Raw genomic sequence first — 144,179 nt, forward strand, 5'->3', positions numbered from 1 at the left:
CCGTATGACTCTTGGAGCGTCATTAACTGTTTCTCCCTCCACTGATGCTGCCAGACCTGCTGAGTTTTTACAGCATTTTCTGTTTTTATTTCAGATTTCCAGCATCCACAGTATTTTGCTTTCAATCTTGAATGTACTCAACGAGCTTCTACAGCCCTCTGGGGTGGAGTTCCAAAGTTCTTTTGTGCAAAGAAGTTTCTCCTCTTTACATTCTCCTCACAGCTCAATTTTCCCACCTAACTCAGTAAACCTGAATATATAACATTCAATTGTCTCATCTAATTCATAGGTTGTAAACAGCTGACACCCAAGCACAAATCACTGCAGCACTCCACGTGTTACACTGCCAACCTAAAAATAGCTGTTATTCCTTTCTGATAACCAATCCATGCTGAAGTTACCCCCAGGTCTTTGTAACAATTTATCCAATTGTCATCAGAGTATCACTTGTAATAGCTTCTCTTCCTGCTCCCATACCATTACCTCTGGTGTACTCCCCTCACCCCTTTTCTCATCTACATGCTGCCCCTTAGCAACATCATAAAAAGACAGCATTAGTTCTCTTATCTATGCTGACAGCACCCAGCTCTAACACCATCACCTCTCAGTTCTACTGCTGATAAATTATCAGACTGCTGATTTTTATTTTTTATTGCTAAGACTAAAGCCATTGTCTTTGGTCAGTACAAACTACATTCCCTAGCTACTGATTCCGTCACTCTCACTGGTAACTGTCCAAGGCTGAATAGATTGTTCTAAACCTGTGCGCTATATTTAACCCCAAGTTCAGCATCCAAAAGCTTGTCCATAGCACCAGTAAGACGACTTATTTCCATTTCTAACATGCCCAACTCTAGCCTGCCTATTTGCTGCCAAAAACCTCATTTATGTTTGTTACCTTTTGAGACACTCCTGGCTGGCCAGCCTAACCTCCATGAACTTGAGGTCATTCAGATTTATTGCCCGTGTCCTTATTTGCACCAAGCCCCACTGACCCAGCATCTTTATATTCATTGACCTACATTGGCTCCCTGCCAAGCAGCTCAATTTTAAAATTCTCATCCTTGTTTTCCAATTCTTCTATGGCCTTGTCCCTCCGTATCTCTAATCTCCAGCCCCAAAACTCAAAGATATCTACGCTCATCTAATTCTGGCCTCATAAGAGTCCCAGATTTTAATTGCTTCGCTAATAGACTGTGCCTTCAGCACCCACACCCTAAGCTCTGGGATTCACTCCCCAAAACAGTCAACCTCTTTCCTTGTTTAAGATGCTCCTTAAAACCTACTTTTGCCAAGCTTTTGGCCACTGCCCTAATACTGATTTATGTGGCTCATTATCAAATTTACCTTAGAACATTCGTGAAGCACCTTGGGATATTTTATTACCATAAATGCACAATATAAATGTCAGTTGAAGCACATTTTTGCACACCTTCTGAAAATCCAAATACTAGTGCCACAGGTTGTGTCCTCCACCAACAACCACCCCGACCCCCCCGCCCCACCCATTTATCTAACCTGCTAGTTACACCCCAAAAATACTAAGATTTGAAAACACAAATTGCCTTTCAGATGAACATTTGAACAAGGAGCAGTAGGCCATCAGCCCCTCAAGCCTACTCTGCCATTTAATAAGATCATGGCTGATCTGATAGTAACCTGAAATCTGCATCCCACCTACCCCTGAAAACCTATCACCCCATTGTTTTCCAAGAATCAATCCACCTCTGCCTTAAAAACATTCAAACACTCTGCTTCCACCACCTTTTCAGGAAGAAAGTTCCAAAGGCTCACAACCTTCAGTGAAAAAAATTCACCTCATCTCTTAAATGGGCAACTCTTTATTTCTAAACAGTGACCCCTAGTTCTAGATTCTTCCACAAGAGGAAGCATCCTCTCCACATCCATCCTGTCAAGACACCTCAGGATCTTATGTTTCAATCAAGTCACCTCTTACTCTTCTAAACGCTAGCCTAGTCTATCCAAAATGGACAATTTCACATTTTCATAACGATTAACTCTGCCTAATTAATCAGTGATTTTCCAATTGCAAGACTTGCACTTATCCAACACCGTTCACAACCTCAGGTTGGGCCTATACCCAGAGTTTATAGGAATGTGAGGTGAAACAAGATTCTGTTCACAGAGTAGATGCTAAGATGATGTTTTCCCTCTTCGGATAATCTAGAACTAGGAGGCTCAGTTTCAAAATAAGGGGTCTCCCATTTAAGTTGGAAATGAGGAGGAATTTCTTCTGAGAATCATGAGTGTTTGGAACTCACTCCCCCAGCAAGTAGTGGTGGCTGGGCCATTGAACACATTCAAGGCTGAGTTAAGACAGATTTTTGATTTGACAAAAGATTCAAATGTTACAGGGATAGGCAGTCCAGTGGAGTTAAGGCCACAGCAGATCAGCCACGATCTTGTTGACTTTCAGAGCAGACTCAGGGTGTCGAATGGCCTACTCCTCCTACTTATGTTCGTGTGACATGCCAAAGCACTTTATTGCCAATGAAGTCACTGTTCTAATGTCGGAAATGTGGTAGGAAGTAGCACACAGCAAGTTCACACAAACAGCAATGTGCTTATGACCAGATGATTTACCTTTGTGATGTCGGTTGAGATAACCATTGGCCAGGACAAGTGCCTGTTACCACATCTTCCAATAGATCTAGCAATTTCCCTACCACTAATTTTAGGCTAAATAAATCTGTTTTTATCTACCTCCTTTCTTGATCAACTAGGTTACATTTATTTTCCTAAAATCCATAGGGACCGATATAGAGTATAGGGAACACTATAAGATCAAAATCAATGCACCCACTTAAAACACCAAAATATAGGTGATCAGGTCCAAAGGATTTATCAGCTTTCATTCCAATTAATTCTTCCAGTAGTATTTCCTTTATCAATATTACTTACCTTTGAGTTTGATATGCGGATGATACATCATCAGGTGGGAATACAAGCAGTGAGGAAATACAAAGGTTGCAAAGAGATACAGACAAGTTAAATGTGTGAAGGAGCTAGCAGATGGAGTATAATGTGGATTTTCACTTTGCTAGTAAGAATGAAACATTTTTTTTAAAAAGCGTTAAATGTTCAGAGGCAATTGGCTATACTCGTACAAGGAACACAACTTTAGCATGCATGTTCAGCAAAAAAAAAGTACAGTAAATAGCACATTCATCTGTATTGCAAGGGCACTGGAGTACAAGAATGAGAGTCTTGCTACAATTGTACAGGTGAGACCAGAGCTGGAGTTATTGTGCAGTTTGGGTCTCCATTTCTAAGGAAGGATATACTTGCTTTTGAGGTGGCACAGCAAAAAGTTTCACTAGATTAGTTCCTGGGCTGAGGTTGGCCTATGATGAGGAACTGAATAAATTGGAGCTATACTCTTCAGCATTTAGATGAAAGACAATCTCATTGCAGATTACAAAATGACAGGGATTGACACGAGTAGACACAGATCTTTCCCGAGGCTGGGCTATCTAGAACACAGGAGCAGTCTCAGGATAACAGGTTGATCATTTAGGACTGAGGAGAAATGGTTTCAAAGGGCTGTGAATCTTTGAAATAGTCTATCCCAGAGTCTTGTGGTGGCCCATCATCGAGTATATTCAAGACCGAAGAGTAGATTTTTGATCTCAGGGAATCAAGAGATACAGGTAGCCAGCAGGAATGTGGAGAGTTGAGGGAGATCAGCCATGACATTATTGAATGGTGAAGCAGCCTTAATGGTTCACTCCTGTTCATTTCCTTATTTCCCTTATTGCTTTTGGACATGGTTGATCTTAGTCCTTTTTAATCATTTTTGCCAGTTTCCTGTCATTTTATTTTCTCCATCCATCAATCCTTTGCTGATTTTTAAAAACACTAATCCTCAGCTTTATTGCTACTTTGGTACATTGTTTCTTTTAATCTCTAATATTGTCCTTAACTTTTGTAACCAGCCATGGTTGCACCATTTGTCTAATGAATGTTTTAATCCACAGAATATGTATTTGCTGGAAATTACCAATTATTTGTTTAAACCAAGTTCTAGACCTGGTTTTGGAATTAATCACATCATCCTCAACTTAGTATGAAATTCTACCATATATTACTACTCTCCCCTAGAGGATCATTTACTGTAAGATTCCTAATTAATTTACTGTCTTGGTTCCTACATGAAAGATTCCCAAAAGATATACCAGATGGTGGCCTGCAACCACATGACTATGTCACAATGAACAATATCTATATCAATGATTTGTATTTAAGGACTAAATGTATTATTTCCAAGTTTGCAGATGACAAGCTAGGTGGAAGTGTGAATTCTGAGGAGGATGCAAAGACACTTAAAAGGATATTTGGAGGGGCTAAGCGAGTGGGCAAAAATTTGGCAGATGGAATACAATGTGGAAAAACATGAGCCTATCCACTTTGGTAGGAAAAACAGGAGTATTTCTTAAATGGAGAGAGGCTGGGAAGTGTTGAACTTCAAAGGGGACTTGGATGTCCTTGTTCATGAGTCACTGAAAATTAACATTTAATGTCTGTAGCGTAGTTGCAAGCAATTAAGGCGCATGTTGGTCTTTATTACAAGAGGATTTGAGTATAGGAGGAAAGATGTCTTACCGCAATTAAATAGATCCTTGTTGAGACCACACCTGGAGCATTGTTTGCAGTTTTGGTCTTCCCATAAAAGGAATACAACAAAGGTTCACCAGGCTAATTCCTGGGTTGGAGGAAAGATTAAATATACTGGACCTTTATTCTCTGGAGGTTAGAGGAATGAGAGGAGGTGATCTCATTTAAATATACAAAATTGTTAAGGGCTCGACAGGGTAGATGAAGAATGTTTCCCCTGACTGGGGGTCTCAGAATAAGGGGCAGGCCATGTAGGACTCAGATGAGGAGTAATTTCTTCACTCAGAAGCGGCGAATCTTTGGATTTCTCTGCCCATGGGGCTGTGGAGGCCAAGTCACTGAGTATGTGCAAGATTTCTACATGTTAACAACATCAAGGGATACCAGGATCGTGCAAGAAAAATGGTTTTGGATTAGGAGATTAGCCATGATCTCAATGAACAGCAGAACAGGATCCAAGGGCTGAATGGCCTACTCCTGTTCCCATTTCTAATGTTCTAACAGGAGGGGGTGAAAGTTGGCAAAGAATGCAGAACATCAATACAAAATTAGACACAGTAAATTTATTTAATTTGGTATCAAAATTATGCCATGAACTCATACGGAATTGGTTCTAGCAACTGTGGCTTGTTTGCCTTGGTTCGTACGAAGTGTGCCTTTCTGGGCTCAGCAGGCTGCAAAGTAGAAAATCAGCACATTAGTTAACTGGTATTATTATTCTGTTATTTAGCCATATTGCCCTTAAATGAATCAAAATTCTGCTTAGAATCGAAATTGAAAACAAATCCTAACAATCAGAGGCACAAAACTAGCATATCCAATCCATAAATCAACCCACTTCAAAAATCATTCACTAGTTTAGCTACAATTTTTGTACTTCAATGAATATCGTGTCTCTCTTCTCCATCTCCCAGTTTTAACATCCAAGTGTTCATTAACCAGCCGCAAGTTAAGCTGTTTTGCCAATGCAGTGCCAGGAGTGGAATGTTTCAGCATATGAAAGAAGCAGGGAGAAAACAAGAACAAAACTGCTGAAAAAACGACACGGCGAAGTTTTTTCTCTTGCACTCATCAGGACACTTCGCAAGAATACCAATATAAGGAGAAAACAATAGTTTATAATCTGAGAAAAATGTGCTGCAAAGAATAGGGCCCTGCGTATTAATATATGTAGCTTCTAGTACATGCAATGTGCCTCGCTGCAAGCCCGACTGAAACTTAATTGGCTGCCAGCGTTAATTATATTGATACACGGGGCCCTGTTCCTTGCAGACAGGAAGAACATGTACACACATTGCGCCTGTTTCAGCTAAACAAAATAAGTGACAGCCATTCACTGACTCATTCCTCAGGGCAATGCCTTGACTGATCAGGGTCAAGCTCCCTGGTTTAAATTTCAAACAATGCTTGGCAGTTAACTGTCAGTCACCGTCAATGGTGCATTCTCCATGGCAACACTTCTACCAGAGTCCACTAGCCAACCAATCGGCACTCTCTTCTCACATAGTATAAATTGTTTTCCCCTTATATTAGTATTCTTGAAGTGTCCTGATGAGTGCAAGATGAATAGCTTTGACACCTTTTTTCAGCAGTATGCAAGGTTTTGGACTACCAAAGAACAAAACTGTTTAATTTTCCAGGTAGATTACAAAAGGAAAGTTTTGAAACAGTGCATATTTTAACTTTTGTCCAGTGTTACATTTGCTATCACCTCATTCGTCAATATTGCAGTACTGCCTTGAAGTCAACCAAGATGAAATTGCAGGAAAAGTTATGTTGCCATCACACTTAACCAACAAATGTTTTTCACCCTTTCTGCTGTCCTTAAAAAATCTCATTTAGTCCAAGTACATAAATCTCAGTTCAAAGTCAAAGGTCCATTTATTGCTGGTACAGTCTGAGCAGCAATACAGCCAAGACAGGAATTCAAAAATTCAGACCCCCCCCCCGCCCCCCCACCACTGCCAAATGATCATCATCTTTGAGCTGCCTAAAATCAGCAGGTAGACTTCAGTAATGAACAATGTGATGGCCACGTCTTTAGGTATCTAGCTTTGATTCAGGTAACATTTCACTTGTGTTTTGGATGGTGACCTAGAGGCCTTACCTGGCGTTTCAGCTCAACCCAGGTCCCCTTCTCCTTAGCTGCTCTCTTTGCTTCTTCATTCGTTTTCACACGCTGCAGAAAGCTGTCCCTGCTTTTTGAATGCTTGATGTGCTCAATACGCACATTGATTCTTTTGGCAAGGATCTTGCCCCTAGGGTGTGATTCAAAGCAAGGAATTCAGAGTACCACTAGAAAACCATCAACTAAAATTCATAATTTAAATACCTGGAGACCTCTATAGTACAGTACATCAATGTAAAAACGGGCTCTCTTTATAAAGACAGCATACTGCATTTAGACCCTATCTTATCCAAGTCGATCAGCTTTAAATTGTAATGTGGTTCTAGATTTATATCATAATAAGTTTAGGTGACAAGTTCCAATGAGGCTCTTCAGTGCAAGGTCTTCTCAAATTTTAAGTTTTAATGCCTACATCATATTCATTATGTAAGCTTAAATATTTTGGATAAGCCATTGCCAAATCAAAATAACCTTCCACAATAAGATGCATGAATACTTTTTCAATACTGGAGAACTTTTAGTGGTGAAATTTTAAATGGACCCGATACGAATGTTAGAGTAAAGGGCATTAGAATTTAGCATTTGAAAGAATATATATGATAGATATAACTGAGATAACTTTGGGCACATCAAGCAATATTCTCTTTGTGATGATTCAACTCCAGTTTTTAAAGATGGGCACCAAAATGTGACATTTGAAAATCAACTTCAATGCAATTAGGATAACGCATTATAAGCCAGTCAAAACAATCTGACAGGGTTAGACAATAACCCTGAAAACAAAAAAGGTGCATCACAAAGGACAGGCAAGATGCAAGACTAGCAAAAGCACGGTAATGTTCAAGTCACAGCTGGTATCCTAGCATGTGATGACTTATCAGGATCGGCAAGACAATGTTAATTCCTGACCGTTCTTGTTTATTTGCCTTTTGAAGTACAGCACTGATCATCCTTTTGATTGCAATCATCTGAACAGAAAGGCTATGGGATATGATTAAAGTTCATTTCATATTTTTGCAAGTTACATGAATATCATGAAAGTTACTGTGATGGATGTTACAAAATGTAGGGTGTTTGCTATAATGCAGTTTTTGTGAAATTTTGTGAAATATATTTTTGCTGTTTCCTGTTATCATGGAGGTTGATGAATTAAATAAAGCTCTTGCCTGTTTATTGTTAATAATAGATTTGAATTCCAATCCTTGTCAAATTATTGTATACCAGTATTGTTAAAGTACTCATCAAACTTACCACCAAAAAAACACACCGAATATATATTTAGAACTTCATTGTACAATACAAGTACAGTAGTCTCACACTAGTAAGATAAGATGATACTTTCATAATACTGCACTTCTATGTATCATTTTAGGATAAGATGATTCGTCTTAATGACATATCAAGCCGTCACAGCAAGATTTATTTCCTCCAATACTCTTAAATGTCCCCTCTGACAGGAACCAAGTCAAATATAAATATGCTTGGGTTTTTAAAAGGGCATGTTTTTTTACCCCATTTGAATGGCCAGTAGAGACACCACACGTCTTACTAGCAAAGTGAGAGGGGTGGCACAAAACTGTTACATAGCACACAACAACCTAAGCCAAAGTCTCAATTCCGTCAATCTGGTCCATTTACCTCATTGTTGGACCGTCAACATACAAATCTTTCAGCTGACATGGACAGGCCTGTCATTTATTTATGTACACAGTCATTCCCTCCAAATTAAACATGGGGAAAACGAGACTATTTTCTCACGAATTTCATCTCCCCCTCCCCAGCCCCCAGAAAACCAAGGTTGAAGCAAACTGTTCACAACCTCAGGGTTCAATCTGGCACTAAGCAGAGCTTCCAATCCCATATCTTCACCACCACAAAGACAGGGTCTCACTGTCTGCCACCAGCCCGGCCGTAAGCCTACCTGTAGCTGAAAACCCTTTGTCACAGGCTACTATTTCAATGTTCTCCTGACTAGACTCCCACCCTCTACCTTCCATAAACTTGAAGCTCACCCAAAACTCTGCTGCCTCTTCCAAACCTACAAGAATGCAGCAATCCTCCATTGTTTTGTCGCTTTTGCATCTGCACTAGTATATGCTCTAGGATTCCCTCCATAGATTTTTCTACCAATTTACCCATCCTCCAAAACGTTCAGTAAACCACCCCCCTTTAGCCAAGATTTTAAGTCATCTCCAATTACTGAGGTGGAGGCTATGGCATAGTGGTAGTCGCTGGACTAGTAACCCCGAGACCCAGGGTAATGCTCTGGGGACCGGGGTTTGAATCCCGCCACGGCAGATGGTGGAATTTAAATCAATAAAAATTTGGAATTAAAAGTCGAATGATGATCATGAAACCATGGTCGACTTCTTGTAAAAACCCATCTGGTTCATTAGTGTCTTTTAGGGAAGGAAATCTATCGTCCTTACCTGGTCTGACCTACATGTGACTACAAGCCCACAGCAATGTGGTTGACTCTTAAATGCCCTCTAAAATGGCCTAACAAGCTACTTAGTTGTAACAAACTGCTACAAAGTCAAAAAAAGTGAAACCGGAGAACCACCCAGCATCGACCTAGGCACCGGAAACGACAAGGGCAATCTCAGTCCTGTCAACCCTGCAAAGTCCTCCGTACTAACATCCAGAGGCTAGTGCCAAAATTGGGAGAGCTGTCTCACGGGCTAGTCAAGCAACAGCCTAACATAGTCATCCTCATGGAATCATACCTTACAGATAATGTCCCAGGCTCCACCATCACCATCCCTGGGTATGTCCTTTCCCACCGGCAGGACAGACCCAGCAGAGGTGGCGGCACAGTGGTATAGTCGGGAGGAAGTTTCTCTGGGAATCCTCAACATCAACTCTGGGCCCCATGAAGTATCATGGCATCAGGTCAAACATGGGCAAGGAACCCTCCCGCAGCTGATGAATCAGTGCTCCTCCACGTTGAACATCACTTGGAGGAAGCACTGAGGGTGGCAAGGGTGCAGAATGTACTCTGGGTGGGGGACTTCAATGTTCATCACCAAAAGTGGCTCGGTAGCACCACTAGTGAGTGATCAAGCTGGCGGAGTCCTAAAGAACTTAGCTGCTAGACTGGGTCTGCAGCAGGTGGCGAGGGAACCAACAAGAGGGAAAAACGTACCTGGCCCTCATCCTCACCAGCCTGCCTGCACCAGATGCATCTGCCCATGACAGTATCGGTAGGAGTGACCACCGCACAGTCATTGTGGAGACAAAGTCCCATCTTCATAGAGGATACCCTCTATCGTGTTGTGTAGCACTACCACCGCGCTAAATGGGATAGATTTTGAACAGATCTAGCAACTCAAGGCTGGACATCCATGAGGCACTGTGGGCCACCAGCAACAGAATTGTACTCGAGAATTTGTAACCTCATGGCCTGGCATATCCCCCACTCTACCCATACCATCAAGCCAGGGGATCAACCCTGGTTCAATGAAGAGTGCAGGAGGGCATGCCAGGAGCAGCACCAGGCATACCCAAAAATGAGGTGTCAACCTGGTGAAGCTGTAACACAGAACTACTTGCGTGTCACGCAGGATAAGCAGCAAGTGATAGACAGAACTAAACGATCCCACAGCCAACAGATCAGATCTAAGCTCTGCAGTCCTGCCACATCCAGTTGTGAATGGTGGACGACAATTAAACAACTCACTGGAGGACGCGGCTCCACAAGTATCCCCATCCTCAATGATGGAAGAGCCCAGCACAGCAGTGCAAAGGATAAGGCTGAAGCATTCACAACAATCTTCAGCCAGAAGTGTAGAGTGGATGATCCATCTCAGCCTCCTCCAGAGGTCCCCAGCATCACAGATGCCAGTCTTCAGCCAATTCAATTCAATCCACGTGATATCACGAAACGGCTGAAGGCACTGGATACTGCAAAGGCTATAGACCCTGACAATAGTACTGGAGACTTGTGCTCCAGAACTTGCTGCACCCCTAGCCAAGCTATTCCAGTACAGCTACAACACTGGCATCTACCCGGCTATGTGGAAAATTGGCCAGGTATGTCCTGTACACAAAAAGCAGGACAAATCCAACCTGGTCAATTATCGCCCCATCAGACTATTCTCGATCATCAAAGCTGCTATTAAGTGGCACTTGCTTAGCAATAACCTGCTCACTGATGCCCAGTTTGGGATCCGCCAGGGCCACTCAGTCCTGACCTCATTACAACCTTGGCTCAAACATAAACAAAAGAGCTGAACTCCAGAGTTAAGGCGAGAGTGACTGCCCTTGACATGAAGGCAGCATTTGACTGAGTGGCATCAAGGAGCCCTAGCAAAACTGGAGTCAATGGAATCAGGGGGAAAAGTCTCCGCTGGTTGGAGTCATATCTAGCACAAAGGAAGATGGTTGTGGTTTTTGGAGGGCTGAGATGTCTTAGGACATCACTGCAGGAGTTCCTCAGGGTAGTGTCCTAGGCCCAACCATCTTTAGCTGCTTCATCAATGACTGTCCTTCCATCATAAGATCAGAAGTGGGGATGTTCGCTGTTGATTGCACAATGTTTAGCACCATTCGCAACTCCTCAGCTACTGAAGCAATCCATGTCCAAATGCATCAAGACCCGGACAATATCCAGGCTTGGGCTGACAAGTGGCAAGTGATATTTGCACCACACAAGTGTCAGGCAATGACCATTTCCAACGAGAGAATCCAACCATCGCCCCTTTATGTTCAACAGCATTACCATCACCAAATCCCCCACTATCAATATCCTGGGGGTTACCACTGACCAGAAACGGAACTGGGCTAGCCATATAAATACTGTGGCTACAAGAGCAGGTCAGGGGCTAGAAATCATGCGATGAGGAACTCACCTGCTGACTCCCCAAAGCCTGTCCACCATCTACAAGGCACAAGTCAGGAGTGTGATGGAGACTCCCCACTTGCCTGGATGAGTGCAGCTCCCACAACACTCAAGAAGCTGGACACCATCCAGGACAAAGCAGCCCACTTGACTGGCACATCAACAAACATTCACTCCCTCCATCATCGACGCACAGTAGCAGCAGTGTGTACCATCTACAAAATGCACTGCAGAGATTCACCAAGGCTCCTTAAGACAGCACCTGCCAAACCCACAACCACTACCACCTAGAAGGACAAGGGCAGCAGATAGACTGGAACACCACCACCTGGAAGTTCCCCTCCAAGTAACTCACCATCTTAACTGTTCTTTCACTGTCGCTGGGTCAAAATCCTGGAGCTCCCTTCCTAACAGCGGTTCAAGGAGGCAGCTTTCCACCACCTTCTCAAGGGCAACTAGGGATGGGTAATAAACGCTGCCCCAGCCAGCGAAGCCCACATCTCAGAAATGAATTTTAAAAACTTCAACTAAAGAGTCAAGTTTTGCCTGATTTATGTTTCTATGAAATGCCACAGGATAGTAGACATGATATAATTGTAAACTGGTGTAGCCAAAGTATCACCAGCAATGGATTTTCTTCCTTTCCTGGTACCATTACCAGGATCCCTCAAGTATCTATCTCTGTTGCCCTCGGCTATATGCTGCCCCTTGGCAGCATATTACCAAAAAAAGTCAATTTTCACAGGTATGCCAACTGACACTCAGCTTCATCTCTCCCCGACTCAATGTTTGTCTAACATCCAGTCTCAGGCAAACTGCAAACTCCTCCAATATCAGGATGGCAATCATCTTGCAGTCTTCACCACAAACTCTGTATATGCGTTCCACTGTTTTAACCACACCACCCACCATCTCAGGCTGAACCAGGTTGTTTGCAGCCTCTTCCAGGTGGTGGTGTTCCCTTCTACCTGCTACCCTTGTCCTCCTAGGTGGTAGTGGGTTTGGAAGCCACGAGGAGCCTTGGTGAATTCCTGCAGTGCATCTTGTAGATGGTACACACTGCTGTTACTGTGCGTCGGTGATGGAGGGAGTGAATGTTTGTGGATGTGGTGCCATTCAAGTGGGCTGCTTTGTCTTGACGGTGTCCAGCTTCTTCAGTGTTGTGGGGGGTGCACTCATCCTGGCCAGTGGGGAGTATTCCAACACACTCCTGACTTCTGCCTTGTAGATGGTGGGCAGCTTTGGGCAGACAGATGAGTTACCCATCACACGATTCCTAGCCTCTGATCTGCTCTTGGATTAACTGAGCTGAGATCCAAAAATTCCTATCATTATCAAGACCACCACCATGTACCACCCATCTCTAACATTGCTCACCACTGCCTCCATCTAAGCCTGCTTACCACTGATTATCCTTACGGCTTTGTCTCCTTCAGGTTTGATTATTCAATGTTTTCCTGCTGGCCCTCCACACTTCATTATCTTCAGTTCATACAAAATTCTCTTGTCTATATCCCATCTTGCACAAAGTCCATCCATTATTGCTAATCACTCATTAGTGATTATAACTAATCAAATTTTAAATTTTCTTCCCAGTTCTAAAATCCCTTCATGGCCTCAGCCTTCGCCTAACATCCTCCAGCTCTTGTAAACTCTTCATTTCCTGATTCTGACCTCTTGTGCACCCTTTCTTCAATGGCAATCTCATCTTTCCTCCTTTAAAAGCCTTCTTAAGATCCACTGCTTGCTTAGCCACCCAAATACCTCCTTTCATGGCTTGGTGCCCATTTCTTTGATCAGACCTCTGCAATGTTTTGGGACTATTTTCAATACTTAAAAGCATGAGACAAGTACAAATTTTTAACTGTTTATACTCACTTGACTTGTTTGTTGATAATTATACCTACAGCATGCTGTGTAACATTATAAATTCTTCCAGTCTTGCCGTGGTAACATTTGTGGGGCATACCCTTTTGTACAGTGCCTGTGCCCTATCGGGAAAGTAACAGTTCAGTTCTTACTCGTGAGTTTTGAAATTGAATCTAAGCTCTTATGCATGGTTCAATGAAAATCAAATAGAAAAACCGTGTTTAACATAACTAAGCATAAAGATGTTCCTTTTAACCTGTCAGCTTTCTCTGGTATCAAATACTGCTTGCAATGTGGAAAATGCAATCTGAAGATAACTCAAAAAGCTTCTCCAGTTGTACAGAAGTGCTTAATTTAAGTCAAGACATAGATTTTAAGCAATGTCAAAAAGAGGGAGAGGTGAAGAGGCAGTGATGTGGGGAGGGAAGGCACAGCAAATGGGTGGGCCAGAGGAAGTTGGGGTGCACACGAGGTTAGAATGGGAGGAATGCAGAACACCTGTACAATCACAATTTTTACACTACGTCAAAGAACATTTATTAAACTGCCATGTGAAATGGCAAGGTTATGGCCTTCAAATTGTCTGCTGGAAAGTAATTTCCTGACAAAACACATGCAAATATGCCTCTATTAGTCTTTCAAATATACACAGAAATTATTATTAGTCTAAAAGAGCCAAACTAGCATTAGTGCTAGTAAACAGAATTTAACATGGCTGCAGAAGGGGGTAATTCTACTTGACAATCCTCAAAAATCTTTCTGTGCAGGAGACAAACCATTTAGACCATGAAAAATCCTGGACTTCCAAAGGGCACTAGACCAAGCCTCAGAAAAGTCCACTAAATAAGTTTAAAGTGCCATGAATTATGGCTTAATCTTGGGAATGTTTATTTATTGGAATTTACATTAGAGTGCCATAGAGCTTAGTGTTGTGATCACCACTTCTTCTGCACAGAGATCCTACAGAAGTATATAGATTAAAGGAATAGAAAATGTAAGCTCAAAATTTAAAATTCAGAAGTGATCAAGATATGAATGGATTTTAAAAATTATTTTCATGAGATGTGGGCAAGACTAGCATTTATTGTCCATCTCGGTGCCCTTGGACTGAATGGCTTATTATGCCATTACAAAGGGCAGTTAAGAGTCAACCACATTACTGTGGATCTGCAGTCACATGTAGGTGAAACCAGATAAGGATAGATTATCTTCCCTAAAGGGCATTAGTGAACATTAGATTTTTCAGACAGAATGGTGAAGACAAAAACCATGAACTCATTTAATAATTAGATGCTTAAATAGGGAAATGGGGTGTCAGCCCATGAATCACCAGTTATCTTATGAAATGCTACTCATAAATATACAGTCAAATAAGAGTACTGCTAACAGCAACACTACTGGTTTCTAGAAAACACTGAACATCCCACTTTATGGTACGCTCAACATTTCTGCTTCAAAATGTCACAATGAGCACCCATTTTTCACTCAATTTCACTGATTTAAAGTGCACAAGATGTAATGGCCATCACATGTCTATTAGATACCTTAATGTCAACAATGTCGCCTTTCCTGTAGATACGGAAATAAGTAGAAAGAGGAACAGGCCCTAAAAAAAAGAGCACATCCATTTTAACACTCACAATTCAACAAAAGACACAATGACTTTTTATTAAACAAGATGCAATACTGTGGATTCTTTTTATATAGAGTATATGAAGACATTACAATTCCAGTACGAATTTATAAAAGGCAGATCATGCTTGGCTATCTAGCTAAATTCTTTGATGAAGTAACAGTGAATGTTGAAGGGAAAACAATGGATGTTGGGTATGTGAGTTTTAAGAAAATGTTAGACAAAGTACCACACAAAAGGCCAGTTAACAAAACTGAGACTTATAGAATGGGAGGGTCGGTGTCAGCTTGGAAAAAAATTGGGCTTAAGGGCAGAAAACAGCAAGTTGTGGTACATGGCTGTTTTCCAGACTGGAAGAACAGTGGTGTTCCAAGGTTCAGTGCTAGAGCTTGGATACTGAAACACAGTAAAACTTCAAAATTTGCCTATCATACCAAACCTGGAGGTGTGGCAAACAACTGCAGATGCAATTTAATACAGCAAGTGCGAGGTGATGCATTTTGGCAGCAGAAGAGATAGAGGGAGGCAATACAGACTTAATAGCACCATTCCAAAGAGTGTGCAAGAACAGAGGGGCTCAAGTCCGTAAATCTTTGAAGGTGGCATGACACATTGAAGGAGTAATTAGCCAAGCATAGTTTCTTAGGCTTCATAAAGATCAGAGTGCAAAAGCAGGTAGATTATGCAGAAAGTTTGGAAAGCTCCAGTTAGGTTAAAACTAGGATATTCTATTCAGTTCTGCTCATTTGAAAAAGAATCTGAGGCTCCTTGAGAGATTATAGAAGAGGTTTCTGAGATCGGCTCAGGGATGACTAATTTTAGCTTCACGATAGGGTTCAAGAGCCGAGGTTTTCCTCTTGGAGCAAATGAAATTGAGGGGAGATTTGACGCAATGCTCAAGGTTATGACAGGAATGACATTAGTTGATGGTGAATATATGGGAGAACTTTTTTTATGCAAGTTGCAATGACCTGGAACTTGCCACCTACGAATATAGTGGAAGCAGAGACAATGAATGATTTCAAAAGGAAATTGGATAGGCACTTGAATTAAATATAAATAAACTTGCAGGGCTACAGGGCTCAAACAGGGGAATAGGCCCGATTGAATTGCTCTACAGAGAGCTGGAATGGACTCGGTGGGTCAAATGGCCTTGTTCTGTGCCGCAAAGACTAAGTCTACAAAATCAAAACATTCAATTAAACAAAATAAAAGGGAACATGTTAACAGCCACAGGTTTAATTCCTCATTCAGCTAATCACAGACAGTATGGCAGGTGAGCTACTGTAAATTGCTTTGACTCACAGAAGTGAACAATTACACAGCGTTTCAGCTCCCAATTGCTATCCTGAAGTGTACATGCCGGATGGATCAGGCTCAGCTTTGACATTCCCCACCATTCCCAAAATTGAACATCCTGCCACCATCCATCTCAGTTTCTCATGTGAAATCGGGTTCCAGGTGAGTCCCCAAGCCCTCCAGGAGAAAACTGGAGATAAAATACTGTATTTCAAGCAGTAGTTAATTGGTTATAAAATGCTGTGATGTCCTGAGGACAAAATAAGGTACTTATAGCTTTTACACGAGTTACCTCACTCACACCCCCTAAATAATTCTGGTTTGCTCTCAGTGCCGGTGAAATAACTTGCTCATCTTGTCTCAGAAGGCAATCATTGGAGTTCATTCATCATTGAGCACCAGATACAGCCGAAATCCACATACTAGCATAATTAACTGAATATCATAAACCATCACACTAATATCTTACACAAGAGGCTTAAGTGCAATTAGAAGAGTTCATGAAAGTCAACCTCCCCTCCATGCCAGAACCCCAAATTATTCAAGTGCTCAGCGTGATTAGTCTGCTTTGAATAACCAAATGTAGCCAACAGTGCAGAGGTGCACCCGATTTCACATGTGTTTCTAGTGCTGATCACTATCCAGTAACTCCTTCATTACATGAATTTCCCAGCAGATCAAAGATAGGATTAATTTGACTTGCCCAAAATTCAATAAGCCATCAACAGAAAGACAGGACTGCTGATTCACAGCCTAGTAGCAGATAGGGAAAGATAACAAGTTTAAGAAATGTCTACATATTTCTTTTGGTAGGATAGAACTTTTGAGTATTTGACTTTTGAAAAGAGAGGTGTGGAAGCTTTCAGTCTTGCACTAATTAGTGCAAGAGGAAAAGCTTCGACATGTCTTTTTTCAGCAATGCTCAAATATCTATATCAAGCAAATGCTGCACGTAGCAACAATCTAAGTCATCTAAACAGAAACCGATCAGTGGCTACTATAAAATAGGATTCTCACCATGTTTCCGGAAGGGCCTTGCGAACATATATCGGGTCCCCCTCCTCTTACCCCTGGTGTTCGTCATCTTGAACCCTTACTGAAGAAAAATAAACCAACGCTATTGATTTGGATTCTATACATATACACAAAAATAAACTCCAAACTCCAACACAGAACTATTACTAAGGATAGTTACATCATAGAATAGTTATGGTTTCGGAGACCGTTCTGCCCTTCGCGTCCGGGCTGGCTTTCTGCCAAGAGCAACTCACCCAGTCTCAAACCCCTCCCTCGCTTCTCCGTGGTCCTGGATTTTTCAGTTAATTATCCAACTCCCTTTTGAAAGGCTGGACTGAATCCGCCCCCACCACTTTCAGAAGGTGCATTCCTGATCCTAACCACTCAAAAAGGTGTCTGTCGCCCAAGTAAAACGAATTAACAGATGCGGTCCTTATTCTATCCCGTCGCTTAAAACTTGCCCCTTTCACAGCCCGATTTCGCCTGGAGCCCCAGGCCCCTGACTGCATCCCTACCACGATCTTCGTCCCATATTAATGTGAGGTGGAATATTCTGTTTCCTCTCGCGGCCCACATGACACGGGCTGGGCGGCCATGTGGCGAAAAAGAGGACGCAGGGGCGACTCAGGAGTTCCGAGCTCCACGCTTCCAGGGGGAACCCGCCCAACGGAATTCACTCCACCGCAACCCGCTCTCTACAACATTATGAGCCGTGAGCGAGACCCAGGATCCGAGTTTCACAGCTTTTTCCCCCCTCTTTTCATTAACAATCCAAGCGCAGCTTGAGCAACCCAGTACCTGCAAGATGGCGGAGCTCGGCGGAAAGGGCGAGCAAGGACCCCAACCGTCTTAACATGGCAATCGGAGCTGTCTAACCCAGTGCCTAATCGGAAATTAAATATTCATTCGAACGTTATTTTATTCAGTTAGTTAATGTTGCATTAAGTTAATAACTGCACAAATATACATTGACTTGATCGTTTTTTTAAAAAAAAATACACAGCAAAATAGTTTTAAGGACCCACAACGTTGACGGTCACGTGATTCGAGGTTCTGTCTAAACTTTTTTTTCAGCTGCAATACATGTTTATGAAGCGTTCTTAACAATGTTACAAGGGGCTTCATAAGAGTATTATTAAACATAATTTGATACGAGGACGGATGATCAAAAACTTGGTCAAAGAGCTAGGTCTTAAGGAGTGTCTTAAAGGAGGAAAAAGGGGTGGAGAGATTTAGGGACAGAATTCCAGAGTTTAGCCCCTTCCTGGCAGCTAAAAGTACCATCACCAATGGTGGAGTCGCCTGGCACATTTAAAATCGGAGATACTGGAGGTCAGAATTGGAGGAATGCAGATATCTCTGAAGATTGCAGGCTTAAGGATGGATGAATTCATGGAGACGGGTGACAACAATGAGAATTCTAAAATCAAGACATTAACTGGGTGCCAATGTAGATTGCGAGTTAAGACATAGGCAGCAGAGTTTTAGATGACTTCAGGTTTATGGAGGATGGAACATGGGAGGCTGATGAGGATTGTGTTGGAATAGTCAATTTGAAAGGAAATAAAGACATGAATGAGGATTTCAGCAGCATATAAGCTGAGATGCGATGGAGTTCAGATGAGTTAGTGATTAATTAGCATAGGTCTGGTTTGAGTTAAACTAATTAATGTTAAAACATGCTTAACATAGTCTTGATCTGTTTCACTCAACTTGGTTCAAAGTATAATTTTCTAAAAAGAAAACTGGGTACTGCTGAAAAAAAGACATGTCTAAGCTTTTTGTCTTGCACTCATCAGGCCACTTGCAAGAATACCAATAGCTGTCAGCTGTCACCATCAATGGTGCATTCTCCATGGCAATGCCACTTGCCAACCATAAGACGTAGGAGCAGGAGTAGGCCATTTGGCCCATCGAGTCTGCTCTGCCATTCAATGAGATCATGGCTGATCTGATAATCCTCAACTCCACTTTCCTGCCTTTTCCCCATAACCCCTGATTCCCTTACTGATTAAAAATCCGTCTATCTCAGCCTTGAATATACTTAACGACCCAGCCCCTACAGCTCTCTGTGTAAAGAATTCCACAGATTCACTACCCTCTGAGAGAAGAAATTCCTCCTCATCTCTGCCTTAAATGGGCAATCCCTTACTCTGAGATTATGCCCTCTGGTTCTAGACTCTCCCACAAGGGGAAAGTCTAGGACCAGAGCAATCAGCACTCTCTTCAAGTACAGTATAAATTGTTGTTTCCCACCTCCCCCCTTGGTATCCTTGCAAGTGTCCTGATGAGTGCAAGATGAAAAGATAAGACATGTCTCTTTTTTCAGCAATATTAAAGTTCTGTACTGTCAAACGATTAAAATATAACATTCTTCTATCTTGTGTCAATATTCCCAATGTTTCCTCCATGCTGACAGATCTATGTACAGTTCTTTAATACTTGAAAATTTACACAGTATAAATGATACCAGTGTGATGCTAGGTATGTAGGCCATACGCCCCAAAGACTGGCAGATCATATCAAACAGCATGTCACTTCCGCTGTTCACTACAGGCAAGGTACAGACAGTATGCAACCAGTCCGTGCTCGCAAAGCTCAAAACAGTGTCCAACGTTAGATATGATTCTGCAATTGGACAACATTTGCTAAATAATCCTCAATGTGCTAAGAATAATGCTGACAAATGATTTAAGATCGTCCTTCGGGCTCGCAGTGTGGTGCATTTGCACGTACTGGAACCTACATATATTAATGCACAAGGCCCTTTTCTTTGCAAACAGAAAGAACATGTACACACATTGCACCTATTTCAGCTAAAAAATGTGACAGCCATTCACTGGTTTATTCCTCAGGGCAATGCCTTGACCAATCAGAATGAAGCTGCCTGGTTGAAATTTCAAACAATGCTTGGCAGTTAACTGTCAGTCCATCAACTAGCGTATTCTCCATGGCAACACCTCTACCAATCAGAGTCTACTTGCCAACCAATCAGCACTCTCTTCTCATACAGTATAACATTGGTATTCTCCCAAATTGTCCTAATGAGTGCAAGACGAAAAGCTTCAACAAAAAAGTTTTTTTCAGCAATACTCAAGTTCTCTACAACCAAATGACTATAAATGGAATTACTCATACAATGAAGGAAATCACGCCTTTACATATCTCTTTAATTGCTGTAAGGTAATGTTTAACTGAATTACACAAGAGGTGAAATTAAACTTGCACACATATGAATGTAGGGAAATCTGTTTCAAATTCTTAAAATTAACCTATCAATGTTGTCAAACAAGCTTTTTCTTTGAGTTTTTATTGTTTCACATGACTATATTTATGCTTTTGCAGAGTATTCAACTGTGGGTGTAAGAGATCCCAACAAGCACAATCTGCCCTTACAGCTGATTTCTCAGACATGCATGCACTTTTTAAAATTCATTCTTGGGCTAAGGGCATCACTGGCACGATAAGCAATTATTGACCATCCTTAGTTGCCTTTGAGAAAGGACAGGTAAGCTGCCTTTTTAAACTGTTGCAGCTTGTGTGGTGAAGGTACTCCCACAATGCTGTTAGGGCTAAAGTTCCAGGATTTTTATCCAACAATGATGAAAGAATGGTAATATATTTCCAAATCAGGATTATATGTGACGGGGAGGTGATGGCGGTCCCATGCTATCCTTGTTCTTCTAGATGGTAGAGGTTGTGGATCAGAGCGGTTCTTTCGAAGAAGGATATTGTAGGCAGTTAGCCTAAGTGTTTGCTGTATCTAGTGCACAGTACAGCCATGGTGTACTAGCGTGGGAAAAAGTGAATGTTTCTGCAAGGAACCACCAGATAACAATCTGAATCCTGCCTGATTCTACCTTAGAGAAAGAAAGATTTGCATTGAGAAAGCACCTTTCACACCTTCAGGATATACCCAAAATGCTTTACAGCTGATGAAGTACTTTTGAAGTGTAGTCACTATTGTAATGTAGGAAATACAGCAGCTAATTCGCACACGGCAAGTTCCTGCAAACAGGAATGAGATAATGACCAGATAATGTTTGAGTGACATTCGTTGAGGAATAAATATTGGCCAGGACATGCAAGAGAACTCCCCTTCTCTGTTATTGAAATAATACCATGGGATCGTTTACATTTGTCTGAGAATGCAGATGGGGCCTTGGTTTCACATCTTATTTCTAAGGTGTCAGACAGAAGGGTAGGCCAATACTGTGCAGGTAGCATGAAGGAATTGTCTGTGCAATCTGATATGTGGTTTCAGATAATTGGATTTCAAAAATTTCAAGTAATTTGACTGCTTTTTGTGACATTTTTTCATTGCTGATTGCAAATATTCCTGTTTGCCCGCTAAATTGAACTTTTTTAATTGGTTTGAATATCCCATTTGCTAAATTGAATCAATCTGCGCCAATAGCCTAGCAAAGAGTGGCTACTTGACTGAATCAGAGTTTTTGTGTCAATGAACTTTCATCATTTCCTTAATCCTTTTCTTTTCTAACCAAGTCTCCACCATCCTCTGCCCTTTCACAGCACCTTTAGCCTTTCCACTTTGGACTACCAATTCAACCAGTGGATCCTTCCCTTCCAATGTGCTCTGTTTTCTCTACTTCGGTTAATAAAGATAAAGAGTCACCTTCATTCCAGGAGCCTTCAGAGACACTTATTAGCCAGCCAGTTCTTTTCCCTTCCCCATTAGAGTAGAACCTCAAAGGAAAACTTAACCGACATAATCTGAAGTGAAGCACCAAGTGGGAAAAATAAATTTAGAGCATACCTAACAGTGCTGGGGTAATAAATTGTTTGAACTGCATTTCCACTCTATGTAGGCTGTTTGCCTTCTTGCTGGAGTTCCAGTGCAGTTGGAAACTCATCTTTGACATCAACTTCTGTGCCTGCATGATCCTTCCCTTTTGCTTACTGTGTGGTGACCCTTCATCCGATGGTAAAATTCTTCAGGACACAAAAGTGTAAAATTCTCCACTTTGGTAGGAAAATTTTTTTTAAAAAAAGAACATTTTTTGGATAGAGAGACTGAAATATTTGCATTCAGAAAGAGCTGGGTGTACTTCTACAAGAGCTACAGAAAGTTAACATGCAGATACAGCAAGCAATTAGGAAGGCAAATAATTTATCAACTTTTGTTACAAAAGGAATGGAATATAATAGTAAAGGAGTCTTATGACAGTTGAACAGGGCATTGATGAGGCCGTACCTGGAGTACTGTGTGCAATTTTGGTCTCCTTACATAAGGAAGGACATACTTACCTTAGAGGAAGTGCAACAAAGGTTCCCTAGTTCTGCCGAAGGGTCATGGGGACTCGAGGCGTCGGCTGTTTTCTTCTCCGCCGATGCTGCCGGACCTGCTGAGTTTTTCCAGGTAATTCTGTTTTTGTAAAGGTTCCCTAGACTGGTACAAAAACAAAATACTTGAAATCTGAAACAAAAACAGCAAATGCTAGAAATACTCAGGTCAGGCAGTATCTGTGGAGAGCAACAGAATTAAAGGTTCACGTCAATAATGACTCTTCAAGAGAACTGAGGAAAGATAATTGCAATAGGCTTTGAACAAGTGAAAGGGGGGGAAGGAAGAACAAAAGGGAAGGTCTGATAGCTTGGAGTGCAGGAGAGATCAAATGACAGAAGGTTTTGTGATAATGTGTAAAGTAAGAAAGAAAGAAAAGTATCCAGATGAGGTGAATGGCTGGATAACAACTGTCCAAATACAATGTGAAAAAATAAATAAACCGACAGCAAAAAAAAATGGAGGCAGAGGTCATGATCTAAAACTGTTGATTTCAATGTTGAGTCCACAAGGCTCTAGAGTATTGAGTCAAAAGAGGAGGGGCTTCTCCTGGAGCTTGCTTGAGCTTCATTGGAACACTTAACATGCCAAAGACAGAAGGGTCAGTGTGGGAGCAAGTAGAGAATTGAAATGTCAAGCGACAGGAAGCTCAGGGTCATGTTTGCAGATAGAACAGAGGTGTTTCACTGGACTGGTTCCTGGGATGAGGGGATTGTCCTATGAGGAGAGATTACGTAGACTAGGTCAATGTTCCTGGTAGTTTAGAAGAATGAGAGGAGATCTAATAGAAACATGTAAAATTCTCACAAGGCTTGATAGAGTAAATGCTGAGAAAATGTTTCCCCTGGCTGGGGAATTAAAAAATGGGGTCATAATTATGGAAGAAATGGTCAGCCATTTAGGATTGAGATCATGAGAAATTTCTTCACACAAGGGGCTGTGGATCTTTGGAATTCTGTGCCTCAGAGAGTTGTGGATGCTGTCATTAGGTATATTCAAGACAGAGATCCATAAATTTTTCTGTACTAAGGGAAGTAGGAATGTGGGGATGGTGTGGGAAGATGGAATTGAGTTGAAAGATCTGCCATGATCATGTTGAATGGCAGAGCAGGCTAGAAGGGCCAAATGGCCTACTCCTATTAAATAAGGATGCCATCATAGACTGACATAAGTTAAATTCTTTATGGCAACTTCCAGCGTACCTGACATCCAGCTATAGGATGTGATATTGATGCGGTCATGCAGATTTGGATACATACAACCTATATGTTATTTGATGAAAGGAACAATATATGGATCTTAATGGATCTAATCCACCACCAAAGTAGAATGCCACCCTCTGCTGCTAACAGCTTTCTATGGTAAAAATGATAGTCATTTACTCTGTATCCTGTCTTGGGATTTCTAATTATTTTGCCATGAATGGTTTCTTCCAGCTGTCTTTGCCATGTCTGTCCCAACCCCTCCCCCAAACTACTTGTTCACCGAGCCATATGCCGCCCCCATCCCCACAAAGTTCCCCTGTTCCCTACCTTATAACATGCACCTTTTTCCAGCTTCTCCTACATGCCCTCGTGCCCACTCCAAACTCATCCTTTCCATGAGGTTCACCTCCTGCTTCCTTGACTCTATTTCCACTGAATTACTGACCACCCAACTTCTTTCCTCACCCTTGTGCTTTCTGACATTGTAAGTCATTCCCTCCCTTTCAAAATTGCTCCTGTCATTCTCCTCCCACCCTTTACCTCCGTTGACTAGCTGAGTAGGACTTCCCTTGCTTGATTGTACTTATACCTATCAAATCCTTGCCCAACCCCCACCCCTCACACCTGCATCTATTGGCAACATCATCTGAAGACATGGGGTGGGATTCTTTTGGCCCCGCCCGCTGCCAGGATCATCCGGCCCCGCTGAAAGTCAATGGAGTTTTGGCTGGGCTGCTGATTCTCCCGTGACGGGTCCCGCCACAAAGGGGCCAGAAAATCCAGCCGTGGTGTCAGTACAAATAAATACATTGACGACATTCATTTCTATCCACGCCTCTCTCAATGCCTCCGCTGTGTCTGTGCTGTCAGTCTGCTTGTCTGATATCCAGTCCTGGATGATCCACAATTTCCTCCAGTTTAACCTTGGGAAGACAAAAACTATCATCTTGGTCCCGACCACAAACATCCTACCATATTTTTTCTCATGTCACTTTTGGTTCTTTTGCCTTAAATGACCTTAAATCTGTGTCCTGGTTGTCAACCCATTTGTCACTGGAAATAGTTTTTCCTTAATTACTCAATCAAAACTTAAGATTTTGAACACTTATTATATCTCCTCTGTAAGAAAACAACTCCAGTTTCACTTGCCCCTCCTGAAACCTTTCGTCTCTGGTACCGTTCTTGTAAATCTCCTCTGCACTCTCTCACAGGCTGTGACATTTACTAAATGTTGTGCCAATGTTGGCCACAATACACCAGCTGGAACCTAACTTATCAAGGACAGTTCTATAGGAGACAGAGAAAGTGGATTTGCAGATATTAGCATAATAAAATCACTTCTTGGTGCGTTGCAACAATCTACAAATGGAGTGTCTAGATTCTTGCCAAACTGGGGAATTTATTTGATTTAAACTGATTTTAACCTCACCTCTGACAAGAATAAAATAATTCCCAAGAGAATAAACATGCTGCCATTTTAGGGTGCTTAAATGGAATTTAAAATATAAAATGATAAAATTTAAAGGCAAAATTGAAAAATAAATCAATACTGTTAACTAAATGAACCAAGTTAACATTGTCTTTAGGAAAATTCACACTTCAGTTTAAGTGCAAACTACAATTTTTTTACTGATACAGGTAATGTCATTTATCTAGGGAAAGTCACACAACTTGAAGGTAGGAGGAGCATGATTTTTGAGGCTTTAATTACATACCCCATTAGACATGTAAATACTCCACCACTGAGAGTCAGCAGCAAAATAGAAAAATTTGATCTGGAGTTCAGGACTGAACAACTGCTAGGCTTACTCCTGGGAATTTGAGCTGTCTCAGTTGGCGCTGGATTAACTGACCACTTCCATCTTTTACTTGTCTTGTTATTGATGAGCCTTTCTCTGTCAGTTCAAGTGCAATTTGGTGCTGGTTCTCCTTTCTTACGTGCTGCGTTGCTATCTGTCCCCGGTGTTGCGAAGGATGGGGCCTGGCCACCTTGCCATGGAACACTCCAGTTAGTTGGACCATGCCGTAGCACCTGACCCTCATGGAAAAGTCTATACATAAAAACACCTTTGACCACAAGTACATCAGGTAGTGGTCCGCATGTAATGTCCTTGAAGCCCGCAAGAAAATGATATTGTGGATCCTGTAAGATGATTCCCTGAACCAACTGTCAAAGTCATTTGACGTAATGCCTCATCACCAAAACTTGCAAACAAGCATAATGATGTAACTTAGCTGGTAGTGAGAAGGGCCCTCTGTGTCATATCCTTTCTGCATGTTCAGAGTCTCACTGCCTCTGCATGCCACACTTGAGGCACCTGTGGTGGGGGAGAGACCGTTGCCTACCTTCTTCTGAATGCGCCTTTGCAAAGAAGATCTGGAGAGAAATGCAAAGTATTTGTTGTGGTTCACCCTAAGCAGCTCCATAACACAGGACTTGGTGCTCTATGGGCTGGATAAACATCATTTGCTGCTGAGGACCAGTGAAAGATGCTCTCTGGTCTGCCCAATACTTGCTGGTCTTCCAGTGCAAAGAGCTGTTGATGACGAAGTATTGGAGTCTGGCACATTCCAAGGTCCAGGGCTACGTGCTGAGGGACAGACTTAAGCTTGGAGAAGCTGCTGTAAAGGCTCAATTGGGAAAGGCAACTGTCTAAGGCCCCCCACCATAACATACCAAGGGGCTCAAACCATGTAAAACCCCTTGAGCTGTATGCACCAGAGAATGTTTGACATGAAACGTAATTGCCTTTACAGGTTATATTTACAATGTACAAGAGTAGTGAGACACCTCAGGTACCCTATTGAAAGAAACCGATCTGTATTGCACTTTATGTATTGTCAGATTTGAACAGTGCTTTTAGAAGTTTTGTGAATGAAGTATATTTTTGGGAAAAAAAACCAGTTCTCCTTTTTCTCAGCTGACCAACTCTGCTGACATCTCCCATAGTGACGGTGTTATTTTGCTGAATATGCACTGCAAAAGCCTGTGAAGGAAACATTGTAGCCCAAGAAAAATTAAAGATTTTGGAAGCCTGTGACATATAGCCAAATATCTTGACATGCTGCAGAGAAATTATTTTTGCCAATAGATTATTTTTAAAGCTGAATTGCCAAGGAAATATTTTTTTAGCTGTATTGTAATCAATCACCATGTCAGCCAGGAATGCTAGGCAGAAAATGGCATGCAGTTTTTAATGATGTGGTTGAGCAGCTGCTGCAGGAAGTGAGAAAGAGTGTTTCCCCCATTTCAGGAAGACTACGCCATTCAGAATTTGGCGAGGGGTGGCTGAGGCCATCAACAGCAGCACCAATGTCCTACGGATGTAGATGTAAGCCAAAAGAAATTTAATGACTTTCCTAAGAGGGAGATGAAAAAGTATGAGCCTTTATACATACACAGAGCTATTTGAGAAGCCGTTGGCTGCAACCTAGTGTAAAATATCACACAATGGGCGCAAACCCGCCGCATTAATTATGCATTCTTGTGGAACACACCGTTTCCATGGCAGACAGTCTCTCATTCGACCACCAGTGGACCCCACCGCTTCCTCACGCTGAGCGCCATATTTGATGTCCAGCTGCAAACAAACATCTCAGTGCTTCCAGCCCACGGCTGCTGCAAGGAAGACATGGCCCTGAAAGGCAAAAAGACTGCAGCCCCCAGGTTCCCTTGAGCGCCTTTTGGATGCAGCGGAGGCTTGCTGGGATGTCCTCTATGCCCGCCCTGGCCGCAAGATGGGCAGCAACCTCACTAATCTGGCTTGGGAAGCAGTGGCAGCGGTGGTTAGTGCCAATGCCCTTCAAAAGAGGACAGCTACCCAGTGCCGCAAGAGGATGTATGATCTCCTCATCAATCTCCACTCAAGCACTCACACATGCACAAACCCATCATACATCCACAAGACCTTCACTCATTGCCAATTTAAGGGACATCACCATTCGCTCTCTCACACACCTTCATTGTCCTCAAACTGTCCGTAGGACCACTCACCACCCACTCATGCCAGGCAGGTCATTAAATTTCATTTCAAAAGTCATTAAATTTCTGGTCTGGCAGGTGTCCTGTTTACACTCCCTCCATCTCTATTCATGCAGGACAAGCTGGCGCACAACAAGAGAGGTCGCAGCCCAATGGAGGAATGCCTGAAATCATGGTCCTCATGGACTTTGAAAATAGAGCCATCCAGTGAGCTGGTGAGGATCTGGACCATTTCTGTGCTGATGGTGAGGTCAGTGGTGCTCTACCAAGTGAGGATCCAGCATTGCAACATACATCAGACAATTATGATGTGAGTGATGTGTCCTGTTTCACAGGTCACTGCCATGCACTAATTATCTCTCCTTGCTTTCGCAGGCACATCTGGGAAACAGCTGAAGGAATCCATGATCCAGAGCCGTGAACGGATCTCTGAAGAGGAATCTGCTGAAACTCTCTTTGAAGTCATGTCACAGCGTTCACCCACACCCTCTGCCAGAGCAGAGACACACACCTCAATGGGACCTAGCTTTAGATTAGACACGGGATCACAATCTGGTGAGCACATCACACTGTCTGATCTGCAGCAGACAGTGGCACGGATTTCCCAGGTGTCCAGCACTCGGAGGACAGCTGGAGGCCAGAAATTTGCTGAGTCCAAGTCAAATAACGAGCCTCTGTGCCCAGTCAAGTCACAGTTGTTGGAGCTGCAAAGGCAGGCTCGGAAACATCAAGAAGGATGTGTGCTGCACTCCTCAGATTGCAAGGCACAATGGAGGATTCCGTCCACTTTCAGGCTGAGGTCATAGCACCGGCATGCCAACACACTGAAGTCAACACAACCTCAGAGACCTTGTTCCAGGACGTCAGCCCACACAGCAGTGCAGGAATGAACTCCATTGCTGATACCATAGTTGGCCTCCAACAGTGTGTACACGAGAGGGATGCGCAGCAGCTTGATCTCACTCTGGCTACTCCTTCTCCTTATGGAGTCAGCCAGGGGCCCTTGCGCACCCGTAGGGAGGAGGATCAGCAGGTGTATCCCCCCAGGGCCATCCATCCAGCTGACTCCAGGAGTGTCTGGCCCATCTGAATCCCCTTTTCCTGTGACCTCTGCAGCTCCAGCTCCACAGGCCGAGCCGGGTGCCACTGCCACACAGCAGGACCCCGAAAGCAGGTCAGGGCCCTCCAGGTCTTGGCCCTCCAGAGGACGCCCGCCAAGGTCATCACAGACAGGGCGTAACAGTCAGCAGACTGCCTCCACCTCCGCTGTGGATGTCCTGTGTCAGACCTATTCGTATGAAACTGGACACAGGAGCTTCCACTACAGTGATTGGTGAGCATACCTTCCGATGTTTGAAGAATGGAGAACATAACCTAAATTTAGAAGAAACTGCTGCCAAATTAAGGACATACACGGGAGAACACGCCCAAGTGAAAGGCGTAAGTAGAGTTACTGTCCATTGCGGAAGCCAATTAGCAAAGCTACCCTTGATGGTGGTAGCAGGTGAAGGGCCAAGTCTACTGGGACTAAACTGGTGAAAGGAAATTATTTTAGAATGGGCTGAAATTTTCCAGCTAAGAGCAAGTGGGATACCAGGGCTACTACAAAAATATGTCTCAGTCTTCATGGATGAACTTGGGAAGATCCAGGGGCTGCAAGCAAAAATTCATGTCGACCCAAAGGCAACGCCGCGATTCATGAGGGCAAGACCAGTACCTTATGCATTGCGGGAAAAGGTTGACACCGAACCGGACAGATTAGAGAAACTGGGCGTTATACAACCTGTGCAGTTCTCAGAGTGGGCAGTGCCAATAGTCCCTGTACTTAAACCCAACCAAAGCATCTGAATTTGTGGAGATTACAAATTGATAGTTAACAAAGTGGCTAAACTGGACAGACACCCCTTACCAAAAATCGAAGACCTATATGCAAGGCTGGCAAGTGGAACCGCCTACATGAAGCTTGATATGAGTCATGCTTATCAGCAATTAGAGTTAGAGAAGGCCTCCCAGGAATTTGTCACAATTAATGCCCACAAGGGTTTGTACCAATATACTCAATTACCTTTCGGTTTCTCCTCAGCTTGCACCATCTTCCAGAGAACAATCGAAAGTTTACTGCAGGGACTGCCCCAGGTTATAGTCTATTTAAATCATGTTCTGGTGACAGGACTCACTGAAAAAGAGCATTTGGTGAACTTAGAAGAAATCTTAAAATGTTTCTTGCAGGCTGGAGTGCATTTAAAAAAAGAAAAGTGCACGTTCCAAGTGAGGGAGGTAATCTATTTGGGTCACCGGGTAGATTCACAGGGCCTCCACTCGGTTGAGGAAAAAGAGAGCCATAAGAGAGGCACCTACGCCAAAGAATGCCTCAGAGCTCAAATCGTTCTTGGGAATGATCAATTATTATGGGCGATTCCTACCCAATGTGTTCTCAGAACTGGCATCCCCGCATTCTCTACTCAAGAAGAACCAACGTTGGTCTTGGGAGGCACCCCATAAAGAAGCTTTCACTAAGGTGAAACAATTGTTACACTCATCCTACCTATTAGTACATTTTGACCAGAGGAAAGAATTGGCGTTGACATGTGACGTATCTCCCTATGGAGTGGGAGCAGTGCTCTCCCATTGGATGGATGATGGCACGGAACGGCCTATAGGATAAGTGTTAAGAACGCTCGCCTCAGCAGAAAAGGGATACTCACAGATAGTAAAAGAAGGCCTGTCAATCATCATTGGTGTCAAGAAATTTCACCAGTATGTACACGGCTGTCATTTTATTATTGTTTCTGATCACAAACCATTGCTCGGATTGTTCAGCAAGGACAAGGCTATACCACCCATAGCCTCAGCAAGAGTACAACGATGGGCATTGATCCTGGCAGCATGCAAATATACTTTTGTCCATAGGCCTGGAAATCAAATTGCAAACACCAATGCACTTAGTCGTTCACCTTTACAAGAAAATTATGAAGAAGATGTCCCAGTTCCACTGTGGTATTGTTAAATTTTTTAGGTTAATCACTGGTAGGTGCTAGACAAATCAGAGACTGGACAAGTAGGGACCCAGTCCTATCTCAAGTATGAGAACAACTGCTTTATGGTTGGTCACAAGAGCCTGTATCTGACAAAATTAAACCATATTTTAACAGAAGACATGAAATAACCAGCCAGGATGGCATATTATTGAGGGGAGCACAAGTGATAGTTCCTCCAAAGGGAAGAAAGCCATTGTTAATTGAACTACACGGCACACATCTGGGAATATCCCGAATGAATACCATAGCACACAGCTATCTATGGTGGCCTGGAATGGATGGAGAAATAGAGAGCTTAGTGAAAAATTGTGTGGAGTGTCAGCAGTTGCAAAAGTTACCTTCAACAGCTCCATTACACCCTTGGGAGTGGCCAGAAAGACCATGGGTACGATTACACATTGACTATGTGAGGCCTTTCATGGGAACAATGTTTTTGCTCATTGTAGATGCACACTCAAAATGGATGGACATATATGTGAGGTGAAGTCACCAATGTTTTCTGCTACAATAGAGAAGCTACGTCAAAATTTTGCAATTAATGGACTACCAGAAGTGGTTGTATCAGATAATGGCCCAGTATCTATGAGCGCTAAGTTTCAATGGTTTATCAGCCTCAACAATATAACTCATGTGAAAACTTTGCCGTACCACCCTTCTTCAAACGGATTGGCTGAAAGAGCAGTTCAAATGTTCAAGTCTGGCATGAAAAAGTTAACTGGAGGTTCCTTAGCAACAAAGCTAGCACGCTTTCTTTTTCATTATAGGACCACCCCTCATACAATAACCGTTGTCACACCTACGGAATTATTAATGAAATACCATCTCAGAACGGGCTTAATAATGCCAAATTTAAGGAGAAAGGAGTCAGGGAAGTCAGAAAACTAGACATGACTGGCATAGTCGTGAAAAGAAATTTACCATGGGAGAGATGGTATATGTGAAGGACTTCGGAGAAGGACCAAAGTGGTTACCAGGTGAAATAAGTGCAGGGACTGGACCTCTGTGTTACCACGTGAAGGTGGAAGGCCGAGTCATATGGAGACATGTGGAGCATTTGAGGAAGAGAGAGACAAATCATCAGGAAATTATTCCACCAGTGTTCACGACCTAGTCAACGTTTCCTGTTGGAAGAACTCAACCTAGTACAGATGTGTCTGAAGTGCTGGTTGTACCTACAAGAATTGAGCAAATAAAGCTGCAGGTACCCGCCAAAGAACGTGATGTTCAGACAACCCCGGAAAATGAGGTTCCTAACAAAGCTTCTGAAGTTGTAGACCTGAGACGTTCTACATGCCAAAGGAAACCTCCTGAAAGATTTGAATTTGTAAATTACTTATCAGTGTAAATAATTTGCTATTTTGAAAATATTGTAATTGTAAATGTAAAAATATGTTTCCGAGTAAAGGAGGGGGGATGTGGTAACTATGATTTTATCTAATGTGTTGTATATCTTTAAGAAGGTTGTTATAATTGAAGATCACATGATCTTGTATAACCAATAGAGGAGTAGTGCAGGCTAACTGTAGTTAGACGTCAGTTAGTAGGAAGTCAGTAGTCTGCAAGTGAGCAGCAGAAGTATGTAGATAGAGTTTGGTGTGGAAACACACGTGTAGCTGCTGAGTACCTTGTAAATAAACAGAACATGTTCCACCTAAGAAGTGTCTGCAGAACTACTCTATCTAAAGTACCAACTCGGTCACCCCGCAACAAGAGTGCAAGTGTGATTCACAAGTCACAACAACTGCAAACTTTCCTCCAGCCTGAAAAACACCCATTGGCCACTACTCTTATTTCCTGTCACTCAGCCAATTTTGTATCCATGTTGCTACTGTCCCTTTTATTCTATGAGCAATAACTTTGCTCACAAGTCTGTTGTGCGGCATTGTATCAAATGCCTTTTAGAAGTCCAGGTGCACCACATCAATGTCATTACCCTCATAAACTCTCTCTGTTACATCTTCAAAAAACTCCAGGAGGTTAATTAAACATGATTTTCCCATAACAAATCTATGCTGACTTTTCTTAATTAAGCCACATTTTTCCACGTGGCGAGTAATTTGGTCCCGAACTATTGTTTCTAGAAGTTTTACCATCACCGAAGTTAAACCGACTGGCCTGTAGTTGCTAGGCTTCTCTTTACACCCTTTTTTTGAACAAGGGTGTAACATTTGCAATTATCCAGTCCTCTGGCGCCAACCCCGAGTCTAAGGAAGACTGGAAAATTATGGTCAGTGCCTCCGCAGTTCCCACTCTCACTTCACTCAGTTCCTTGGATTTATCTCTTCTGGTCCTGGTGCTATATCAACTTATCCTATTCAATACCAGCCTATCCAATACCACCTCCTTATCAATGTTAAACCTTCCTAGTGTATTAATTACTTCCTCTTTCACCATGAACTGGGTAGCATCTTCTTCTTTGGTAAAGACAGATGGAGAGTATTCATTTAATACCTAAGCTATGTCCTCTGTCTCCATGCATAAATCCCCTTTTTGATCCCTAATCAGCCATACTCTTCCTTTTACCACTCTTTTACTATTTATATGCCTAACAATGACTTTGGGGCTCCCTTTTGTGTTAGCTGCCAGTCTCCTTTCATACTCTCTCTTTGCTCCTCTTATTTGTTTTTTCACTTCTCCTCTGAACCTTCTATATTCAGCCTGGTTCTTGGTTGTATTATCCACCTGTCATAAACGCACTTTTCCTTCTTCATCTTAATTTCTATCTCTTTTGTCATCCAGGGAGTTCTGGATTTGTTTGTCCAACCTTTCCCCTTTGAGGGAATGTACATTGACTCTGTCCAAAATCTCTCTTCTTTAAAGGTGGCCCATTGTTCAACTACCATTTTTCCTGCCGGCCTTTGATTCCAATTTATTCAGCCCAGATCTATTCTTACTCCATTGAAGTTGGCTTAATTATTCTTATTCCAGATTGTTCTTTGTCCTTTTTCATAGCCGACCTAAACCTTATGATATAATGATCTCTGTCCCCTAAAGGTTCCCCTACTGACACTTGATCCACCAGACCCACCTCACTCACAAGAACAAGGTCTAGCAGTGCCTCCTTTCTCATTGGACTGGGAACATACTGCTGTAGAAAAATGTTCTGAACACACTTTAGGAACTCTTACCCCTCTCTGAGCTTTATGCTAATACCATCCCAATCTATGGGTGGGGTTTTCCAGCCCCGCCCACCACCAGGATCGTCTGATCCCGCCAAAAGACAATGGACTTTTGACTGGGCTGCTGAATTTCCCACGGCAGGTCCCGCCACGACGGGGATGGAAAATGCCGGCCTACCTTCAGATAATTAAAGTTCCCCATTATTACAACTCTATAATTCTTGCAGCTGTTTGTAATTTCCTTGCAAATTTGTTCCTCTATATCCTTTCCACGAGTTGGTGACCTGTAGACTATACTGAGCAATGTAATTGCACTTTTTTTGTTCCTTTGCTCTAGCCAAATAGATGCTGTACTTGACGCCTCTGGGTTATCCTTTTTCCAGCACTGCACTACCCTCCTTAATTAAAACCCTCTCTCATCCTCCCCCTTTTCTTCCATTCCTATCTTTTCTGAACACCTTGTATCCAGGAATATGTAACACTCAGTCCTGCCCTTCTTTGAGCCAGATCTCCTTTATAGCTACATCATATTTCCACATGGCAAACTGCGTCTGTAACTCACCAATCTTATTAACTACACTCCATGCATTCACATACATTCACTTTAACCCTGTTTTAGACTTGATTACTTCCTCCCTTACTCTGAACCCACCAAATAACTTGTCTTGGATAGTAGCACAAAGTAGCATGGCAATAGCGAATAAGCAGCTTGTTTTGCACAGCGCTTGATTCCCTTATCTGGAAGATCAAAATAGAATCTGATTTTATGTATGTTAAATTCCCTAAAATGGCCTAGCAAGCCATTCAGTTGTATCAAAATTGCTAGAACGTCTATAAGGAATGGAACTGGACAGATCACCCGTCATCGACCTAGGCACCGGAAACGACAACGGCAAAGTCAGTCCTGTCGACCCTGCAAAGTCCTCCTTACAAATATCTGGAGGCTTGTACCAAAATTTGGAGAACTGTCTCACGGGCTAGTCAAGCAACAGCCTAACATAGTCATCCTCATGGAATCATACCTTACAGGTAATGTCCCAGGCTCCACGAATACCATCCCTGGGTATGTCCTTTCCCACCAGCAGGACAGACCCAGCAGAGGTGGCGGCACAGTGGTATAGTCGGGGGGAGTTGCACTGGGAGTTCTCGACATCAACTCTGGGCCCCATGAAGTATCATGGCATCAGGTCAAACATGGACAAGGTAACCTCCTGGTGATTACCATGTACCGCTCCCCTTCTCCCCTCAGCTGATGAATCAGTGCTCCTTCATGTTGAACACCACTTTGAGGAAGCACTGAGGGGGGCAAGGACGCAGAATGTACTCTGGATGGGGGACTTCAACGTCCATCACCAAGAGTAGCTCAGTAGCTCTGCTACTGACCAAGCTGGCCGAGCCCGAAAGGACAAACCTGCTAGACTTGGTATGCGGCAGGTGGCGAGGGAACCAACAAGAGGGAAAATCATGCTTGACCTCGTCCTCACCAATCTGCCCATCACAGATGCATCTGTGCACGACATTATTGTTAGGAATGACCACTGCAAAGACCTTGTGGAGATTAAGTCCTGTCTTCACATTGAGAATACCATCCATCATGTTGTGTGTAACTACCACCATGCTAAATGGGATAGTTTTCAAACAGATCTAGCAGCTCAAGATTGGGCATCCATAAGGTGCTCTGGGCCATCAGCAGCAGCAGAACTGTATGCAACCACAATCTGTAATCTCATGGCCCGGGATATCCCCCACTCTACCATTATCATCAAGCCAGGGGATCAACCCTATTTCGATGAAGAGTGCAGGAGGGCATGCGAGGAGCAGCACCAGACATATCTAAAAATGAGGCATCAACCTGTTGAGTCTACAACACAGGACTACATTCGTGTCAAACAGCCTAAGCAACATGTGATAGACAGAGCTAAGCGATCCCACAACCAACGGATCAGATCTAAGCTCTGCAGTCCTACCACATCTAGATGTGAATGGTGGAGGACAATTAAACAACTCACTGGAGGAGGAGGCTCCACGAATATCCCCATCCTCAATGATGGGCGAACCCAGCACATTATTGCAAAATGTAAGACTGAAGCATTTGCTACAATCTTCGGCCAGAAATGCCGAGCGGATGATCCATCTTGACCTCCTCTGGAGGTCCCCAGAATTGCAGATGCCAGTCTTCAGCCAATTCAATTCACTCCGTGTGATATTAAGAAACGGTTGAAGGCTCTGGATACTGCAAAGGCTATGGGCCCTGGCAATAATCCGACGATGGTACTGAGGACTTGTGCTCCAGATCTTGCTGTGACAATGGCTAACCTGTTCCGGTACAGCTACAACACTGACTTCTACCCGGCAATGTGGAAAATTGCCCAGGCATGTCCTGTACAGAAAAAACACGACAAACCCAACGCAGTCAATTATCACCCCATCAGTTTACTCTCAATCATCAGTAAAGTGATGGAAGAGATCATCAGCAGTGTTCTCAGACGGCACTTGTTTAGCAATAACCTGCTCACCGACGCTCAGCTTGGGTTTCACCAGAGTCACTCAGCACCTGACCTCATTACAGCCTTAATTCAAACATGGACAAAACAACTAAACTCCAGAGGTGAGGTGAGAGTGACCACCCTTGACATCAAGACAACATTTGACTGAGTGTGGCATCAAGGAACCCTAGTAAAACTGGAGTCTAAAGGATTTGGGGGAAACCTCTCTGCTGATTGGAGTCATACCTAGCACAAAGGAAGATGGTTGTGGTTGTTGGAGGTCAATCATCTCAGTTCCAGGACATCACTGCAGGAGTTCCTCAGGATAGTGTCCTAGGCCAAACCATCTTCAGCTTCATCATCAATGACCTTCCTTCCATCATAAGGTCAGAAGTGAGGATGTTCGCTGATGATTGCACAATGTTCAGCACCATTCGCGACTCCTCAGGTACTGAAGCAGTCCATGTTCAAATGCAGCAACAACATCTAGGCTTGGGCTGACAAGTGGCATGTAACATTCGTGCCACACGAGTGTCAGGCAATGACCATCTTAAACAAGAAATAATCTAACCATTGCCCCTTGATATTCAATGGCATTACCATTGCCGAATCCCCCACTATCAACATCCTGCGGGTTACTATTGACCAGGAACTGAACTGGACTAGTCATATAAATACTGTGGCTACAGAGGCTAGGCATCCTGCGGCGAGTAACTCACCTCCTGACTCCCCAAAACCTGCCCACCATCTACAAGGCGCAAGTCAGGAGTGTGATGGAATACTCTCCACTTGCCTGGATGAGTGCAGCTCCAACAACACTTAAGAAGTTTGACTATCCAGTACAAAGCAGCCTGCTTGATTGGCACCCCATCCACAAACATACACTCCCTCCACCTCCACCACCAACACACAGTGGCAGCAATGTGTACCATCTACTGCAGGAACTCACTAAGGCTCCTTAGACTGCACCTTCCAAACCCACAACTACTACTATCTAGAAAGACATGGCAGCAGACACATGGGAACACCACCACCTGGAAGTTCCCACCCAAGCCACACACCATCCCAACTTGGAAATATATCACCGTTTGTTCACTGTCGCTGGGTCAAAATCCTGGAACTCACAACACCAGCCGCCCCCACCCACCCACCCCACCCCCCTACCCATGCCCCAACAGATCTGTGGGGGTACCTACACCACGTGGACTACAGTGGTTCAAGAAGGCAGCTCACCACCACCTTCTTAAGGGTAATTAGGATGGGTTATAAATGCTGGCCTAGCCAGTGATGCCCACATGCTGTGAACCAAAAATACAAAAAAACCTGAGCGGTATTTAATGGAGGAAATGGAGTCCTGCCTGCCAGCTACAGAATAGACAAGAGCTCTGTATCACCTCATCTTGGGAATGCTCCCCCAAATTAACTGGACAGATGAGGACCTTCCCTGGGATCAAGGGCCCTAAGTGGAGGTCCCACCCACAGAGAACTGCCAGCCAATCAGAGGCTGGCAGCTCTAATGGATTGTAGCACCACTGGGATAATGGTGACTGCTGCTGGTACACCCGCCTGAGGCCTAGTATCGTCGCTGGATCCCTGGCCACAAGTAACTGATGGCAGGAGGTGTGCTGCGCTGTGGGTGTCGTTTGAGAGCGGGGTTGATGGCAAGAGCAGGGGTGGCTCTCAGCGCTGCCCTCCTTTCCGATGCCAGGCCCCTTGATCAAGCACTGCCTCTGAATGAGGCAGCCCCCCAAGAGCCCGCAAACAACCCTTCATGGGTTTGTTTGTTGTGCTCTCTGCATGGGACTCCTGCTCACTGCTGGATTATTACTATTGGAGGCTGGATGAACGCTTTAAGTGGGCATTAATTGCTCACTCAAAGGCCTCATTTGGCAGCAGGGTGGGAAGGCTGTCTACGGGTATTCCCGCCATGGACTTAATCAAGATTGAGGTGGGAAGGTGGTGAAGTCCCTGCCCGCCACCCTCCCTCCTGATTAAATGCCCCTGCCACCAAACTTGCCATGGGCGAGGGCGTTAAGTTCTGCCCACTTTTCCTTTACAGAGATGCATTAAATATACACATCTGGAAATAACAGCTTATCTGAACTGGAAATTTTTTTCAAGGTTTCCCATTTCTTCATTTGTGTTTTGTTGCTGTTTGGCTCTAATTTCACATTCATTATAAACAAATATTACATAATTTTTGCACATGTGAAACTTTCAAGTGTGACACTGAGGTGTGACAGGTGTTTTGTTACAGTTTGGACCTTTTCTCTTAACACTTTTAGGTCTAGTCTTCTCAGCAAAAGGACAATTTCCTGAAGTCTGCTATCCCTTATGCATGCTGGGCCTGAAATAGCATGCCCAGAATTAACAATTACCCTTTGATACATCAGCCACTAGAGATCAGAGAGAATGTCCACTGCTCTCTTCTTACTCCTCAAATGGGGAATACACCTCAGTACAAACCATAACATATAGATTAAAACTAACAATCAAAATTCTGACAATACACAAAAGGAGCAAGACGCCGTAAATCATTTAAAGTACAAAAAGTCCATAAAGGGTTAAAATATTCTTTCTTGAATTGATAGCTTGCACAGATTGTGAAGTGGCAGGATTCTTGGATGAACCAGACATTCTTAAACTTTCATAACATGAAATTACAGATGGAGAATGGAAATGTCCATTCTGCAGGTCTCAGATCCCTAGGTAGAAATGGCACTGAATAATCAGAGATGCAATTGATTAGAATATGATACCTTTATCTTTAAGGTACAACCATACTTTCTGAAGCCCTTGTTAGTCAACTGAACAAAATAGGCGACAGCCATTCTCTGGTTCATTCCCCAGGGAACTGCCTTGACCAGTCAGAGTCAACCTGCCCGATATGAATTTAAACAAAGCTTGGCAGTTAACTGTCAGTCATCAGCTAACTGGTGCATTCTCCATGGCAAAGCCTCTACCAATCAAAGTCCACTTGTCAACTAATCAGCACTTTCTTCTCATGAAATATGAATTGTTGTTCCTTTTATATTTGGTATTCTTGAGGATGTCCTAATGAATGCAAGATGAAAAGCTTCAACATGTCTCTTTTTTCAACAATACTCAAGTTCTGTGTGTTCTATAAATGCCTAATTTATAATTCATAAACACTGCTACTCCCAATAACCTTTACTTCTGCTAGAAAAACTTACTACAACTAATAAAACCTTACAATTACATAAGTTTTGAAGATAAACAAGCAAAATATTCACCAACCAATCATTTTCCACGTTTCCTGTAATGTTACATTTTGATTTCTCTCAGAACGCAGCTGCTCCACTCCAGAGCCACAGGCTGGACTGGATTGGATAGCTCTTCTAGGTGTTTTCTTTTTGAAAAGTATGCTTTATTCATAGGCCTGGATTTTTCCTATGGCGGGTGGGCTGGGTGGGAGCGGGTGGGGGTGGGCGCAGAGCTGATCACCGCCTGCAATTGGCTGCATGCCCCCATTTTACGTGGGCAGGCCAATTAAGGCCCACCCAGCGTAATGTGCGGCTGGTAGTGCTCAGCGTTACTGCGCAAAATAGCGCAGTAATCTCCCTGAGGCACAGAGCTGCCTCAAGGGGATTGAATAGATTATAAAACATTTTAATAAATGAAGTAAACAGTGTCACATGAGTTGGGACATGATTGTGAAGTTGGGAAAAATTTATTTATTTATTTTATAAAAGCTTCAGGAAACCTCATCCCGCCCGTGGATGAGGTTTCCTGAAAAACACGAAGGCTGCTTGTGCTTTTCGCCTGCCCGCCAACCTTAAGGTTGGACGGGCAGTGTTCTAAAGTATTTTAATTAATCCCTTAATGGCCTTAATAGGCCGTTAAAATTTCAGCGGGCCGCAGCTGATTCCGGCGCACGCCCGCCGAACAAAATATCGCGATCACATCGGGACACACTCCCAACGCCATCGCACGTCATTTTATGCGTCAGCGTGCCGGATCCGGCCCCCGCACGCTGACTGGAAGATTCAGCCCATAAAATAACATTACCAAACATTTCAAAATGGCCATCATAAAAAGTGCAATCATATTCAAGCTTTCTACATAGATCATGAGGTGCGACAATACAACGAACATTACAGACATTTTAACATGGTCATTACAGACAGACAGACAGTGCAATGGTGTTTAAGTTATCTACATAGTTCATGTTGCACTTTGAGGTGCTTCAATACAATTGTAAACATGTAATATTCACTGCATACAGCTAATGTGAGTCCTAGAGCCCAAGGGGTCTATACAATTCCCTGCCCCTCGGTGCACAATGGCTGAAAGGTCTCAGACAGCAACCTTTTCCTGTTGAGCCTTTGCGGCAGCTGCCCCAAGCTTTAGTGCATCACTCAGCACGTAGTCCTGGACCTTGGAATGTGCCAGTCTGCAACACTCGGTCGGGGACAACTCTTTACTCTGGAAGACAATCAAGTCTCGGGCAGACCAAAAGCGTCTTTCATCAAGTTGATGATCCTCCAGCTGCAGTTGATGTTTGTCTCGGTGTGTGTCCCTGGGAATAGACCGAAGAGCACTGAGTCCTGTGTCACAGAACTGCTCGGGATGAACCTTGACAGAAACCATTGCATCTCTCTCCAGACCTTCTTTGCAAAGGCACATTCCACAAGGAGATGAACAATGGTCTCTTCCCCACCACAGCCACCTCGAGGGCAACGTGCAGAGGGGGTGAGACTCCTGGCATGTACGAACGATCTGAAGGGGAGGGCCTTTCTCACCACCAGCCAAGTTACATCTTGGTGCTTGTTGGAAAGTTCTGGTGATGAGGCATTCTGCCAAATGGCTTTGAAAGTCTGCTCGGAGAACCATCCGACAGGATCCACCATCTCTTTTTCCTACGGGGCCTCTAGGATGATACGTGCCAACCACTGACTGATGGACATGTGGTCAAAGGTGTTTCTCTGCATAAAGTTTTCCACAAGGGACAGGTGGTACGGCACGGTCCAACTACCGAGGGTCTATGCACAGCTTGATGCAGCCACACACAAAGGTGGCTATCAGAATGAGGACGATGTTGGGCACGTTTTTTTCCCCTTTTATCGAGAGGTTTGTACATCATGTCCCTGCAAATGCTATCCATTTTCGACCTCCAGATAAAGTGAAAGATGGCTTGGGTGATCGCCACAGCATAGGAGTGTGGAATGGGCCAGACCTGCGTCACGTACAGTAACAGCGAGAGTGCTGCACACCTGATGACCAGGTTCTTGCCCGCAATGGAGAGGGAGCGTCGCTCCCACATGTCCAGTTTTCTTTTCACCACAGTCACTTGCTCCTTCTAATTTCTAACACATGCCCTGGTTGCTCCGAACCAGATCCTCAGCACCTTCAGGCACTCTGAGCTGACAGTGAAGGGGAGATAAAGGATCGGTCAGCCCAGTTCCCAAAGAACATGGCCTCAGTCTTGCTACGATTTACCTTGGCTCCTGAGGCCAGTTTGAACTGGTCACAGATGTGGATCAGTCTGCGCACCGACAGCGGATCCGAGCAGAAGACAATGACATCGTCTATTTACAGGGAAGCTTTGCCCTGAGTGCCTCCACTGCCTGGGATTGTCACTCCTATTGTGCCCGGATCCTTCCTGATTGACTCAGCAAAGGGTTCTATGCAACACACATACAGGACAGGGGAGAGAGGGCAGCCCTGCATGAACTCCAGATTTAATTGGAAAGCTTTCTGATTCCCACCCATTGATTGAAACTGTGCTAGAGGTGTTAGTGCAGAGCAGTTGGATCCAGTTGTGGATTCCCTCTCCAAACCCCATTTTGGAGAGTACATCCACCATGTAGGTGTGCGATACTTTGTCAAAGGCCTTCTCCTGGTCCAGGCTGATGAGGCAGGTGCCCACACCCCTGTCCTGCACATAGGCAATTGTATCCCTGAGTAGCATGAGGTTGTCAGAGATCTTCCTGCCGGCACAGCGCAGGTCTGATCAGGGTGGATCCCCAACTCCAGAGCAGACTTGACCCGATTGGCAATGGCCTTGGACAGAATCTTATAGCCACATTTAACAGTGCGATGGGTCACCAATTTCTAATTTCCTCCTTTTCTCCCTTCCGCTTGTAGATGAGGGTGATGATACTTTTCCTCATGGATTCTGACATGCTGTCGGCCAGAAGCATACTCTCGTGTACTTCTAGCAGGTCTGGGCTGATCCAGTCCCACAGAGCCAAAAACCACTCAACCGGTAAGCTGTCGCTTCCGGGAGTTTTACTCTTCTAGAAGGATGCAAGGGCGTTAGTCAGTTCATCAGGGATTAGCGGTTTATCCAGACACTCCCGTGTACTGTCGTCTAAGACTCCGTGATAGAGGACAGGAAAGACTGGGAGGCCGTGCTGTCTGCGGGCTTCACGTCATACAATCCGGCATAAAAGGATTTGCTGATCCTCAAAACATTGGACTGCGACGACTTTACTGAGCCATCTTCTTCTTTCAGACGGCTGATCACAGAGCTCTCTGTGTGTACCTTTTGGAAGAAGAAATGTGAACACATCTCATCATGATCCACGGAACGGACTCTGGACCGGAAGATGATTTTGGAGGCCTCCGAGGCAAAGAGCAAGGCTTGCTGGTGTCCTCCTTGACATCGACCCCCATCGACTGCAGCCGGAGCAGGTTCTGCATGTTTTTCTGGAGTCAGGACATTTCCCTCTGTTCCTTTCTAGCTTTCTGGACACCTTTGTGGATGAAAAATGTCTTGATGTTCTCCTTGATCACTTCCCACCAGTATGTCAGGGACTCAAAGAGGGGTTTCACAGTTCTCCAACCTTTGTAATCCCTCCTGGGTTCCTCAATGTTTTCTGGGGTCAGCAGTTGCATGTTCAGCTTCCATGTTCCCCTGTCAACCCTCTGGTCTTCCTGTAAGTAACAGTTGGCCAGTAGGAAGCAGTAGTCAGAGAAGAACACCGGCTTGACGTTGGTGGATCTGATTGTGAGCGCTCGGGACACAAACAGGAAGTCTATCCTGGGATGGATGGACCTGTCTGGCTGCGACTGGGTGTATCTATGCTGCGCTCCATCTGCAGGGTTGCTGAAGACGTCATGCAGAACTGTTTCCATCAGCAGTCTGGACGTGGCATCCAGTGTGCTGTCGGCCCTGCCAGATCATCCAGCTGCATCGATGTTGCAGTTGAAATCACCGCTCAGGATGACCGGCCTGGAAGTTGGCAGCAGCATTGGGAGCTGCTGAAAGACCGCCAGCCCTCACTGTTCTGAGCTGGGGCATACACGTTAATTCACCACAGTGGAGCATTCTTGTACATTACGTCTGCTATGAGGCGGTGCCCGCCCACCACCTCCTTAACCTCGGAGACGGTGAATTTGCCTCCCCGCAGCAGAATACCCAGGCTGGAGGAACGTGAGTCGTTTCTTCCCGACCAGATCGATGGCCCATGGGACCACCATCGTGACCATTGCCTGTAGGAGCTGAGGTACAGTATCGCACACTCCTGCAGAAACAGGTCAGCTTTGACCTTGGCAAGGTAGTCCAAGGTCGCAACACATTGCATAGTAGATTTAATGCTACGCACTTTAATGGATACAATCTTTATCCCCATTTTTAAAGTATTTAGTTGCTTACCAGACCTGTTGTCTTTGACAGTTCCAGTCCTTTGGTCTGCACCTGCACGCCCATAGTGTTTGCAAATTGTCTCACTTTGGATGGGCTGAGGAATCCGTCCTGAACCGCCCCATTGGAGATGTTCCGCTCAGGTGACATCGGTGGGCAGGTGCTGCGGGGGAGGGGGGGTGCGGTCATGAAAGGAGTGAGGTTTGAATTGTTCTCTGTTGGTGAAGTCTCTCAGATCCATTCCCTCTCTGGAGCTGGGGTGCACTGAGCGCTTCACTGCAACCAGCTTCCTGGGGCTAGGGTGCGCTGGCCTCTTCAAGCTGAGGGCAAAGATGGGGTGCGCAGAACTCTTCATTGTCTCCAATGTTCTGGAGCTCGGGTGTCTCCTCCTCCAGCTTCCTAGAGCTTTGCCACTTCTTCTATAGGAGCTGCCCTTGCCCTTCTTCGTCTGAAGAGCAGCAGCCCCTGTTGTCCATGTCGGATAGGAGTCGCCTCTTGCCACTCATCTGGGAAGTGGCTTGGTCCCTTCTTAGCCCCTCCTTCTTTTTGGACTTCTTCACCAGCTGCTGCTCCCCCAGTTGATCGTCTGCTCGTTCCTCCTCCATTGATTTGCTCTGATTTGGAGTTGGAGGTTCGGGAAAGGATACAGTTGTTTGGTTGTCTGCTGCCTCAATCTTTTCCTCCCTCTTGTCTCTCTCCGTGTCCTTCCTTGTCCCATTGTGCTCTTTGGAGGCCTTGGTTGGTGGAGGTTTGCAAGTCTTCTTGGCGGTAGTCACACTCACCATTTCATTTGCTTGTCCCTCGTTGGTTTTGGCCACCTGCACAAAAGTGAGGCAGCGTTTGGGGCAGATCTTGTAGAGGTGGCCTGCCTCGCTACACAGGTTGTAGCATTTAATCCGTTTGCTTTATCCTTTATCTGGTGCCCTTCCTGCTTGCAATTCTCGCAGAGGACAGTGCTGCAGCTGGCCGCCACATGACCAGATTTGCTGCATGATTGACAAATTTTGGTCTGCCCAGCATAGATAAGGTAGCCCCTGATCTGCTTCCCCCGATAGCGAAGCTGGAAGGAGGATGGAGTATTGCTCCCTTACCATCCATCTTGAGTGTGACCTTGACCTGACATTTGCTGGTCTAAATCCCAAAGGCGTCTTTAACCTCGGTGCTGTTCCCAATCTTGTTGATGTACCTGGAGAGGAAGGTGAGCACATCAACGACAGGAACATGGGGGTTGTGGAGGTGCACAGTCACTACACGGTCCCATTGTGACGGCAGAGTAAAGAGTGGCTCCGCCATGAGTATTTTCATCTGTGGTTGGTCTCCCTTCTCCTTGAACACCTTCAGGAACTTGACGCAAGCAGCAACATTGTTGAAGGTCACATCGAAGTATCCAGCACTGGGGAAGTCCTGCAGACAGTAGATCTCTGCAGCTTCGAATCCACAGGATTCCAAAAGGATTCTCTTAATGAAGAAGGAACAGTCAATGGGTGTACCTCCTTTGCTGTCTTTCACCGCCACCCTAACAGTGTTACGTGCCCCACAGTTTGGGGCTTGACTGGTTGCAGCCATCATCTCTTTAAGTTCCCGGTGTTAGGCACTGAAGCCCCTTCAAAGGAGAACAAACAAACACAGAAGAGCTTCTAATACCAAAGGGCAAAAAGGCCAAACCCCTTGCTGAAACCCCCCAGTAAAATAAATGATACCCACAAAAACAACACTTACACACATGCAAAAGCAACCATGATCATGGTCTCTCCCCTGCCGGGTAAGTATCTTTTCTAGATGGCGATTACTGCCTCCAGGTCTTCCTTTCGACTGCTCCTCCAGGTGATGGTTACTGCCCCCGGGTCCTCTTTCTGCCCACTCTTCAGAAGGAAGGTGTTAATGTTTGGATGTTACTGTTGTCCTGTAAAAACTGCTCAGTGTAAGAATTCAGTTGTTGGAGTAATTGAATTTAACTACCTTCCAATTTGTTTTGAATTGATAACACCTGCAGATTAACAGTCAGTTCCAGCCATCAAGCTTAATTACATTTCTGGGCAGAGGTATTGATACGAACAAACACAGTCCATGCAAAACAGACATCACCCATTGCTATAGACTCTGATTGTGCTGCCAGTGAACATAGGATCAGGAATAGGCAATTTAACTCCTGAAATGAGATCATGGCTAACCTGTGACCTAACTCCTTTGCCCTATCTCCATATCACTTAATACCCCTGGTTAACAGAAATCTGTCAGGTTTTAAATCTGATAATTGACCCAGCATCAACCACCATTTGCAGAAAAGTTCTTCCATACTTTGTGTGCAAAAGTATTTCCTAATTCTACACCTGAAAGCTCTGGCTCTAATTTATAAGCCCCGTCCCCTAGTCTAAGATTTCCCCAAACCAGTAGAAATATTTTCTGTCTTTCTACCCTATCAGTTCCCCTCAATATCCTGAACTTTGATCAAATCACTCCTTTATCTTCTAAATTGCAGGGAATACATCCCCAGTTTGTATATCTCTTCTCATAATTCAACCATTGGAGTCCAGGTATCATTCTGGTAAATCTATGCTTCACTCCCTCCGAGGCCAGTGTATCCTTCCACAGGTGTTGTGCCTAGAACTGAACATGGCACTTCAGGTGCAGTCTAACAAGGGTTTTGTAAAGCTGTATTATGACTTCTAACCCCTTGTTTATCAACATTCCATTAGCCTGTTTGATAATTGTTTATACCTGTCCATGATACTTTAATGATCTTTCTACGTGGACCCCCAAGTCTCTTAGGGCCTCTACTGTTTCTGACTTTTCACCATTTAGGAAGCAACCTGTCCTATCACTTTTAAGTCCAAAGTTGATGACCTCATACTTACATATATTGAAATCCATCTGAAATGGTTTTGCCCATTCATTTAATTTATTAATATTGGTTTGTAACTTTATGCTTCCACCTATACTGCTTACAATGCCACTTTTCTTTGTGTCATAGACCAACTTGGATATGTGGCTCCTAACATCCTGCCAAATAGAGTACAGCACCTGTCCATTATTCTTACTCTGTCTCCTGCCACTCAGCAAATTTCCTAACCAGGCCAATAATTTGCCCTCGATTCCATGACCTTCAACTTTAACAACAGTCTCTTAAGAGAGATTTTATTGAATGCCTTAAGGAAGCTCATATAAATATTATTTTTTATTCATCCATGGGATGTGGTTGTCACTGGCTAGGTCAGCATTTATTGCCCATCCCTAATTACCCTTGAGAAGGTGATGGTGAGTTGCCTATCCATATGCAAGCCCCTGTCCACTACTTTAGACACTCTTCAAAAAATTCATTCAAGTTTGTTGGACATGACCAACCTTTTACAATTCTATGCTGGCTTTCTCTAATCAGCTGAAAATTCCTTGACTATACACTCTAGTAATTTCCTGACAGAAGATGTTATGCTAACTGTTTGATAATTCCCTGGTTTCCCTTGCCTTTCTTAAATGGTAGAGTGATATGTGCAATTTTCCAATCTAAGGAATGGTTCCTGAAATCAAGAGAACTCAGGAAGATTATAATTAGAACATCTGCAATATTTTCACCTACTTCCTATAAAACCATGAAAAATATTTAGTTTAATTGCTTTTTAGTGCATTATTTTCTTAATGTAGTCAAATGAACAGTAATTATGGTAATCCTCGCCCTGATTCAATGTTCATTTCCTTGGAAAGTCCGGCATGTTATCCTCTTTCTCTACTGTAAATACAAATGTAAATTGTACTAATCACTCTCCTTACAAAATAATGAGCATCACTTGTAAGCACAGTGGCTGTTTTTAATTATAGATAACACTTCCCCTGTCTATCAGTACTTGTAAAAAGATGAAAACTGATCCACAATGTGATGAAATCTGTGGTTTCAAAGTTTGCATTTTTTGAGGCAGATCCTAACTAAAACAAAAACTGAAAACAGAAACTGAAAAGGGAAAGTAAAAAAGGAAACAGAGAAAGGAAATTGACCCTTCCAGTTTCTAAGGAAACCAATACAGAAACCAAAATTCTCGGCAGACTGAAACTGCTGGAAACAATATAAAGGGACACAGAGCCATCCAAGCTCAGCATTGAAGCTGATGGGTCCAGTGGTGCAGTACAGGCAAGCTAACTCAATCTAGAAATTGAGAATAAGCACAGTTGCTGCAGCTGTTTGTTACTTGCAGATAACATTGGTGGACTTACGACATTCAGACTGAGTTGAGGAGTTTCTGCAGATGTGTACCCTTTTTGGTGAAGGACGTGCCCGTTGAACTCTGGTTGGTTTTGCATTGCTATTAGCTGGGGATCTAGCTAGCTCTTAGAAGGAGATGAGCTGAAATTCTTTGTAAGAAAGACAAGAGTTTTGAAGGAATTTATGACGGGCTATGATGACCTGTGTGCTATGTGGACTGCTGAGCCAATTTGTAAGATCTGTCTTAGTTGTGTCTGCCATTTACTGTGTAATTTATAGCTTATAACTGACTGCAATTTGCCTGTTAATTCATGTCTAACTTATGTTGACTCAGGGTGTTAGAGTATAAGTGAATAGCTAAGAAGGTATTTAGTATTTGCTTTGTTTGCCTCTTGCAGTGACAGTTCTCTTGTTTTAAACTGTGGAATCTTATGGTTTCTTTCTTTTAGTAAATAATTGGAATTTTGGATTTCTTTTTAAAAAAATAAGTTATTGGTCTCTATTGAGATCGTAACAATGCCTGAAACATTAATATGTCTGTCCACTTCACAGATGCTGTTTGACCTGCTAACAGTGCTGATGTTTCTAGAATTTCGAGTTTTTGTTTCAGGTTTCCATCATCTGCAGAATTTTTGCTTCTTTTATTCCCTCGAGGAAAGGTGTGTTGAGTGTCCTAAATCTATGACACTATTATTGGACAATACCCAATGGGAATTGCTACCTGGAACAAGGCTACCACTCAAAGTCTCAGAATGGAAATGGAATCAAGCAATGCTACACATTTTCATTGTTACAAATTTCGGATCTGTTGTAGATATTCTCTCCTTTAAGTAGACAGAAGTGAGGAGAGGTGAGAGTTACTGCCCTTAAAATCAAGGCAGTATTTGACCAAGTGTGGCATCAAGGAGACCTAGCAAAACTGGAATCAATGGGAATCAGGGGGAAAACTCTCCACAGGTTGGAGTCATACCTAGCACAAAGGAAGATGGCTGTGGTTGTTGGAGGTCAGTCATCTCAGCTCCAGGTCATCACTGCAGGAATTTCTCAGGGTAGTGCCCTAGCCCAAACATCTTCAGCTGCTTCATCAATTACCTTCCTTCCATCATAAGATCAGAAGTGGGGATGTTTGGTGACGATTGCACAATGTTCAGCACCATTCATGACTCCTCAGATACTGAAGCAGTACATGTCCAAATGCAGCAAGACCTGGACAATATCCAGGCTTGGGCTGACAAGTGGCAAGTAACATTCGTGCCATACAAGCGTGAGGCAATGACCATCTCTAACAAGAGACAATCTAACCATTGCCCCTTGACATTCAATGGCATTACCATTGCTGAATACCCCAGGGCAACTCTTTTCCAGCTGTATACCACTGTGCCACCACTTCTGCTGGGTCTGTCCTGCAGTGGGACAGGACATACTGAGGGATGGTGATTGTGGTGTCTGAGACATTAGTTGTAAGATATGATACTGTGAGGATGACTCTGCCAGGCTGTTGCTTGATAAGTCTGTGAGACAGCTGTCCCAATTTTGGAACTAGCCCCCAGATGTTAGTAAGGAGGACTTTGCAGGGTTGACAGGGCTGAGCTTGCCGTTGTCATTTCTGGTGCCTAGGTCGATGCCGGGTGCACCATCAGGTTTCATTCCAGTCAATAACCACTAAACATGTGACTATTGAATCCACCAATTTATTGCCCACTAAACGCATTATTGCAGGTTAAGTTTGGTAATTAAAAATATAAGTACCTTTTTAACAATGTGTTATTTGTTAACACAATGTCAATCAACTTTGCTGGCACAGAATGTGATCAAGCATAGTGTTCAATCTCATCCTGCCTGAAATCCATTGTTAGAAATTTTCTGTAACTGTTTTAACTCTAATTAATCAGTCTTTATTGTTCCTCTGTTTTTTTTTCAATCCTTAATCGCATTGGTTAAGGGGACACATGGTTAGCCCTGCTGTTAACTAAGGTCCCAGATGTCATGTTACCCCTACCATGCCATAATTCACTGGCCTCTCCAGCAAGTTAGGACAGTACTGTACATTTTTTGTGCTGAATGGGTGCTGAAAAAAGCCCAACTAATGGCATAGGTCATGAGATGCTCCACTGCAGCAAGTTCCGGGCCTGAATGTCCTAGAATTTGCTGCATTGATAATATTGATGACAAATGCCACATATTACTTCCATGAGTTGTGTTTCCTGATCCACCAGTGGCAAATACTTGCCATAATTTTCTGGATACGCTGCAGCGAGAGTTGAAGCAGATTGGGAAAATCGTAGCCAATGTCTAATACACATCAAAGATAAAGGGCCTGACACAGAATTGACCAATAGACAATTTAACAGGGATGCATTTAGAAGCAATAGCTCTGATCTGATAATGTGGGAACGGGTTGCTGTACAGATGGACAAATTCCAGCTTGAGTGTAATTTGCCTGATGCGTTTGTGTTGGAACAGTATCAAGATATAAATCAACATTTTCAACGGGCTAGTATGCATAGTGTTGGCTTCTGAACTGCATGCGATCCATAGCCATATGCAATGCACAAGCTCAATAAACATTAATATAAAAATATTAGTTGGGGGAAATCAGAACATGCCTGGCTGTTAAAACTCTAACCTTATTACTTCATTGAAATTTAATATTTCAATGAAGTTTTAGGAGCCATGTAATAAAATGTTACCCTCAGGAATCTTGCTGAACCATTGAACAGTTTGTTGTTTGAGTCCTCGAGTGTCATTTCTGAATGGCTGCAGCGATCACAATGATGTTATTGCAGCAAACTCTCTTGTCATTGATTTTAGAGGGTGTGGATCTATGTTAATTAGCTGTTCAATTTTGTTGGTGAAAGTGTCTGTGGAGAAACGCTAAAGCTCCAACAAATTAAAGTTTGATATATTTAATAGTATAAATCATCATGCCATAGGTCCTCCAATTTCTGTATTATAATAATGGCTTTTGCCATAGTGGTGCAAGTTTTCAACTTATTTGGGCCCCATGTAACTTGTAAAGTAGCTTGTACTATAATAATTTATACTATAATGTACTATAATAATTTAATTATACTATAATAATTTCATATTCTATCACAACCTGAAAGCACATAAATTCTTTTATAATTCAATAACAAAACATAAATAGATCAAAGCACACCTAAGTGGGTTAACATTTTTTATGAAAATCCCTATGCCAGTGTAGTATGGAACCAATCAGATTAGGGAGATTCCAAGTTCAAGGACATGTTTGGCTAGCTGAGTTCTGTAAAATCAGGAAGAGATTTTAAAAGAATTCTTCCATGGGATGCAGTTCTCGCTGGCTAGGCCAGCATTTATTGCCCATCCCTAATTGCCCTCGAGAAGGTGGTGGTTGGTGAGCCACTACATTGAACCTCTGCAGTCCATGTGGTTTATGCACACCCACAATGCTGTTAGGGAGTTCCAGGATTTTGACCTAGCAACAGTGTGGGAACATCGATATATAGTTCCAAGTTAGGATGGTGTGTGCCTTGCAGATGGTGGCGTTCCCATGTATCTGCTGCCCTTGTCCTTGTGGTAGAGGTCCCAGGTTTGAAAGGTGCTGTCAAAGCAGAGCATTGATGAGTTGCTGCAGTGCATCTTGTGGATGGTGCATACTGCTGCCACTGTGCATTAGTGGTGGAGGGAGTGTCTGTTTAAGGTGGTGGATGGAGTGCCAATCAAGTGGGCTGATTTGTCCTGGAAGGTGTCAAGCTTTTGGAATATTGTTGGAGTTGCACTCATGCAGGAAAATGGAGCGTATTCCATCACACCCCTGACTTGTGTATTGTAGATGGTGGACTGGCTTTAGGGAGTGAGGAGATGAGTTACTCTCTGCAGAGTTCACAGCCCCTGACCTGCCCTTTTAGCCACAGTATTTATATGGCTGGTCCAGTTCAGTTTCTCGTCAACGGTAACCTCCTAGATGTTACCTTCCTTCCACCATAGGTCAGAAGTGGGGATGTTTGCTGATGATTGCACATTGTTCAGCACCATTCACAACTCCTCAGATACTGAAGCGCTCCATATCCAAATGCAGCAAGATCTGGGCAATATCCAGGCTTGGGCTGACAAGTGGCAAGTAGCATTAGCACCACACAAGTGTCAGGCAATGACCATCTCTAACAAGAAAGAATCTAACCATTGCCCCTTGACTTTCAATGGCATTACTATTGCTGAATCCCCCCATTATCAACATCCTGGGGGTTACCATCAACCAGAAACTGAACTGGACTAGCCATATACTGTGGATACAAGAGCAGGTCAGAGGCAAGGAATCCTGTGGCGAGTAACTCACCTCCTGACTCCCGAAACCTGTCCAACATTTAAGGCACAATTCAGGAGTGTAAATGAATACTCTCCACTTGCATGGATGAGTGCAGCTCCAACAACACTCTAGGAGCTTGACACCAACCAGGACAAAGCAGCCCGCTTGATTGGCACCCCATCCATAAACATTTACCCCCTCCACCACCAACAGACAGTGGCAGCAGTGTGTACCATCTTCAAGATGCACTGCAGGTACTCACCAAGACTTCTTAGACAGCACATTCCAAACCCATGACCACTAACATTTAGAAGGACAAGGGCAGTTGGCTGTTGGGAACACAACCGCCTGGAAGTTCCCCTCCAAGCCACTCACCATCATGACTTGGAAATATATTGCCGTTCCTTCACTGGCGCTGGGTCAAAATCCTGGAACTCCCTCCCTAACAGCACTGTGGATGTACCTACACCACATGGTCTGCAGCAGTTCAAGGCAGCAGCTCACCACCACCACCTTCTCAAGGACAATTAGGGATGGGCAATAAATGCTGGCCTAGCCAGTGACGTCCATTTCCCATGAATAAATTTTTAAAAAATTGATAGTGGGGTATTCAGTGATGATAATGCCATTGAATATCAAGAGGAGATGGATAGATTCTCTCTTGTTGAAGATGGTCATTGTCTGGCAATTGTATGACGCAAATGCTACTTGCCACTCATTAGCCCAAACCTGAATGTTGTCCAGGTCTTGCTGCATATGAACACAGACTGCTTTAGCATCTGAGGAATCACAAATGCAGCTGAACATTGCGCAATTATCAGCAAACATTCCCACTTCTGGCCTTATGATGGAAGGAAGGTCAGTGATGAAGCAGCTGAAGATGTTTGTGCCTAGGACACTACCCTGACAACTCCTGCAGTGATGTCCTTGGACTGAGGTGATTGCCCTAAAACAACCACAGCTATCTTCCTTTGTGCTAGGTATGACTTTAACGAGTGGAAAGTTTTCCCCTTGATTTCCAACGACTCCAATCTTGCTTGCTAGGACTCCTTGATGCCACACTTGGTCAAATGCTGCCTTGGTGTCAAGGGCAGTTACTTTCACCTCACCTTGCAGTTGATTTAGATGTCCAGGGCTAGAAAGGGTACACAAACTGGCAAAGCTCTTGATCCAGTGGCCACTGCAAGAAAATATATTTTCTTTCCATATATTTACTAATGAAATCCACATTTTCCATTGTATCACTACATTTGACTATAAGACTGTTACTGTGTTGTCAGTTGTTTTCCTGAAATCAATCATGAATGGACCAAAAATTCCTCCAGCTTCTTCCTGTTCCATCCAGTACTATTCCCAACTGAACTTTACACCCTAGTCCTGCATTCTTTCCCCCTCCTACTTGCTCACTCAGACTGAACCTGATATGTGCAGCCTCTGTTTGACACCAAGCTGAAGATCAAATCTCATGAATTACATTTGTCTAACACTTCCAGCCTTTGTCTCTACCTCACCATTCACCTGAAACTTTCATCCATACTTTTTGCATAGGTTTAGCTTGTTCAGGGGCTGCTCATTATGTTTTCCTCTTCTGATCTGGACTTGATAACCTACAAGCATCTACAAACACCTCTCAATAGCAATAGTGACCTAGTAAGTAATCTAGAATGAATAGCAGCTATATTTCTTGGCCTTAAAGTGAAAGGCTAGTTCAAACACATCACTTTAACAGCAGAATTATGTATTGGATGGTATAATCCTAACACCATGTATCACCCAATTTACTGTGAAGAATGCTGGAGATATATATATCCCTATTCTTTGTGAAACTGTGATAGGCAGATAGTGAAGGATAGAATACTAGAATCTAACCTTTATACACTTACAAGCTTTTCTTTACAAAGACACACATGGCATACCGTGAATTTCCAACAACAAGAACCCTCCTTTTCAGCTGCTTCTATTATTTATGGTGTGTGTATACACATATACATATATCATCCCCAGTTAATACCCACCATCTGAATATAATTAACTCTCAATTGATACACAATTAACATTCTTGGCTATCTATTATTTTTTCAATTTATTTGAATCAACATTTAACTGAATTACATAAGAAATTAATTTAACTTATGTCCAAGTATGAATGTTAGAAAATCTGTTTTAAATTCATAACAAAATTACTGCCACTTTGACAAACAGCTCTTTCTTTGAACTTTCACCTTAGCCACTGACTATCTTCATGCTTCAGCAGAGAATTCCAACTGAGCACCCACAGTCGAATTCTCCGCTGAAGCATGAAGATAATCACACTAAAACAACAAGACATATGAATGGTACACACCATTAATAATTGAAAAATCGTGCAGCAACTTGTGGCAAGGAAAGAGGTACCCTGTAAATTGTGAATTGCCACAAGTTGCTGGCCAACTTACGTTATTAGCTTTGCATAGACAGGATCATGTGCTTTAACAAAAACGGAATTACCTGGAAAAACTCAGCAGGTCTGGCAGCATCGGCGGAGAAGAAAAGAGTTGACGTTTCGAGTCCTCATGACCCTTCAGCAGAATCATGTGCTTTAACCTCCCCGTGATTTTCATGAAGTTGCTGCATTTGCATATTAATTACCCATTAAACTCACTGCAGAAAGTTAAGTCTAGTAATTAATAATGCAAGTACCCTTTAACTGATATGATCATTGTCAATGAACTTCTCTTACCCAGAAAGCAAACAATTATAAATCCGGAGACTCATTTAGTTGTTAACTTTTTAGGAGACAATGAAGATGACATTAAAAAAAATTACACATTTTTTCTTATTTTCCATTTTGTATCTTTTCTATCTCTCTCTTAATCCAATCTTGCTTTCCCTCTCTTCATTTCTGTTTTGTACCTGATTTGACATTGAATTCCTTCCTTCCATTATAAGGTCAGAAGTGGGGATGTTCACTGATGATTGCACAATGTTCAGCAACATTTGCGACTCCGCAGATACTGAAGCAGTCCATGTCCAAAAGCAGCAAAACCTGGACAATACACAGACTTGGGCTGACAAGTGGCAAGTAACATTCACAAGTGTCAGGCAATGATCATCTCCAACAAGAGAGAATCTAACCATCGCCCCTTGACTTTCAATGGCATTACCATTGAATCCCCCATTATCAACATCCTGGAGGTTACCATTGACCAGAAACTGAACTGGACTAGCCATATAACTACAGTGGCTACAAGAGCAGGTCAGAGACTAGGAATCCTGTAGCAAGTAACTCACCTCCAGACACCCCAAAGCCTGTCCACCATCTGCAAGGCACAAGTCAGGAATGTGATGGAATACTCACTACTTACCTGGATGAATGCAGCTCCAACAACACTCAAGAAGTTTGACACCTTCCAGTACAAAGCAGCCTGCTTGATTGGCAACCCTTCAACAAACAATCACTCCCTCCACCACTGATTAACAGTAACAGAGTAGTGTCTACAAGATGCACTGCAGAAACTCAATTAGGGATGGGCAATAAATGCTGGCCTAGTCAGTGATGGCCACATCCCGTAAATGAATAAAAAAATTCATCCACTCTAATTCATTGTCCATCTCAGCCCTTCCTCTCTTTATTTAGGAATCATTTATATCTCTTAACCAATGAGATTACTGTTTGCTTTTGGAGTTCACCTAATATTCCAAATGCTTTGCTGACCTCGCTACAACATTATCAGCTCACAATTTGTAATCTAAAAGTGCAATTGTAAATCTACCTAATGGGGCATGCTAATTTCAGCAATATCTGTTCAAATAGCTACTCATTTGGACATTAATGCGCTTTTAAAATTTAATTATTCAGATATAGGTACCACTAGCAAGGCCAGCATTTATTGCCCATCCCTAGTTCCCCTTGAGAAGGGTGTGGTGAGCCACTTTCTTGAACTGCTGGAGTTGTGTGTTGAAACTGCTTCCATTGTTCTGTTGGGTACTTTTCCAGGACTTCGATCTAGCAGGGATGAAAGAATAGCAATATGTCCAAGTCAAGATGCTGTGTGTCTTAGAGGGGAACTTAGACATGATGGGTCTCCATCAGCTGAGTTACTGCTAACCATGCTCCCAAAATGAATACTTTAGAAATGGAGTCACATAGTATATTACCAATAATTAAAACAGAAAATGCTAGAAAAGAATGTGGAGGCTGGTGAGGTGGAAAGTGAGGACAAGGGGTAACCTATTATGGTTCTGGGATGGGAAGGGGTGAGAGTGGAAGTGTGGGAAATGGGATGGCATTGGTTGAGGGTCTTGGTGGAGGGGAATCCTTAATTGAGGAAAAAGAAAATGTATAGGAAGCACTGGTATGGACGGTGGCATCTTCAGAATTAGATGCACATTTAACAGACCATCTGCCATTTCTGTCATCTCCAGCATGATGCCACCACCAAACATCTTCCCTTCACTTCCCCTCCCTTTTCAGCTTTCTGAAGGCACTGTTTCCTCTGTGACACCCTGGTCCATTCCTTAATCACTGTCCACGGCTCCAAACACACTTTACAGGTGAAACACCGATTTACCTTTACTTCTTCCAATTTTGAACACTGTATTTACAGCTTCTGATGTGGTTCTTACATTGGGGAGACCAAATGCTCGACACCTCCATCCAGGAGGCTCGACCCTGACCTTTCAGCTGCCTGTCACTTTAATTCACTGGCCGACACTTAACCTGACCTCTGTCTCCTACCCTGTCCCAATGAAGCTTAACAGAAACTTGAGGAATAGCCCCTCGTCTTTCAGTTAGATACTTTGCAGCCTTCTGGACTCCACTTTTGAGTTCAACAATCTCATATCATAACTACTGGCCCCATTCCCCTGAACAGCAGCTGTTGGTAATGATTCTGCTATTACATTTATATCTCCTCTGGACCCATATTTTGTTTTTTGTTTACTTGCCCTATTGTCATCTATTTTTGCTTTGCAACATCATCCTCTTTGTCATGTAATTTCTCCTGCCTTCCACCCTATCACACACCCTTTGTTCTTTCTACCCTTCCTTTCCCTGCCTCTGTACTTTACAGTACTGTACGTTTTTGTTTACACATGCCAACAAACGTGTTCTGCATTTCTAAAAATGTTCTTTTCCCCCATCTATAAATGCATGTACGAATGCATGTTGTTGAAGTGGGTACAGCGGCACTGGCTGTTTGCGGGCGCTAGGACCCCGCGGCCTCAGTGTCCTCCTCCGCCCCCGCCCTCAGTTGGTGCTGAATGAGCGGATGAAACATGGCGCTGGACGGATGGAAATACTAATGACAGTCGGGAAACTCGCTTCCATTTGTACCATGGTAGGTGGCCAGTGGGGAGGCCCTGCAGTCTCGGGGGTGGAGGCCACTCGTTTCTCGTTCTGCAAACAGCCGCGGCGGCGGGCGGCTTTGCCGGTGTGAAGAGCGGGGCTGAGGTGCCCGTGCTCCCCGCGGCCGCCGGGCCACCGCTCGACTCCCAGTCCCAGGCTCCTCTCTGGCCTGCTGGGAAAATGAGGTGAAAATAACCATTAAAATTAGCGAAGGAGCGAGGCCTCCGCCTCCCGGAGCCGGGCTCATCTTCCCCGCCCCTGGCCGGTGCTGTAGTGGCGGCTGGAGCGGTCTTTCCCTGTGCCGGGCGGCGGCTGCAGCGTCCCCCGAGGCCGAGGGGCAGGTGCAGGGAAAGGGAGAAGAGCAGAGCGCTGCAACCCCGAGAATCCTGTACTGAGAGTCTTGCTGCTGCTGCTGCTCCTGTTTCTCATTCTTCACCTTCCAACTCCACTGTGGTGCATTTCATGTATTTAGTTTTACTGTAATTTATTCACGGGATCTTTAAAGGGGCGTTTAAAAAGCCCACGGTTTTCCTCTCCGGGGTCAGTAAAGCCCACTGTGTGTCACTTTGTTCAAGGAACCACCCCAAGTCAAGCCCTACTTGAAGTTTGTGTTTGTATTGAATTTAATAATACCTTGATTTAATTGGAAACTGCCTGTGATAGTTGTGTTTTCACATAAGATATTTCTGGGAATTTACAATTGAAATTTGCGTTTAATTTGACGGATCTCATAAGATCATAAATAGGAACAGGCCATTTGGCCCATTATGCTTCGTATACAGTGTGGTAGACATTACTATATTGTCAAAAGATTACTTTCCTTTTATTGATCTGTGGTAGTACAGTCCTGTTCAGTTTTAGCAGTGAAAATTCAGTATTTGGTAAACTCCCCTTGTAAAATAAATTCGGTTTTTTTTTCTGTTTTTAAAAGAACAAAGTCTCTCCAAAGTGGCCAGCATGAATAGATCTGTAAGGAGTTGCTCTATTTGTAGGTGTCAAGACTGTATTAGGTATGAGTGGATGGTTTTACCACTGTATTGTCATGGATAGGACAAATGGTTTGCTCTAGTTCAACATTCAGTGCACATCCTGAGAATTTTACACTACAGTGTAATACTTTTAAAATTAATTTCTGTTCACTGACACTTCAGTCTTAATCAGCATGTTTTTAAAAAATCAGCATTTGGTTTCAGCACATCTAAAAATGAAGCAGTTTCCAGTTGGATACTATAATAGCAGATTGTATATTTGGCACATGCTTCTCACGTTAGCACTATAATTCAAACTGATTTTTAAAAAGTGTTTGTGAGCTGAGTGTTAGTGGACTGTACAAGTATCTGTTAGAATAGCCAGCTAGAAACTTGCTACACTCCTAAAAGAGGTGGGAGCAGGAGAACATCAATGCTTTCAGACATAAATGCTGATTAAAGTGCAATATAAGGGGGAAAGTTGACAATACAAGAACAGTATCTGTCCTATAAATACTGTTTTTAATTCAAAATATTCTCCCTGCAACTGTTGTGTAATTTTGCTATGTCAAATCACTTATCTAGCTACTGAGTAGGATGTGTCTCATAATCAGTTTCCTAATTTATTTGAGTAAGACTACCTTTTTTTATTCTAACATGGGATATGAGAGGCCAACATTTGTTGCCCATCCCTAATTACTTTTGGGAAGATGCTGGTGAGCTGCTGCCTTGAGCTGCTGAAGTCCATCTTATGTAGGTAGAGATTTCCAGGTGTTTGACCCAGCAATAAAATGGTCATTCCAGTCGCCATCATCTACTGTGTACATATCCTAGTGGACAAATATGAATTGGTATTGGTAAAAAGTTAGTAACCATTTGATGTCAACTGACTTAGTTATAAAAAGATGTGCAAAAAGATTTGAAACCTTAAAAATGGGAAAATAATTTAAAATTGTGAAATTGAGAGTGCGGTGGTGATGGGTTGGGAAAATGTAAGAAGTTTTATTAGATTGATGCTCTTGAGGTCACCTCAACCATCTTTAAAGCGCAGAAAAAATTGTTCACAACTTTATACATTTCAGTTCAGTACTCACCACTTCATCCAATTCAGGGCTGCGGGGAGTCGGAGTCTATCCCGACAGGAGTGGGATGCCAGTCCATCATTGGGCACTTATGCGCGCGCACACACAGAGACAATTTACCGTATCCAATCCACCTAACCAACACGTCTTCGGATGGTCGGAGGAAACCCACGCAGGCACAGGGAGAATGTGCAAGCTCCACTCAGACAGACACCCGAGGTCAGGATCAAGCCTGGGTCCCTGGAGCTGTGAGGCAGCAGCGCTAACCACTGTACCACCTCAGTTCAGTACTTTTTATGTAAATTTATCAGTTTTTATATAAATTATTATTGAAGAGAATTTCAATTTATGTAGCACCTTTCATGTCCGTTGAAAAGGAAGTACTGTTATCATAAGAGGAAAACGCCACAAAGAGCAACTAAGATAAATAACCATTGGTTATGGGATAAATAATGGCCAGGGCAGATGGAGACCTTCCTGTTCTATTTCAATTAGTGCTGAAAGACAACGCAGTACTCCCTCAGTACTGTACTAAAATGTCATCCTAGATTGTGCTAGACTGATGTTTGAACCTGCAATCACCTTACTCTGACAACAGTGGTATCATTACACCAAGATGATTTTATTTAGCTATATGTGTACACTTTATGCAATTATCATATTTCCTGCTGTGCTTATTTCTCACACTTGTCAACCTTTTCTGTCACAATTAAACTTGCCTATTTATTTCATTGATCTCTGAATCTTCGGGTGACATTGTTACTTACCTTGTGAGATTTCTGTTTGTGTCCTCAAGTTAATTAGTACTGCTTTGTTTGGCCAGAGGTGTGATGCTGATAACATCCCTCTTGGTGTTGCATTTTTTGGCTACCATTTCCTCCCGCCTCTCCTATTTTCCCTGATCCCAACCCCCTTAGTTGGACAAAACTATCATGACTGGACCCAAGTCTCCATCTATCCTTCCTAAGGCTGCCTTCTGGCTTTATTGGGAACTGGTTTGAAGTTCTTGAACTGCATGAGCAGCCATTTTACATTTAAAAAGTGTTGAGAAAACACTTCAGAAGCTTAAGCCAATTTTCAGACACCCACATTTGGGAGTGTATGTGAAATTTGAAGGAGACGGTAGTGGCAGCTGAAGAAGGAGGTACCAGTCATCATGGGGTTTGGGAGGTGATGGTGGAATTTGAGTTTTCAGCACCAGTAATGTGGCAAAAATTGAATTATATTTAAAATAATTACTCAGCTAAGTTTAAAACAATATGGCTAGGTCAGTGATTCAAAAATGCAATGAAGAAAGCCCACCAGCACTGAATGCTCATACCCCACCAGTCTGCCATTTCCCACCAATCTCATTCCCTATGCTGAGCACCAGTTCTTTTTCCTGCTGCTCGTATACACTTTTTATCAGTATTCCCCTGGAGTCCTCTTCCCAGTATTCCCATGTCTTGCTAAATCCCCTTACCAATGCTCCTACACAGCCCATTACCATCCCAGCGCTGCATCATACCCAAACCCCTCTCCAATCACTGCTACATCCAGCACCTGCAAAAAACAGAAGATCAAACTTTATTGCAATTTTAATGAGGGAAATAAATATGTGTTGTAAATGCCACTAACTGTTAAAGATACACATTTTACTCCGGGGTGTAGCTCCTTTATGACAATGCTGCTTCGAAGGTATGAAGGCAATCTCATTTGGAATTTCCCTGCAAAAATAACTATGTACGTTTGTTGGGGAATGTTTGCTAGAAGAAATGGAGTTGCTCTTTCATTACCTTGTTTTCTAGTTTTGCATAAAGAGCTTACAATTTCAAATGTGTTCAGTAACTTGGCACGTATGTTAGCACCAAACTAATTGCCTGTTTATAATACATGAACTGTCCACATGCAGTGCAAATGTGTTTCTGCTGAATTGTAGCTTTTTTTTGCACTTGCGCCATTATTAATGGTTTTGATGTTTGGCTTGTACATATTCCCTACACAATATTTTCAGCGCTGTACTTGCATTGATGTATGGCACAACAAGGTTGGAGCTGTCATTTCTGTAGTCATTGTACATATCAGCCAAATTGTGAAAGAATAGCAGGGCATTTATCTGGAATAGAGAAAAGGGAAATCTGGACAACTCTTACACTTCTCCCACTTTACTTGGGGCAATGCTGAATATGCTTTAGCTCATCATCTATCACATCCTTCAATGCAGCTTTCACGAAGGGAATCAGATTAGTTCCTGATTCAACAAAGGAGGACAACGTGGTTGGCATGATTTGTTTTTTAAGTACTTTCAAAATGGAATTAAATACATACAAAGAACTGTATGACTGATTTGCACAACAGAAATCTTGGTCTTCAAAACTGCTATATTTTAATAGATGTCAGTATTTTTCAAATAATCAACTGTGGGCATTCTATGAACCAGGATGGCAGTGTTTTTTTTTTTCTGTAAATTGATATTACACACCAATACAATGAGATATATGGTGCACTATGTCAGAAATCATTTTTTTTTCTTGTATGAAGAAAGGACGGGGTTTAAAAAAAAGTTACAGTGCAACAGCTGTGCTATCTATCAACCTGGTACAGGCACCTCTCACTCCTTTGCCTCATGCTACAACTTCAAGTTAAAGCCACAATAAAATTCCCTATTTATAATCTTCATGAGTGTGCTCAAGTAAAGTGGTCAAGGTGGATTCGTTCTATTTTCTTGAGTGAAATAGTATGTCACATACCTGTTTTAGAAAACACCTCTTTTAACAGCATTTCTTTTTATATGTTCTGTTTCTGAAATTAATATTTACCAAATTTTGCAGTGTTTTAAAAACAGTAACTATCTCAGAATTTAGATGATGTTTATTATGTACTTCACATTTGCAGTTTATAAATTATTTTTATCTTTTCTGAGCTTACTCCAGTTATTTGCTTAATATAGTTTCACAAGTAATGTTCTAAAATGCAAAGTTCAGTACTGCATATAGAAGTAGAAGTTATAACCTCTTGATTTATATAATCCCTGTATCTGTTTCAAGGCACATAGGTAAGGATGGCATTGATCATATCACATCATTAACACTGTGAAAATAGTTCATGGAATACTGAACATCTATTATATACATTGCTTCTGCAAGATTCTTTGGAACATAACTTATTTTAGGGAATTTTAACTTGGTTATTTATGGCTAAGCATGGACATGATTAAATGTTATTGGGAATCTTTGTTTTTCTGTAAATTATCCTCTTTTTAAGTAATCTTTACAAATGTGAAACATGTGGTCTAAAATCCTGATGCTCAATGTGACTTTGTAGCTTGAATACCTTCCATTTCTTCATAACAGATATTGTTCATTCTGGCCTGACCCTGCTAAAGTGCTAGCAGATTACTATGCAAATTGGCATATTTTCTGTAACACATATTCTCAGTGTATTCCCTTTGGAGCAAAAAATTGATTGTAGAATTTATATTGGATGAAAATTTAGCACAAGGTATGTACCAAGATCCTATGTGCCTGAATATCAGACTTCATCTTTGGAATTCTATTTATTATTTCAAAAGTTAACTTAGGACCTAGTAGAAATGTTGGGACAATTTTCTTCATAAAAGTTTCCATTTTCTTCTGAAAGATGCACTGCATCTGTTTATGCAATTGACATCTAAATTCTTCTGTAAGTAAACTGAAAAAAGCTCAACAGTAGCTTTTAGCTAAGATGTGGCACAGAGGTTTTTTTTTATAAGTACAGTATTTTCAAAAATGCAACATTTGCTACTATTTGAATTCATAGTGCAATTACTACAGACTGTGAGGAATGCTAGAATGTCATTTCTGAATATATTGCAGCCAATAATTATTTAACACTGGTAACCATATTTCATCTCTGTGTACGCTTGGGAAGTAACTGCACCTCCTCGGGGCTCCTTACCTAGTCACATGATGCACTCTGCCATTTGTGCTTCGGTATGAGTCGGGGAATGTTTCAGCTTTTTTTAAATGAAACCTAATTTGTTAACTGTTTAGCTTTTATAATGTTTAAGTTTGTTGAGCACTTATGTTCACTGCTAAGCTCTTTGATGTGAATTTGACCATTATGTTGTTTGACTTTGAAAGCGTTTAATGTATGGTCATTCTGCACACAGTCTGTAAGAATAGAATCATAGAATGGTTACAGTACAGAATGAGGCCATTTGGCCTGTTGAACCTGTGCAGGCTCTCTGCAAGAACTGTTTAGCTAGTGCAACTCTCCACCCTAACCCTGTAACCCTACAATTTTTTTCCTTTCAGGTGCTTATCTAATTCACTTTTGAAAGCCGCGATTGAATCTGCCTCCACCATCTTTTTAGACAGTGCATTCCACTTTGTAGCTGCTTGCTGTGGTTTTTTTTTAAAAAAAGGTTTCCCTCATTACCGTTGATCCTTTTGCCAATCACTTTAGAACCTAGTCTCCTGGTTTTCTACCCGTAATTTGGAACAGTTTCTCTAGATAGTGTGCCAACCAATGTGGCAGGTAGGCAGTTGACCTCTATAAAGGCTGGTGCCTAGGAGGTGTGTAAAAGTGGGCTAGGCAGATTCACTTTTTCTCACCCTCTTCTCTTCATGTTGAAAAACACCTGATCTTTGCTCAGCATTTCCCCCAAACCCAATGGCCCCAATCACAAAAATCCTGTGTTTTTAATCTAAGTTTCATATGAATATTTTGTTTAAACTGAAGAAAAAAAGCTAGTTTGTTCGGCATCTTGTTGAAAGAGTTGAAGATAAAATAGAGCAGCATTTTTCATTTAGTCTGGCTAATTAAGTAATGTTACACATTTTCTTTGAGGAGATAGTTAATTGTAAATCAAAAATCTGGAAAAAGAAAAGTTGGTACCAGTAAAAGTGAAAATTTAAACTGTATTGTCGTAAAAATTGGTTCACCAACCTCCTTTAGGAAAGAGAAAAAGTGGTCTGTCCATAGGGGACTTCAATTTCACTCCAACCCGGTTGACCCTTAACTGTCCTCTAAAGTAGTCTAACAAGCCATTGTGTATCAGACTCCTACAATGCAGCAATTCAAGAAAACAACCACCACTTCAAAGGCAGGTAGAGATAAATGCCAGCCTTGCCAGCGATGCTCATACCCTGGCATGAATAGAAGTTACATAAAATGAAGTATAAAGTGTATGGAATGGCTCAGCATGGTTTAATTTCACATGTACCCACCTGACTTTGGGGATGGGAGATAGTGAAGCTAGATCTTCATAGGGTGAAGGGAAACTAAAACAGAAAATGCTGAAAGGTCAGGCCGAATGTGTAAAGAAAGTAGAGATGTTGACATTTGAGACAATCTTTTATCAGAACTGGACACAATTACAGATGGACTGTTTATAAAATGAAACGCAGCAAGGGAAAGAGGTGGTTGGATATATAAGAACAAAAGAATGACCTGTAAAGTGATTAGTTGGAGAACAGGAGATGGTTAAATGAGAGAACTGACAATGAAGATAAGAGAAATTAGAGAAATAAAAGACCTATGAGACCGAGAATGTGTGAATAGTTGAAGCAGGATAAATTGGAGATGGAAGTATTAAAAAACGGGTGCAGGAGTCTGGTGTAAGAACAAGGCAGATTGACACATGGGATGCAGGCCACCCTGCAGTCAAAACACCAATGGGACTCCTCATCCCAAGTACCAACCTGTTCCCTCCTCCAACTTCAGAAGCATGTGTACACCCATCCTACATTACAAGCTCCTATGTCGAAGAAAATGGGAGCTGTGAGTTGGAGTTGTTTAAGTCAATCTTAAGACCTGTTGGCTGAAGATTGCCTAAATAGATGAGGTTTTATTTCTTTTAGGGTAAATTTGCTGAGTTATCCTCTCTTCATGCACCCACTAATGGTTAGTTAAAGTGCTATTGTCATGGACCAAGTAGAATATCAACTGTCCATTGTGGAATGATGTGTGCTGCACATGTCCTAAAGGGGCATAAATAATCAAAGCTTATTTAATACCCCACACCAAACATCATGATTAAGGATGATAGCCATATCCTACCTCGGGTGGTAACTATTTCTAGAACTTATTGAGAATATCTTACGTTCCTCTTTATGCATAAGAATACCTCCGTTCAGTGAGGAGGAATGCTGTCTTTTATCAATGGTGTAACTAACTCCTTATCTGAATTTAAACTTTTACTTGTTTTACTAATGGTGTAGTAGGCTTAAAGGTTATTCTGCTGCCACTGAGTGCATTAATCAAACATCAGTAGATTGTATTGTCAGCTCCCTGCTTTTGTTCAATTTATTCTATTTTTTTCTAATTTTCCAGAGCTTGTGCTATAAATATCCAAAGTAGATGCTAGGTCCTAAGAACAGGTTGCTTAAAAGCTAACTTTAATTATGTGCAAATTATGTGTTCCCTTTAAAAACGCTGCAAAGAAAAATTCAAAATAGATGAAGAACCTTAATTGAGATAATAGAAAGAGGAGTAGGGGAAAGCAGGAAGACAAATTTATATGGAAGGGAGTAGACCGATTGGAGGTTTCAGCAATAAGGTTGTTTAAAAGTATGAGTCAAATTTATAATGCTTTTAAAATCAGAGAAAACTGGCTCCTAGATTCCCTTAGATATATTGGGCTAGATTTGCATTGGGCTGAGGAGGAGGAAGCGGGCAAGCTGGCGATTTTTGGATCACTGAAATCACCAAATGAGGATGGATAGAGTTAAAAGGCAGGAAGGAACAAGAAGCAGCAAATTGGAATGGCTCCAAGATGCTGCACAGGATCGTGCGGCAACTGACTGGTGCAAGAAGCAATGTCACTGTATCAATCAAGGGCAAGGACAACAGGACACTATTGATGGATGAGGAGCAGGAGGTGAGGTGAGGTGGGTGGAATACTTTCGGGAGATCTGCAACTAGCCCAGCCCCAGCTTCACGTTTAAGTTCGATGACAACACTGCATGTCTACCTGAGAGAAATTACCAGACCAGAGGTCCAAAACACCATCAGGAGCGTTAAGAACAACAGGGCACCTTGAATCGATGAGATAACGAGCAGAGCTATTGAAAGGTGGCAAGAATACCATCATAACAGTGCTCATGGACCTGTCCAACAAGATCTGGACTACAGAGGACGTCCTGGAAGACTGGAGACGAGGGTTAATCAAGCTGACGAAAAAAGGGAATTTCAGCAACTGTAATAACTAGAGGGGCATAACTCTGCTGTCAGTACCTGGATGGTCTTGAGCACAGTGCTCCTCAACAGATTGAAAGCAAAGGTAGATGGCACCCTTTGCAACAAACAAGCAGGTTTCCGGGGTGGCAGAATCTCATCAGCTGTGAGAAGACCAAGGCAATGATGACTGGACAGCAACAAGGCCCTTCCATCACCATCGGGCAACAGAGCATCGAGGACATCGACCATTTTCCCACTCTATGAAGCATCATCTCCAGTGAGGGTGATGTAGAGATATACTTCCACACAAGAATCTGCAGAGCAGCATCAATCTTCCAGTGGCTCCACACGGTCTGGGCATTCAATGCCATGAAGCTGCGACTCTACATGTCCATAGTAGTACCAACTGTAATCTATGCCAGTGAGACATGGAAGAGAACAGCAAAGGCCACATAAGTTGGATTTCTTTCACCAGCACTGACTACATAAGACCCTGAACATCACATGGAGAGACGGCATCACCAATGGAGGAGTGCTACAGAGTGTTGTTCAGAAGTGCCTGTGGGACATTGTGACGGAGACATGACTGAGACTGGCTGGATATGTATTTCACGTCCTAGTGATATGCCTCACCAGAGTGGCAATAGAATGGACACCACCATTTGGATAAAGGAGATGGGGCCAGCCAAAGACGATCTGGTGAAGTACATTTAAGGAGGACCTTCAAGAGCAGGACACCAACTGGGCTGGAGCGAAAGAGATTGCGATGGGCTGGTGGTGGACTCTTGCTGCCATTGTGCCACATGGGACTGGAAGAGCCAAGTCTAAGTAAGAAACAATGGTATGCCCGATGTGCTGCCGCCTCCTAGTAATTTTTGGTGGAGAGTCCTGTGGAGGAGCAACTCTCCCCAAAATGATGGGTCATTAATTCATCATACAAATGAGCCAGTTGAGAGCTTGTTGAACTACAAAAAGCGATTTTGAAGGGAGTTATGGGGAACATCAGGGTCACAACTAGATCCAAGAAGAGGAGGCAGCATCGAAATGGGGAGCCAGTAATGGAGGTGGGTACATTGAAGAGCAGTGCGTACAAAGGGGAAGGATCAGAGAGTTCTTCATTCAGTGGCACATGGGGGCCATTGAGAATTTTCAGTTTACATTGCGATCACCACTGATCCAAGCCACCCACAGGCTCAGTGGGCAGTGATATTTGCCTTCATGCTGGACCTCCTCAGGTGCAGAGTGTTATCGATTGCCACTCCATGTGCCCATTAAGACACCGGCTGAGCAGAGGGCATTAATGAATGGGAAGGGATTCCACTCCTTCGATGTTCAGCTGGTGTGCGACAACCACAAGCGTATTTTTTTTTGCAGGTGTGCAGTGTATCCTGACAGCTGCCATGACACCTTCATCTGTAGGTATTTGCAGATGTTACAACTGTTCATGGCACCAGAGAGAATATGCAGATGGTTGCTAGGGGGCAGTGGCTATCCATTGAGGAGGCTGCTGACATCAGTACATAATCTTTGCACAGAGCTGCTCTAACTGCTGACACCTTAGCATAAGGGCCACCATGGAGCAAGCCTTTTGAAGGTGAGGTTCTGGTGCCTTAACTGGTTTTGGGGGAACACTCCAGTACACTCCGTCAATGACCTCTCAGATTCTGTTGATCTGCCCAATAGAGAATTGTGGATCTTTGAAGAAGACGATGCGGAGGAGTGGCACACTTCTTCAGAGAAGGAAGTAGTAGTGAAACATTGTCAACCAACCTTCCTGAGGGCTTGAAAGCATTGACCAGGGTGGAGGGAGGCTTGGGTTACACTAATTCAAGCATATTTCTTGTGAGGATGCCTCATCCTGGAAGGCATACAGCTTAGAAACTCGTGTCTCCCAGAGGGAGGGATCGCATCCGAGATTCACATGACACATAGCCTTTCCATTGTTCCCCACACTACCTGGAGGGCAAGCCTCCACTCCAACACAATTGCCACAAGCATACTGGTGTATCCAACACCACCCCCACCCCCCAGGAACTTTGCTCCTTCACTTCATATCAAACTTCTGCCTTATTATCATCAAGCAATGGAATCACACAAGTCTGGATCCAAACATCAGCATTTCCATTTCATTAGAGTCCTTATGAATGAAAAATCACCCAAATGAGCCACTAAGTGATACCCAGGCAGTTCCTTCTGTTCTTGCCACTCCTATGGGGTGCTCCCACTGTGAGGTGAGGATGAGGCGGAGGCAGGCTGTTCATGTGCATGCCCTCATCCTCCTTGTAGCAGTGCCACTGGGGCTTTACCATCGGCTGCCCACCCACGTGGATGCAAAGGCAGCCTTGATCATGGCCTTTCTGAGTAGTCAGAAGAACCAAAGCAGCGAATGATGATGATAATTCTCCCTGAGGGTTAGGCCCCTCAACATCATCACTGACTACCTCAGCCCTTTCATGGCAACATGAATGGCAGAGGGATTTACCAGCTTGAGCACATCTGGCATCCATGCTAAACTTTTGTGTCATCAGTGTAACTGGCTGGCCAGTGCTACAGAATGTGACATGCTCCATTTGGCCTCTGTTGCATTTGGTTCTCCATGCGGCTGGCCACTCTCCCAGTGGATGAGCTCATGCATACATATGCCTGAGATGTAGTGGAGCACATGTCATGGATGGCTCACCTGTTCTCTGCCCCTGAATAGGCATGTCGACATTTGGGCACACACCTATTGCTCCTCCAGGAAGACCCACCTTGTGTGTGATTCCAGAGGCTCTGCATCTTTGTCCAGCTGAGCATGCTGTATCTGTTCTCCATCCTCCAAGGGGACTCCCCACAGCTCTCTCAGCCTTCCTTAACTCTTCAATAATGTGTTGCTCATCCTGTGCCATCCATTCGAAACAATTTGCGCTGGTGGAGGGTACATTTGACTGATGTAATGGTACTGGCTTAGTTGCTTCTCCCTCTGCTGAAGATGATGATATCGTCACACTGGCATGTTGAGGCTTCCCCTCCACCACTGACCCTATGGTGGACATAAGCTTGCTCAGAAAACGTGCCTCAGTCATGCTTCTGCAGAGCTGTAGTAGGCCATTAGAGCTTATGTGTTGGCAAATAAAGGGAAGGAAACTCCATCCCAATCACTTAACATTTGAAGATAATTTCATCCTGTCTTGGATGGGCTCCCATCTCACCATTGCTGACTTCCTGAAGTACTGCCACCCTAGCAATGTGAAGGCCCACTTCTTCCTCCATGGATTTTTAAAATAGCCTGAATTGGGGACCCACCACCTGAACAAGCCCTTTTTCTGGAGTTGTGTTCTTTTCTCCTGCAAGATAAAGAGCGAGAGAGTTAAAACCATGGTGTCTTCCTCCACAACCTCCAGTAGTGCTCCAGGGCAATCGTATATTCTGTGTTCCTGGGCAGTCTGTGCCCTCAGGCTGCTCAGCTCATGGGTGTGCTGATCACTACAGAACTGGAGACCTTTCATCTGAGTTTTGCATCACACTTAACTTGCCAACCCTCAGAAGATCATTTTGAAGTGCTTCCGGCATTGTACGCACATCCTGCTGACAACACAGCAGTTGTTCACTTCCACCCATCTCCTGCTGCTCTCTGGAAACAACAATCTTCCATGTAGCAATCACCTCCTAGATGTATCCCAGGGGAGGCACCTGTAAATCATGGGGCTGCCCTTGCACAGGTGCTTTACTTGTTGATGGCCTGTTGCTTTGCGCTCTCGTCCATTCTGAAATAATCATCACCCATAATAATGGTGCAATTTTCCCTTAAAATTGGGTCCGTTTAGCCCAAATCCCGCCACAGAAAGGGATGGTCAAGGGCATGGAGGGATTTTAAAACAGGAACAAAAATTTTAAAATTGAGGTGTTGCTGGACTCCATTGGAATCTGATGAGGTCAGCGAGCACAAGGGTGAATAGAACTCATAGGATACAGCAGAGTTTTGGATGAGCTCAAGTGATGGGAGGTCACCCAGGAGATCATTGGGATAGTCAGGTGGAGAGATAAGAAAGGCAAGGATGAAGCATTCTCTATGATAATAAAATTAATGCCACCAGAGGAAATTATATATTTAAAAATCATTGATACTTAAACCATACAGCTGGGTCAGATCGGCTTTGACCATTGCCATTGCACTTGCCTGATAATAAAAATAGTTAACATTTGATCAGTTACTCATGATAAAAAAATCTCTCAAGGCTGAGTTTGGCATTTATGTAAATAAGTAATCACTGTTTGCTTTATTCTCCTATTAGTCTCTGTAAGTAGCTCTATCACACACTTAAGTCTTAGGGTAAAGTCCTGTGTAGTATAATAAAAATAAACTTCACAAGGAAGTGCACATGTTAGCAATTTAGTGGGCCAACATGACTCTAATAGTACAGTAGGAACCTAAAGGTTCTGCCCTGACTGAACCCCGGACTTCAGATGTTGGTGAAGATACCAGCAGGGCTTATAAACTTTGTGTTAAAGCTTTGTATGTGAAATGCAGTCTACCCACTTTTCACCTCTACCGTTGTTTACAGCAAGCAGATGAGCACAAATCACTTAACTATTTTCCCTTTCTTCTTTTTACTAGGGCATCAATGCCTCTGCTTTGGAGAAAGAGATTGGGCCAGAACAGTTTCCAGTCAATGAACATTATTTTGGTTTAGTCAATGTAAGTGGAGAGGACTGATTTTATAAATATCCTTAAAAGGGACTAAATCGTTAAAGGCATTTTTGATGTAATTTTGTGTACTTAATGGTGTGGGTATGGGGAGTTAACTATTTACCTTTTGTCAAACTGTGACTGCACTTAGCACATCCAGGTCAGTTGGATGAGATACAAGAGATGTAGAGCTCCTTTTATGTTGTTCTGACTAATATTTTATTCTTAACAAAAGTACTTATGCATTTAATACGTTTCTGAAGAACATAAGAAAAAGGAGCAGGAGCACAGCATTCAATATGATCATGGCTGAAGCAAAAACAAAAAAATGCTGGAAAACCTCAGCAGATCTGACAGCATCTGTGTGGAGAGAAAGACAGAGTTAACGTTTCGAGTCCGTATGACTCTTAGCTCTGAAGAAGTCATACGGACTCGAAACGTTAACTGTCTTTCTCTCCACAGATGCTGTCAGACCTGCTGAGTTTTTCCAGCATTTTTTGTTTTTGTTCAGATTTCCAGCATCCGCAGTATTTTGCCTTTATATTATGATCATGGCTGATCTTGGGCTTCAACTCCATTTCCTTGCCTGCTCTCTATATCCCTGAATTCCCTGAGAGACCAGAAATTTGTCTATCCCAGCCTTGCTACAACCATCCACAACCCTCTTGCGTTCCTAAGAATTCCTAATACGTACAACTGTTTGAGTGAAGTAATTTCTCCTCATCCCATCCTAAATGATTGGCCCCTTATTTTGAGACCATGCCTCTGTTTTTAGACTCCCCGACTAGCAAAAAAAACTCCTTCAGAGTTCTGTAGGTTTCACTGGAATTGCACCATTCAGAGGACATCAGCCCAATTTGCTAAGCCTCACATCATAGGACAACCTCTTCATCCCAGGGACCTTCACTGTACCATCTTCAATGCGTATGTATCATTTCTGAAATGTGAAGACCAAAACTGTACAGTTCTTTGTCATCTTCTTCTTCATCTTCTTCCCCCCTCTCGAGGTCAAGGATGACTTGCTTCCACACTAAAAAGAGATCTTGGGTGACTGAAGAGTCCGATGCGTGACCTGCAGTCTCTGTCACAGGTGGGGCAGATGGTGGTAGGGGGTCTTATACCCTCATAGATGTTTACAGTACAGAAGGAGGCCATTCAGCCCATCATGTCCATGTTGGTCAACAAAGATCTGACTACATTAATCCCATTTTCCAGCGCTTGGCCCATAGCCCTGGAGACTATGGCAACACAAGTGAATATCTAAATACTTCTTAAATGTTACGAGGGTATCTGACTCAACCTTCCTTTCAGACAGTGAGTTCCAGACTCCCACCATCCTCTGGGTGAAAAATATTCCCCTCAACTTCCCTCTTAGCCTTCTACCTCTTACCTTAAATCTATGTCCCCTGGTTATTTACCCCTCTACTAATGGAAAAAGTGCCTTCGTAACCACCCTATCTATGCCCCTCATAATCTTATGCACCCCTATCAGATTCCCTCTCAACCTTTGCTGCTCCAAGGAAAACAACCCCAGCCTATCCAATCTTTCCTCCATGGCTCAGACCATCCAAACCCAGGCAGTATCCTGGTAAATCTCCTCTGCACCCTGTCCAGTGTAATCACATCCTTCCTATAATGTGGTGACCAGAACTGCACGCAGTACTCCAGTTGTGGCCTAACCGGTGTTTTATACATTTCCAGCATAACCTCCCTGCTCTTGTATTCTATGCCTTGGCAAATAAAGGCAAGTACCCCATATGTCTTTGTAACCACCTTATCTACCTGCCCTGCTACCTTCAGGGATCTGTGGATTAATCAGGATGGAATGGAGGAAATGGGTGGATGAGGTGCCCAGGTTGCTAAGTGCTCCTTTTGCTGTCAATGCTTGGCTTCAGCTAGCCTTTGGCGATGAGATCGATGCTTTCTGGATGCTTTCCCTCCACTTGAGTGGGCTAGGGATTCCCAGATGCCAGTGGGATGTTGCACTTTTTCAAGGAGGCTTTGAGGGTATCCTTGAAGCCTTTCCTTTGCTCTCCTGGGGCTTGCTTGCCCTGTCGAAGCTCCGAGTAAAGCGCTTGCGTCAGGAGTCTCATGTCAGACATGCGGATGATGCCTGCCTGTCGGAGCTGATGAGTGTGGTCAATGCTTTGATGCTGGGGATGTTGGCCTGAGTGAGAATAATGATGTTGGTGCACCTATCCTGCCAATGGATTTGCAGGATCTTGCGGAAGCAACGCTGGTGGTACTTCTCCAGAGTTTTGAAATGCCTGCTGTACATAGTCCACGTCTCTGAGCCATATAGGAGGGCGAGTATCACTACTACTCTGTAGGCCATGAGCTTGGTGCCAGGTTTGAGGTCCTGGTCTTCAAACGCTCTCTTCCTCAGGGGGCCGAAGGCTGTGCAGGCACACTGAAGGCAGCGTTGAACCTCATTGTCGATGCCTGTCTCTGTTGATAGTAGGCTTCCAAGGTATGGAAAGTGGTCCACGTTGTCCAAGGCCTCATTGTGGATTTTGATAACCCGGGGTGGGGGTGGGGGGGGTGGAGGCAGTGCGGTGTGGAGGGGGCAGGTTGGTAGAGGACCTTTGTCTTACGGATGTTCAGTGATAGGCCTATGCCCTTGTACACCTCAGTGAAAGTGCTGACGATGGCTTGGAGCTCGGCCTCCAAGTGTGCATAGGCGCAAGCGTTGTCTGCATACTGTAATTCAATGACAGAGGGTGGGTCGACCTTAGATCTGGCACCCAAGCGGTGGAGGTTGAACAGGTTCCCACTTGTTCTGTAGTTTAGCTCCACTCCAGTGGGGAATTTGCTGAGGGTCAGATCGAGCATTGCAGCCAGGAAGATCAAGAAGAGCGTTGGTGCAATGACACAGCCTTGCTTGACCCCGGTCCAAACGTGGATTGGGCTTGTGGCGGATCCATTGGTCAGGATCACGGCTTGCATATCATCGTGGAGCAGGCGGAGGATGGTGACAAACTTTTGGGGGCAGCCAAAACGGAGGAGAATGTTCCATAATCCTTCGCCGTTGACAACGTTGAAGGCTTTTGTGAGGTCAGGGAAGGCCATGTACAAGGGTCAGTGCCACTCCCTGCATTTCCCTTGCAGTTGCCACATGGTGAAGATCATGTCTGTTGTGCCCCTCAGTGGGCAGAATCCGCATTGTGAATCTGGGAGGAGCTCTTCAGCCACAGGGAGAAGGCAATTGAGGAGGATTCTTGCGATGACCCACCCTGTGGCTGGCAGCAGAGAGAGTCGTCTTTAGTTACTGCAGTCAGACTTGTCACCTTTCTTGAAGATGGTCACGATTACAGCGTCTTTGAGATCTCCTCCTGGCATGCTCTCCTCCTTCCAGATAAGGGAGATGAAGCCATGTATTTGCACCAATAGTCCTTCTCTGCCGTGCTTTAGTGCTTCAGCGGGGATTCCATCTACTCCTGATGCCCTGTTGCTCTTTAGCTGTTGAATGACCTTTTCCACCTTGTACTGGGTTGGGGTTGTGCTGAGGTGGTGGTGGGTAGCATGCTGCGGGATGGAGTCGAGGACACTTGCGTTGAAGACACGGTCTCTGTTAATTTTGTATAATTTAATTTTATATCCTTTCTTGAATGTGAAGACTAAAACTACACGGTATTCTGGAAGCGAGTCTCACCAAAACCCTGCACAATTGTACAAGTCTTCTTTATTCCTGTACTCCAGTCCCCTCGCAATAAAGGCCAACATGCCATTTGCCTCAGTTCTGTTGAAGGGTCATGAGGACTCGAAACGTCAACTTTGCTTTTCTCCGCTGATGCTGCCAGACCTGCTGAGTTTTTCCAGGTATTTCTGTTTTTGTTATGCCATTTTCCTTCCTTAATTGCTTGCTGCACCTGCGTGCTAGCTTTCTGTGTTCCTTGTACGAGCACACCAGGTCTCTTTGAACATCAACACTTACAAGTTTCACATCTTTTAAAAAACATTCTGCTTTTCTATTCTTAAAACCAAAGTGACTAACTTCACACTTCCCTACATTATACTCCATCTGCCATCTTGTTGCTCACTCACTTAACTTGTCTATATCTCTTTGTAGCCTCTCTGTCTCTTCCCAACAGCTTACCTTTCCACCTAGTTTAGTATCATCAGCAAACTTTGGTACATTACTCTCTGTCTCTTCATCTAAGTCATTAAATAGCTGAGGCTATTCAGCACTCTACTATTCACTGCCTGCCAACTTGGAAAAAGCTCCATTTATACCCACTCTCTGCTTTCTATCTGTTAACCAATCTTCTATCCATGCTAAAATATCACCCCACCTCTTTAGCCTTTGTTTGTCTATTAACCTTTTGTGTGGCCTTTTGGAAATCTAGGTTCCCCTTTATCTACCTGACTAGTTACATACTCAACTCTAAATTTCCCTTTAATAAAATCATGTTGACTTGTTCTAATCACAGAATGCTTTTCTAAGTACAATGTTAACACTTCCTTAATAATAGACCCCAGCATTTGATTTTAGGCTAACTGGCCTGTTTTCTCTCTCCCTACTTTCTTGAAAAACAGTGTAACATTTGCCAACTTCCAATCTAATGGGACCATTCCCGAATCTTAAGGAATTTGGAAAATCATAGCTAGCGCATCCACCATCTCTGCAGCTATCTTTTTCAGAATCTGAGAGTGTAGGCTATCAGGTCCCAGAGATTTTTTGGATTTTAGTCCCTTAAATTTCGCCAATACTTTTTTCTGCTGATATTAATTTAATTAATTTCCTCACTCTTTTAGCCCCTAGGTTACTGTCTATTTCTGGTATGAAACTTGTTTCTTTTACTGTGAAGACAGACACACAATATTTGTTGAATGCCTCTGCCATTCTCTCATCTTCCATGATGATTTCTCCTGTCTGCTTCTAAGGGGCCAATGTTTACTTTAGCTACACTCTTCCTTTTTATACACTTATAAAAGCTCTTACAATCTGTTTTTATATTTCTGGGTAGTTTACACTCATATCATATTTTTTCCCTTTTTATCAACTTTTTGGTGGCCCTCTGCTGGTTTCTAAAACATTCCCAATATTCAGACTTGCTACTGTATTTTTTAACTTCTATTCCCTCCAATGACATTCATTGATGTATAATTTTTGTTAAACTCTCTGTATCTTCCTGTCCCACTCTTCCTGTCTTTATCCACTTTGCTAAAATGTCCTGATACCGCGACCTTTCTCTTTGAATTTCTAAATTTCACTCCACTCGAACCCTCCTCCCTGTTAGTTTAAAGCTCTGTCCATAGCCCTAGTTATACAATTGGCCAGAACACTGATCCCAACCTGGTTTTCAAGCAGAGACTCTCCCAACAGATTAGCTCACTCTTCCCTGAGTACTGATACCAGTGCCTCATGAATCAAAGCCCCATGAATTTGAAACTCCTTCTTCCCACACCATTCTTTGAGTCATGTGTTTAATTCTCTAATCTGCTTGACCCTATTCCAATTTGCATATGGCCCAGGTAACAGTCCAGAGATGATTACCTTTGATGTTCTGCTTTCTAATTTAGGCCCTAACTCCTCAAATATTCTCAACAGAACATAATTCCTGGTTCTACCTAAGTTGTTGATTCCCATATGGACCACGACAACTGAAACCTCACCATCCCGTTTCAAGTTCCTCTCCCGCCGCGAGGAGATGTCCTTCATCCTGGTTCTGGGCAGGCAATACAACCTGCAGAGCTCCCAGTTGTGGCTGCAGAGAACAGTATCTATCCCCCTGACTATACTGTCTCCTATCAGTACCACATTCCTCTTCACTGGCCCCACTTGAATGGAATGGCAATTTTCACTGCATCCAATCTTGTAGTTGGTCTGAGTAAGATAGCCATATGAGTGTTAATTATATTTTAGTGCACTTTCACATTGTGTGTATGTAGGAACAAAGTTGAGAATCAGCTACTCAAGCATTTGCTTAAGGTTCTTAATAGACATCTAAAAGAGATTTTCACCAACGACTATTCGTGGGCGAATCAGCGCTAAAAACAGTTACATACGAGCAGAAGTAGGCCATTCGGCCCCTTGAGCCTGCTCCGACATTCAATAAGATCATGGCTGATTTGTTTGTGTTTCGAATTCCATATTCCCATCTACCCCCGATAACCTTAGATCCTCGTTAGTCAAGGGAATCAATCTACCTCTGCCCTAGTAATATTCAGTGACCCCTCTTCCACTGCTTTCTGAGGCAGAGAGTTCCAAAGTTGCACAACCCTCAGAAAAAAACAAAATTCTCCTCATCTCTGTCCTATAAGGGCGACCCCTAGTTTTGAACTCCCCCATAAGAGGAAGCATCCTTTCCGAGTCGACCTTGGCAAGACCATCAGAATCTTTATATACTTCAATCAAGTCATCCCTCATTCTTCAAAATTCCAGTGGAAACCAGCTCAGCCTGTCCAACCTATCCTCATAAGACAACCCACTTATTCCAGGTATCAATCTAGTACACCACCTCTGAACTGCCTGCAATGCATTTACATCCTTCGTTAAATAAGGAGACCAAAACTGCATACAGTATTCGAGATGCGGTCTCACCAATGCCCTGTATAACTGAAGCATAACATCCTTACATTTATGTTCAATTCCTCTCGTAATAAAGGATAGCATTCCATTAGCCTTGATTACCTGCTGTACCTGCATACTAACTTTTTGTGACTCATGCACTTGAACATCTAGATCCCTCTGCATCTTGGAATTCTGCAGTTGTTCTCCGTTTAAGTAATACTGTGCTTTTTTTATTCTTCCTGCCAAAGTGAACAACTTTACATTTTCCCACATTGTACTCCATCTGCCAAATTTTTGCTTACTTGCTCACCCTATCTATATCCGTCTGCAAACTCCTTATGTCTTCTTCACAACATACTTTCCTATCTGTATTTGTGCCATCTGCAAATTTAGCCACCATGCCTTTGCTGACCTCATCTAAGTCATTGATGCAAATTGTAAAAGGTTGAGGCTCTAGCATGGACTCCTGTGGGACTCCACTTGTCACATCCTGCCAATCAGACAAAGACCCATTTGTGCATACCCTGTTTTCTGCCAGCCAGCCAATCTTCTGTGCATGCTAATGCGTTACTTCCTACACCATGAGCTTTTATTTTCCACAATAACCTTTGATGACACACCATACCAAATGCCTTCTGGAAATCCAAATCCAGTTTGCCTTTCTGTATTCTTTATAACCCCACAGTCATTGTTTACTAAAATATCACAAGCATTCTGGAGACTAGGATTGGTGGAGGGACAGAACCTCGTGGTCAGTCTCTAAACTTATCAGTTCAATTGATCAATGAAGAGGAACAGAAGCACTGGAAAAGGCCATCACTGGCTTACATGTTAGAGTATCCACATTGTACTGTAACAGTGAAATGGGAACTATGCAAACATTTAGTCATTTTTCCCCTAAAACGGGCCAAGTGGTTTATGATGAGTGCATAATATTTACCTGTAGAGCTGATTTTGATTTTAATTGGCTCCAGTTTGGAAAATCAATAGTTGTACTGAATGACCAGGAAATTCCTGCAAAGATTCTACATAACTATGGTGTAAGAGTGAAGTTGCACCATTTGTTTGGAGGAAATTTACATAAAATTGATTTGCACCAGTTTTATGCCAAAATGATCTAGATGAAATAAATATCCACAATCATTTACGCTGCCTCCAAGATACAACTACCAAAATACTCTGCCTTCATTTACAAAGCTCCACTCCCATGCAAAGAATAACTCATGCCAAGATTCTTGGGTTTACACAAATTGTGTGTTGGTGTAGATTTCCATGCAAGCATTTGAGTGCAGACCTAAGGTCACCAGACATCAGCATAATTTATAAAAGCAAAACATTGCGGATGCTGGAAATCTGAAATGAAAATAGAAAATGCTGGAAAAACTCAGGTCTGGCAGCATCTATGGAGAGAGAAACAGAGTTAATGTTCCGAGTCCGTATGACTTCTTCAGAGCTGTCAGAGGGAAGAGCAGTACTGAAGAAGAGTCATACAGAATTGAAACGTTAACTCTGTTTCTCTCTCCACTGATGCTGTCAGACTGGCTGAGTTTTTCCAGCATTTTCTGTTTTTATATCAGCATCGTTGAGATTTCTTGAGGTTGCTAGCAATGTTAAAATTTATCAGTTTTTAAAAAAAACTGTTTTGAAACCTGCATTATAACTAATTCCTGTGTGTTAGATTCAGGAAATTATGGCTCAATGTCTTAATATTTTAAAACCCTGAAACTTCCAAAATTGAAGAACAATTTGATTCATTTTTTTATGTACGTACACATAGTAATATGCAACTTTCTCTTTATAATTTTTGTAAAGCACAAAGTAACTTTTGTACTGTAATGCTACCTGGGTTGGAAAATATAAGAACTGCAAGATAACATTTTGGTTAACATTAGATAGAAGTAAATATTAAAATTGGCATCACTTCTGAAGGGCTAATGTTATGACTGGGATGGGAGGAGTGCGCGAATGATCAAGCCCCACTACTCTGCAGGCTGTACCATTAAATTAAATGTTTAATTTTCTCACCAAAATGGCCAAATGTGTACCTATACCTCCAGTATCCAGATGAAAAGAGAACAGAAACAGAAATACCTGGAAAAACTCAGCAGGTCTGGCAGCATCGGCGGAGAAGAGCACAGTTGCCAGACCTGCTGAGTTTTTCCAGGTATTTCTGTTTCTGTTTTTGATTTCCAGCATCCGCAGTTCTTTGCTTTTATATCAGATGAAAAGAGACTCTGACCAGGCTTCTTTCAAAAACTCAGAATGATAATTTATTTTGAAACAAAACTTCTTTTAACAAGTTGCAAGTACTGGTTAACACACAACTGTATTTGGGAAGTATAACTATCTATCTCTTCCTAAAGAGCACACGGACAAACAAAGGACAAATGGATAGTCTCTCTGCAAAGATGGGCTTTGGCGGATGGGCATTATAAAATAAAAGTGTCTCAACGCTGTCGACCTGTTGTTCCGTTGTGTGCCGGTGGATGTCTGGAATTTCTCACCAATTACCTCAGCTGTGCAGGTCCAACTTCAGACTAGTTACACTAAGATGAATGTTCTCTAGCTGCAGGGTTGATAGCCACACACCATTTTAGGCAAGATAGAAAGGGGCAGCCAACCAGGGTAGCCTTCCTTCCTCAGCTTGTTCCCCAACAGGACTGAAAGCAAAACCACAGGTTCAAACTTCAGGTTTGCCTCTGCCATGTGATTGCCTTTTTGTCTTCCAACTTTTCATCAATTAAATTCTTTGCAGTTCCAAACAGATCTTCTTCCAGTACCATAAAGGTCAGGTGATTTCTTGGAAGAAGCCTGTTTGCTGACAGTTTCAAGGTGAACTTTTAAAAAAAAAAAAATCCCAGATTAGCATCCAAATGTCCTGATCATGCTATGGCCCTTCATTTTGTAAAAGAAAAATTCAGTCTTGAGATATATGATTCTAACACTAAGTTCCAATCATTTATTCATACAACTGTGTGAAGAGTTACAAAAATACTTGGAAAAACTTAGCAGGTCTGACAGCATCTGCGGAGAGGAATACAGTTGACGTTTCGAGTCCGTATGACTCTTCATCAGAACTAAGGAAATAGAGAAATTAAGTGAAATGTAAGTTGGTAGAGGGGGTGGGACAGGTAGAGCTGGATAGTGGGGCCAGTGATAGGTGGAGGCAAAGAAGAGATTGCCAAAGATGTCATAAACAAAAGGACAAAGGGGTGTTTGACGGCGGTGATACCACCGTCAACATCCCTTTGTCCTTTTGTCTATGACATCTTTGGCAATCTCTTCTTTGCCTCCACCTATCACTGGCCCCCCTATCCAGCTCTACCTGTCCCACCCCCCTCTACCAGCTTATATTTCACCTCATTTCTCTATTTCCTTAGTTCTGATGAAGAGTCATACAGACTCAAAACGTCAGCTGTATTCCTCTCCGCAGATGCTGTCAGACCTGCTGAGTTTTTCCAGGTATTTTTGTTTTTTGTTCAGATTTCCAGCATCCGCAGTATTTTGCTTTTATCTTTGCGTAAAGAGTTATATTTTTCTGAACTGTTTTTGACTTTATCTTGTGACTGATTTCAGCTTGTTTGTCCTCTCTTGTGCTATTAGTTTGGGAATACCTGCTACTGTAATTCAGTCCTTCAAGCACTTTATTTTTGCCGTCCATTTCGAGAGAAAGTTCTAGCCTACAAGAATCAACCCAGGAGAAAGGAAAACCTACTCACGTGCTTGGCAGATCTCTTCCACAATATAGCTACACAAAAGAAGAAAGTTGGTGTAATACCTCCCAAAAAGTTTATAACAAGACTGCGGAAAGAAAATGGTAAGATTCTTATACAAGGGAGGCAAGGTCAGTCTAATTTGTGAATAAATGTCAGGATATAATCAGTCTGACAACACCTCTGATTTTACATGCTGACACTTGGTTACTAACAAAATGAGTGGTGATGGTTGATCATTGTAAAATAGTTAAATGTTGGGGAAATCAACATGGAGAAAACCAACAATTTGACCGTTTTTACCTTGCTGTAGTATCCTGGCTAGATTTTATTATTTGAATGATGCAATAGTTGGAAAATCGATCACAGCATTTACAGATTATCTGAACATTGAATAATACTAGTACTGTAATTTTTTAATGGTAAAACATTTTGACTATCTTTGTATAATTTTTGTGCTACAGGTGCCATTCTTGTTCCAGAATTGTGTTTGCACTGCATATACATTGTTGCAGGCTGAGCTGGATGCCAACTTGCACAGGTCTTTAGCAAAGGTGCAGATGCATGTCACAGAATTATGCAGATTAGGAAGATTGTGATATCAATCAGGGTATACTCTCACCCTTGTTTTTGTTATGATCCCAGTTGAGGTTACCCCTGGACTAGCCTGATCCCAGAGTGGAACCCAGCTGGATAGATCTTAACTTTTAATTTGTTTGTTCAGATACTTGGAAAGTAGCTACTGAATAGAGTCACAGGAGTCAACTGATAAACTTTTAACAAAAGAATAAAATATTTATTCAACAAGAAAAGATTAACTGTATTGCAATACTCCTTCACCCACAACTATACCTTTTACAGATATATGCAGTTTTGTAAGGATAACACAAGTTACAAAGTTATCTTGTACTTTAATGTTCACAGTAAGTATACAGTCCATGTAAACCAATAGGCATCCTGTAGTCAGACACACCACACTCTGAAACCTAGTGACAGATGCCACCTCAACCAGATGCTGTGGACCTCTCCTCATCTCCCCCCAGATGCTTGTCACACTGTGAGCCAACCAGTCTCACTGCACTCTGTCTTTCACAGGAGGGTTTCCAATTTCCACTCTCCAAGACCTTGCCTTGGAATCTTCTCCCAAACCAACGCTTTCTCTCAGTCACCTTCCTTAAGGATTCACTTCCATGGTTTCAAATTCTCCCTCTGATGTTCCTCTTCCCAGGGTCACCACATGCATTCAAGCTGTCTTCCATGCACTCTTTCTCACCAACTCAGCCTTCAACAGTACCACTACTTCACATGCTCATAGCAAAGAGTTACAGACCTTCAATTATCTCTTTGGACCTTCTTGCCTCCTGGAAGCTGTTCTCGCTTTAAATATGCTTTCTGCAGCTTTTATCTCTTTTTAAATCTCAAGCTTGTGGCCTTTCTCTCTGCCCCTCACTCTTAACTTCATTAACATGACCTTTTCCAGGTTCCTGCCCTTCCTTTGACTAGAAGGTCGCCTTGGGACTTCTTCGTTCCACTCCCCTGGATTTTGGGGTCTTTTGTTTAGCTTGGGACTGGCTATCTGTCTCCTTTGCTCCAGAATCTCCTGGCAGCTACTTTCAAAACCAAATGAATTCAAACAGCTTCCAAAATCAAACTACTGTTTCTCTTCTGTGCGAGGGACCTGCCTCTCTGGACCCCTGTTACTGGGCAACAGCACTTTTTTTTCTACACTTATTTGCTTAACTTAGCTTACAGTCGTAAAACTCATTAGAATTGCAAGCACCTTTTAAAGTGAAATTAAAATTCAATTTGACCTTTCTTAACACACGAATACAGAAACACAAGTCAAACGTTAAAGCTAGAACTCATTCCTAACACCCACAAATACAAATCTCACTTACTTAAACTGTCTCTATTTGCTAACGTTTTCAAGTCCCATCATGGCCTTGCTGCTCCTATCTCTGTAATTTCCTTCAGCCCCTCAATCCTCTGAGATATCTGCATTCTTGTAATTCTGGCCTCTGTTGCATCCCCGATTTTCAGCGCTTTACCATTGGTGGTCGTACCTTCAGTTGCCTAGGTCCCAAGCTCTTCATTACCTCACCACTGCCAAACCTCTCTGCCTCAATACCTTGCTTTCCTCCTTTAAGACATTACTTTTTGTCTTTTTGTTCAAGCTTTTAGCCATCTGACCTAATGTCTCCTTATGTGGCTTACTGTTAGACTTTGTTTTATACTGTAATGCTCCTGTGAAGTGCCTTGGAATATTTTATTACAATAAAGGCACTTTATAAATATAAGTTGTTAATGTTGTAATACTGATTTGATGCCAATTTGATGTTTTTTTTGAGATCAGGGCTCTAGCAAGCACTCTCCTTTAACCTACCACAGCTGAAGTTGCGTTCAGCTGCAGAAAGGACTGCCCCCAGCTGCCCTCACCTGCCCACGCCACCCACCCTCCACGCACCAGTCCTCTCATGAGCGTTACTAAGAGATCAGGTTAGTTGCTGATTGGTTTCTGCTGGCTGCTACTGAGTTTGTAGAAGTGTGTGAAGTTTGTAGTGATAGTTCAAGTTGGTGATTTCGATTGGGAATCGTATTGCAGGTTCTGAAGGCTTTGGTCCTGATTGCAAGGGTCCTGGACAAACAACTTGCTCACAGACACTCACTTGGCCTACAACATGACAGGAAGAATGAGGAAAGGCGTAATAGAGGAGGGCAAGCTACTTGAAGGGAAATGGGGAGGAGGGCACTCAACAAGAGGCCATATTCATCTACCGCAACCTCACAGCAACAGTGAGTTAGACATCTCTGCTTCACTAGGAATGTACTCATTGAAATCTACCACCTGTTGCAGCCAGAATATCAGCCTCGGAACAGGGTGAGGTCGGCATTGTCAATAACTGTGAAAGTGACTGTGGCCATGAACTTTTAATGCATCGGACTCATCCAGGCTGGAGCAGGGGACATCTTAGTTCCTCATCCACTGTTGCATATGAGAGGTCACTGAGACTCTGTATGCGGAAAGAACTGAATATATTTCATTCTCTCTTGCCTGAGCAAAGCAGGTGAAAGAGCATGTGGCTTCGCGAGGATTGCAGACTACACCATGGTGCATTTGTTGTTTTGCAGCTACCGCATGTAAATCAATGTACCCTCTAATTTTTTGGATGTGCAGGTGATTTGTTTGAGTGCGCAGACCCTTAAAATTTTTTTTGACTTGTGAGTGGCCTTTGTGGGAACCTTTGTGTTGCTGTATGGCCTAGAGGGTACATTGATGTCAATTCTGGGATGTGCTGTAACCAGAAGGGATTTCACATCCTCCATACTCAGCTGCTGTGCAACCAAACTCGGCGTCATGCAGGTTGGTGCTTGGTATTCTGACAGCAATCTTAGTGCCTTCATTCTGTGGTAGTCTGATATACCATTGGCATTTGAGCTACCATGACAAACCAAGTAGCCAAGCCTGGCTACTGAGTGACAAAGGCTTTGTGCTGACCAGCTGGCTCATGACTCTGGTGTGCAACTGATGCAAATGTGGGCAACCTGCATATAACGAAAGCAATGCTGCCACATGATTGAGCAGATCTTTGGGGTGCTTAAACAGTGCTTCCGCTGCCTGAACTGTTCTGGAGGAATTCTGCAGTATTTGGCAGAGCATGTGTCAATATTTGTTGTTGCATGCTGCACAACCTTTCCATCATTGGGGCACAGACTTGCTACCAGGTATATGGTGAACAGCGGAGGAAGAAGACCAGAAAGAATGGAGGAGGCAGCTAACATATTCCCTTCCTTGCTGGGCTATCCATGATTAACTTATCTGAATGCAGCCCCAATTCTCTTGAACAGTCCAACACCTTGCCGCTCTTCTGTGACTGACTGTCACAGGTCCCCTTGGCCACAATGCTAAAATAAAAGCCACCACAAAATATTCCAAACCAAATTTGTAGATCAAGCCAATACAAAAGCAAAATACTGCGGATGCTGAAAATCTGAAATAAAAAGTACTCAGCAGCTCTGGCAGCGTCTGTGGAGAGAAACAATTAACCTTTCTTCGGAACTAAATCAAACCATCCACTTATTCCATACAAAAGTCAACTCATCACCCTTGTGCATTTCCTTAGTGCCTGTCTTCTGTGTGTGTTTTCCTGTCGTAGTGTTGTTGTACAATGCTAGCCCAGTGACTGCAGTATGGCTTAAGGAAGGCTGTTGACATTGCAAGACAATCTTGCACAGCTCACCTCAGCCTGGTTTCTGTCTGCGCCACCTAAGCATGGATGAGGGAAGCCTGTGGTAGCTGGCTGTTGGACAGCTGCAAGATCCTTAGCAAAGTTACAGTGATAGGGGCACAAATATGATCATTCTTACAGACTGTGCCACTGCCTCTCCCATGGGCTGGCTCTAATGACATGATTCTGAACTTGCATGGCACAAGCTGAGCCTACATGGTTTCATTCTGAGCTTCCACTGCAGTACTCAAATGTTGGGTGTCTTCTGCTTGTGCTGCAATGGAAATTGAGGTATTTGCCATCTGATGCTGAGTCCGCAAGTGTTCTTGTGCTGGACGCAAGTGCCAGACTGAAAAGGATGGGCAACAAGGTCTGCGCAAAGCCCTGTGCCAAGTTGGTGCCAGCCTCTTCCATGCTCCTTGACATTGAGCAAAGATGTTTTGGCAGGCCTGCTAGTACACCAAGCAGTTCAGTGTGCATACCCACCAACCCTCTTCTATGGCTTTCCCATCAAAGTCCTCAACTAATTCCTTTGCGGCAGAACTCGCGAGCGACCTCACTCTCCAGTGAGCTGGCACCTGTGGTACCCTTGCCCCCTGCTTTTGTTGCAGGCCACTCATGCTCTGAGCCTCATCACATGTAGATCTTATCTCTAAGCAGCTGTCTAAAGAATGCGCAGTGTCAGTATCTGAGTTGGTGGCTACAGGTATGAGAATGAGTGACGGTGTTTCTTCATCACAGTTTGCCTGTTCTTCCATCTCTTAGTCTTCCACCACTGCCAGAAAAGATGGCAATTCTTGGGGATCTGAAAGGAAAAAAGCACAAGGTAGGGTTTGGGTAAGGAGACTGGGGGATGGCAGGAAACAAGAGATGCATGCTTACACCATGTGCAACTTGTAAATCCGAAGTGATTGTGGGATGAGGGGAAAGTGGAATGTGAGAATGAAGATTGGGTATGAGCATAATGTCATCTTTGATCTTTCCAAATCTGCCACTGCCCATCGCCACATTCGTGGGCCCCAATGATGAAGAGCACCTTTTCTTGGGGATAAAGATGTCTATCAGTGCCTGTTCCTTGGTGGTTAGCTGCTGCTGCCTTCAATCATGTGCCAACATATTCTGCAAAAGAGAGTGCAGTTGGTCAGCGAATGTGGTGCACAATATTTGGGTAACATGCCTGTTACATTTGGATAGCTGGCTGTGTATACAGGCCCTGCGTTGAGTGTGTGAGGCTTACAACAGTGCTAAACAGGAGGGTGAGGTGAAACTATGAATGTGAGGTATGACTCATGATTGTTAGACATTGTTGGTAGTTGAGTGAAGGAAAGTTGGTGAATTGAGCAATATGTGAGGCTACTGTTTCGGTTATAAGGATATGGCGTTTGAAGATGAAGTCACTGACTTTGTCCATTCTCATGAGGTCATTAAACTTCTTGCAGCGCTGCGTCTAGGCCCTCTGGGCAATGCTATTTGCATTGACCACAATGGCTTCTGTTTCCATCGCCTTCTCTGAGTTTGTCTGGAGGGCCACCTGGCCCTCTGTGGATAGTTAACAATTCCCCTCCTGTCCACCTCCTGCACCAAGGCCTCTAGTACTGTGACTAATACTTTCTTCCCTGTTGTGCAATTACTGGGCCTTCTTACAGATTGTTTTCCCTGGCCACTTCATCTGCTGCAGCCAGAATGCACCTCCCCTTTCTGAGATAATACAAACAATGGCCAGGTAGTTGACAGTGAGGATGAAAGCTGCAGGAAGAAATAGACGGTCTGGTTGGGTAGAAGTGGAAAATGGAATTCAATCCAGAGGAATGTGAAATAATACATTCTGGGAGGTGCAAGAAGGCAAGACAATACATAGTAAATGGGAGGCTATTGAGTATTGTGGATGAACAGAGAGCCCTTGGAGTGTATGCCCATTTACCCTTAAAGGTGGTTAATAAGGCATATGGCTTCTTTTATTAGCTGAGGCATAGAATATAAGAGCAGGGAGATTATGTTAGAACTGTATACGACACTAGTTAAACCACAACTTGAATACTGCATACACTCTGGTCACTGCATTGCAGGCAAGACGTGATTGCACTGAGAGGGCACGGAGGAAATTTGAGGATGTTGCCAGGATTGGAAAATTTGAGCTATGGGAAAGATTAGATAGGCTGGGGTTGTTTTTGTTGGATCAGAGAAGGCTAAAGGGACGACTTCATTGAGGTGTGTAAAATTATGACTGGCCTAGATCGAGTAAATGGGGATGAGCTACTAACTTTAGCAAAGGGGTCTAAAATCAAAGATTTAAAGTAATTGGTAGAAGAATTAGAAGGGAGATGAAGCATTTATTGACCAGAAGGTGGCAGGGACTTGGAACTCATTGCCTGAAAGGGTAGTAGAGGCAGAAACTCTAACCAGGTTTAAAAATAACTCAGATGTCTATTTGAAGAGCTGTGACCTGCAGGGCAATGGACCTAGTGCAGGAAGGTACGAATAAGCTGGGTAACTCTTCATCGACTGGAATGGACATGATGGGTCAAATGGTCTCCTTCAGTGTCGTCAATTTTCCATAATTTCTGTGGTTTTAAGTAGTGCTGACCAGCTATAATTGGTACTAGCATCACATAAGCTTGTTCCCCTATTGAAGCGCAGAGCCATTCAACAGTGCATTTAGTACTGGGCTGCGTGCTGCTATCATTTAAATTATCAGGCAGCATAAAGCTTTGCATGTATTAAAAGGAATTGGCATTGGTCAATTGTGCAAGATGATCCTGTGTCCATTTTCAGAGCCTATTGAATTCTGCTGCCATTTTTTTTCAGTTTTCTCTAATTGTTTTTGTCTTCTGACCTCCATCTTTCCTGAAGGTGTTGGTATAGCATCGTATTCAAACTCAACTTAACATTTCAATACCATACCCTCTCCATCCCAAAGACCAGTGACATTGCTGGTCTTCACTTTAGCTCAACTGCTGCTGAATCCTTCATACATGTCTGCAATTTTCAGAATTGACTATTCCAGTGCTCTTCCAGCCAGTCTCCTATCTTTCAGCTTCTGTAAATAGCATTTCATTCCAAACGGAGCTACCTATATCCTGTGCATACACTCTGGTGCACGAAGTCCACTCATCCAGCAACATTGTCATCGTTGACCTACATTGAATTCTGGCCCCCACCAACGCCAGAAATTTAAAATTCTCATCGACAAGAATGGGACTTTGAAAATTTCATATACCATCATCACACCCATTGTGGACACTGGCACGCCCATTTAATTTCCTGAGGGAAAATTCTGAACTTCAAATCTCTAGAATATTTACCCAGCCATCTCCTGTGTGCTGCTAGATCACAACCTTCTGTTAACTCCAATAATTGTATATAAGGGAAGAATGAGTCTGAAGGTGCTCTTTTACCTCAAGCAGGTATATTCTTCAGCCAGAATGACACACTCCCAGTTCCTTTCCCCACTGGAGTGTTACAGCTTCACCCATTTATATTCTTTTGAGCAAACAATTAAACTAAATTAACAAATCAAGGGAATGTACCCATTTATAGATGAGCCAATGCAATTGGCTTAACAATGTAATTGCTATACAATGTAATTGTCAACCAAGAAGAAGTGTATTATTAGACGTTGATAATGTAATTATTGATACGTTGACACCTTCCCTCCATTTTCAGCAGCATGGATGCTGAAATCACTTCTCCCTTGTGCCAAACATTAACTAAAATGAAGTTAGTCATATAATGGTGCTTCCAGAACGTAGTACTGTTAGACTTTTCATGAGAAGGTATTACGTATTACACCACTGCAGTACAATTTACTTTGGGTGTGTTGAAGGCGGACAATCCTGAACTCATTCCACAGCATTTCCCACATCATCCTCTGTTAGTTTGATTACTGGAACTGGTGGATAGCTTGGATGAGTTTGCTCTTTTTTAACTCGGGTGAAGCTCACAATTAGAAAATTAAATTGAGTACTTGTTCCAAGTAGAAATATATTGCAGCACATATTTTGCTCCCTATCAACACAGAGCGAATTGTATTTTTTTTGTTTCAGAACTTTTTGATAATTACATGCAACAAGATGCTCATGAGTTCTTGAACTACTTGTTAAACACCATTGCCGATATCCTGCAGGAAGAGAAAAAGCAGGAAAAACAGAATGGGCAGCTACATAATGGCTGTATTAATGACGACAATGGCAATGGCAGTGATGTACCAGAACCAACCTGGGTGCATGAAATGTTTCAAGGAACATTAACTAATGAAACCCGATGTCTTAACTGTGAAACTGTAAGTTTAGCATTCAGAAATTGTCAATTTTGTTATTTGTTAATCTTGTAATGATGAACTTGTTCAAAACACAAGGAAATATGTGGGAAGTTGTCAACAATGTATTATAACTAATTTGCCAGATAATAGTAATAATCTTTTATTTTCCACTCCCTTCATTGCCTGTGGTACCTTGCACTATAGCGGATGTCATTTCAGCTGTTATGTCAGTGCTTTCTCCACATCAGGATATCTCCTCCTTCCTGCTTTTTCCTGGATTTTTTTTACTTTTTTTCTTGAAATTCCTGTGTGGTTGACTTGGTCTGAATAATCATTTTTGGGGTTTTTTTTGCTTTAAAAACAGAACCATGTTCCCATTCATTTAACTATCACTGCAGTCTCAAAGTATAAATCTCTGGTACATTGTTTTGTTATATTTCAGGAAAAACAGCTTTCATATTATTGTATTATTGCTTCCTGCTATTATTAACTTTAAATTGTCCCTACTTCACAGGTAAGTAGCAAAGATGAAGACTTTTTAGACCTTTCTGTTGACGTGGAGCAGAATACTTCAATTACACATTGCTTGAGGTATGCTAAGTAAAATGTTAAAAATATCTAATTTTATAATTTATATTTAGAAATCAATGTAGCATACAACTGTTTATGTTTTCATGTTAAATGATCAGACTTATGATTTATACATGTCTTTTAAAATATGTAGTCAATTTTCATCTCTTTAAAATTGAATTTATTGATAAGTTTTGGAGATAAATGCAAGATCTGTCTCTTTTGCACAGGGGATTTAGTAATACAGAGACGCTGTGTAGTGAATATAAATATTACTGTGAAGTGTGCTGCAGTAAACAAGAAGCTCAGAAAAGGTAAGAATCTATAATAACGTTGTTTTAACAAACCATGTTTTAATCCATTATATAGTGGGCACAATGACTATCAGAGTTGATAGTTCAGATTTATTTCTGATGAAAAATTGTAACTTGAAATTGCAGGTCCCTTTCTGTATCAAAAAGGGAAATGTATAGTAGCAGTATTTTTTCAGTTTCCTGAGAATACTGTGAATTGTTCCATGATTCTCCATATCCCTTCAAGGTTGCTTTTATATTGTTCCAAATTAGTAAAAAATCAAATGATGTGTGAATGAAGACAGGAGCTTAAATGTCCTTTCTGCGATGGAAGGGCTCTAAAGGGAATTGAGTGAGTTGCATATAATCATGGAACCACTGTTATTGAGCTCATTACAGACTGTGTTGTAGATTGCTTTCCTTAAATTTATTTTCCAATGAGGAACTGATCTATAAGGATGCTTAACTTGAATATGCGCTGTCTGTTCTCTGTTTCTGGTACTACAAAGCTCTGTTTTTACTTTTTTTGTCCAGACCAATGTTCTCTTCAACTGAGTATTCAGACAAAATTACCCTATTAGTTTTGCCAGTCAGAAATTGCCCCTGATTTTAATGTCTCTTAGATCCATAAATGGGTAAAATTATGGTGAGGAATTGTGGCTGCTAATGAATTGGTGCAATACTAAGTGTTCATCCCATTAATTTCCGATGTTTTAGTCTTGTGCAGTTGCTGGGAAGAATTTTCATTCCATTCAACCAAAAAGATCCATGGTTTTGCATTGGTTGTCATTGCTTTCTGCAGACTATTTGACCTTTGTTGTCATCAAAAATTGGCGAGGAGGAAAGAAATACATTGCAAACTGATAAACAAAGCTGCTGTATTGTATTAAATATTCATTACTTATTTCAGATGATACAATTTACTGCAAGATGTTTCTAGAAATCCTGTCGAGAGTAAAAGTGATTTCCCTGGTTGCAATTTCAGTAACTTTGAGTTGTATTAAAGATCAATTGTATTACAGTAATTGTATTTATTTAATTCACCCTTAAACTTACTGAAAGCCTTATTGTGCATTCTCCTCTTAATACAAAGTGGCTTCATTCAAATGATCTAATAATGTAATGTAATTTTAAGCATTAAATTCCCACTATACTTTTATTTACATTGCTTAACTTTAATTATTGGATAATTCAAAAACTGGCTGAATTATCAGGAGCAAACTGTACATGATTTATGCAGTATTAACCCTTGGGACATTCCAACCTTTTTGGGCTGACCATTTTGTTAATTTATCTTTTACTGTAGTATTAACCATCTGCAATTAAATAAAACATTTTAAGTCAATTTAGCTCACCACACCTTTCCCTTTTGCCCTTTTTCCCTCTATCTTTTTTATTGATTTACCTTTATTTCTATTTAATATATCTGGTTACATCAATATCATAGCTTGTCTTTTTTTTAAGAAGTATAAATTAACTTTTGCCTCCCAGGACTCACCTTAGACAAACATTGACTGACTGAAAGCAAGCCCCAAAAATCATTTTTCAATCCTTTTGAGACCTTACTTCTGAAGTGATTTTCTGATGTCCAAATACAGGAGTATTTGATTGGGTGGCTTGCCTTGTCTGCATTGTCAGAGGTCTAATATCACCTGAATGAGCTTGTTCTTCCATGGTTCATGGACTTTTATAAATAAATGAAAATGTTAACAATTAGTCCAGTTTGGTAGTTGGACAGGTTGAAATATTTTTTCAAATTTAGATTACATTTGATTTAAGATTATACTTTTGTATACTTAGCAGGATAAGAGGAATTTAGGATAGGTGCAGGAGTTTACTTGATCTCAAAGGGGGAGATTCTTTCAGCTAGCTACACGCACACTGAAGAAACTAATCAGCTCAGGGCAAAACCTACAAATACAGAGATTTTGGGATCTCACTGTGCCGTACACTGATTGCAGCTGAGAAAATGGCGGGTGACCTGCTCGTAAGCCTTCACCAATACCATTCTGAGCTGGCTGGCAAGTTTGTTAGACTTACTTGAAGATGTGCATTTCTCTGATTTCCCCCCCGCCTTTTTTTGCAAGGTAGACAGTTGGGCATAGCTGCACAGATGAGATCAGCGACTCTAGTGAAGTATCAAGTATAATTTTCTCAGTTCTGTGGTACCCTTAAAGCTATGAATTTGGACAAATTGATTTGGTCTTTCTTAGTCTGCCCAGTACAAATGCAATATCTGTTTTCCTGAACTGTGCAAGTATTTCTAAACTAGACTATTGTGATAAATATCAGAGTTTAATTTTTTTTATCTAACAGATTTTATGCTGCAATATAATTTGTATCAAGAAGTTTAAGTAGCTGCTAATGCTAAGCACATAAAAACATGTCCTCCTGCTAGTTGCATAATAGGTGAGGAATCATTTACTTACTTAAAAGTCCAATGTACTAAATAACTTTTGAGTGGGAAGCAGGTCCCCTTTATTGGAACCAATTAACCTTCAGAACAATGTTTATCTGGTAGATATAGAAAGAAGTATACAAGAATAAGTTTAATCTGTCCAAGAGGAGTTATTAAACCACAGATATAGGCTGGTAACATACACACTTGAACAGCCCACATCACACTTGAACAACACACATCGCACTAACAGATGTCACTTGGATGATTTAAGATTTGGAGAGGAAGAGGACAGGGACCGTGGAATAGTTTTTTAAAAATTAATTTCATAATTTAAGCAATAGGTGAAAAATTTACCTCTATAAATAAAACATGCAAATTTAAAAAGCTTGACTCTAATCTGAACGCTCTAATTCATAGGACTTTTGAGATTATATTCTCAAAATGGAACTGTTATCATATTTGTCACAAGTCCTTTGGTGTCATTTTGCAGGATGAAAGTGAAAAAACTGCCTATGATTTTAGCTCTTCACCTGAAGAGATTCAAATATATGGATCAATTGCATCGATACACAAAGTTATCCTACAGAGTAGTCTTTCCTCTAGAACTCCGACTATTCAACACATCAGGCGATGCCACCAATCCAGACAGAATGTATGACCTGGTTGCTGTGGTGGTGCACTGTGGAAGGTAAGCACTAAATGTTCCACTTGCATTTAAGAATACAAAAAAAGCCTAGAACAAGAAAAATCCATCAAAAACATTCCTTTTTGGGCACATATACTGTGCTATATCTTGGGCTCTGTCCAACCCATTTCATCTTCCAAGAAAAGGGTCAGAAAAGTTCTTGCTAATCCCCCCCTCCCAAAAAAAAGTAAATCAAGTAAAATTCCAGAATAGCCCTCTGCCCAGCTGAAGGGGCATTGTTAATGATGGAGTAGAACAATTGCATGCAGTATCTCTGAACTAGCAAGGGGAAAGAGTAACCTGGATTTTTACTTGTCACAATTCACCAACCTCTGCGAGAAAATGCACATGAATGAATGTAAGGTGAGAATGTGATCAAGCACAGCTTCCTGTAGTCTCTCAATAGTTAAGCATTACTGTGAGGGCACCTTACTATCATGGATTTGTATCGCAGCATTTGTCACTGCCAAACTACAAGGGCTCTTAAGGGCTAGATTTCTGTCTGTCCCAGCTGGGCATAAAGTAATGGCTGGATTGAATCATAGAATGGTTACAGCACAGAAAGAGGCCATTCAGTTTGTCGTGTCCATGCCAGCTCTCTGCAAGCACAACTCAGCTAACCCCAATACCTCACCTTTCTCCAAAGCCCTGCAAATCCTTTCACTTTGGGTAATTATCCAATTCCCCTTTGAAAGCCACAACTGAATCTGCCTTCATTGCATTCTTCAGGTAGTGCATTCCAAAACCTAACCACTTGACGTGTAAAAGAAGTTTTTCATCTTCTCTCCATTGCTTCTTTTGCCAATAACCGTTAAATTTGTCCCCTCTGGTTCTTGACCCTTCTACATACGAACATACGAAATAGGAGTAGAAGTAGACCATTCAGCCCGTCGAGCCTGCTCTGCCATTCACTAAGATCGTGACTGATTTGTCTGTATTACTAATTCCACATTCCCATCTACCCCCGATAACCTTTGATTCCCTTGCCTAACAAGAATCTATCTAAATTAAAAGCAAAATACTGCGGATACTGGAAATCTGAAATAAAAACAGAAAATGCTGGAAAAACTCAGCAGGTCCAGCAGCATTTGTGGAGAAAGAAACAGAGTTAATGTTTCGAGTCCATATGACCCTTCAGAGCGCCGCAGAGCTCTGAAGAAGGGTGATACAGACTTGAAATGGTAACTAAGAATCTAACTACCTCCGTCTTAAAGATATTCAGTGACCCGTCCACTGCTTTCTGAGACAGAAAGCTCCAAAGTCGTACAACCTTCAGAGAAAAAATTTCTCCTCGTCTCTGTCCTAAAAGGGCACCCCCTAATTTTAAAACAGTTTCCCCCAGTTCAGGACTCACCCACAAGAGGAAACATCATGTCCGTGTCCACCTAGTCAAGACCATTCAAGATCTAATGGACTTCAATCAAGTCACCCCTCACCCTTCTAAACTCCAGTGGAAACAAGCTCAGTCTGTCTACCTTTCCTCCTAAGACAACCCACTCATTCCAGGTATCAATCTAGTAAACATCCTTTGAACTGCCTCTAATGCATTAACATCTGTCATTAAATAAGGAGACCAAAACTACACACAGTATTCAAGATGTGGTCTCACCAATGCCCTGTATAACTAAAACATAACATCCTTACTTTTATGTTCAATTCCTCTCGTAATGAAGGATAGCATTCCATTAGCCGCCTTAATTACTTGTTATACCTGCATACTAACTTTTCGTGATTCATGCACGAGAACACTTAGATCCCTCTGCACCTCGGCATTCTCCATTTAAGTAATACTGTGCTTTTTTATTCTTCTTGCCAAAGTGAACAACTTCACATTTTCCCACATTGTACTCCATCTGCCAGATTTTTGCCCACTCACTCAACCTATCTACGTCTGCCTGCAAGCTCCTTATGTTCTATTCACAACATACTTTCCTACCTATTTTTGTGTCATCTGCAAATTTAGCTACCATGCCTTCGGTGTCCTCATCTATGTCATTGATATAAATTGTAAAAAGTTGAGGTCCCAGCACAGACCCCTGTCGGATTTCGTTCGTTACATCCTCCCAATCAGAAAATGACCCATACTTTTTCTCCCAGCCAGCCAATCTTCTGTCCATGCTAATGTGTTACCCCTTACACCATGAGCTTTTATTTTCCACAATAACCCTTGATGTGGCACCTTATCGAATGCTTCCTGGAAATCCAAGTACAGTGCATCTACAGGCTCCCCTTTATCCACGGCACAAGTCATTCCTTCGTAGAACTCCAATAAATTGGTTAAACATGATTTCCCTTTCTTAGAACCGTGCTGACAATGCAAATAGAACAGTGTCTCCCTATCTACTCTGTCTACACCTCTCAAATTTTGAACCCTCTCAAATCTCCTCCCAACCTTCTATTCTCCAAGGACAATAGCCACAGTTTCTTCAATCTGCCTATATAACTGAAGTCCCTGTTCCCTAGAACCATTTTTGTAAATCTTTTCTGCACCCTCCTTTTTGGCTCTACGTTCTTCCTAAAGTGTGTTTCCCTGAATTGGACATAATACTCAGCTGTGGTCAAACCAGGAAGTTCACCATAACTTCCTTACTTTTTCACACTATGTCCCTATTTACAAAGCTCTGGATTCTCTATATCTTGTTAATCACTTTCTAAACCCACCCTGCCACTGTCACTGGCAAGGACTGTTCCACATATATCCTGCTTTCTACCCTTAATGTCATCATTAGCACATTCCTCAGCTTATATCACCACCGTCAACACCCTTTTGTCTATGACATCTTTGGCAATCTCTTCTTTGCCTCCACCTATCACTGGCCCTCTATCCAGCTCTACCTGCCCCACCCCCCTCAACCAGCTTATATTTCACCTCATTTCTATATTTCTTAGTTCTGATAAAGAGTCATGCGGACTCGAAACGTTGACTGTGTTCCTCTCCGCCGATGCTGTCAGACCTGCTGAGTTTTTCCAGGTATTTTTGTTTTTTTTTCAGATTTCCAGCATCCGGAGTGTTTTGCTTTTATCCAAGATATAGTAGTTGGAGGTGAACACAGATATTTATCAGTATGTGAGAGCATGAGTAGGGTCTCAATGCACTTAAGGGCATTATTGGAGTTTAGTAGCAGTTGGAATGGCTCTGTGCTTTAGTAGTGGAAGGGAATGGCACTGGAGTGTGGTTGGGTGCGGAGGGGCTGATGATTACGGGTTTTGGAAGCACTGGAAAATGAACCTGAGGTTTTATAGAACTGGGATGGGTGTTCAGAGGGTTTGACAGGAGCATGGGGTCCTTTGAACTCTCACCACTGTGGTGGAGGGGGTGTAGTGGTGTCCTGGTATTTGGCACAACTGTGGAAGGACCTATATTTAGAATAGAAACTGTCTATGTTACCTTGTCATGTGTAATTTACCTCTTCTCTAATCTAATGCAGCACCTCCCTGCACTGGGGGAGGGTGTATTTACAGTGTCGAAAATTTACATAGACATTTTCCATTATAAAATCGAATGTAGGACTTTAAAATGGCAGAAGTGCCCAGGTAGTATATACAAGTGCATATATATAAAATTGTACATGTGTGAGTTTACAAATATGCTTTTTGAACAAGAGAGGGCATTTTGGATAGAATGCATTCATAAATTACAATTTTTACAATTAATAAAATGTACAGAGAATTTTTGATACATCTATCTTAAGGAACATGTTTGTAAACTCATATGCATGTAAGTAATTTGAATAAATACTATTTTTATATGCTTCAAGTCATTCATGAAGGTCTTGAATCACCTGTGGAAGCAGACAGGGAGAATGAGCAGTGCACTCAGGATTTCCCTGCAACATTGTGAATCAGTGTAGGTGGTCCAGAACCTTCGCAATCAGATCTAAAGTAATTGAAAGTACATTATCTTGTAGTTTTGGAAAGCTTATTCAAAAGAAAACTCAATAAAGTCTGTGTCGCTTGTTTGTCATTTTCTTTCCATTTAATGTAAATGGAGGAAAATGCTGAGGGGCTTTTTTAAATTGAAATTAACCACTATGGCATGGAACAGTATAGTGAACCATTTTTCTAAATCATCTTTTGAAAATTGTATATGGAGAAAGCATGTTTATAACTTGCACTTTTAAATATAGCGTAATGTTGGGTGTATGAAATTGGTGAAGTTTTCCTGTAGTTGCACTGCAGATGATCTGCACTATTTGTCACACTCCACCCTGTTAATACATCTGTAAAGTGTGATGATGGATGAGAAATGTTTGCGCTATATTCATTCGAAGTTTGAAAAGCGCTCAACAGTAGCTATAGGTAATATCTTTCTAAACTTGGGTTTAGAACATTTTCAACTATGTAACGCACATTGAAGCTGGTAGAGGTTTGAGCAAGTTTAACTGATGACGTAAGAATATCACAAAGCATTTTAAAACGGCTTTAAGCACTTTGTCCTTAGCATACTGGTACTAGTTTACAAAATGAGCTTGACAGTAATACTGTAAATTAGTTCTTTATTACTTGAGAACTAGATCAAAACCTATTGGAGCCTTCCTTTATGACTGCCTGTAATCTAATATTTTGTTAAATACAATGCAGGTTGTCTCCACATTATGCAGTCAGCAGCAATCTTTTGAGAATTAAAAAATCCCTTGTAGCAATTTCTTTTGTGCAAAGCTGATTAAACCTGTAAAGTGTGGATTAATCATTACATGCTGGCTCCTTGCCAGACTCTGGCAACATGTAAGATGAGCTGTGAGGAAAAAATGATGAATAGGCAATTTCATCTTCACTGGCTAGAATTTTACTGCAACTCTTATTTTCAAACCTTGTTTAAAATTTATCTGATGCTACAGAAACATTAAAAGGATATTTTGTGCTAATGCTAATTGTTTCTTTTATTTAGTGGTCCTAACCGAGGGCACTACATTGCAATAGTAAAGAGCCATGACTTTTGGTTGTTGTTTGATGATGATATAGTAGAGGTATGTTTATTCAAAGTTATTACTAAATTTAAGTTATTTAGTGCAACTAACATAAAATTTTGAAAAGCAACTTTTGTGTCCAATTGTATTAGTAAGATTTGATTATTCTGTGAAATTATCAAATACTGCAGCTATTTAAGAACATAGTAAAATTATGTACTTGAAACTTGAGTTAAAAGGAACATGGAAGTTTGTATGACTCTGTAATACCATATCTGCGACCATGTTAACCCATACTGATGCCCTTGTTAACCAATATATCTGGGACTTTAACAATGTTAACCGATAGCAGATTAGGTGAATTTTCCCAGCTATTGTTGTGTAGTCCACAGAAACCTGAGAAAAGAAAAAATAATCTGAAAAACTGAGGGCATGTACCCTCACAAAAAGGGGAAAAGTTTCAAGGTGGTAGGTTTAAAAAAAAAAATAGAATTCTTGATAACTCATGAAACTTCTCTGAATTCAGACTCGTTCACAGTTTATGTTCCGGTTTTATATAAATATAGTTTATTTTTAAAATGGAAGATTCCCCAAATTACTCTTGAGCGATGGAATCTCAATATTCAACATAGACGCAGCCAGTAGCTATTCAGTTCTATGAGCCTGCTCCTCCATTCAATGAGACCATGGTTGATCTGTACCTACACTCCATTTACCCACCTTGGCTCCATATCCCTTGATACCCATCTCTATCAAAAATAATTATCACAGTTTTGAAATCGCTAAATGTCCCAACATCCACAGCCTTTTGGGGGTCAGAATTCTGGATTTCTAAAATATCAGTGTTGAATTTGAAAAAAAATGTAGAATATTGTGAAATACTTGAGTTATTATAGCTCCATCCTTTATCTTGTGTTTAAGTATGTTAGGCTTAATCATTCTGGAAATAAAATGTAATTGCATTACAACTGAAGATTTATAAACTTTGTTACTTACCCTTCAGGGCACTATTGTTTTAATGAAGACTTTAAAATATTAAAGATGGCGAAAGTAGGTTCGATAATAACTTTCAAAAGGAAGTTGGATGTATACATAAAAAAGAAAGATTTGCAGAGCTTAGGGAAAGAACCAGGAAGTGGACCTAATTAGTGGCTCCTTCAGAGAGCGAGGATACGCACGAAGGGCTGAATATTTCCTTGTATGATTCTTTGTGCCTCTGTAGTTCTTAAGAAACCCTTTTGTTTTGTTTTTAACTAAGCCGATTTAGAAGTAGCTGAACTGAAGAAGTGTGGTTTTTCTGTAGCCTGGCAAACTTTCAAAGCATAGTTATAACCTCAGTTCAAGGTTAAATTTGGAACAGTAAACAGAATTTGTCAGAGTTTCCCATCTCTGGCAGGAATCCATAGTACATTTAGAAGTGATCCTTTGTGTTAGATTTTTTTTTAATTCTAAAGTGAGAGAAGATGGAGAAAAGATTGTAGGATGCCTGTTTTAAAATATTCTGCTGAGCTACTTTATAGTTCTTAAATGTTAAACATGCTGACTGGTGCCTTTTAGATGCCCCTTGTTACTTTGGCCATTGTCATGCTTTAGGACTGGGCAGAGGCAGAATCCCCAATGGAGTTTCATGATGTCAAACGGTGAGGAGGTTCTGATCCTACAGTGTCTCTAGTCAGCAATTCAGTAACATGCAGCATGGCAGCAAAACCAGACCACAAAAGAAAGGGTAGCTTTATCTTTTTAAAAAATATTTTGGAGCAATAGTGTAGTTCATTTTGGTATTCTGTACTCCACTTGCAATTCTGTTCCTTAAAATGACTGATCAATTAAACTTTGAAGATCACTGCTGATTTTGAGATGAAGGCCTTGTTCAAGTATTGCTTCTATTTTTATTCTTAGTGATTTACAAAGAAGTTATTTCCTTAAGTGTTAAGCAAAACAACTGGTTTGCTAAAATTGGGGAGTTTATTCAGCGATGCAAGAACTAGAAATAGGATGGCAAAAACATTGTGGTCAATGTAGACGTAGTCAAGTATTGAAGGTGAGATTCCTCTTGGACAGTAAAGCAAACTGGGTGACCTGTTTTATGCTCTGTCCAGTCAATGTAAAACGGGCTTCTGATTTGCTATCACCTTTTTGCATTGCTGCTGAAGACAAATTTTATCCCTATTGACTTGTCAAGTAAAGAGTTGCCCCACCTGACAGAGTAGGTTATTATCCAGCTGTAGTAAGTGAGGGCTTTTGACAGTAAGTGACACATGTACGCAGGTAGTTCTCTATTTAATGTGTAGTATGTTTACTACTTGTGCAAAAGCTTTGACTTTCCTATTTGACGTTTGGGCACATATTTGCACTGAATTTGTTTGGTAGATAGCTATTAGAATTGAACTAAGCTCTGGAGCTCCTTTCTCAATTGTTAACAATGCTTATGTTGTCTACTGCACAGAAAATAGATGCACAAGCCATCGAAGAGTTCTATGGATTGACGTCCGATATCTCAAAGAACTCTGAGTCTGGTTATATCCTTTTTTACCAGTCCAGGGATTAAATGGATGCGGAGTGCAGAACAGTTCCACCTCATTCACTCCCCAATGCTCACCCTTGCAGAAACAAGGCATTGAGACCATGCAAAAGAAAGAGGATGAGAGAACTTTTCAGTCTTGTTTGCCAAGCTTGGGTCATACTAGAGTAACACTGATTGTAATGGCAAAGCAAAAATATCCATGTAAACAAAGCAGTTTTACTCATTGTGAAAGCACATTGAAATAAAGCTGTAGCAGCTGTGTATAAGGGACGCTGTATAAGTGACGCTGAACTGAAGCTGTGATGTCAGTTCCAGAGCTCAAATCGACATAAGAGAAAGTAATGCATGCTACATGCATACGTATGAAACCAAAGTGAACTGATGTTCAATCAGATTGATCTCTCCCTGGCTTCATCCTGTTGGCTTTTTAATTTATATAATTTTTACATTCTCAAATTTGGGAACTACTGGGATTACAAGTTTTTTCCCTTTTAAAATAAATGACCAAAAACAATGACAGTTGATATTAATAAATTTGAGCAAAATTTCCCACCAAAGATGAACATGACATTGTGGATTATGTAAGGTGTCTACACCTCTTAAAACATATTTGACTGACATCTAGCCTTGCAATTGTATCTACTTTCAATTTCCACAAGGTAAATACATATTCCAGCAGACTTGGTGTCAATTTGCATTAAATTCAAGTGATTATTTTGTTTTACCATCTGTTCAGACTTTGGCATTCTATTTACAAAAAATCTGGTGCTGATTGCTGGATAGTGATCTAATGCACAAGAAACATCAACTATGAGTAGATGTTAAATGCAGGGCAGGAGCAATGGCAGGCAAAGAGTTGTAGAGCATTGTAAATACTACAGTGAAACAATTTGTTAGTGTCAAAGAATTAAATACGTTTTGTAAAGTATTTTTATCCCAGAGAAACTGTAAAGTAACAGTGTTATACAAGTAATTCCAATTTTTTTTTGACTCAATGCATATATAACATCATGAGAAAGTAACTAGACCATATTTTAAATGTCTCACTAAAGTGAAACACCCTACTGTTCTGCCATATTGGAGTGTGCACTAATTATTTTCTGTTGTATATAATATGTAGATAATTTGATTACATGTTTAAGATTCTTTAGTTTCTTTATAAACCATTTCAGTTTCTTCGGTTGTTCACTATTATGTACAATATAATTACTCTTCATTGTAGCATATAATTTCACCTGCATTAGTTGTCTGCATTGCTAACCTGATCCAGCACACTTCAATGTAGTAATTGAAGTAACCGATTTGTTTGTCTGAAAAACATGGCCCGTGTTCCCATGCACTTAGCTGAACTCAGTCACAGATGAATGTAATATCTCAAGCCCCTGTTTAAACACCATGTGTACATTTGGATCAGTTTTGCATTTCTGTTTAAGGGAATCCAAAGTACACTGTTCGTATGGTAATCATAAATTTGAAAGCTTGCATAAAATGTTTTTAAAATCCTACCTCCCATATTAATTTAAAACCTAGTCATGAATTTGAATCAAATTGATGTAATTTTATGAATTTTTGTTTGCTGTCTCCTCATGGTGCACACCAGCCCATGCCCCTGAAATATGGCTTGCCAGCCTGACTAATTGTTCTGGTTTAAAGCAGGATTGTAAATGGGAGGTAGATTAAAGTGGTTTAAAATGTAAATGGGAAGTAAATTAATTGCAGTTCAAATTCAGTAGAATCTGAGCACCTAAGCTGGCTGATGACAGATGGATAGAGTAGGCTGATTAAAATTAATTTTAAAGTGGCCTGCATAAACTTTAAAGTAGGATTTAAGACCAGAATCACTGTTCTGAATAAATAAGGTGGAAAACATTTTCCACCTTCCTCTTGTACAGTACTTGATATCAATACTTTGAAATTCTGTGAAGATTGTCTATCTGCTGCTAAACTGAACTTTAATTCATCAGAGAACATTCTGTAGCTTTAGGATAATGCTTTTTGACCTGTTGGCTCAGGAAATGCTGTGGTCTTAACATTTGATGCCATTTAACCCTTAGCATTTACCTTTAGGTATTTTTTTTTTAAAGGAGAATAGTATCATGTTATTAGGGCATGGTGTAAACTTGTGGGGACAGGAGCTTAGATGATTACTTCTAAGTAGATAGCTGAAATGCCCAAAATATATTTTCCAAAATTGTGTTTTTTAATTGAAGTCTGTTAGGCATTCTCTATAGTGCTTTAAACAATTTTGATATATTTCCTGCATTAAAATTCATCTTGGGATTCAAGAATAGAGAAGCCATGTACGTTCAGTTGAATTTTTCTTGCCTCCTCTTCTCCACCTCCCCACTTTTGTGATTAGAAGATTATATGCTTAACAGTTGCTATTTATAGTTTCAAAAAAGAATACTTTAATCATATCAAAAAAAAACAAAATAATCAGTGGTCATTTGAGGTATTGTTAGAATATTGCAGCATTATGCATTTGCTCCTGTATTATGCTCGGGATTTCTTTTAAAAAAAAAAAAATGTTTTTTGGGTGTGGATGTTGGTGAATATTAGGAATTGATTTGGCTATTGTGCAGCAGTCAAATGGTGCAGAGTTTGATCATTTTGGATATTTTAAGTGCTACAAAATTGCATTTTAGCCATCAGAAATCAAGGCGATGGGGGAAAAGTAACCAGTAAGTAATGGAACTGATTAATGTCTTTGTCGAGAAGCTCTTTGGGACACAGCAGCTGAATATTTTGTATATTGGGTCAGAAATTTCTACAGAAAAAAAGTATGTTCTTTGATAGCATAATATTGTATGTATATATATTGAAAAATTACTCTAAATTATAAATTGCACTTTTGATACTGATTTTTAGGTGTATTTAAGGGGTTACTTGAGACAGCCTGTTGTTTAATTATGTTTTTGTCTTACAGAAATAAAAAAAAGATAATTTACAGGCCTAAAGAGTGCTTGAATTTTATGTTTAACTTGCTGTGGTAATTACACAGATTATTCTTGAAGTAAATCTTTTTAACTCTAATTGCATTATATTTGAAAAGGAAATATTTTGTAAGTTCTGTTTTATTTAACCCCTGCTTTAGACACTGCTAAGCACCAACGTTACTTTTACATTTTTGTGTGGTAGTCAAAAATAACTTATTTCTGTCAAATTACTTCTTGTGGGACCAAGCTGTATATATTTCAAAGATCTCTGTGACTTCATATTTGAAGGGACAATCAATCTGGAATTGCATTCAGTGTCAGCAGCATACCTGATTTAAGCAATTAATATTACATTTATTATTGCTTTAGGATATACTAGCAGGTCTCATGATATTGCTTGCAGTGAGTCATGTAATGTATAAAAAAGCATATTTAGTGCACTTGCTGCCACAAACCTTATCTGTTCTAGCACTTATTATGAACTAGTTGATCTCCTCTGGTCACTACATGAGAGTCAAGACCAAGTATAATCTTTGGGTGAAGCAGTGTTTTAAGTCAGGAGCTAATTAGAATCCAGCATGCAGCTGTAATTCAGTTCGATTGTTAAGTCATATTATCCTTATTTTATCCATTCCTATCATAAATCCCTTTGTGTACATTTATAATGGAAGAATTAATCTAAACTCCTGCCAATGGTAGTGATTTAGGTGCCTCCCCTATGGGGCCTAGTAAGGGAGATCGGTTGGTTCATTAGAGAGTGTCAGATTTATATTGGAAATTTTCATATACATGTGAACATTAGAATTTAGAATGAGAAAATGTTGAGGCTTTTAATATGTTACGAGTTGATCTTGTTTGGCAATACACACTGTTAATCAAATGTGGCCCTTCTATAATCTCTTTTAGACTGCATGATAATTGGACCAGATGTGGAGATGAAATTCTGTCACCATTTTAATGCTTTGCCTTCTGTCCTTATTTTTATATTTCAATTATAACATCCTCTGTTCATATTTATAATGTAAATCTATCATGTTGTAATTACATCCTTCCATGTGTGATGATGCTGTAGTGCCTCCATTGGGTGGAGGGGGGTATAAATGTAGCCTAGCAAGTTTTCATAATAAATGTTGACAAAGGAATTTATGCTAAAACAGGGTAACAAGACAGGGTTTGTGCAGATGGAGATTAAATCTGGATAGTTATAATGGAACCTTACCAAATAGCCATTAGTGGGATTCTGTATATAAACATTTATGTATCAATTTTAGAATGAAAATTTACATTAAATAGTTAGCCATCATGGTTGGTAATAAACCAATTGAATCATTCAGAATGTTCTTAAGGGAAAAGTTGCCTTTTTTCACCAATTGAAATTTCTAATGTCCAAAGAAAGGTTTAAAACAGAATTTGAAGTTAATCATATTTCATAATAACATGGTTGGATTTATCCACTTTTATTTTTAACTTATGTTTTTAAAACCTTCATTACTTGAAGGTCTTTTCCAAAAACCTTGCTTTATTCTTGAAAATTGTCACCATGCTAGGTAAAAATGTATTAGCTGAACATAAATCCTGCAGCCTGGATGTGTGTACTGTGTGCAGCGTCTTCGGAATCACCAATGACAGTTACAATGAAAAATCATACAATGCTCTCCCAATCTGTTTAGTTTTCAAAATTTATTTGGTGGGAAAAAGCTGAAGGAGAAACTTTCAAAAGATTTATTCAAGTAAATTTTGTTTTTTTAAAGATACTTTTTGTGTAATAGGAATAGAAAAGAACACTAATTATAATGATTGCAGCCCAAGTTGTTTGATTTATAAATACTATATATATAAACTTCAGAAAATATTGAGTTGAGGGGGCAAGATACATATAGATTGATGAGTCTTTCCTCATCTTAACTGTTGAACGGCTTCAGGAAGCCCTCCGTATATGAAACCTTCCAGTTCTACCAAACTCATGTTCCCCTTCCACAGTGATGTCAGACCAAAGGTTCTCCCTCACCCTCCCCCTGTTCTCTCTCTCTCTCTCTCTCTCTCTCTCTCTCTCTCCCTCTCTCCCCCCCCCCCCCACCCCCACTCCCCACACACGCACCGCTAAACCCAGCAGCTTCACCAAAGTTCTGTCAAAACCCAGGAGCACACCCAGTGCTACAGAAGTATAGAACCGTTTCCTGTGTAGCAAAACTCCACTTCCACTTCCCAGTATTACTAAATATTGGATATCAAACTTTGGCTGAAACATCATCATGTATAACATCTTACTGGATATTTTCATCTTTAAAACTAGTAAGAGATTAAAAATAAATACATATAGGTAAAGGAAATTAAAAGCCACTCATGTACAGTTTCTTCAGAATGATGGAGATTTGTGGAATTCAATTCCTGAAGTGCCAGTAAGAATCCAAAAACACAGTTTACTTAAATTTGAAGCTGATATATACAGTCACTAAAAATCTGTGGACCAGATGTTATTCTCTGCATGGTGTAAATCTGTGGTTTCAAAACTGCATACCCATTAACTCATTGTGAGCAGCGCCATAGGAGTTCTGCTAATATTTTCTGCTGGTTATGCTCAATAACACATGCTGGGGAGAAAATAGTCTTCAGCAGTAGTGCAAAATTGAGCTCCGAAGAGAAGAGTCATACAGATTCGAAACATTAAATCTGTTTCTCTTGCCATAGATGCTGCCAGACCTGCTGAATTTTTCCAGCATTTTCTGTTTTTATTTCAGATTTTCAGCATCTGTGTATTTTGCTTTTATTTTGCTGTTCGTATCTTTGTGTCGGACTCCCTTTCCTCCATCAATCTGTCTGGAAGTTCCTCCTCCAGTCTCCTATTTTGTATGTCTGTGTCTGTATGATTTCATATTTGTTCCTTTAGTAACTTATTGAGTACTTATCTACCTTGAATTGCAAGCAACATGAGAGTGCAGGCCATTTGAGAACTTGTGCAATCCATGCACTTCAGAGAAAAAAATGGATCTAAGCCAGCCAGAAAGTCAGGTGTGAGAGGGGATAGGCCATCTGAGGCTGACTGTGGGCCAGAGGTTTTTTTGGTGTTGCATTCCTGGTCTTCCTGGAACCAGAAAAATAAAAATTAAAACATTTTCTTGGAAATTTATTGGTCCCTTTAAGGGTAGCTATTTGGACTATTCAATGGGCAATATTTAATGGAGGTGACGGGTCTCGCCCAAGAGCTCCATGTCATCTCTTTTAGAGAAGGCCTGCCATATTTAGTGCCACCCGAGGCCTTTAACTGAACAACAGTGGACAGCCCCCAGGATCAAGGACCCGGGAGCAGAAGTCCCACATGCGGAACCTGCCAACCCATCAGGCCAGCAGTACAATGGAATGGTAGATGGCTGCTGCCAGTACAACATCCACCCAAAGCTTAGGATTGCCTATGAACCCAGGCACAGGTGAGTGATGATGGGGGTGTCGCAGGGAATTGGGGGGTGGTGGGTGCACTTAAGAGCCCCCGGTGGCAGCAGTGTGAGAAGGCTGTCCACGGGCCACCTTGTCACGGGTTTGATTTGGAGTAGACGCAAGAAGGTGGGATCCCCATCTGCCATCCTCCTGCCTAATTAAAGACCACCCCTCCCCACTCCCACCATCAAACTCACCATGGAGGAGGGAACTAAATTCTGCCCAATATGTGGTATGCACAGACAGAGTGAGCACCACATGTCACACTTTTTTTTTGTGTGTGCAATTTGCAATCAGGGGTTCTGCAACGACATGCGGTCACAGTTTTTACATATTTAAACAACCTTGCACCTGTTGCAGGCAGCACGCTCGCTCATTTATCAGGTTACCTGAAAAATACCTGGGAGGTGGCTGGAAGTGCTTGCTTTCTGGCAACATTTAACCTGATGACAGTAGTACACTTCTTTAAAAAAAAAGGTCCTTATAAAGTTCAACCTCCTGATCACCACTTAACCCTGGCTTAACACTACACTGGATTTATTAAGGTATCAAGCTGTGTAAGAAAACCTTCCCAAGGATTTCTAAAACTGCTGCATTCCAGATTCACTTTGCTCCACAGCAATATGAAAGTGTCGTCTCTATTCTCTCTAAATATGAAAAATGTGCAATACTAACTAGCTGAGCCAGATAAGAGCAGCACAATCATTTACTGCATTATTGGTGATGAAGGATGGTGCAGTAATTCAACATATTGATCTCAGTATGTTGTGTCAAGTGAGGTTGGTTGCACTAATTTGTAATGCAAGTTCTAATTTTGCTCCTCCCACCACCAAGGAGCTAATTGGCACAATGATAGTTCAATATTTTAATCCAATGGACTTTTTAAAAGACTTGCAGCAGTATTTACCAACTAATAAAATAAAATGGCCCAGATTTTGCAGTCAGGGGCAATCGAATGGTGTACCCTGTCCTCACTTGCAAATATTTCCATGTGCTTTCACGGCAACTTTTGATCATTGGGAGTGAGGTATAGTGTGTAGCCATCTGCAGGGGATCTGGGATGGTGTGAATAGGACAAGCAAAAGCATATCTCCTTACCATTTAGATTGCAGAATCCTTACTATGATACAAAATCTAAATGAAGAAATGTAAATTAGAATATTTAATTCAATGTAAAATTATCTACAGCAAACAAAATGAAGGGGATCAAAGATGGAATTAAGAGTAAGAGATCAAAGAAACAAAACAATTATTTTCATTTTTACAATCTCCAACAATAATTAAAATCTGAAGGAATGAGACTCCACACTAAATTTTCAGTGTCAGAGGGGTAATTTGGCAGTAAGTAAGACTTACCAAGTTGTTGTTTGGTTGTACAGACCTTGAGTATTGCTGAAAAGAAACATTTTTTGTCGAAGCTCTGTCTTGATAAGTGCAAGGCGAGAAGCTTCAACACGAATGTCTATTTTTCCAGCAATACTTATCAAGTTGTTAAAAATTCATTTACACTTGAATGGACAAGTGCTACTTTTTCTGCTGTTTAATGAGTATCTCGTGGGCAAGTAGCACAATTTCACACCATGGGCAGAATTTTTGGGTCGTCGGGTGGGCATGTAAAATGATGCACAATGACGTCAGGTGAGCATCCCGATGTCATTGCACACTTGCGCAATATTTCGGTTGGCAGGCGCGCGTGGGAGTTGGCAGCATTCCTGCCAACAATTAAGTGACCTATTAAGGTCCTTAATTAACTAATTGATTGAAATTTTTTGCTGCCCATCCAACCGTTTGGTCGGCAGGTGAGCAAAAAGGCCTTTGCATTTTTGGCAAAACTTCATTCATGGACAGGATGAGGTTTCGACCAGTATTTTAAAAAAAAATTAAACTTTTCAAACTCGCGTCCAACATGTCCCTGCTCATGTGACAGAGTCACATGAGGGGACATGTTTTTAACATTTCTAATTCCTTAATTATTTATTTTAAAAATCTTCAGCTCCCTGAGGCACAGAGCTCTGTGCCTCAGGGAGCGTTAACTGCGCTCACCTGTGGCATGTGCAAATTTCCACACTCGTGCCCCTGCTCTGGCACTGCTGAGCTCCTCAGCATGTGTTTCACACTGGCTAGCTATTAATTGGCCAGCCAGCGAGAGATTGCGAGCAGCGGTCCGTTTCGCGGCTGCTTCGCCGAGCCCGCCCGACGACCAGAAAATCCTAGCCCATGTTTTTGAATGCTGAGTTTCTTGGTGAGGTAGCGATATAGTGAAACTTCATGAGCAGGAGAACTCAGACGACAACAACTTGGTTTTTGCTTTTAACTGCACATGTGCAGACGTCTGTTGCTGTCTGATTTATTTCTTAATATTTCAAAATCCAGAACAATGCTATACCTGATGCACTTTTGTGGTAGAGCAATTTGTTTCATACCCTTTCTGTATTCCTAATGAAATTACGTGAACGTGCATGAATTGCCTATAAAGAGTTCAGAGAAAGCTTCCTTAGCTGTCACATTTCTGCCATGGTAACAATTGACACAAAAAGGTCATCAGACCACGAGCCATTTGAGCCAACCAGTATAAGGAGCCATTCGTTATGATTGATCCTTTGGCATCCTAAGTAACCTCACAGTCAGATTCAGGTGAAAGAGGCAGTACCCAAGGATTTCAATGTCCTCCTGAAAAATATCGCTATTTGCCTTGGTGGCTGGGCCAAATAGTTTGAGAAATATAACTCCCTATCCTCACTGTCAGTCAGTTCATGGAAGTCCACCCACTGCTTAAATTCATTGCTTTCAGAAAGCAAGTTTAAAGAATCAATAATGTTGCAAAATAATGGGCAGAATTGTCCCAGAATTGCACTAAGTGTGGCAGTGGGCGAGTAAAACGGAGTCCTACACTCGGACGAAAATGGCAGGTTTTACATCGTATCTTACTGAGCCCGCCTCATTATTTATGCATTCACAGGAAACACGCCGTTTCCATGGCAGGCGGGCTTTCATTCGCCTGCTCGCCATCATCCAGCTGTTACATCATGCTAGCCGCCATCCTGCCAGCTCACCACCGCTGCCTGGGAGACATGGCCAGCAAAGACAAAAAAGACTGCAGCCCCCGCTTCAACAATGGGTCCCTCAAGCGACTGCTGGACGCCGTGGAGGCCTGACAGGATTTGCTCTACCCCTGCTCTGGCTGCGGGATCGGTAGCGTAGTCACCAACCTGGCTTGGGAGGCGCTGGCAGCGGTGGTCAGTGCGAACACCCTGCAGAGGAAGACAGCTACCCAGTGCCACAAAAAGATGAATGATCTCCATTCAGCCACGGTAAGTCACTCTTTTCATCACTTCCAACTCTCTCACTCAAACCCCCCACACACTCACTGCCAGTGCAAGGGACATCACCATTCACTCTTTCTTTCATACACACTGTCATTGTCCTCATCCTGTCCATGGGACCATTCACCACTCACACAGGCCAGGCGTACTTAACATCTGGCCCAGCAGGAGTCCTGATAAAGTCTCCCCATCCCTATCCATACAGGACAAACTAGCAAACAACAGGAGGGAAAGGTCGCAGGCAGATGGAAGGAGGCTGGAAATCAAAGTTCTGACAGAATTTGAAAACAGAGTTATCCAGCTGGCCAGCGATGACCGGGACCAGTCCTGTGCTGACAGTGAGGTCGGTGCTGTTCTATCAAGTGAGGATCCTGCAGTGCAACATCCATCAGACAACCATGCCGTGAGTGATGTGTCCTCTTTCACAGGCCACTGCTGTGCATTATCTCCCCTTGCTTTCACAGGCACATCTGCCAAACATGAGTCCATGACCCAGGGCCTCCAGTCAAGCTCTGAAGAAACTTCTGAAGAGGAATCTGGAGGCACCCTTCCTGAAGTCCCGTCACAGCGCTCACCCACACCCTCCACCATTGCAGAGAGACACACCTCGGTGGGACCCAGCTTTAGTATAGCCTCGGGTTCTCAATCTGGTGAGCACATCGCACTTTCTGATCCAGCAGGTGGAGGCAGGGACTTCCCAGTTCCCCGGCACTCGGAGGACTGCTGGAGACCAGAGCGTTGCTGAGCCTGAGTCAGGTGACGAGCCTCTGGACTCAGTCATGTCACAGTTTTTGGAGTTGCAAAGGCAAGTTATGGAACAACAAAGGGGTGTCCGCTGCAGTCCTCAGATTGCAAGGCACGATGGAGGAGTCCGTTTTTCTTCGGGCTGTGGTGATAGCGCTGGCATTGCAACGCACCGAGGTCAACACTGGCAGGATGGCAGCCGCCATGGAGACCTTGGTCCAGGATGTCACTGCTGCGCGGGCTTAACTCCATCGCTGATGCCATAGTTGACCTCCAACAGTCTGTACGCGAGAGGGATGCTGGGCAGCTCGATCTGATTCCAATTACCCCTTCCGCTCATGGAGTCAGCCAGCGTCCCTTGGGCACCCATAGGGAGGAGGAGCAGCAGCTACACGCTCCGGGCCCATCCACCCAGGTGACTCTAGGAGTGACCAGCACATCCAAATCCCCTCTTCCTGTGACCTCCGCAACTCCAGCTCTACAGGCCAAGGAGGGTGCCACTGCCACACAACAGGACCCCAAAAGCAGGCTGGGGCCCTCCAGAGGATGCCCGCCAGAGTCATCACAGACAGGGCGTCACAGTCAGCAGGCTGCCTCCACCTCTGCCATGGATGTCCGGGGAGCACCAAGACGTAGTAGCAAGGTTAGGAAAGTTAAGTAAAATTAGTTGCACAGCCTGGCCGCAGGTGTTGATCACTTGTACATACTGTTCACTATTGTCAATAAACTCCAAAGAATGTCTCCTTGCCTATGGCTCCTTGTTCTGATGAGCAGTGTTCGTGTCACTCAGATGTGAAACCTTTCTGCACAAGATAAAAAGCAGGTGTCTTAGTCCAGGGCCTCTTCCCTGTGCTTTGTGCAGCCTTCAGACCAAAGTGATGGTCTGGCCTCTCACTCCCTGGACACATTACTGATGCCTGCACCTCAGTGGTGCTGGTCATTGCTACCAGAATGTAGAGGGCAGGCGCCACAGAGTTGTCTCATTCTCTCCATCTACTCTCAGCACCTTTAAGGTGGGGCTGGCCCCCATCACACCAGCATCTGTGACCAGTGATGCTGTGCACCAACTCCTGAAGGGCTAAGGTGGTGAAGGCGGACACAGCATCAGATGCGTCTAAAGTTTCATGGCTGCGTCTCTGAGATGGCCCTGATCATGGAGCTACCCACGACCAGACAGGAATCAGACATTCTGAGGCCATGTGAAGATCTATGGTGTGTCCTCATTGCATGTTGTCATCAACCTCCTGTGATCGAGCGACCATTAGGGCCTCCACTGCATCTCCATGACAGGAGCATCCTCACAGAGGGTATTGGTGCTGCCATAAGCCAGACTGGAGTCAAACGTTCACAACTGTGATGTGAGGATCTATGGGGACACCTCACTGCATGTTGTCATCATCCTCCTCAAATCTGACAGCTATGAGAGCCTCCTGAATGTGTCTGCCTCGTCTAACCAGTGTGAGAGTCTCATCCCCATCGTCATCACCACCGAGGACCCCCTCACCCTCATCCCCATCGTCATCACCACCAAGGACCCCCTCACCCTCATCCCCATCAGCGTCCTCCTCATCAGAGGAGATCTGCAGCTCTTCCATCTCCTGCTCAGCCAGCTCCTCACCCCGTTGCAGCACCAGGTTGTAAAGGGCGCAGCACATGACGATGATGCTTGACACTTTCTGTGGACTGTATTGCAGGGCTCCACCAGACCGGTCCAGGCACCAGAACCACATCTTCAGCATCCCTTCAGCATCCGGCATTGATGGTCTGCTCCACCAAGTTGCGAGCTGCAGCATGAGCTTCATTGTTGCGTCGCTCTGCTGCAGTTTGAGGCCAGCACATGGGTGTCATCAGCCACAGCCTCTGCGGGTTGCCCTTGTCCCCGAGGAGTCAACCCTGCAGCCTCTGTGGACTCTAGAGGACTGTATGGATCTGTGAGCAACTCAGAATGTAGGCGTCGTGCACAGTCCCTGGAAACCGTTCTCACACCTGCAGGATGCATTTCTGGTGGTCGCACACCAGCTGTACGTTCAGAGAGTGGAAGACCTTGCGGATGCTGAAGTCCACCGAGTGTAGCGATGGAGACCTGAGCGCCACGAGTGCAGTCAATCACACCCTGCACTTGTGGGAATCCCGAGATGAGGGTAAATCCAATGGCACTGGCAATGGGACCTGGCTGTCCCGGTCCCGGGTGAAATGCACAAAGTTGTGTTCCATGGAGAAGATGGCATCTGTGACCTCGTGGATGCATTTGTGAGTGGCGGATTGTGATATCCCACAGAGGGCACCTGTGGAGCCCTGAAAGGAGGCACTGGCATAGAAATTGAGCGCCACAGTCACTTTCACAGCCATTGGCAGTGGATGCCCTCCATGTCCCCTGGGCGCCAAGTCCTGCAATAAGTGGCAGATGTGAGCCACCAGAAACCTAGACATGTGCAGTCGTCGACGGCACTAGTTCTCAGTCATCTGCAGGAATGGCAGGCGGCGTCTAGAGACCCTGGGTGTCGCTAGGCGCCGACCAGCCACGGCTCCCTGTTGCTCCTGGGCAGCGTGTGTGAGAGCCCCTGCTGCCCCTTCTTCATGAGGTTGCCTTTGCGCAGCCAGGTGCCTCAGTCACTCTCTCCTCCGTCTTCTCTGCTCTCTATAGGCCATCAGGCATACAGCCAGATCACCAGGATCCATGATACTGATGTGGCCCTCCTGCAGCATGAAAGAGAGAGAGACGTGGTTATCATGGGTGTACTTAGCACCTTTCCTGGCCCTGTGTGACCGCCCCTTAATGCTTCCCGGAGAGTGCTGGTCACCCCTCGGATGCCCAGAGATGAGTGCGCTGCATGGCTGCCCTGTTAACCTACGACATGGGGGACACTGGCCCAAACCAGGATGCTGAGATTGTAAGGGTCTGTGAGCACCTCCAGCAGTGACTGCTACATGGCCAGTGTTGGCGAGGAGATTGTACAACGTGTGCAGTTCAACAGCTCCGCGGTCCAAGGGTGGCGGACTCGAAGTCTGTGCCGGGGGGTGGGGGGCACGGGTGGGGTAAGATATGGAATGCTTGGTGGCCCTTTGGTGCCTCTACGTTGCTTGCATAGACGGGCAGGCTAGGAGCCTGACCCCAGTCATATCACTGTGGCTGTGCCTGAACTGTCTTAGTTGCAGAGACCTGGTCAGTTTATACAGGTGTCCCTAATGCATGGCCACTTCCCTCGCTTACCCTGCCCCCCACCTCAATTGCCGATGCAGCGCCAAGGCAGCACTTGACCCCCCCGCCTCAGTAGTCCGCTCCGAGGCTGGCCAGCACTTGCCCCCGGACATCCCCCGCCTCAGCAGTCGCCTCCAAGGCCAGGCATCAGTCCCCCACCCCACCCCGGCACCCCTGAGGCCTGTAAACACCAGGTGAGCTGTGGAGAACACTGCTGCTCACTCACCTCAGTTCCCCCAAAGTGAAGGCCGCCAAGTGCACGTCACCTGCATGCTGTTGTGAAACACGTCGGCGTGCTTTCCCACCGATGTGGACAGACAACACAGCAGCTTCCAGGAGCCTGGCGGGCTGGGCTTTTGCTGTTATGCTGATTCATTAGCTCCCCGCCGACCAATGGTGGGAAATGTGGCCTGCCATAGGCAGGCTGAGCAGACGATTGCGACCTGCCTTCACACCATCGTGAAGCAGGTTGCGCCATTGTTTCCACGCATGCCACCGATCACGCCCGTCGCCAGCGGGGTCAGAAAATTCCACCCAATGTCTTAGAAATTGGATTGTGCCCAAATCGAGATGAGCCCTACTCAAGTGAGCAGTGAGGGCATGGTAAATTGGTCGGCTCACCTCATTGGGATAGACTAGTGACCTACGTGTCATTCGTGACCCAGAGCCAGCTCACCAGTCATGACGGTAGTCGAAGGGGCTGCAGGAGCTGGGGAACTGCTAGTTCCACATTAAGGTGGTAAAGAACCCTCAGCTTTCGGGTTGCCGTCTTTTGATCCATTTAAGTGGTCCATTTAAGACTTGTTAATTTGGCTGCTGAGTGCCTGAAGAAACTAACAATGGTGTACATGATAGTGGCCTCCTTAGGCCATCTTTCCTGGCTTTGAACAGTTGTTTAAATTGGCAGTAAGGATATATCGCTCAAATATTTGGGCCAGATGCCAAAGCAAATAGTGAGAATTATTCAGTGGCTTTGAAATTCTTGAGTACTGCCTCTTTCTATCTCTCACTGAAAGTCTGCCAGGGGTGCGAAATGACCAGTCATAATGAATGGCTCCATATGTCGGTTGTCAAGAGCACAGGAAGTAGAGTTATGGTTCAACTGGCTTGTGAATTACTAAATATTTTAAACTTTTCCATTATTGCCTGAATAGAATTGTCAATTTATAATTTTTTCGTGATGACAAATGCAACATTTTTTATTGAACACTAACCAGCAGACATTGAACGAGGTTCCCCTCAATGACTTGAAGTGTAACTTAACTATCTACCGAGAGAAATGTTCATATTAAAACTGCTGATTGTAAAAGTTTAAACTTACTTTCTGAAAGCAATGGATTTAAGCAGTGGGTGGGCTTCCAAGAATTGACTGATAGCAAGGATACTGAATTATATCTGTCAATCTAAAACTGCTTATCAGTGTAATTTTTGTAGGCGTGAGACAAAGGGATAACCACAGATATCAATCATTTACAAATTGGACCACGAGCAGAGGCAGTTCTTATTCAATAGGCTGCAGAGAAGGCTTAGCTTAACAGGGATTTAGATGTCTTTGACTGCTGCATTAATGTAGTAACTTGTTTAACATCTCCGTGGTTTAACCATCCACATGAGGCCTCACATTCTTTAGGAACTTTCTTCCTCACTCTGGGAAATCAGAGGTAAATTCATGCTGCCTGCAATTGAATTATAGTACAGTTAGCTTGGCATTAACTAGTTTAACAGTCACCTTTTGCCCAGCACTATTAGCAGGGTTAACATTTTTTTTGAGGAGCAGTAGGACTTTGATGAAAACCAAGTTGTTGGTTAACAATTGTGACTTTGCTTACTAAAACTCTCTTCAGTCCACCTTCTATAAATGTACATGGTAGCAAGTGCACAATTACAGTAGGCGGTATTTACGACAGCAGGCCTATGTTGCAATCCCTGGATCATGCTCTTGCTTTTCAAGATATTGAACAGAACAAGGTGCAATCCTGGTCCAAGGGGAATCGAAATCCGCTAACAGGAGTTACTGGTGACACTGAACCCAAGACAATATCAAGTGTAAAACCTGAAAAATGGTAGCACAGATTAAAGGTTAATAGAAAAGTCACAAAACGATCAAGAATATTAAAGACCCAGACTCAAAATTGCCCTTTCAGGTAAAATTTCCTTTTCAGCAAAGGTGAACACTCAGATTCTGAAGTTGACATGCCTGTAGTAGTGTGTTTTAATTCTGCTTAAAAGGTTCCTATCACAATTGAGTAAGCCATTCCTCCATTGTATCTGTATGTAAAGTAGTTACAATTTAGAAGCTGAGCTGCCCCTTTTTAATTTAATGCATATTAAATCCAGCATAAATAGATTGGATAGTTATGACTGGTCCATTCAGTAGTCAGAATCCGTAGACGAGCATGCATTTCTTATGAACCAAAAGCTAGTCAATCCAAAATACCTCGGAGAGAAAACCTCCAGTTGTACAATGAAAATAGTACATAATTTCACTGTGGACTTAATTTTCATTGCACAATGGTATAGGAATTTCATGTGGTCAAGTGGCATACTGGCTTAAACAAAAACAAAAATTGCTGGAAAAACTCGGCAGGTTTGACAGCATCTGTGGAGAGAAAGACAGAGTTTACGTTTCGAGTCCGTATGACTCTTCTTCTAAAGAGAAGTAGAAACATGGTGAAATATATACTGTTTAAGTGGGGTGGGATAGCTAAAGCTGGATAGAAGGCCAGTGACAGGTGGAGGCAAAGGAGAGATTGCAAAAGACCTCAAACAAAAGGTTGAAGGGGTATTGATGGTGGTGATACTGACTAAAGGAGGTGCTAATGGTGACATTGAGTAGAAAGCAGAATGAGCAAGTGACAGATGGCCCTAGTGGGGGTGGGGTGGGGGAAAAAGATCGAAATAGGCTAAAAGGTGGGGATAAAACAATGAGTGGAGATACATTTTTAAAATGGTGGGAAAAATATATATATAAAAATTTAAAAATGAATATGAAAAAAGGGGATTGAAAAGGGGTGGGGATGGAGGAGAGAGTTCATGCTCTGAAGTTGTTGAACTCAATGTTAAGTCCAGAAGGCTGTAAAGTGCCTAGTCGGAAGATGAGGTGCTGTTCCTCCAGTTTGCGTTGGGCTTCACTGAAACATTGCAGCAGGTCAAGGACGGACATGTGGGCATGAGAGCAGGGTAGAGTTTTGAAATGGCAAGTGACAGGGAGGTCTGGGTCATGCTTGTGGACAGACTGAAGGTGTTCTGCAAAGCGGTCACCCAGTTTGGTCTCTCCAATGTAGAGGAGACTGCATTGGGAGCAGCGAATGCAGTAGACCAAATTGAGGGAAGTGCAATAAAAATCTGTCTATCTCAGCCTTAAATATACTGAACGACTCAGCCGCTACAGCCCTCTGTGGTAAAGAATTCCACAGATTAACTACCCTCTGAGAGAAGGAATTCTTCCTCATCTCTGTTTTAAATGGGCGACCTCTTACTCTGAGATTATGCCTTCTGGTACTTGACTCTCCCACAAGGGGAAACAACCTCTCAGTATCTGTCCTGTCAAGCCCCCTAAGAATCTTATATATTTCAATAAGGTTGCCTCTCATTCTTCTAAACTCCAATGAGTACAGGCCCAACCAACACAACCTCTCCTCATAAGAAAATCCCTCCATACCTGGAATCAACCTAGTGAACCTTCTCTGGACTGCCTCCAATGCCAGTATATCTTTCCTTAGATAAGGGGACCAAAACTGTTCACAGTATTCTATGTGTGGTCTAACTAGTGCCTTGTATAGTTTTAGAAACACTTCCCTATTTTATACTCCATTCCCTTTGAAATAAAGGCCAACTTTCCATTTGCCTTCCCTATTACCTGTTGAACTTGTATGTTAGCTTTTTGGGATTCATTCTCTAGGACTCCTAAATCTCTCTGCGCTGCAGCCTTCTGCAGTCTTTCTCCATTTAAATAATATTTAGCTCCTCTATTCTTTCTGCCAAAGTGCATAGCCTCACATTTTCCTACATTATATTCCATCTGCCACTTTTTTGCCCATTCACTTAACCTGTCTATATCCCTCTACATCCTCATCATTTGTCTTCCCTCCCATTTTTGTATCATCTGCAAATTTGGCGATAGTACATTCACTGCCCTCATCAAAGTCATTATATATTGTAAATAATTGAGGCCCCAGCATTGATTCCTGTGGCATTCCACTGGTTACAGGTTGCCACCCTGAAAATGCCCCCCCTTATCCCAAATCTCTGTTTTCTATTAGTTAGCCAATCCTCTCTCCATGCTAATATACTACCCCAACACCATGGGCTCATCTTATTAAATAGCATTACATGCGGTACATTACGAACTCCTTTTGGAAATTCAAATATATTACATCTAGTTCCCCATTATACTGCTAGTTACCTCAAAGAATTCCAATAAATTTGTCAGAGGAGAGAAGTCCGGGAAACTTTGACAATTGAGCTGTCAGCAAACAACCTGGAAATGGGGAATGAACTACCCCGAGAGAGGGATGAGTAGAGATGAGAAGCAGCATCTACAACTGCACATACAGAGCCTGCGGGATGAAGAGCACAGAGGAGAGAAATAAGGAGGAGGCAGGCAATAAAGGCATTACCCTCAGTAAAAGATGTTGCTGCTGAAAAAAGGCTACCTTGATGTGTCAGAGCATCAGTGTCGCAGGAGCCTTTGCTTAGCCAGGCAGATGGTTTCTGATTGTGTGCCATCATAGTGGACCACCTCAGGCCTAGCAGGTCTCATGGACATGTCCTCCAGTAGCCACCAAAGTCATAGTGGCTCTGCACCTCTTCACCTCTACTCGTTCCAAAGGTTGGTCTTGGACCTTGATAGCATTTCTCATACAACAGCAGATCATTGCACAAGGTAAGTCACTGATGCCCTGTTCTAAATGCAGAGGAGTGCATAGGATTTGCAGCAGGGGACAGTGCAGGTACAGAGGGAAATGAGATTTGCCTCCGTCACTAGATCCCCTCAGGTGCAGGGAATTGCACCCATGTAGCCATTAAGGTGAAGATCAATCAGGGTTAAATAACAGGAACGGCTTCCACACTCTAAACATTCAGCTGGTCTGCAACTGCAACAAGCACTTTCTGTAGGTGTATGCATTCTATTATGGAAGCTGCCATGATGCCTTCATCCTCTGATAATCAAAGGCACAGCTCTTCATGGCTCCAGCAAGAATCTGTGGGTGGATGCTAGAGAATAAAGAATGTTTATTGAAGAGATGACTTTTGACACCTTTGCGTTTCCCATAATGGAGGTACAGGGGCACTAAAACCATCTGGTCACAAGGGCCACCATCAAGAGGACCATTGGACTTTCAACAATGCTGCTTTGGTGCCTTGACCAGTTGGTTGGAGCTCACCAGTGCACTCCTTCGAGGGTTTCACGTGTTGTGGTGGTCTGCTGTGCTATCCTTAACATCGCACTGCAGAGAGGTGTAGACCTCAAAGAGGGAGAAGCTCTCAGGAAAAAGAATGCTTCTCTGTACTGCAATGGCCTCTTAAAGCACCTGTAGGGAGATATCAGAAAAACATGAGGCTCCGCTGGCATGGGTGCCTGACCGGGAGCTGGCTCATAGCCCTGCTCTCCCCTCCACCTGTGGATGAAATGGCCAGCACCATGATGGCTGCTGATTACTGTTTAAATCGACCCACTCTGTGTAACTCCTAACTAATTGGATGGTGATCTTGACCTTCAGCCAATTAGTGGCCTTTCTGTTTAAAATTGCCTCATGCATTTCTTTCTGATATGGTGCTGAGTTGGGACCTAAGAAGTTGTCCTGAAATCAGAGTGAAAATCCAGTCCCTTATCACTGGACTTGGTGAAAATTAGATAGATCACATGATTGAGACTATGAGCTATTAATCTGTTTTCATTAAGAGGCAGAAACCAGACTGAAGCAAAATAGACCAATCTGGAGAATTAATACAGCATGGATTACTTAATATTGCATAATGCTTTTAAAGCATTTCATAAAAATGAAGGCTCTGGGGCATTTTGATTCTTTTAATGTCCAGATTACTCCTGGTACCATGTGCAAGTGAATATAGAAATAAGAGGATAGAGGAGATGAATGCATGGCTGGAGAGATGGTGCACGAGGGTGGGCTTTAGGTACTGTAAAACTTTTGGGTTTGGGGCCACAGATACCTAAGATAGGCAGTCATCTATTCATGGGTAATTTTATGTTGGTTTATTAAGAAGCAATAGTTTAGATATGATGCATTAATTAATTACACAGAAAAAGTATAGACTCGTGACAGTTGAGAGCGGTTTACAGATCCCAGAGGACAAACGGATGGTTGGCCCAGAGTGTGTTGATCTCAATAGGTTGTGATAGCAGCATTCTGCTCTCTAGTCGAAGTGTTAGTGGACCTCTTCCCTCAGTGTTCCTCCTCCTCTTCTTCCTCTTCCATATGAAGAAGGGGGCTGTCTGATGAGCACCGGCACCACACCAGTACCTGGCCCCTGTCCCTGAGCACTTGTTAATATACCCTTTCTCTAGGGGCTGATAGCTTACCCAGTGTCAAAAATCTGTCCAAACCCTTCTGACCAATGAATACAGGACATGTACCCAAAATGTCAGAATGCTTACCTCTTCCCCAGTTCGTTACCCTGCTCGGAGGTCAGCCTTTTATTTTACATCAAGCTGAGGGTCATTTCCTGCCTCTTTCTAAACACTTGCATAGATAAGGAGGTACACAAGATGCCATCCTACCAACATATCAACATGGCAGCCTGAACCAAGTGACCCTGATGCTTCCAGGGGCTGTTTAGATGTTGGAGTTTTTAGAAATTGCCTTCCCAGAGAATCCATAATGTTTAGCTAATCTCATAAAAGGTCTATACTATGCAGAAAATACCAGTTTATTAAACACCCCAATTTCTTACAGTTCCTGGGAAGATGGGGCATGTACAGGCTGGACATGTTGCATCCAAACGAGCCAGGGTTAAGGATATCACAGAACGGCTGCAGGATATTCTTCTGGGGTAGGATGAACAGCTAGAGGTCATGGTCCACATTGGTGCCAATGACTTAGGTAGGAAGGGGGATGTGGTCCTGCAATCAGAATTTAGGGAGCTAGGTAGAAAATTAGCAAGCAGGACCTCAAATGTAGTAACCTCCGGATTACCCCCAGTGCCACGTGCCAGTGAGTACGAAAATAGGAGGAAAAGATAGATGAATTTGTGGCTGGAAAGATGGTGCAGGAGGGAGGGCTTTAGATTCCTGGGACACTGGGACTGGCTCTGGGGGAGACGGCACCTGTACAAGCAGGACAGGTTGTGCCTGAACAGAGTTGGGACGGAGTTCCTTGTGAGGCTTTTTGCTAGTGCTGTTGGGAAGGCTTTAAACTAACTCGACAGGGATGTGGGAACCAAGAGAAGATATTAGAGAGGAATACCAGGGTGCACAAAATACTGGGAGGGACAGATAACACTAGTATAAAGAATAATAAGTTAATAGGTAAAGTCGGGGTAAGGGAGAAAGTAACAAAATCTAAATCAGGGTCACTATGCATGTATGTGAATGCACGGAGTATAGCAGATAAGATTGGGGAGTTACTGGTGCAGATTGCCATGTGGAAATATGTTGTGATGATAACAGAGACCTGGCTCAAGGAAGGGCAAAACTGGGTGTTAAATATTCCTGGGCACAAGGTTTCAGAAAAGATAGGAAAGGAAAGAATGGAGGAGAGGTGGTGGTATTGGTTAAGGAGAACATTGCAGCGCTGGAGAAGGAGGATGTCCCAGAGGGTTCAAGGACAGAATCAATTTTGCTAGAGCTGAAGAGCAAAAAGGGTGTAATTACATTGCTTGGTATAGTCTATAAACTGCCAACTAGTGAGAAGGACGTAGAAGAACAAATCTGCAGGAAATTACAGAGAGATGCAAGCATTATAGAGTAGTTATAATGACTTTAATTACCTGAATGTAGACTGGGACAGTAGTAGTCTAAAGGGTGGAGAGGGCCAAAAGTTCCAAGATTGTGTTCAGGAGAATTTTCTTCAGCAATATGTGTCCAATCCAACAAGAAAAGATGCACTGTTGGTCTTGGTTCTTAGAACTGAGGTGGGCCAAGTAGATCAAGTGTCAGTGGGGGAACATTTAGGAGACAGTGACCATTGTATTGTATGTTTTAGGATGATGATGGAAAAGAACGATAGGCAATCCAGAGTAAGAAGAATTAACTGGATGAGAGCCAACTTCGGTGGGGCAAGAACAAAGCTGGTATGGATAGACTGGAAGGAAAGATTGGCAGAAAAAACTGTAGCTGAACAATGGGCTATCTTCAAAAAAGAATTGATTTGGGCACAGTCAAGGTATATTCCATCGAAAGAGAAAGGTAGGGCAAACAAATCCAGAGCTCCCTGGATGAAAAAGGAGATTGAAATTAAAATAAAGAAGAAAAAGTGCGTCAGGTAGAAAATACAATTGAGAACCAAGAGGATTACAGAAGGTTCAGAGGGGAGGTGAAAAAGCATATTAGAGAAGCAAAGAGGGATTATGAGAAAAGACTGGCAGCCAACACAAAGGGGGATCCCAAATTCTTCTATAGGCATATAAATAGAAAAAAAATGGGAAAAGGAGGAGTAGGGCTGAATAGGGACCTAAAAGGGAGTTCACTCATGGACGAAGCGGTCATGGCTGAGGTATTAAATGAATACTTTGAGATCCTTCCAACACGCCAGGAGTCTCACCCCCTTTGCACATTGCCCTCGAGGTGCCTGTGGTGGGGACGAGACCGTTGTTCACCTCTTTGTGGATTGTGCCTTTGCAAAGAAGGTCAGGAGATAGATGCAGTGGTTTCTGTCGAGGTTCATCTTGAGTAGTTCCGTGACACAGGACTCTGTGCTCTATGGGCTGTTCCCAGGGACACACACCGAGACAAACATCAACTGCAGCTGGAGGATCATCAACTCGGTGAAAGATGCTCTTTGGTCTGCCCGAAACTTGTTAGTCTGCCAGCGCAAAGAGTTGTCCCCAATCGAGTGTTGCAGACTGGCACATTCCAAAGTCCAGGACTACGTGCTGAGGGACGCACTAAAGCTTGGGGCAGCTGCTGCAAAGGCGCAATAGGGAAAGGTCGCTGTCTGAGACCTTTCAGCCATTGTGCACCGAGGGGCTGGGAACTGTTGTGAGCCCCTCGGGCTGTACAGCTCACAATGAATGTATGCATTGAATACTAATTGTTTTATAATTGTATTGAAGCACCTCAGAGTGCAACATGATGTATGATGATAACTCCAATACCATTGTCTGATTGTCTGAAATGACCATATTGAAATGACTGTAATATTCATTGATTGTATTGATGCTCCTCGTGATCCATGAGTAAAAGTTGAATCTGATTGCACTTTTTGTGATGGCGATTTTGAAATGTTTTGTAATGTTCTTCCAGATATTTTATGAATAAAGTATATTTTTCAAAAAAAAAAGAATACTTTGCAAGCATCTTTACCAAGGAGGTAGATGCTACCCAGGCCAAGGTAACAGACAAGGAAACTCTGCCACTAGAAGGGTTCAAAATTGATAAGGAGGAAGTGTTGAATAGACTGTCAGTAATTAAAGTTGACAAGGCACCGGGGCCGGATGAGATGCATCCAAGGATATTGAAGGAAGTGAGAGTAGAAATTGCAGGGGCACTGGCCATGATCTTTCAATCTTCCCTAGACTCAGGGGTGGTGCCAGAGGACTGGAGAATTGCAAACATAACGCCCTTGTTCAAAAAAGGCCGTCAGGGTAAGCCTAGTGATTACAGACCAGTCAGTTTAACTTCAGTGGTGGGCATGATTCTAGAAACAATTATTCGGGATAGAATTAGTAGTCACGTGGAAAAATATGGGATGATAAGAAAGAGCCAGCATGGATTTCTAAAGGGGAAATCGTGTTTAACTAACTTGCTGGAGTTTTTTGAAGAGGTAACAGAAAAGGTTGATGAGAGTAATGCTGTTAATGTGGTGTATATGGACTTTCAAAAGGCATTGGATACAATGCCGCACAACAGACTTGTGAGAAAGTTGCTCATGGAATAAAAGGGACAGTAGCAACGTGGATACAAAATTGGCTGAAAAATAGGAAGCAGAGTCAGTGGTCAATGGATATTTTTCAGGCTGGAGGAAGGTTTGTAGTGGAGTTCTCCAGGGGTCGGTATTGGGGCCCTTGCTTTTCCTGATATATGTTAATGACCTAGATCTTGGTGTGTGCGAGACAATTTCAAAGTTTGCAGACGATACTAAATTTGGAAGCATTGTAAACTGTGAGGAGGACAGTGTAGAACTTCAATAGGACATAGACAAGTTGGTGGAGTGGGCAGATAGGAGGCAGATGAAGTTCAATGCGGGGAAGTATGAGGTGATGCATTTTGGTTGGAAGAACATGGACAGACAATATAAAATAAGGCTTGAAATTTTGAAGGGGTGCAGGAACAGAAAGACTTGGGTGTATATGTGCACAGATCATTGAAGGTGGCAGGGCAGGTGGAGAGAGCAGTTAATAAAGCATATGATATCCTGGGCTTTATTAATAGGGGCATTGAGTACAAGATCAAGGAGGCTATGCTGAACTTACATAAGACACTCATTAGACTTCAGCTGGAGTATTGTGTAGCGTTCTGGGCGCCACACTATAGGAAGCATGTGAACATATTGGAGAGACTGCAGAAGAGGTTATGCTCACGGTGCTCCTGATGAGACAACTGCATAGATTGGAAATAATGAAAGCCCCAGTGATCAATAATTAATGATTTGTATTGACTTGGCATTTACTGTCCTTTGTTGGGCAGAATGAAAAGCTTTGTGCTAAGTAACACATTTGCTCAAAATTAAAATATTTGTTTTCACAGAGGAGCTACATCCAGGCCGTTGACATAAGCTAATATGAATCATTTCATTTTGGGAGCTGCATTGTGTTTCCACATCTTGCCCATAATACAGACGGTTTTCCAGGAAACTAAACATAGCAGATTATTTTTTAAATTGTCACAGTGCTGGCAAGCTACAAGTTCTTTGTACACAGATAAATTATGCATTTATAAATATATATCCACATAATCAACCAAAGGAGACATTGAGTCTGTCTCAGACTCTCAATCTGACTTGGATAGAAAAGGTTTGGTAAGTATAGATTCTTCCATCCCCATGATGCTTCCTTTTTGTGTAAGTCCATGGCCTGAAACTTGCATTCTCAGTTCAGGCATGTGCCCAACCCGAACGCACGTAAAATTGCGCAAAAAGACGTTGGGCGTGCGTCCCAACTTCATCACGCACGTGTGCAATATTGAGGTCGATGCCACACGCGGGAGTTGGAGCAGCACCCACTGACAATTTAGGGCCAATTAAGATCATTTAAAACAAAACAAAAACAGAATTACCTGGAAAAAGGGCCATGAAGGCTTGAAACGTTAACTGATTTCTTCTCCGCCGATGCTGCCAGACTTGCTGAGTTTTTCCAGGTAATTCTGTTTTTGTTTTGTTTTGGATTTCCAGCATCCGCAGTAGCTTTTAGCTTTTTGTTTTTAAGATCATTTAAAGCCCATTGACTGTGATTTTATGTTGCCCGTATGACAGACCTTTAAGAGGAGAGGCACAGGCTCAGTTGGTGCAGGGCCAACAGGAAGGTCAAGGTGGGAGGGCACGCTGAAGGTGCTACTACCCAGCATCTAAAGTGTTCAGACAGCCCTCCAACTACCTCCTGATGCCTGAGGTCCAGTGCCACTGGAGAGTCTGCATCTCCAGGGACACAGTGAGAGCAACATGTCACATGCATGGGTGGACCCCCACCGCCACCCCACCCCACCCCATGCCGGTGGCTTTGAAGGTCACAGTGGCCCTCAACTTCAATGCCTCCGGTTGTTTTCAGGGCTCATTTGGGGATCTGTGCTGCATTTCTCAATCAGCTGCACACAGTTACGTCAAGCTCGTGACTGATGCTATCTTTAGATATGTCCTCACGTTCATCTACTTCCGGACAGACGAGGCAAGCCAGGCTTCGCTGTGATGGCTGGGTTCCCTGCGTCCAGCGTGTAATAGATTGCACTCACATGGCCATCAAGGCGCCAGCGGGTGAGCCTGGAGCTTTCGTAAACAGAAAGGGGTTCCACTCAATGATTATTCAGATTGCCTTTGACCATAGGACACAGATTCTCCAAGTTTCTGCTTGTTACCCTGGGAGCTCACACGATGCTTACATCTTGTGGTACTCTGAGGTACCAAGACTGTTTGTGGCTCCTGCACAAGTGGATGGATGGCTCCTGGGTGACAAGTGCTATCCCTTGGAGAGGTGGCTGATAACCCCGCTCCATCACCCAAGAACTGAGGCCAAGTCATACCTCCACAAGGGCGGTGGTGGAGAGGACCATCGGGATCCTGAAGATGCGCTTCAGATGCCTGGACTGGTCTGGGGGAGCATTGCAGTTTCCTCCAGAGTGTCTCCCTCATGCTGCACCCTGCACAACCTGGCCCCGGCAAGGGGAGACCCACTGGAGGCTCAGGAAAGCAAGGCAGCTCCATGGAGGATGACTCAAGTAATGGCTCAGAGGAAGAACCTGGGGAGACACAGGGTGAGGACCTCCAGGCAGAGGACAGGAACCTTCATGGAGGCAAGGATACCAGGGGTGCTTTGATCCAGTGAACCTTCAGTCAAGCCAATGGCACTGTCTCCTTTGCTAATAACTAGTAAATGAGAACCCAACCCAGTACGCCAGCACCACACAACGCCATACCTTTATAAGTATGATGTGCCCTCACTGCTGTGCATTACCTGCGGAGCTGAAGAACTAATGCCCACCGATGCGTGAGTATCTGCACTGGTGCCTGGTTCAGAGAGACGGTGTGATGCTGGTGCAGGTGTTGTGTCTTCCTTGGTGCTCAATGGGGAGACCTCAGGGCTGCCGGTGGCTCCTGCAGATGGACCATCTGCAGGAGGAAGGCAAAAGGTCAGTACATTTAATCATCATAGTCACTATGCGTGCTAGGTGGGCTGAGGAGACAGTGGAGACCTGCTGCATGGTGCCATCTACATTGGAGCTACAATGGGCTCTCTGGCTACGACAGTTCAGTTTCTGATGAGAGGAGCCCATTATGTTTCCAGTCTCCGCCGCACACGAATGTCACCTGCTCTCTTACATTCATCTAAGACGCCCGCCTCACCATGACTGGAGCAGCGAGATGGCTGGTGGCATTGCAGCTCCAGCTTCCAGCATTGCTTTTGTGCTTCGTGAGGATGCACAGAATTGGCACTCCTCCATCTATTCTGTGGCGCTCCACAGCGTTATGACTGCTCTTCTGACAGGGAAAAATTGTTTCATTATTACTCAGTCTCCCTGAAGGCCCTTTACTGGTTCCCACCCACCCTCCCACCCAGGCATTAGGCCAGCCATGTCACAGTGACACATCTCACCCTGCAATGCACTAAGGCCAACCGTGCTGACATCCCAGCCTTGGCAGGAGAGGCTTCAGGGCCAGTTGGCATCCACACTCTTAGACCCTGAACGGTCCAAGCAATGGGCACCTGACTAAAGTTCTATGTGCAGGTCCATGCCATTTCTGCACTGTACTAAGTAACCCTCGCTGACCGCAGCAAATTATTGAACCTTTTGCAGCGCTGAAGTCACGTGCGGTGCACCACGTTTGTCCACTGACAGTACCCACCTCTTTCCAGGCCTTCTTGATCAGGTGGGGCGGCCTTCTCTTGCCGTCCCTGGGCATTAGGATATGCCACCTGGCACTGACCTCCTCGACCAGCACTCCCAGGCAATCATCTGAGAAACGGGGGGCAAAGTGCCCACCCGACTTGCCCACCCACCTTCCATGACCACCAGGTGCTGAGGCCATGTTTGTCTGTACACCAGGACACTTCTTAGACAGATTCCAAACAGCTCCCTCAGCCTCCCCCACAAATCCTGGCAGCCTTCAGAGAGTTGCCTCTTCCGTTTTTTGCACACCCCGCCGGGTCCTCATTGGAGCCGGTGCCCAACGCATTCCCACCCCCACGCACGGAAAACACATCCGGTGGTCGTATTTCATGCTGGGTGGGCCTTAATTGGCCACCCAGCATAAGATTGTGTTCACAGCATGAACGCGGCTGGAAGCGGGTTTTACATCTGCTTCCGGCTGCGCTGATTTTGGGCGCACCCTGAGGGTAGAATTCAGGCCCATATTTTGTTAACACTTAGTCGGAACATAGGAACAGGAGAAGGCCATTCAGCCTATCGAGCCTGTTCCGCCATCCAATACGATCATGGCTGATCAAACACATCAATGCCTTTTACCCACACTATCCCCATAACTCTTTACATTATTGTTAATCAGAAATCTATTGATCTCTACCTTAAACATACTCAGTGACTGAGCTTCCATGGCCCGCTGGGGTTGAGAATTCCAAAGATTCACAACCATCTGAGTAAAGAAATTTCTCCTCATCTCGGTCCTAAGTGGCTTCCCCCTTATTTTGAAATTGTGTCCCCGGTTCTAGACTCTCCAGCCATGGGAAACATCTGACCTGCATCTACCCTGCCTATCCCTTCAAGTATTTTGTAAGTTTCAAATAGATCATCTCTCATTCTTCGAAACTCTAGAGAAAACAGGACAAGTTTCCCCAGTCTCTCTTCATAAAACAGTCCCACCATCCCCGGAACAAGTCTGGTGAGCCGTCATTGCATTCCCTCTATGGCAATAATATCCTTTCTGAGGCAAGGGGGCCAGACCAAAACTGCACACAGTACTCCAGGTGCGGTCTAACCAAGCTTCTATACAATTGAAGCAAGACTTCACCATTCCTGTACTCAAATCCTCTTGTGATAAAAGTTAACATTCCATTAGCCTTCCTAATTGCTGTTGCACCAGCATGTTAGCTTTCTGTGACTTATGGACAAGGAGTAGTGTGCTACAAGGCCTTAAATTGCTTCTTGTGGTAAAGTTTGGCAAGGCGATTGTTGCTCTGTTTCAGAAAGACTTGGCAAGAGGCAGGATTTGTGATTTAATTTGTTTGAATTACCCAGGCATGTTTAGATTCCACGGCTTTTAAATTATTAAACAAAATGGACCACAAGAGTTAGGATTAATTAGTTTACTACAGCTTGCAATGCCATTAGAATCAAATACTTATGAGCTTGAGACATCAACATATTTAGCTAATAACACTGGATGTTTTTTAATGAGTCATTATCTTGACCCGAAAGGAATTCAAAGGAACGACGTATAAAGATTTAGAGTTTTTAATGACTTATTTTTAAATGATTTATTTTAGTTGAATACAGAATAGGTAAGAGGTCATAGTTTCCACTCCTTTAGATGTTAAAGCTAATGAGCTGGATTTTATGTTTTCTCGGTGGTGTGAGCGAGGTGGAACGGAAACTGAGGAGTCCGCTTGATCCTGCTCCTGTCGTCTCTGCGCATCCAATCGAACATCGAGTGGCCAAATAATGGCCGTCTGGCTGGAAGGAGACCAATTATAGGTGCATAGGAAGTTTGCTTCCCGACCCACAAACCCTTCCTCTTGCTCCCTTCCAACCTCACAGTTATTATCAGGGCCAGTGCCTGTTTTTACATGCCACAATATAGTCAGCTCTTTTGACTTTGAGTTAATATTAAAAAAAAATACGGTGGTGATTTTTGTTGTAGATATATTCACAATGGAAAATGAATAACACTTTGGTGTGAGTACATAACTTGTGGATTCTGAAAATCGGCACTGTCTTTATGCAGCAGAGGAGTCATGCCGCCTTCATGACTAAAGGCCCCTTGCACTCAGAATCAGTCTTAATTATTCGCTGAAGACACAGAAAAGATTTTTACAAATGTGCCACTAAAAGTCATACAGATGCTGCCACCTTACCCAGCACAATCTGCTGGTACATTGGACAATGATCCTGGTGGCAGGCCTTTTCTACTGACCTTGTGCTGCCATCTTTCAGCAGGTGTAAAAGACTCTCAAATTGTTTTATGTCCGAAACCAAAGAAATGAAAAGATGCACACGATTGGGCTATTAACAAGCTTAATAGTTTGTTACTTAATGATTCAAAAATATCGGGTGGGCTGCCGATTTTGGCGCCCGTGTACCTTCCATATTATCGGAGACTGGTGTGATGACGATGGGTTGCCGACCTGACATCATCATGCCGAATTTTCCTTCAGAGTGCCTGATTTTGGTACATAAAATCCAGCCCAATATTATGCATCTGCTGAACACAAATTAGTGCCACCTTTGCCTAAGTAACTTACCTAAGTAACCTTGTTTATGTGTGGTTAGAGATTATGAAAATATGATTCTTTTTCCTTCAATCTTCTCTATTTCTCTCTTGAAGATGTGGATCCCTGCTGGGGTATAGTTCCATGAATACCAGCAGCTTCTCAGTACATGGCTTAAATGACTATTCTTCATGTATGGTCTTGGTGAGTTCTGGCAGGCCACATCTGACTGAGGATGGCAAAGACTGATTCTGCTGGCATCCAACATCTACATGCATGGACATTCCTTCAAAGGTCATTTGATCAAGACCAGGAGTAGGCATCCTGGCTGATTGTTTTCCCATCCTTAGAACAAGGTGCTGAGGTCAATTATAACAGTAAATTGCTATCCCAGCTGAGTATATTCAGGCTAATTTCAACTAGTTCAGTGACTGAATTTAGCATTTGAAATCACTGTGGAACAAAACTAAGGAGAGCCTGGTCACTTTCAGGTGTTTCTAATAAAGTACCATGTAAGGCACAATGTGAAAATTACAGCACATGATATTATGGGGCTGGAACTGCATGGATAAAAAGATGGCAAAGAGACACAAGTAGAGAATAGGGGTAAATGGGTTTTTTTTTGGATTGGTGAAATTAATGCTGAGGCTGATTCCCTGTCCCTTCTAAATAAATTATTTGGGCATAGGCACACGAGGATTTAAAATTTTGTTGGTGATGCCAAATTAGATGGTATGGCAAGCTGTGAGGGATATTAGAAGAAATTGCAGGAGGACATATGTTAGCAGAGTGGATAAATAGTGACACTTACAAGTGAATATGGTGTTATAATCCTTGAACAGACCCCAAGGTTTTTTAGTAAGATTGAATTAGGGACCAATACGTTTTGTTTAAAGTAGACAAAGTTTGAGATCCAAGACCATTGCCCAGGGAATAAAGCCAGAATATTCTGCAGGTTTTGAACAAAAATACACTTTATTATACAAGGTCAGAAAGATAAAACTATTTACAATTTCTATCTAATACTCTAACATTCAGGATAAACATGAGGTACACATGAATTAACAAGCAAACTGTGGTCCAAAACACCACACTATACTATAAAGGTCAAATGCATGTTAAGGCAGAGTCCATGGATTTCTCAACCCACCCAGATGTCAGTAAACACTGTGGCTGGAATGTTCCAGCCCTTCACGCCAGCTGTGAGTCAACCAATCTCACTGAAACTTGTCTCTCTCATGAGATATTCCAGTCTTCATGTTTGAAGTTCTAACCTGGGAATTCTCTCCACAAGTCGCTCCAACTTGGACAGCATCAACAATAGCCCGCCTCGTAGGGTTCCAAACTCATTTCCTGAGATTCCACTCTCCTGGATTCTCGAGTCTGCACTCAATCACCAGCTCATAAGCACAAATTCAGCTCTTTGGCTGCGCCAAGCAGGACATTACTGCTCCAAATGGGTACCGTTGCCCCAGAGCCTGCAGCACAGAGTTACCAACCTTCGGCTGCTTTCTAGGATCTTCAGGTTTTCTCCTGAGCTCTCCTTACATAAAGTCTGCTGCCAATAGCCCTTTTCCTGTTTGGAGATTATTTCTCTGCTCCTTTCCTTTTAACTGAACTAGGACATTTTCCTCTCCTGTTCCCTCTCCCTTTACCCTGCCTGGGGCACTTGCCGTCAATGGTGCATCACCCCTGGTCACATGACCTGGGTTTTTGCGCTGTTTTTCTTCTCGGTGCCAGTGTGCTGGGCCCATCCTCAAACCAAAGAACTTACACTGCCGAACTGTTCATGCGCAACCCGCTTCTGATCTTTGTATACACGGAAAGTCCGAAGTTTGTCCAGAGTTGAAATTCCCAACCTCCGGTTTCAATATTAAGGTAAGTTTTACTTTCAAAACAATGGGCAAATATATGGAAAAAGCAGCCAACTTGATTGACATTCCATCCACCACCTTAAATGTTCACTCCCACCACCACAGGCACTCAGTAGAAGTAGTGTGACCATCTTCAAGATGCACTGAAGAAGCTCGCCAAGGCTATGAAACAGAACCTTCCAATCCTACAATCTCCAGCACCTAGAAGAACAAAGGCAGCAGAAGCAGGAGAACACCACTATCTTATTGGGAAAACCAAAGTCATTCATCCGGTTTCTGCCACAAACATCATTCTCTAGCTACTGACTACATCCCTCTCCCCGGCAAATCTTTAAGGCTGAGACAAACTATTTGCGACCTTGGTGTCATATCTGACCAGGCCGGCTTCCAATCACATATCCGTGCCCTCACTAAGACACCTATTTAACATCACCAGGTTCCACCCCTGTCTCAACTCTTGCTATTGAAATTCTCATTCATACCTTTGTTACCTCCAGTCCTGACCATTCCAGCACACTCCTGACTGGCCTCCCATATTCTCCCTCTGTAAACTTGAGCCCATTCAAAACATTGCTGCCTGTGTTTGAACTTGCAAATCCTGTTCACTCATCTCTCCTGTGCTCGGTGACTTACATTAGTTCCTAGTAAGCAATGGCTCAATTTTTAAAATTTTCATCCTTGTTTTCAAATTCCTCCACGGTGTCATTCCATTCCATCTCTGTCATTTCTTCTTGTACTACAACCCGCCGAGATCTCTGTGCTTCTCCAATTCTGGCCTCTTGAACATCTCCGAGTTTAAGTGCTCCACTATAGGCCGATGTATATTCAGCTGCCAAGAACTTACTTTCTGGAATTTCTTCCCCAAGCCTCTCCATCTCTTTTCCACTCTCTCCTCCTTTAAGATGCTCCTTGCAGCCTACTTTTTAAGCAAGCTTTTAGTCATCAGCCCTAATATCTCCTTATGTGGCTGGGTATCAAATTATTCTTTGATATCACTCCTGTGAAGCACCTTGTGATGTTTACTACATTAAAGGTGCTATATAAGTACAAGTTGTTTAAATAGTTTTCATGTCATGCTACAACTTGGACTTCATGAATATGTGGTGGACTTTGTACACACCAGGGAAGAAATTCATTTCTAATGAAACCTGAAATTTCTATTAGAATAGATTGTTTCCATCATAAGCAAATGATGAGCTGCTCATGGCTGTCTCAAGCTGTTTTTAACTAGACCTTAGGCAACTTACCTGCCATTTCCATCATGCGATGCCTCAGTCTCTCCATTCAGGAATGTGCAGTGTTTCTGGCTTTTCTATATTCCCACTTAATTCAGATTCTATCACATTTCGATAATTCTGGTACCACAAGAAATTGCTTACACCTCACTCAAGAAATGTGGGTGTTCTGAACCTAAAGGGGTCTACAGCACAGAACAGGAGAGTTAGGAATAGAAGGAATTGCTTGGGAAGGAACTGAAGGACCCTATTCCAAGCTGCACCTAAACAATCTGCCACCAACAAGTGCACAAAAGCTATTCAGTTATACTGAGGGATAAACTCAAATATAAAACTTGAAAACTTTATCTCAGCATCAAAAGCCTGGAGCAGTTGAAGAAATTATGGTAATGCATCTAAAGGAAAAATAAGCAGTACATATACTCAATGAAAGTGGTTGAAATAGCTAAAGATAAAGTTGAAAGAGAACTAGGACTCTAATAGACTCAACCAGTGCAGAGCCAATAGAATGCTGAACTATATATCCAACTCAGATATATACAAATCCACAAAGTTACAATCATCTGGTATAGTGCTTTGGTCAGACCACAACTTGAATACCATGTCCACTTTTGGTCACTGAGACTCGAGGGAGACATCATATCTAATCTTTAGCCACTTATGAACATTTTCTTAAAGAGCAAGATGAGAGCAGGCTGCTTCAGAATTAAACCTGCCAAGATCGAGCCACCGAGCCTAGCTACTAATCAGAAAAATTGGTGCCGCATTAGATGCTTCCTACTCAGTGCCATCACCCGAGATCCCAAACAGCACTATAAGGACAAGACATCTTTTGTCACTTGCCTTTGAATTGAAGGTTTCAGACAGTTCTCCAAAGTGGCTTGGAACTTCACCAGAATAGCAATTTTGCAATGAAACTGAACATGTAAATTCTCACTTTCCATTAAGTGATAAGATTTTACAGTCTTTAAATAAACAATCTTTTGTTCCAGATTTAGTTTACCTCGATTTTCCCTTTGGGTACGTATTATTTTTTCACATACAACAAATTTGACTCTGAAATTGAATGGGAACATTATAGGCCAGAATTTTCCCTTTGGCGTGCGGGGGTGGGCCCTACACATTGATGCTTTAAATGACGCATGGTGATGTCAGGCGAGCATCCCAACGCCACTGCGCGCTATTGCGACATTTAGGTGAGCGGGTGCGCGATGTTCTCGGATGCGCGCCCACCATTAATTAATCATGTAGTTAAGGCCCTTGAGGCAGCAATTGACTGCAATTTTTCGGGGTCCATAATCTTCAGGACGTGGCATGGGTACAACGGGCAGGCGGGTAGAAGACATTTGTATAAACCTCATCCATGGGCGGGATAAGAGAGGTGAGTAGGGCCGCGAATGTGATCTTTCAGGTATTTAAGTGTGAAAGTTACTTATACTTGCCTGTGTGAGCAGGAATACTTCAAAATTCATACCAGCTGCTAGGACAGGAGTAACAGCCCTCATGTCAGGACTCGACAGTAAATATCATTTTTGGGGCCTGCAGCTTTCAGGAAGTCTTCTCTTAGCCTGGGAATGGGAGTTGTGCTCTCCACTAGAGGCACCTCCTCTGAGGAGGGTGGGAGGGCCAGAAGGGGGAGGAGGCCAGGAGTCCATATTCAGCCTCCAGAGGAGCCACCTTTGGGAGGAGAGATGCAGGCACAAGGGGCGCAGGGCCAACAGGAAGTCCAAGGCGGAAGGGGCCGCAGAAGACACCACTATCCTGCTGTCAGGGTATACAGGTGGCAAAGCAGCTACCTCAATATGTCTGAGGTGCAGTGCCAAAGGAGGCTCCGTCTCTCAAGGGAGTCAGTGACCTCCATTTGTCAGATGATAGGCCCTGAGATTTCAGCAAACTGTGGGTGGACACCCCATGCCAGTGACTCTAAAGGTCACAGCTGCCCTCAACTTCTATGCCTCTGGCTCTTTCCAGTTGTCGGTGGGTGATCTCTGTGGAGTCTCCCAATCAGCTGTCCACAGTTGTGTCAAGCAGATGACAGACGCTCTATTCAGGTATGCATTGACTTTCATCCACTACCGTTGGGATGAGGCCAGCCAGACAGAGCAAGCCAGAGGCTTCGCGGCCATTGCTGGCTTCCCCCGCGTCCAGGGTGCAATAGGCTGTACACATGTGGCCATCAAGGCGCCAGCAGGTGAACCCGGTGCCTTCATCAACAGGAAGGGCTTCCACTCCATGAACGTGCAGATAGTGTGTGATCACAGGATGCTGATTCTACAAGTCTGTGCAAGGTACCCTGGCAGCTCCCGTGACGCTTACATACTCAGACACTCCCAGGTGCCAAGGCTCTTCAATACTCCAGCCCGGCTGGATGGATGGCTGCTGGGTGACAAGGGCTATCCCCTCAGAAGGTGGCTCATGATGCCTCTCTGCCATCCAAGAACAGAAGCTGAGCAGTGGTACAATAGGAGCCATGCCTCCTCAAGGGCTGTGGTGGAGAGAACCATCAGTCTTCTCAAGATGCGCTTCCGATTCCTGGACTGCTCAGTGGGCGCACTCCAGTACCCCCAGATCGTGTGTTACTGATAGTGGTTGCATGCTGCGCTCTCCACAATCTGGCGCTGGAAAGGGGTGATGCAGTGGACGAGGAAGACGTGGACGCAGTTGCTCCAAATGCACACGATGAGTCCAGCAGTGAGTCCGAGGATGAGCACGCACAGGAGAACGCTGAGGGGGTAGCACTGACCTGGGCATACTCCAGGGAGGCAGAGACACCCAGGAGGCTTTAATTTAAAGAACTTTCAGCTAGCACACTACAGATGGACCTTCACTCGATACCTGAGTGCTAAATTTGCCTGAATACTAACATTAACTAAGGCCCTTGTCAATAAAGCTCAATGTCAAAGAACTCACTCATAACATCATGGGTTCCCGTCCACTTGCAGAAGTAAGAAATCGCCCTGAGACATGGCAACATATCAAAATTTATTGAGTGAACAAATGTAACTTCATAACCAAAAAAAAAGATGTTGGACATTACAAGTCTTCAATAAACTACTGTGGGCCAACATAAAAGCACCAGTGAGAAACCCGTGGTGTGCCTAATGTGCCTTAAATTTATAATTACGGGACTACATCTAGGTGCTGTCCCCTCGCTGGCACTGGCATCTGAGACAGCCTGCTCACTGTGCTGTCCTGTTGGCCTCGATGACCTTGGATGCCGTCCTCTGGCCCGTGGATCCTGTGTTGGCCCCGCCTGGGAGGGAGCAGCCAGTTCCACAGCTGGCATCTCCCCAGTCGCCGCAGCCTCACCGATGCCACGGCCACTGGCAGAGGGGCGGAGGAGCTGCTGCCCTCATCCGGAGCGCCTTAAGAGGAGCCCACAGAGACGACGGGCAGCTGCTGCGCCGACATGAGGTTGCTTTGGACCTCCCTGCTCATTGTAGATGGATGGGCACTGAGCCAGGATATATGGTGCCCAAACCATCTCCCACACGGGCACTGACCAGCTGAGGTCAATGCTGCTGTGAGGGCTTGCAGGTCCGAATGCAACCCCAGGAGGCCCTGATTGTTCCCCTGGAGGAGCCTCTCCACGAGAGTTGCCACTCTCTCCATGGAGGAAGCATGGAACTTGGCCATGAGGCTCAATGCATCGGTGATGCTCCGCGTGGACTCCTCAAGCATGGGCACCACGCCACACATAGCCTCACATATCTCCACCAGATCATCCCGCATACCCTGCTGCACTTCCAGCGTCTGCTGCCTCAAGGACAACTCCAGAGGCACATCATCAGCCACCGACCGAGCAAGTACCTGGTTCCTAGCAGTCCTCCGACTGCCGGCACCCTGGGCACTCTCTTTCTCTGCCCGCACCTCAAGCGAGTGTGAAGTACCCTCACCGCTGTGCCCCAGGACACTAGCCGAAGATCTAATTCCTGCCGAGGTGCTAGTAACTGCGCTGGTGCCTGCCTGGCAGAAATGGTGTGACGCTGGTGAGTGGATTTCCTCTGGGCCCTCAGGGGCGAGAGGTGAACCCTCTGTCTCCTCCTCCCGGCCCTGCTCCGGTGATGCTGAAAGGAAGAAAAATGACATTTGATTAGTTGCAGTGCAGACAATGTCAACTTGCATGCCGCTCCCCCGAATCATTATGCGCTCATCCTTCCATAATCAATGGCCAACACACATTGCTAACTTCAATCACTGAGCATTCAGCAGTGCCATGGCTTTTGGGACACAGGTGGTGACCTGAGTGCTCACCAAACAAACATCCCCGTAGCACCCCAGCCTCACCGCCACCAGTGGACTTGGGGGCATGGCGCCTCTACAGATCCATGGCCTGCTGCTGGTAAAGTTTTAGGATGGCCAACTGGGCCTGGCCTCCGCCAGTCCGCATCCATTCTGCAGAATTGTGCGCAGTCTTTTCCTGAAAAAGAGAGAAGAGCATTGATTATTCCAACCTGCAGCTGGATTCCCTTCGCATCCCTGCCAACCCAGCCAGAGTGGGACATTACAGGACTCCAGTTCTTCATCACTCCAGAGCTGCCGCACACTCACCCAGAGAAGCCAAGGCTGACCCCCATCCCCACCCCACCATTGGCCAAATGCTGCCTCCTTCACATGCAGCACCACAAGGTGTTACTTTGCTAAGCAAGGAGGCACAAGCACGTGGAGCGCAAAAACCAGCAGATGGATTGGTGCCCTGCCAACTGGAAGCTCCCCTCCCAGAATGTTAGCACCCTGATTTGACATGCTTCCCACTTCCAGCACTATGTCTAGGTGCAGATCCTTGACTTTCACCCACATTCTGTACTCTGGGTGTCAATGTCACACATGCTACAGTTGCAGAACCCATCCTAGCTCAATCCTCTCAGGGTGAACTGGGCATGGGCAATCTCTGCTATCACACCCAGCGAGGGGTACATGCCGTGAAGAATTCAATGCCATTATTATTGTATTTCATGTAATTCTTATGCCACTGACTGAAATTTCTTATTTTAATTGATCTGTAAAGTTATTTCCAACCTGATTCCCAGGTCATGACTAAACAGTACTGACTGAGAATGAAAAGCAGCAGCACACTGGAGTAAGAGCAGCAGCATTTGAGGTGAGATTTTTATTTAGCAAAAAGAAGAGCATAACCCCACAAAGCAATGGGGCATTATCCCAGTGGTTACACCAGGATCACACTTGCCAGTGGTCTCCAGTGCTGACCCACCTCACGTTCCCAGGATCAGTGGAGGGAGCTGCCAGAAACTGAAGGCACTGCAGACACATCCTTTGTGTCCATGGTCTATTCAGACCCCAATTCTGAAGTCCCTGTTTGCCACCTTCAGCACCCTGTGCAAGGACACCAATCTAATATTAAATTAGAAAGCACCTAGGGGTCAAGACCATTTCCCTTACCCGATCCTCTGTTAGGGTTCATTTATGATTATCTGAAAGCTGTTCCTCTTCTCAGCAGGCATGTTAGCCTCGAGTCTAACTCCTGCTCCTGACTTGAACCAGAAAAACAGGAGTCCATCCTGGGGCTGCCTCCAAGATGCCTTTTACTTTGTGTGACGAACCCCAAAGAGAAAAGAGAAAAAACTCACCTTTTAAGTCAGAGATCAGGCCTCGGAGTTTGGGAATGACTGTTTCCAGTGGGCCTCAGCAGTCTCTGCGCATGCTGGGGCCCTGGAATGACTCCGCAGGTAGTTCCTTTTTACGATCTTCGAGTTCTGCACGTGCTGGCCAGAGAATGGAAGGTCTGCTTTCTCTTTGTCAGGCCAGTAAATGGCCCTGCACACATACGCAGTTTGTTTCTTTTATATCTTCATCCAGGAAGCTGGCTCTGCGTGCCTGCTCAGAAGGGAAAGGAGACCCAAAAGCAAAGCAGCGCAAAAGAAGGTCAGGTGACATTCTGCATCTCCACAGAAGAGAATGCCATTCCACAGAAAGTGCCAGAAGAGGCAGGACGGGAGCTGCAGGGAGCAGGCCCCAAAGAAAAGAAGAAAGTCCCAAAACCCAGGAGTGGGGCAGAAGGATGTCCCAGGAAGACAATGAAGTCAAGGGACAAGAACAGGAAACTGAAACAGGTCCTGTTAAGCGGAATTGAAAGTGAGGAGCAGAAGAAAAGACTCTGAATTAAAGAGACAGAATGACAGGGACAGACTTAAAGCAAAGTGGGCTCGAGAGAAGCCAGAAGATCCAAGGTACCAGTCGAAGGTTGGTAGCTCCTTACTACAGGCCTTTGGAGTAGTGATATTCTGCTTGGCATGGGCTGAATATCTGAGAGAGTGCATGTGGAAGGTGAAACTGATGCACGTAAATATCCAGGGGAAAGGAATATCGGGAAGAGAGGTTGAAACCCTGGAGGTGGATCCTTGTTGGAGACGTCTGAGTGAAAGCGTCACTTGGGAGAGAATTCTAAGGCGAGTTCTTCAAACATGGAGATTGGAAGCCTTCATGAGAATGATAGGGTTTCAGTGAGACCAGTTGGCTCACAGCATGACAAGCGTCTGGGGGTTGATGAGAAATCCATAAAAACTTGGTTTCGGAGTGTGGTGTATCCGACCACAGTTTGCCAATTAGTTTACATAGACTGTATACTTAATGGTCAACATTCGATTATAAGATAGATTTTGTAACTTGTGTTATCTTTGCGAATTTATATATATCTGTAAAGGTATAGTTGGGGTGAAGGAGTATTGTAATATAATTCATCTTTTCTTGTTTAATAAATGTTTTGTTCTTTTGTTAAAAGTACACTAGTGGATTCCTGTAAATGCGTTCAGTAACTGACCCGTCATGCTTTCTAAACAAAAAAGAAAGAAGTTAGGGTCAATCAAGCCAGGTTCCATTCTGGGATCTGACTTGTTCAGCATTGCCATCAGCTGGGATTGTAACAACATAAGTAGCATTTTGAGGTCCTGCCCAGCACAAGCCTGCATGGAAACCCATTGCATGGCAAGGACCCAGTGGATCCTGTGGGTTACATTGGGCACCTAGCAAAATTTGGCAAATTTTTGCAACCTTTTTTTCCCATAACTAACACAAGCTGTGATTTCTTTAGTGGGTCATTAATTACAGAGGAAACTAAGCATTCTCCTGTTTTTTTAATTAAATTTCACTTCCAGAGTTATTTGGCACATGAGTGTGATAATAGTGATTAAGTACCTGAAGAAAAATTGTATAACATGCAACAGGGATTGAGGATAACACATTTCCTAGACACAGCAGACGGACTGCATTGGCCTTTTACTGTCATGTAAATTCCTATGTTCCTACAAGATGAATATTTAAAAAAATTATTATTAATCACAGATCCAGGGGCTGAAATTCAAATCATAGATAAGATTAATCAACAATCTGCCCAGATTGCTCAATTTTGATAAATGTATGTATGTATAACGAGATAAATGGTTGGGTCCACATGACAAAACTAATAATGCAATGAAGTGCCTCTTGAAAAGCAATGCGTTTAATTTCCTGACACATGCAGAACAGCCATTTGTGAGATGGACAAGATTAAACACTACTGTCTGTAGAACGCACTTTGAAAATTAATACATTTGATTGGAAGCAGATCCACTTGCAAAGGCCAAGAGGAGGTGAAGTTAAAATGGTGCATTTACCAGGACATCCCCACTTTTTACATGGGTTAAATAAGCCTTGTTTCTGGCATTTAGCTATCATCAGCTGAGCAGAGCAGTGCCATCTGGTGACTACATAAGTGAGAAAGAGTAGATCAGGGAGACTAATGTGGAAGTGGATAGCCTTTGATAGTCAAAAGCAAAGAAGGGTAAACACTGGCATTAAACTTCTGATCCACATTCCCTTTGAAAATCCTTCTCTACATACAGCACAGGATAGCATGTATGTCTGATGGCTGAGACCCCTGTATCTGTCTACACCCCTCACGGATAGACGTGGTGGAGAAGCTTATGCGCTCCGATGATCCCTTGAGTGATGCTGACAGAAGCTCCTTGCTTCTGTCGCCCATGGCAGCAAGGTCGGTGGGAGGTGCCAGGCAATTGCATTTCAAAAAGTCTTCAACAGCAGAACTGGCAAAGGAAGATTGTGCATTTCGCTGGCTGCAAATGTGGAAGAATGTGTAGCGGCAGGTGGTCTCAGTCATTGTGGCTCAACACTGCAAAGTGTTCACATGAAGGCTCATGTCAAATTCTTGCGACCCTGAGTAGGCATTATTCTCGAATGGAGGGCAGCTGATGATTTGCATACATCTGTATACACCATCTGAGAGAGGAGAGGACAACTTACCTGTGATTTTATCAAGGCATCAAGTAAAACACGGGCAAGGAAAATTGTTGATTACAACTTACTGCCCTCCCACAACTGGTAAATCTGAATTCCTCCATGTTGAACACTACCCGGAAGAAGTGCTGAGGGTGGCAAGGGCATAGAATGTACTCTGGGTGGGGGACTTTGACATCCATCCACCAAAGAATGGCTCAGTACCACCACTACAGACTGAGCTGGCTGAATTCTGAAGACCATATCTGCCAGACTGGGCCTGCAGCAGGTGGTGAGAGAACCAACATGAGGGAAAAACCTACTTGACCTTGTCCTCACCAATCTACCTATTATAGATGAATTAATCCATGACAGTATCGGTAGGAGTTACCACCTCACAGTCCTTGTGGAGGTGGAGTCCCATCTTTACACTGAGGGCATCCTTCTTTATGTTGTGTGGCACTACAACTGTGCAAAATGGCTTTGATTCAGAATAGATTTAGCATCTCAAAACTGGGCACATACAAGACACTGTGGGTCATCAGCAGAAGCAAAATTGTATCCCACCACAATCTGTAGCCTCATGGCCTGGCATATCCCTCACTCTACCTTTATCATCATGCAAGGGGACCAACTTAGATTCAATGAGGAGTGTAGGAGAGCATGCCAAGAGCAGCGCCAGGCATACCTAAAAATGAGACGCTAAGCTGGGAGTACAGGAATGCATGCATAAGCATCTTAACAAACTTCTATGTAAATGTTTAGGTAAATACCTTTGTAAATTGTGGCTTACCATTCTATGTAACTTTTGACGTCATAATATGTAAATAAAGGTTTTGGGCAGTAGCCATTTGACCCATCACATTGAACATGGTGCCAGATGTGTGCAGCCAGCACTGAGTGGACTTTGATAGCTGTAAGAGAACCAGCAGATGTAAAAAGAGCAGAGAATAATTAAAACTTCAGTCTGCAACTGTATGCAGGACATTGACAGTTTGGTGAGTCATTATGGCTTTGAATATTCCAGTACTTGCTCCTCTGGAGATGAAGGGAGTTTTGCGAGGGAATTGGAAA

General features: G+C 43.1%; 2 protein-coding genes and 2 non-coding genes across 5 annotated transcripts; 1 reads left to right on the forward strand and 3 right to left on the reverse strand.

Moving 5' to 3' along the window:
* Positions 1-5,183: 5,183 nt before the first annotated feature.
* rpl21 (ribosomal protein L21) lies at positions 5,184-18,221 on the reverse strand. Its single transcript, XM_078545388.1, has 6 exons — positions 17,676-18,221; positions 17,422-17,500; positions 15,017-15,078; positions 13,482-13,594; positions 6,743-6,893; positions 5,184-5,309 (listed from the first exon to the last, which is right to left on the reverse strand). The coding sequence occupies exons 2-6, from the start codon at positions 17,486-17,488 to the stop codon at positions 5,220-5,222; spliced, it is 483 nt and encodes a 160-aa protein (XP_078401514.1). The 5' UTR covers positions 17,489-17,500; positions 17,676-18,221; the 3' UTR covers positions 5,184-5,219.
* Positions 8,203-8,333, reverse strand: LOC144683149 (small nucleolar RNA SNORA27). The gene has a single exon (XR_013577193.1). It is a non-coding gene; the product is annotated as a small nucleolar RNA SNORA27 (small nucleolar RNA).
* LOC144683147 (small nucleolar RNA SNORD102) lies at positions 16,727-16,802 on the reverse strand. The gene has a single exon (XR_013577191.1). It is a non-coding gene; the product is annotated as a small nucleolar RNA SNORD102 (small nucleolar RNA).
* A 39,643-nt stretch (positions 18,222-57,864) lies between the features above and the next one.
* usp12a (ubiquitin specific peptidase 12a) lies at positions 57,865-104,878 on the forward strand. Of its 2 annotated transcripts, XM_078545389.1 has the most exons (9): positions 57,865-57,963; positions 71,759-71,839; positions 81,948-82,161; positions 90,327-90,562; positions 91,056-91,132; positions 91,342-91,425; positions 94,296-94,493; positions 99,379-99,457; positions 101,844-104,878. In XM_078545389.1, the coding sequence occupies exons 1-9, from the start codon at positions 57,895-57,897 to the stop codon at positions 101,943-101,945; spliced, it is 1,140 nt and encodes a 379-aa protein (XP_078401515.1). In that variant the 5' UTR covers positions 57,865-57,894; the 3' UTR covers positions 101,946-104,878. The 2 variants fall into 2 exon arrangements, with proteins under 2 accessions (XP_078401515.1, XP_078401516.1); XM_078545390.1 differs by lacking the exons at positions 57,865-57,963; positions 71,759-71,839; positions 81,948-82,161 and adding an exon at positions 87,078-87,109.
* The last annotated feature ends 39,301 nt before the right edge of the window (positions 104,879-144,179 follow it).

Source organism: Cetorhinus maximus, chromosome 7 (genome assembly GCF_964194155.1).
Source record: "Cetorhinus maximus chromosome 7, sCetMax3.hap1.1, whole genome shotgun sequence".
Classification (NCBI taxonomy): domain Eukaryota; kingdom Metazoa; phylum Chordata; class Chondrichthyes; order Lamniformes; family Cetorhinidae; genus Cetorhinus; species Cetorhinus maximus.

What these genes read in the sequence shown, in the direction of transcription:
- usp12a (XM_078545389.1), top strand. Translation starts at nt 57,895, where the DNA reads ATGAAACATGGCGCTGGACGGATGGAAATACTAATGACAGTCGGGAAA. An exon ending in GATGTCTTAACTGTGAAACT is followed by an intron (nt 90,563 to 91,055) that starts GTAAGTTTAGCA and finishes CCTACTTCACAG; the next exon opens with GTAAGTAGCAAAGATGAAGA. An exon ending in TTGATGATGATATAGTAGAG is followed by an intron (nt 99,458 to 101,843) that starts GTATGTTTATTC and finishes TCTACTGCACAG; the next exon opens with AAAATAGATGCACAAGCCAT.
- rpl21 (XM_078545388.1), bottom strand. Translation starts at nt 17,488, where the DNA reads ATGACGAACACCAGGGGTAAGAGGAGGGGGACCCGATATATGTTCGCA. An exon ending in AAGGCCCTTCCGGAAACATG is followed by an intron (nt 15,079 to 17,421) that starts GTGAGAATCCTA and finishes TCTTTTTTTTAG; the next exon opens with GGCCTGTTCCTCTTTCTACT. An exon ending in ATTATCAACAAACAAGTCAA is followed by an intron (nt 6,894 to 13,481) that starts GTGAGTATAAAC and finishes ATCACACCCTAG; the next exon opens with GGGCAAGATCCTTGCCAAAA.